Source organism: Balaenoptera ricei, chromosome 19 (genome assembly GCF_028023285.1).
Source record: "Balaenoptera ricei isolate mBalRic1 chromosome 19, mBalRic1.hap2, whole genome shotgun sequence".
In the NCBI taxonomy this organism is placed as follows: domain Eukaryota; kingdom Metazoa; phylum Chordata; class Mammalia; order Artiodactyla; family Balaenopteridae; genus Balaenoptera; species Balaenoptera ricei.
The window spans coordinates 670,933-815,111 of NC_082657.1; the positions used below are offsets into that span (position 1 = coordinate 670,933).

General features: G+C 43.1%; 5 protein-coding genes, 1 long non-coding RNA gene and 1 pseudogene across 9 annotated transcripts in view; 3 read left to right on the forward strand and 4 right to left on the reverse strand.

The window, feature by feature from the left end:
* The first annotated feature begins 1,624 nt into the window (after positions 1–1,624).
* LOC132353882 (U6 snRNA-associated Sm-like protein LSm3) lies at positions 1,625–2,094 on the forward strand (annotated as a pseudogene).
* LOC132352997 (zinc finger protein 256-like) lies at positions 2,037–37,847 on the reverse strand. Of its 2 annotated transcripts, none has more exons than XM_059903830.1 (3): positions 37,666–37,847; positions 10,821–10,947; positions 2,037–4,507 (listed from the first exon to the last, which is right to left on the reverse strand). In XM_059903830.1, exons 1-3 carry the CDS (start codon positions 37,762–37,764, stop codon positions 2,688–2,690), a joined length of 2,046 nt encoding a protein of 681 aa, XP_059759813.1. In that variant the 5' UTR covers positions 37,765–37,847; the 3' UTR covers positions 2,037–2,687. The 2 variants fall into 2 exon arrangements, with proteins under 2 accessions (XP_059759813.1, XP_059759814.1); XM_059903831.1 differs by lacking the exons at positions 2,037–4,507; positions 10,821–10,947 and adding exons at positions 18,398–18,627; positions 34,393–34,519.
* A 7,558-nt stretch (positions 37,848–45,405) lies between these two features.
* On the reverse strand, positions 45,406–65,797 carry LOC132353121 (zinc finger protein 585A-like). Of its 2 annotated transcripts, none has more exons than XM_059904056.1 (3): positions 65,729–65,797; positions 61,088–61,214; positions 45,406–49,771 (listed from the first exon to the last, which is right to left on the reverse strand). In XM_059904056.1, exons 2-3 carry the CDS (start codon positions 61,119–61,121, stop codon positions 46,410–46,412), a joined length of 3,396 nt encoding a protein of 1,131 aa, XP_059760039.1. In that variant the 5' UTR covers positions 61,122–61,214; positions 65,729–65,797; the 3' UTR covers positions 45,406–46,409. The 2 variants fall into 2 exon arrangements, with proteins under 2 accessions (XP_059760039.1, XP_059760038.1); XM_059904055.1 differs by lacking the exon at positions 65,729–65,797 and adding an exon at positions 63,276–63,604.
* Positions 65,798–74,034: 8,237 nt separating this feature from the next.
* Positions 74,035–84,401, reverse strand: ZNF671 (zinc finger protein 671). The gene is given in 6 exon segments (XM_059905170.1): positions 74,035–74,804; positions 74,807–75,961; positions 76,577–76,699; positions 77,376–77,502; positions 83,112–83,173; positions 84,092–84,401. Coding segments are annotated over 6 exon segments (1,581 nt in total). The 5' UTR covers positions 84,150–84,401; the 3' UTR covers positions 74,035–74,748.
* Positions 84,402–85,307: 906 nt separating this feature from the next.
* On the reverse strand, positions 85,308–90,835 carry LOC132353765 (uncharacterized). Its single transcript, XR_009499086.1, has 2 exons — positions 90,504–90,835; positions 85,308–85,603 (listed from the first exon to the last, which is right to left on the reverse strand). It is a non-coding gene; the product is annotated as an uncharacterized LOC132353765 (long non-coding RNA).
* An 11,424-nt stretch (positions 90,836–102,259) lies between these two features.
* LOC132353761 (zinc finger protein 256-like) lies at positions 102,260–121,080 on the forward strand. 2 transcript variants are annotated; one of them, XM_059905166.1, is made up of 3 exons: positions 102,260–102,538; positions 105,090–105,219; positions 117,049–121,080. In XM_059905166.1, exons 1-3 carry the CDS (start codon positions 102,500–102,502, stop codon positions 119,874–119,876), a joined length of 2,997 nt encoding a protein of 998 aa, XP_059761149.1. In that variant the 5' UTR covers positions 102,260–102,499; the 3' UTR covers positions 119,877–121,080. The 2 variants fall into 2 exon arrangements, with proteins under 2 accessions (XP_059761149.1, XP_059761150.1); XM_059905167.1 differs by having other exon boundaries at positions 105,093–105,219.
* Positions 121,081–140,092: 19,012 nt separating this feature from the next.
* Positions 140,093–144,179, forward strand: part of LOC132353883 (uncharacterized) — a 15,402-nt gene continuing 11,315 nt past the window's right edge. The window contains exons 1-2 of the mRNA XM_059905379.1: positions 140,093–140,410; positions 143,145–143,271. Of these exons, the coding sequence (XP_059761362.1) occupies positions 140,093–140,410; positions 143,145–143,271 (445 nt within the window). The remainder of the gene's footprint in view (positions 140,411–143,144; positions 143,272–144,179) is intronic.

Below are 144,179 nucleotides of genomic sequence, written 5' to 3' on the forward strand. Positions count from 1 at the left end.
TTTCAGAGGTTCATACCTATGTCAAAACTTATCAAACTGTACATTTTAAATATAAGCTGTTGAGTACATGTAAATTATATCTTTATAAAGCTTTAAAAATTAGCTCAAGATAAAAAAGAAGAAAAAAAACTATGTCCCACTCTTTATGGAAAATAGGTTGGGCAACCCTGTATTGACTCCAGCATCTCTCTCCTCATGCCCTCTGGAAGGTCAGTCTTGTCTCAGTAGCAGCAAATATAGGGAACAATGAACGTCACCACCCAAGTCAAGAGGAGTGCTGCATGGGTCAAGAGAGCCACATCCTCAGAATATGAATCCCCTTTTCTCTTTTTTCCTCCCTGCACAGTAAGGGCCTTGAGGCGCACATCACTGAGAGGCTACAGCAATCCACAAAACCTGATTAATTTCTCTGACAATGTCCTCAGCTACACAAGATAAGCATGCCTAGAGGTCCCGAGATTTGTGTACACACAGATCCTGCAGAGTCACAGAAACATTTCTGGCTACACTTTTAGAAGAGGAACATTTCATCTAGCTGGCTGCAGTCTCCTCCACTACCTACTAGAGTTTCCGTACCTATTACGGTTTCCCTTGGAACCAACAGTCTTATAACCAGTGAGACTAGCCCAGTGACTTGTGGCCATCAGGGAATGTGGATCTTTGTAGACCTGGGGAAAATATCCCCTCAACAGTGCTGGGATACCCTGTGATATCTACCTTAAGAGAAAAAAATCATGTGGTTCTCAGAAGCACTCTTAAGATTCTCACACGTCCCCCTCCTTAGAGTCATCCAAGACTCATAAAAATCATAGGATACAGGCCTCAAATGAGGAAGAGAAAGCCCTGCAGTCTTTCCTAGGAGGCTCTACGCAGCAATGCAAATTTGGTCAAAATTGTCAAGTTGTTTTCTGCCATCATGCTGTCCCTCCTCGGGCACAGCGTGTGAGACCGATAAAAACTTCTTCTCCCCTTCATGCCTGTAGAACACAAATTTGTACTAGTTTATAAACTACCCTACACAGGAATAGAACTCCCCAAATTAATGAGGACTTAAAAGGCCTTAGTTATTATTCAAGCCAAGGCAATGTGTGGCCGACAGTTCTAGAGTCCATGACGTTCAAGCTGGAAAGACACAAGTATCACGTGACACCAACGTCCCTGAAAAGTGTAGTCTTTGTTGGAACGCTGCCAGAAAACTCAAATGTTCTATGGAACAACATTGGGTCAGGTCCATGCCCAAGGTAATCAAAGAGGAGGGAAATAGCCCCTAGCGCTCAGGCGACTCCTAATTGGGCCAACACAGGGGGTGACAGAGTCAGCTTCCCTGAGCACACTGGGTTGGTGACTGATGCACACTGTGTGGGCCTGCCGGCTGGTGGCCTTCCCACATAACTGGGGATTCTCCCCACTGTGCATGCTCAGATGTATGACAGTCAATTCAGACAGATGGCTCCTCAGATAGTTTCCTCTAGTGCCCTTATACTGAACACCGAAACTGCACATTTCCTGCACATCTATGCCATTGTGTAGTGTGAACTCTCTGATGTTGAAAGAGGTTACATTTTCCTATACAGTAAGTCCCCTACATACAAACCTTCAAGTTGTGAGCTTTCAAAATGCGAACATGCGTTCGCATGTCCAATCACGAGTTAGTTCATGTGTCTGGCGTACATTTTAACATGTGTGTATCCTCTACAAGTGCTTGTGCTTTTGCATACTTACTGTACAGTACTGTATAGAGTAGTACAGTATCTTTATTTCAAGCCCAGGATGTCCAGAAACAAGCATAAAAGCAGAGGTGATGTGAAAGATTTTGGACGATGTGAACCAGCAACAAACTACGAACACTGTAGAAGAGTCCCTGGATCTCATCAGGCTCAGCCTGGATGAGTGAAAATGAGAAACAACACAGAGCTTCGAGGCAGGTTACATTTAAATATGATATTGGGAGATGTGGAAGAAACTGTGACAACTATAGAAATTGATGAAGAAACATAGGAAGAAATATATAAATCAACAAAATGGAATATTCCAATGCTCTTTTTCCGGGGAGATGGTGTTGTCCTAGTTGCCCCGCCATTGAGAGTTGGCTGAAACAAAGAATTTATCCTGTGTGGAAAAAGAGATTTTGTATGATTGCCTCTTTAAATGTAGACGATATTCAAAAGAGAAACTAGTGTACAATTTGATATTAAGAAACAACCAAGAATTCTTCCACTCCTGAAATAAGTTGATTTGCAGATAACTCACAAATTCTTAGGCTAAATGGCAGTTTAATTTTCTCCAACCCTTCCAATAAATGTGATCACCAAGATGCAGAACTTTTTCAGGAGTTCATTTGCCCCAATGTTTTTTCAGACAATTTCTGGGTTTCTTTCTTTAAATTGTTTCCTTTTTTGATTTAAAAAAAAAAAAAAAAGCAATGGTGATGTAGCTGGTACTATTGTACTTTTCAAGGTAAAGTGTGATTAAAAATGTTTTACTTTTTGTTTTTTATGTATTATTTGTGTGAAAAGTATTATAAACCTATTACAGTACAGTACTATATAGCCTATTGTGTTAGTTGGGTACCTAGGCTAACTCTGTTGGACTTAAGAACAAATTGGACTTACAAACTCACTCTCAGAATGGAACTTGTTAGTTTGTATAAGACTTACTGTAAAAGGTTTCCCACATTCACTGAACTCTTACGGCCTTTCTCCACTGTGACCTCTCTGATGACAACGCAGTTTGGACGTGGTAATAAAAGATTTCCCGCATGCACTGCACACATAAGGCCTTTCTCCAGTGTGAACCCTCTGATGATAATGGAGAGTGGAACTACAGGTAAAAGATTTACCACATTCACTGCACTCATAAGGCCTTTCTCCTGTGTGAATTCTCTGGTGTATTATGAGGTTATTTCTTTGGATAAAGGATTTCCCACATTCGCTACACTCATAAGGTCTTTCTCCAGAATGAACTCTCTGATGATAATGGAGGTCAGACCTAGAGATAAAAGATTTCCCACATTCACTGCACTCATAAGGTCTTTCTCCAGTGTGAGCTCTCTGATGGTAACGAAGGCTGGAGCTGAAGGTAAAAGATTTCCCACATTCATTGCACACATAAGGCCTTTCTCCTGTATGAATTCTCTGGTGTAAAATGAGGTTATTTCTCCGATTAAACGATTTCCCACATTCACTGCACTCGAAAGGCCTTTCTCCTGTGTGAACTCTCCAGTGTTGAATGAGTGTCCACCTATTGTTAAAAGATTTCCCACATTCAGTGCACTTAAAAGGCTTTTCACCAGTGTGAGCTTTCTGGTGTTGATTCAATTGGGATCCATATTTAAACAATTTCCCACACTCACTACATTCATAAGGCCTTTCTCCTGTGTGAACTCTCTGGTGTTGAATGAGAACCCACCTATTGTTAAAAGATTTCCCACATTCACTGCACTCATAAGGCCTTTCTCCAGTGTGAACTCTTTGATGATAATGGAGGTTAGAGCTAGTGGTAAAAGACTTCCCACATTCACTGCACTCATAAGGCCTTTCTCCTGTGTGAGATCTCTGATGGTATCTGAGAGCAGGCCTAGAGATAAAAGATTTCCCACAGTCACTACACTCATAAGGCCTTTCTCCTGTGTGAGATCTCTGATGATAAGTGAGGGCTGAGCTAGAGGTAAAAGATTTCGAACATTCACTGCACACGTAACTGTTTTCTCCATTGTGCCATGTGTGGGGAGAAATCAGGACAGATTTGTAGAGTAAGGATTTCCCACACTTGCTGCACTTGTACTGCCTTGCCCCAGTATGAATGCTTTGATGTTGACTGAGGGTTGAGCTTTGCCTAAAGGATTTTCCAGATTCACCACACACATGAAGCCTTTCTCCAGCATGGACTCTCTGGTGTACAACAAATGAGGATTTGTACCTGAATGTTTTCCCACAGTCACTGCACACAAAACAAGGTCTTCCAGTGTGGACCCCCTGGTCCTGAACAAGTGTGTGTTTGGGGCTGAGGGCTTTCTTGCATTCTCCCCAGGTGTGATGACTTCTCCTGCCTTGTGAAGTTGACCCGCACTGGGTGATTTTGTTTGGCTTCTCGACAGTACAAGTGGCCTGTTGCTGCAGATGTCCCACAATGGTCAGGAAGTCCTTTTCAAACTCCTTACAGGTAAATGGCTTCTGTGACACATGGAACCTGCAGCTCTTCACAAACAAGGCCTCATCCACACTGCTTCTGAGAGTTTTCTCTCCCATGTGCTGCTCCTGGTGCTGTTTAAAGTTTGCACTAAAATAAAATAGTTTCACGCATGCCCCACACCTCAACAGTTTCTGGCTGTGTTGTGTTTCCTGATCCTCAGCCAAGTGGAAAACATTTCTCAAGACTGGACCACACATCTCACAGGGGTGCGTCTTCTGGGAACACAAAGCTGCCTTGGGAGTCCTAGCCTGTGACACTCCTAGAGAAGCGATTTGTTCAAAAGGTGCCTCTGCATCCTCTGCTCCACAGCAGCAACCTGAACAGAAAGAAATGCTGGTCAAGTACATGTCGACTATAGAGAAGGGTCAAGCTCATCACAGATGTGCATCTGTCTCAACTACAAAACAGCCAGAAAACAATTAACAAGATGGCAACAGTAAGTCCTTACAAAATTCTACAATTCAAAAACAGCAACAAGGGGACTTCCCTGGTGGTGCAGTGGTTAAGAATCCGCCTGCCAATGCAGGGGACACGGGTTCAAGCCCTGGTCCAGGAAGATCGCACATGCAGGAGAGCAACTAAGCCCGTGTGCCACAACTACCGAGGCTGCGCTCTAGAGCCCGTGAGCCACAACCACTGAGCCCGTGTGCCACAACTACTGAGCCTGCATGCCACAACTACTGAGCCCACATGCCACAACTACTGAAGCCCGTGCACCTAGAGCCCATGCTCCGCAATGAGAAGCCACCGCAATGAGAAGCCCGTGCACCGCAACGAAGAGTAGCACCCGCTCGCCACAACTAGAGAAAGCCCATGCACAGCAACGAAGACCCAATGCAGCCATAAATAAATAAATAAATAAATAAATAAATAAATAAATTTAAAAATAAAAATAAAACAGCAGCAAGGACCTCCCTAGCGGTCCAGTGGTTAACACTCCACACTTCCACTGCAAGAGGCATGGGTTTGATCCCTGGTCGGGGAACTAAGATTCCACATGCCATGTGGTGTGGCCAAAAACAAAAAACAAAAAAACCCCAGCAGCCAAATCAATAAAAGAACAAGACCCAATCATACGTTGCCAAAAAGAGACTCACTTCAGCAATAAGGACACACATAGGCTGAAAGTGAAGGCAACATAAAGACATTTCATGCAAATGGAAAACCAAAAGCCAGCAGGAGTAGCTATACTTGTATCAGACAAAATGAACATTAAGTGAATATCTGCCACAACAGACAAAGAGGTTCATGATATAATGATAAAGGAGTTAATTCATCAAGAGACTATAACAATGGTAAGTGTATATGCATCTAACATTGGAGCACAAAAATATATGAATCAAATATTAACCAATCTGAAGGCAGAAATACACAGGAACACAATAATAAGGGACTTCAATATTCTCCTTTCAACAACAGGTAGATCATCCAGACAGAAATTCAACAAGAAAACTTTGGACTGGAACTATACTTTAGATGAAATGGACATATACAAAACATAGCATCCAAATGCAGCAAAATACACATTCTCCTCAAGTGCATACAGAACATTCCCTAAAAAATAAAAATGAAAAAAACCCAAACAAACAACAACAACAATGAAAGAACATTCCCTAGAGCAGATCATATGTTATAGGTTATAAAACCAGGTCTAACAAATTTAAGGAGATCAAAATAATACAAGGTATCTTTGCTGACCACAATGGTATGAAACAACAAATCAGTAACACAAGAAAAGTGGGGAAATTCACAAATATGTGTAAATTAAACAACACAATCATGAAAAAACAATGGGTCTCAGAAGAAACCAAAAAACACCTTAAGACAAATGAAAACAGAAACACAAAGTACCAAAACTTATGGGACACAGCAAAAGCAGTTCAAAGAGGGAAATTTAGATAAATAAATGCCTAATGTAGGCATTTATAGAAAAATAAAAATCGTGGCTTCACAGGTGACATCTACCAAACACTCAAAGAAGATTAAAATACCTATCCTTTTCAAACTCTTCCAAAATACTGAAGAAAAAGGAATGCTTCCTAACTCATTTTACTAGGCTAACATCACCCAATACCAAAAACAGATGAAGACAACACAAAAAAAGAAAATTATAGGACAACATCTCTGATGAACACAGATGCAAAAACACTGAACAAAGTATTAGCAAACTAAATACAACATTAAAAGGATCGTACACCATGATTATTCCAGGGATGCAAGGATGGTTCGACATCTACAAAATCTATCAATGTGATACATCACATTAACAAATGTGATACACCATATTAACAAAATGAAGGATTAAAACCATATGATCATCTCAATAGATACAGAGAATGTATCTGACAAGATTCATCACCCATTTATGATAAAAACTCTGAAAGAAGTGGGTAAGGAAGGAACATACCTCAACATAATAAAGGCCATATATGAAAAACCCCTCAGCTGACATCAAACTCAATGGTGAAAAGTCAAAAGCTATCCCTCTAAAATCAGGAACAAAAAAAGGATGTCAACTATCTCCACTCTTCTTCAACACAGTATTGGAAGTCCTAGCCAGAGCAGTAAGGCAAGAAAAACAAAAGGCATCTAAAGTAGAAAGGAAGATGTAAAATTTTCACTATTTGCAGATAACATGATTTTACACATAGAAAACTCTAAAGACTCCACCAAAAAACTATTAGAAATAATCAACAAATAAAGTTGCAGAGTACAAAATCAACATACAAAACTCAGTTGAATGTCTAAACTCGAGCAATGAGCTAGCAAAAAAAAGGAATTAAGAAAACAATCTCATTTAAATGGCAACAAAAAGAATAAAATATATAGGTATAAACTTAACTACGGATAAAGACCCATACAATGAAAACTATAAGACATTATTGAAAGACTGAAAAAGAAATCTTTTCAAACAAATGGAAAGATATTCCACACTCATTGATTGGATGAATTAACACTGTTAAAATGTGCATATTAGGGACCTCCCTGGGGGTCCAGTGGGTAAGACTCTGAGCTCCCAATGCAGGGGGCCTGGGTTCGATCCCTGGTCAGGGAACTAGATCCCACATGCATGCCTCAACTAAGAGTCCGTATGCCACAACTAAGACCTGGTGCAGCCTAAATAAATAAGTAAATAAATCTACTCTTTAAAAAAAAAAAAAAGTCCATATTGGGACTTCCCTGGTGGCGCAGTAGTTAAGACTCCGCCTGCCAATGCAGGGGACATGGGTTTGAGCCCTGGTCCGGGAAGATCCCACATGCCGTGGAGCAACTAAGCCAGTGTGTCAAAACTACTGAGCCTGTGCTCTAGAGCCTGCGAGCCACAACTACTGAGCCCACGCGCCACAACTACTGAAGCCCACACGCCTAGAGCCTGTGCTCCGCAACAAGAGAAGCCACCACAATAAGAAGCCCGTGCACCACAATGAAGAGTAGCCCCAATCGCCACAAGTAGAGAAAGTCTGCACGCAACAAGAAGACCCAACGCAGCCAAAAAAAATATAATAATAATAAATAAAAAATAAATTCATAAAAACTAAATAGGTGCTTCCCTGGTGGCGCAGTGGTTGAGAATCCGCCTGCCAGTGCAGGGAACACAGGTTCGATCTCTGGTCCAGGAAGATCCCACGTGCCGCAGAGCAACTAAGCCCGTGCGCCACAACTACTGAGCCTGTGCTCTAGAGCCTGTGAGCCACAACTACTGAGCCACATGCCGCAACTACTGAAGCCCACATGCCTAGAGCCCGTGCTCTGCATCAAGAGAAACCACTGCAATGAGAAGCCCGTGCACTGAAATGAAGAGTAGCCCCCGCTTGCCGCAACTAGAGAAAGCCCGCGTGCAACGAAGACCCAACACAGCTAAAATTAAAAAAAAAACAAAAAAACCACTAAATAAAATAAAATGTCCATATTACCTAAAGCAATTTACAGATTGAATGCAATCCCTATTGAAATCCCATAAAAAATAAATTTATAAAAATAAATAAAATGTCCATATTACCTAAAGAAATCTACAGATTGAATGCAATCCCTATTGAAATCCCAATGACATTTTCCACAGAAATAAAACAAAAAATTCTACTATTTATATAAAACCACAAAAGATCACAAATAGCCAAAGCAACCTGAGATTAAAAAAAAAAAAAACAAAGCTGGGGAATTCCCTGGCAATCCAGTGGTTAGGACTCAGCGCTTTCACTGCAGTGGCCCGGGTTCAATCCCTGGTCCAGGAACCAAGATCCAACAAGCCACACTACATGGCCCAAACAAAGAAATAAACAAACACCAAAAAACAAACAAAAAACCCCCAAACAACAACAAAAACAAAGCTATAGGTATCACACCCCCTGATTTCAAACTATATTACAAAGCCATAGTAATCAAAACAGCATGGTATTGGCAGAAAAACATATACATAGATCAAAAGAAACAGAATTGGGAACCCAAAAATAAACCCACACATATGTGGACAACTAAGATTGATAAAGGAGCAAAAACCATACAATGGAGAAAGGTCTTCAATAAATGGTGTTGGGAAAACTGGATAGTCACATGCAAAAAAATTAAACTAGACCTCTATCTCACATCATACACAAAAGTCAACTCAAAAAGAATTAAAGACTTGAATGTAATATCTGAAACCATAAAACTCCCAGAAGAAAACACAGGCAGCACACTCTTTGACATCAGTCTTACCAATCAATAACTTTCTAGATATGTCTCTTCAGTGAAGGGAAACAAAGGAAAAAAATAAACAAATGGGATTACATCAAACCAAAAAGCTTCTGCACGGCAAAGGAAACCATCAATAAAAAGACATCCTGAGACTTCCCTGGCGGTCCAGTGGTTAAGACTGCCTTTCCACTGCAAGGGGCATGGGTTCGATCCTTGTTTGGGGAACTAAGATCCTGCATGCCATGCAGCAGCAAACCACCCCCTCACCCCCCGCCCAAAAAAAAACACCCTATTGAATGGGAGAAGATATCTGCAAGTGGTATATCTAATAATGGGTTACTATCCAAAATATATAAAGAACTCACACAACTCAACAACAATAACAAAACCAAAACAACCCAATTAAAAAATGGGCAGAGGAGCTGAATAGACATCTTTCCAAAAGACATACAGATGGCCAACAGGAACAAAACCAGTATCTCCATGAAATACACGCACGTGCATATATATATATATATATATATAATAATGCAACATAATTCAGAAGAACCAAGATATGGAAACATTATAAGGTGTTCATCAGGAGACGAAATGATACAGAAAATATGATATACACATAGACACATGCACCAACTTTCCCATGCACATGTGTGCAGAAATACTCAGCCATGAAAAAGGAAAAACTGCCACTTGCAACAAGGATGAACCTAGAGGACATTATGCTAAGTGAAATAAGCCACAGAGAGAAAGACAAATACTGTATATTACTTATATAGAGAATCTTAAAAAAAGTAAAACTTAGAGAAACATAAAGCAGAATGCCAGATATTGAGGATTAAAGAAATGGGGAGATATTGGTCAAAAACACTTCCAGTTGATGAGTAAGTTCTAAGGATCGAATGTGTAGCATAGTGACTATAGTTATTTTAAATTTTTTTCTAAATTTATTTATTTATCTATTTATTTATTTTGGCTGCGTTGCGTCTTCTTGCTGCGCGTGGGATTTAGTTGCGGCGAGCAGGGGCTACTCTTCATCGCAGTGAGCGGGCTTCTCATTGCAGTGGCTTCTCTTGTTGCGAAGCACAGGCTACAGTAGTTGCAGCACGTGGACTCAGTAGTTGTGGCTTGCGGGCTCTAGAGCACAGGCTCAGTAGTTGTGGCACACAGGCTTAGTTCTCCACAGCATATGGGATCTTCCTGGACCAAGGCTCGAACCCAGGTCCCCTGCATTGTCAGGCGGATTCTTAACCACTGTGCCACCAGGGAAGTCCACTATGGTTATTTGTTAACACTGTATTGTACACTTGAAATTTGCTAAAAGAGTAGATCCTAGGTGTTCTCACACACACACACACATAGAAAAGTAATTATGTCAGGTGACAGGTATGTTAATTAACTTCACAATGGTAATTATTTCATAATATATATGTATATCAAATCATCACATTATATATATTAAATACAGAAATTTTGTCAATTATACCTCGATAAAGTTAGGGCAGGATGAAATGGATAGAAGAGGTCTAAATATCACAAAATGAACTATATAGGATAGAGTTCAATAGTAGTCCATGTACGTAGTCACCATGACAATGGCTGCAATTCCATAAACAGGTAGGCACAAGAAATTGTCAGATAAAGGAGTGGCCACAGAAACTGCATGGATCTGGACACACTGACCCATCCACGGAAAGGGCAAGCAAGCTGCATACATTAGCCTTACTGCAAGACTACTGACCTCAAATCCTTCCCTATGAGGGTTTGGTACAGCAGGTATTAGGGCTGTAGGGAAGAAAAGAGGGTAGTGCAAACACCCCAGCCCTAACTACCACAACTACCCAGAACACTGGGGAAGCAAGCAGTGCCTACACACATGCAGGACAGAGCACCTTCTGGGGGCGGTGAGGCAGAATACAGACCCTAGCCCAGGTCACTGGGGAGGGTGAGGGTCTTACCCAGTGAGGATATAAGTGTGTAGTTCTCCAGCATCACATCAAGGTACAGGCGTATCTGAGCCTCATCAAGGAGCCTCCATTCCTCCCAGGAGAAGTACACGGCAATGTCTTCAAAGGTCACACCAACCTGTCACAAAGGGGGCAGATGAAAGCTTGAACATTCTCTGAGAAATCACAACACATCTCTCCCCACACCTATGCCATTCCCATCCTCCACTGGAGCTCCCCACCTCAGAGGAGATACCAGGCCCTGGTGCCACTGATGCCTGCTCTCTCTTCATCATCCTGTTTTATCACTGTGCTCAGCCCTCAGCAGTAACTGGCGGGGCGGGGGGGTGGGGCGGGGGATGGTGCACCCAGATGCCATCTAAGCTCTGAGCTTGGCCGGTAATATCTCGTCCCTCCAGCCAAGCAATTCCCCTGGGGTCTCTCAAATTGTGGGAATCCAGGCACAGCCAAATGTAAGCTCATGCTTCACGTATAAATCCTCAACACCAGGGCCTGGGGGCCATCAGCTCCCACTTCCTCTCCATGTGCACATCATTCTGTAGATGACATTTCTCTCACAATTTCAGACCCTACAGTTGCGCTTCCACAGCACTGCCACATCCCTGCACCACACCATAGAATTCTCCCTGAACACACCCACACATTTGGCGCTTGGCATCCAGAGAGGGCTTAAGAAATTCAAACAAGATTCGGTACAACCCCAGTCCTCTGATGGATCCAACACCAGAGTAAGCCACAAATGCTGATTAGAAGATCTCCTCAACTGCCTCTAATCTTTGCTTCAGTATTAGCCACCCAGAACCACGTGTGAATTTCATATTCCCTCAACTCTCTTCAACTTTTTTACTGCCAGTTCTGCCCTTTCAGCAGCCACAACACTCCTCTCTCTCTCCACTCAACCTCTGTAAAAAACAAACAAACAAACAAACAAAAAAACCCAGTCCTAAAAACCTCCCTGCCAGGCATAGTGATCCACAAATGATGACATTTGCTGCGGACCATATCCACTAGCAAGCCTCAAAAGTCCCAGACCAAGTCAAAGCTCATCACAAAATTCTGGAGAAGCCACATAGTAGTAATACTAAATAAGCAACAGCCCCAGTCTCACTGCCTTCTTGTCTCAACTACTCCTAAGTCTCCTCAGCCGTCACTTGTCCACTCATCCCATGGAAGCCTCGGCCTCCCGCCAGATCAACCTCTCTCCCATACTGTTCCCACTGCCACTTCTCTACCTCACTTGGGTTTGCAATGCCCAGCAAACCAACCAGGCCCTGAGCCGGAGAACCACTCCTCAGCACACACCAATCTTTCTGACCTACTAATACCATGGTCCCTATAACCTGTACTCCCCTCCTAAATGTGATCCACAGCTCCACCCTGGTCCACACAATGGCCATCACTTTTGAAACTTTCCATTCCTGAACACCTTCTCCAGTTTTCCAGACCTGCCTGTCCAGCTGCCCACTTGTTGCCTACACTCACTCTTCTCTGAAACATCTCAGACTCTTAACAGAGCCAAAACAAACTTATAACATTCCCAAGAAAAATTAACCTGCTGCTAATGTCCCCATCCAGTTGATGGGCCTTCCATCCCTTCGTCTACTAGGACCAAAACCCCTAGGGTCATCCCTCACTACTTCCTTTCTCTTGGCACCAGCAACACCCACAATTTGGTTTCTCCCTTCTCAAAAAACTGATCCAGAATTCAACCACTTCTCGCATATCCAAGACAGTCACTCTGGTCCATCAACACTCACCTAGGCTATTGCTATTAATCCGTCTGTACTTCGTGTCTCCTCCCTTACCCCCCTAAATTGTTCTATTCTTTGCAGCCAGAGGAAGCCTATTTTAGTCTGGGTGAGATCACTTCCCACCTGAGAGTCAAACTTATATCACCTGTGTAATAAACGGCTTTTTTTTTTTTTTTTTGGCCACACCATGCGGCTTGTGGGATCTTAGTTCTCTGACCGGGGATTGAAACCCGCCCTTGGCAGTGAGAGCGCGGAGTCCTAACCACTGGAACGCCAGGAAAGTCCCATAAACGGCCAACTTTTCATGCAGCAACGCTGCAAGCTTAACTCTGGGCAGCAGCATCTTGTTCCTAGCAGAAACAATCGAGAATTGCCCCAGTCCCTGATCAGTCAGACCGCCAAACCTCTGCACGTGACGGTGCCGGTCCCTCCGCCTGTGACCCTCTGCCACGCGCCAGCACACTGTCAGAAGAAACAGGGCCCCACCCACGGCCGCCTCATCATCCTGGACACCGGGGCCAGGGCTGTGGGCACATGAGCAGGCGCCCCGCACTCGGGGCTTTAGTGTCTGGTGGGGTGAGGGCGGTGAGGGTGGTGAGGGCCCGGAGGACGAGCGTTTACCTGACGCGGGTCCCTCGGCGCTGCCGCCGCCATCGGACCCTGTGGGCGGAGCGGGGCCGGGAGCTGTGGGAGAGGAAACGAGACGCGGGCACGGCGGTCACTCTCCCGGGCCTGGTGCGGGGCCCCCGGGGCGTCGCCGAGCCTCAGACCCGCCTCTGTGCAGCGGGTACCTTCTCAGTATAGTCACCTCTTCCCAGCACCGGTAACCGAAGCTTTCGAATTGTGAAAACGCTCAAGCACAGTCAAAATGACGTCCACAACGAGGCAGCCGGAAGTCCCGCCCTGAGGCTATTGCGTCCCAGGAAAACCCGGCTTCTCTTGCCTTAATTGGCTGATCTTCGCAGCCACCCATCGCACGGCCGTCTGGGTAATGTATTTCCTACAGATCCACAAGCGTAGGTCCAGTATGTTACAACTCTGACATCTTGGAGAAAAGGCGAAGCTACACCGCGAGGACTTACCGCTAGGAAAACCAACCAAAGTCCAGAGACGGAGGACGGGCATTGCCTCTTCTTAAAGAGAGTGCACTCAGATGTTTGAGGAATACTATCTGTAGCTGATCACCCAAATGTTTGGAGACGTTATTTCAGGCTCTGTGAAGCTCAGCGTGTTCCCAGAGTCGAAGAGTATCTTTCGAGATGCTCTCAAATCCATTAATCCAAATGTACATACCATTGCAGAGTCATTTAGACAAATAATGGAGCCACTGGAAACTGAAGCTAATAAACAATAGTGTACTCTCCGTCTGTTTGGTAAAGACAAAATAAACACTTCAGAAAGTGTAGCGATAAGAAAGATAGAAGAAGGATGTTGCGCCACCTTGAGGAAGGAGTACAAAGATGGGTCTTTGACAGTGATTCCCACAGAGAACATGTCTCCTGCCTGTGTCCACTTCATTGAGCAACACTTTCATCTACTTAATATATCTTACTTCATATCCTCACATGTATTCAATTCCTTTCTGAATCTGACATCAGTCTCAAAAAGAGAAAAACAAAACAAATGCCATTTTGGCATGGGACAATGGCTGCAGTGTTTTGCCATATTCCATCGTTATTTATCATTTCATGGTTGGTCTTGTTTCATCTACCCCATGCACCTTAGTATATTATTTCACCTGTAATCCTAGACAGCTTATATTTTAATGTATAAACTCTACACAATGTGTTTTTAAAATGTAAGGGTTCTTTCATAAATCCAATAACTTTAGCACATAAAATCATAATATTTAAAATTATAGGGACTTCCCTGGTCGTCCAATGGTTAACTCCGCGCTCCCAATGCAGGGGGCCCCGGATTCATCCCTGGTCAGGGAACTAGATCCCACATGCATGCCGAAACTAAGTGTTCGCATGCCGCAACTAAGAGTCAGCACGACACAATAAAGATCCCGTGTGCAGCAACTAAGAACGAGCACAGCCAAATAAATAAATAAATATTTAAAAATAAATAAATAAAATTATAAATATGTTAGTGCTGAATTTTCTTGTTGTAGTATTCGTTATTTAGGGAGGATTTATTGCAATCTGGAAACAAAATATATATTTAGCCAATTATTGTGCCTTGTTAGTCTATTAACCTATATGTACCCACTCAGTGTGGGCACACTAGAGCCAAGTAGGTGGAAGGCACTGCAGCCTGTAGACTGTGATGGGCCCACTGCATCTACCAGTCAGTGGAAATTTGTTGTAACCTCCCTAGGGACCCAGGAGGATATGGAGCCCTGAGGCCTGTAGTCCATTTATCCTTCTGCCCCAACCCACTCTTTGCCACTACTGGGGAAGGAAAGGTTTGCATCAGGTAAGAGTCAGCTCTGCTTTCCAACTGCTGAAGCTTATCATATGGGTTTGTCCCCACCAGCTCTGGACCCTGGAAGAGTTGTATAATGTCTTTGTACCTCAAGATAAAAGTTAGCCTAAGTTCAATATAGCTGATTTCACAGATGTACAAAACTCATCTTGGCTTAGCACAGGATGAGTTTTTCTCATTTATAGATACGTTCCTATGTATAGGCAGTGAACTCAGCACCACACAGTGATTCAGGGACCAAGATGCCTTCTATTGTAAACATGTGGCTTTAAGGCTTTCCTGGCACCATCCAGCTGAACAAGAGGAAACAAGAGGAAAGGGAGAAGTCACACCCACTATCACATACCTGACTTCCAATCACATTCTGTTGACAAGAATTAGTCTTTTTGGCCACCCCTGTGTGCATGGGCAGGAAAATGAGGTTGAGCTGTGTGCCCAAGAGAAGACCAAATGAGTCTGGTGAACATATATGCAGTTGGCTGCACTCCGCATACTCTTGAAAAATGACAGCCGTGATAGATTCTATGCCGTGTAAGCAGATAACACAGGAAATGATCCACATAGGACCTTGGTCACAGTGTGTGGCTCAACAAAAGTTACTTATTAATATTAGTTATGTAACAATGATAGTCATAATGAATAATATTAATATCTCAAATTTATTTGCAGACTCACTTGAAGTCACACTTCCTAGTTAAATATACCCATAAGGGACTTCCCTGGTGCCAGTGGTTAAGACTCTGCACTCCCAATGCAGGGAGCCCAGATTCGATCCCTGGTCAGGGAACTAGATCCCATATGCCACAACTAAATATCCCGCATGCCTCAACTAAAGATCCCACGTGCCGCAACTAAGACCCGGAACAGCCAAAAATATATGTGTGTGTGTGTGTGTGTGTGTGTGTGTGTGTGTGTGTGTGTATACACCCATGAATACTCTTCATCGCGCACCTTATACCTTCACTATATATGTTGATCCTTCTGTTTATTAGTGAGACACTGAAAAAGTCTTTTCCCCCATGTCTTCCTGTTCTCACTGTCTTGTAAAACATCAAGAGGTAACTTGCTCTTCTTTCATATCTGGGCTGATGCAGGCAGCTGGAGCCATGAGGCATATTGATAGCTATCATGCAGAGTCATGGTCTCTTCCCTCCGGTAGCTTCTCCAGCTGGCCAGATTCTCCACTGTTCCTCAAAGGCTGTTCCCAATCTTCACCCCTCTACTCAGTACCATGTCTCCATTTTAATATGACAAGCTAACAGACTCTTTATTCCTAAAAAAGGCCCATAATCTTTCCCAGTCCTCCAAATTCCCCAATTTTAGTGGATGGCCCTGACTTCCAAGAGGTTAAGAAGGCTGGAAACAAACTCAGATCCTTCAGTCCCTCTTCTATGAAACCCAACATGCAGCCATAGCCATCCACATGTCTTGTCCATCTGACATTATTTTCATCCCCTGGATTCACCATGCCAACCAATTCAATGAGCTCCGACACTACTATCCTATTCCAAGGTATCGTATCTTGCCTGAGTGTGATTTCCCCACATTTGCGCTGTGCACTGTTCAGCTCGGACTCCTGCACCAGCTCCCAAATCCACACAGACCTTGCTCCAGACCGCCACCACCTCCCACACAGCTGCTCACTCCTCATATAGCCTACTTCATGTTCAAAATGAGGAGTGTGTACTTTTGTCTTTGCTCCTTAACCCTTACACACTCATGTAGAGCTATATCCTCCTTGCCTCTTCCTTTCTCACCTCTGCAGAAGTGGTCCTGACTCTGGCTGAAGCCATTATCTGCATCTGAACCTAAATGTCACCTTCATTTTTTCTCAGGGAACTCACTGCTTCACTTATTTCCTGCCTCTGGTAACTTCATTCTCTCTATGATCAACATTTTAAAATGCTCATGTTGTTGAGAATGGGAAAAATATAACAAACATAAAATATTCTCAAATATATAATGAATGGCCTCTAAATGGTGTTGACTGTATTTCAGCTGCCCAAACACACTTCCTGGAGAAGTTGTCTCATCCTAGGAATGGATCAGGATGGTCGAATATTTTCACACATTCATAAATCAATTTTAAAGAGAAGCTGCTTACAAACATACTGTATAAATAAACTCTTTCCCCAGTGGGGCTTTCTGCAAACGTGAGGGTCACTGGTCAGAAGTGTTCTACCTGTTTTCCATGCTGCCCATCCAACTGCACCAGATACTCACAGTCCTTGTCACACTTGGAGCATTTGAGATACTACTTTATGATTTTTATTCTGTTACTAAACTTCGGGATGAATTGTTTGGATAAATACCCTCCTGTGCTGATATTCATTGATTTTCCATCTTGAACTCCAACCTGAAATATATCAATAAAGCAAATCATTGCCCTTTCCCCTATATTTCTTGAAAATAAACGTCTATGCTGGAAGTTAGAGAATGGGACAAAAATAAAGCCCCCGTCCACTCAGATATTTCAATGATATCTAACATGACACACCAGATGATATCAATGATATCTATCTGACACACCAGAGAGAATAGAGTCCAAACACAGAGGCATAAACAGAGAGTGATAAGGGAATATGTTAAATGTGAAAAATGGTAGACTCAGAAAGAGAGAAAGGCATTCTAGATTCAGAGCCATCATTTTGAGCCTATATTCATGTGAAAAGGTCACACTTTGTCTAACTGCCTTGGTTCTCCAAACTACAACTACCATGAATTTACTGCCATTTTAATCAGCTTAAGATGGGCAATTTATAGTGCTGCATTAAGGAAAAACAATAGGAATGCCAACAAAATAATGTAAATGCCCCTAGGGCAAACAAAGATTTAGACATCGGCTTTTACGCAGGGTCTGTGAATACATTCAGTCATTTATGGGGCACTGGAAGTGCTGTCCCTGGAAACCACTGCGTGTGCTCTTCATTTCCTCTAACACAGATGGTCATATCTGGTCTCTGAAGCTCAGCTTTAGAGGAAAAGTGTTTTTCAACCTAATTGACAGCTTTTCTTAGCCAAAACACAGTAGTATATTTACCTTCAGTGAACTTAAGAAGAATAATTTGCCATTAAAAAAATAAAGTACCGGGCTTCCCTGCTGGTGCAGTGGTTGAGAGTCTGCCTGCCAATGCAGGGGACACGGGTTCGAGCCCTGGTCTGGGAAGATCCCACATGCCGCGGAGCAACTCGGCCCGTGAGCCACAACTACTGAGCCTGCACGTCTGGAGCCTGTGCTCCACAACAAGAGAGGCCGCGATAGTGAGAGGCCCGCGCACTGCGATGAAGAGTGGCCCCCACTTGCCGCAACTAGAGAAAGCCCTCGCACAGAAACGAAGACCCAATACAGCCAAAAAAAAAAAAAAAAAAAATCAATCAATCAATAAATAATTTAAAAGGGGTATATTTATTTAAAAAATACATAAATAAATAAAGTACCTATTTAAATTGTTATGACGGTAAACACCTCCACCTTAGAGAAGACGCCATTGTTCGGGAACCATTGACCGAAACTGCCCGCCTTGGCCAGGCATGATAGATAATAACCGCTTGCAGGAGTTGTCTCGCTTGCAGGAGTTGTCTCACGGCAGGAGGTCCTGATAAGGAACATGGTGCTGCTGCCAAAAATCAGGAGAGGTCAGAAGGAGGGAGGAGGGGACTTCCCTGGCGGTCCAGTGGTTGAGACTCTGCATTTCCAATGCAGGGGGTGCGGGTGGGGAAGTAAGATCCCATATGCCTCCGGGCATGACCAAAAAAAAAAAAAAAAAGAAAGAGGGAGAGAGAGGAGACGCCAGCCCAGAATATGTCTTGTAAAACTAACCAGAAAGTTCGGTGCTTTGACCACCTAGAGGGGTGGGATAGGGAGGGTGGGAGGGAGATGCAAGAGGGAAGAGATATGGGGATATACGTATACGTATAGCTGATTCACTTTGTTATACAGCAGAAACTAACACACCATTGTAAAGCAATTATACTCCAATAAAGATGTTAAAAAAAAAAACAAAACTAAACAGAAGAATTCAGAAGAGGCCTAAAGGAGGGAGGAGATGCCAGTCCATATGTCCTGCCAATTTCCCAGAAACCCTCATGCAGGAATCCATCTTGGCTGAGAGATGCACGTGCCACCAGGAAGGACCCTGAGCCAGACCAAATATGGGCACGAGCAAGATGAACGGCCAGAGAGAACCTGGAAAGCTAACCCCATCACCATAAAACCTGAGACTGGGAGCCACATGGCAGAGCAGTTCTCCTGGGATCCCTTTCCCTGCTGCTCTCCTCCCGGGCGCCCCTTCCCAATAAAGTCTTTTGCTTTGTCAGTACGTGTGTCTCCTCAGACAATTCATTTCTGGGTGTTAGACAAGACCCCACTCTCAGACCCTGAAAGGGGTCCCCCTTCCGGTAACACCATAACAGATATAGACAGATAATAAATGGAGATAGAGAAATGGTCCTTTTGGAGCCTATGCTGAAGATCCCTCAACTTCCTTTTCATCTGGGATCCTAGAATAGAGTATCCCTACAATATCCTAAAACGTCTTCACGCTTCCTACAAGGATCTTTTCTACAAAGACTTACTTGGGCTAATTCACCACAACTTACCCAGAAACATACCTTTTGACAGGTTTTTCTACCAGCAACTAAGCCTCTTTCCCTTCCTCCAGTAAGATGGTCACATCTGCCTTAGTGCTATGAAAAAGCTATAGTCCTCAGGGAGGAGAGGCCATCACAAGAAGGATTAGAGGGAAAATTGAAAGATATTGTTGAAATGGGAAGATAAGCTTCAGAAATAGCAAAGTGGAGCTGCCTGTTTCCTTGGGAACATGGACTAGAAATTCGGGCATTTACCTAAGAGGTTCCCTGGCAATTCAGAGTGGCAGAAAATTAGAAACAACAGGTTCTCATATTACTGCAAGTCACATCCATGTATAAATCTCTGTGAGCAGAATCTGGCCTTTGACATTCTTTATGAAAGAAGTCTATGACCACATCAGTCCAGAGACTGCAGCTCACTTCAGATGCCAATCTCAAGTAGTAGGTCCCCAAGTTGCCCACAACTTCTCTCCAACTTGGCTACAAATTGGAGGTTCCCCATGACCTCCTCCCCTTTGGATCAAATTATTTGCTACAGCGGCTCACAGAACACAGGGAAACATTACTTATGTTTACCACTTTACTGAAGGATAGGATAAAGGATACCAATGAACAGCCAAATGGAAGAAATGTATAGGGCAAGGTACTGAAACCAAGCAGGACCCTTTGTGTCCCCTGTTTCTTATTTGTAGGAGATAGGCTTCCTTCAGCCTCCTAGACATTCCCTGAGTTCCAAAGAACAGATTCAAACAATTGCTAATCAGGGAAGTGAGGGGATGCAGAAACAAAGGAAGAGCAGTCAAGAAACAAGAGTGCGGCAATGCAGCAAGATCCTGGTTCCTGCTCAAGGGATATACATAATCCTGCATAATGCTGCAGAACTCAGTATCTTTGAGTTCTTCTGCAGCAACTAAGGCCCTTACCCAGGTGGAAGATGGCAACTTCAGGTTGAGCACAGATTCCCACCCTGTTACCTCACTACCAACCAGTCAGAAGAAAGTCACACACCCTGCAGCTCTCACCCCAAATTTTGCCTATAAAAACTTCTCCCCTGAGAGTTTGGGATCAACATGTACACACTGCTATATTTAAAATGGATAACCAACAAGGACCTACTGTATAGCACAGGGAACTCTGCTCAATGTTATGTGGCAGGCTGCATGGGAGAGGAGTTTGGGGGAGAATGGATGCGTGTATATATATGGCTCAGTCCCTTTGCAGTGCACCTGAATTTATCACAACATTGTTAAATCTTGGCTTTCAGATTTTTTAATGTCTCCAAACTGGGGTAAATAGAGCAGACTTGTTTGGGGCCATTTAATGTTGAGTCTCAGCAGGGGGTCCATTTGGCCCACTCAATCTTTGGTAGTGCTGGATTAAAACTTTTGTTTCAACCCCATCAATATCTACTAGATTCAACCCATTTCTTTTTGGTCGCTTGGCTTGGCTTGTGGGATATCAGTTCCCTGACCAGGGTTTGAACCAGGGCCCTTGGCAGTGAGAGCACGGAGTCCTAACCAGTGGACCGCCAGGGAATTCCCTAGATTCATCCCATTTCTGAATAGCCATCTGAAGATTTCCCAACTGCTAGGACAAGTCATATTACTCGTTCCTTTATGTTTCCTCTTTGTTTCGGTCATATTAGTATTTCCTTTATTCACCTCATTTCTTAAAAACTTAAAAAAAATTTTCACCTTCTGGGGAAGAGTCCCTTGACGCTGATAAAAACATTGTTAATTAATAAGAGACTGGGAAGAGTCCTAGGGGAGAGTCAAGGGACTCTTCTCAATCTCTTATTAATATGTTTGTATCAGCATTTGTTTTTGTTTTTTTTAAAATATTAATGTATTTTATATCATTTAGGGTTTTATTGGAGAAGAAAAATCAGGTTGGGTGACATGGACTAAGAGGATTTTAAGGATTTTTTTTAAAAATAAATTTATTTATTTATTTTTGGCTGTGTTGGGTCTGCGTTTCTGTGCGAGGGCCTTCTCCAGTTGCGGCAAGTGGGGGCCACTCTTCATCGCGGTGCGCCGGCCTCTCACCGTCGCGGCCTCTCTTGCTGCGGAGCACAGGCTCCAGACGCGCAGGCTCAGTAGTTGTGGCTCACGGGCCCAGCTGCTCTGAGGCATGTGGGATCTTCCCAGACCAGGGCTCGAACCCGTGTCCCCTGCATTGGCAGGCAGACTCTCAACCACTGCGCCACCAGGGAAGCCCTGTATCAGCATTTGTAATACCCATGAAGGGAAACTGAGACAGCAAGCATTTCCATAAGGTTTCCCTGAACTGTTTTTGGTTTTTGCAACAAGGTCATATGGGGTGCCCATGTGAAAGGAGCTCCTTGAACTACGGCATTTACCATGACCTGGGTAATGAGCATATTCAGCTGGTGAGTATCCCTGTCATCATAAAGCCAGTCCCACACGGCTTGCATACAAAGCATAGCATCTGCTTCGCCTGGGATGCTCCACCTGGCATTCACTGGGGGAGATGGACCTTCTCCCTTCTCAGGCTAAACAGACTTTACAGTGGCTTTTATCCAGTCCACCAGGCTGGCTGTTCCCTCAGCAACAACCTCCTGTGTGTCTGGATCACATATAGACATCTGTGATTATTTCACAGTGACTGTGGGTCCTGCTGTAACCCAAACACGCTCTTCCATTCTGCAGCACTTGAAACCAAACACATAGCCCCCAAATTATTTACTCTCATAATCCATTTTAGCAAAGGTTCCTCAGGAAGCTGATGATGCTGATCCACAAAATGTAACAACTCCTTCACACTGTCAACTGGGGGAAAAAAAAAAAAGGATTTCATACAACTTTCTCCATCTAATAGATATTAATATGTTTTAATTATGATCTGTATGTTTTTACACTGGATTGAATCCTTCCCTTGCAGACAGGCTACTGCCTCTTCTGTGGCTAATGTCTTTTTGGAAAAGATTATCCCTACCTGGGGAACTCCTCTCGAACTTCATAATGATCGAGGAACAATTTTACTGGTCAGGTGCTTCAACATGTCTGTGCTGTTTGGTCAGTTTTACAATATTTTCACTGTGCTTACTGCTCTCAATCCTCTGATTTAGTCAAATGCACTAACAGCTTTATTAAAACTCAGTTGGCAAGATTTGTAGAGGCCCTGCAAACACCGTGGCCAAAAGCATTGCCATTGGTCCTTCTAAATCTCAGATCCCTCACTTTGGGACTCGTAAACTCTCACCCTCTGGGATAGTCACAGGATGCACAATTCACTTGGCTCCTGCTTCTTTTGACCCACAATTGATAAGAGATACTCCAATTTAGCAAAGGCCTGATTGCTTCTATTAAAAATAACCATGTTTTGGTAGAGCAATCTTTTCATAGTGTGCCCTCAGAAGACAAATATCTTAAGCATCACATTTTGCAACCTGGAAATTTCACCTATTGGAAAAGACACCTCCAGAAGAACGCTCTTCAACCTGGCTGGGAAGGCCCCTATTAAGTACTGCTACCCAGCCCTTGTGCCACGAAACTCCAAGGAACAGACTCTTGGATTCACATGACACCTAAAGAAAGTGCTGAATCCTGACTGGATCTGCACATCATTGGTGACCTGAGAGGAAAGATTTCCCTGAATTGAAGCAGAGGACATCTGATGAGACAGCTTTCCCAAGATATCTGGACCAGGCCTGTCAGAAGTTTGTCACCAACCATTTGGTGGTAGGATAATGCTTCATAAGATCTCCAATGTTTATGATCTTGATAACATGGACGTCAGATAAAAAGTGCCTAAGACTTGAATGTGACCTTAATAGGTTTCTAATCTGTGTACTTTTCCTCGGACCTGAGACACTGCACCCAGGAAATGTCTTTCCTGACATAGAGGAACAAAAAGTCACTGAATTTTGGGAATTTCCTGGCGGTCCAGTGGTTAGGACTCGGCGCTTTCACAGCCAAGGGCCCAGTTTGGTCTCTGGTCTGGGAACTAGGATCCCACAACCCTCCTGCCTCAGCAACGGGGGTGGGGAGGAAGGGAGGAGAATGTGAAAAATTAATAAACAGAATCTTTGGACTTCCCTGGTGGTGCAGTGGTTAAGAATCCGCCTGCCAATGCAGGGGACACGGGTTCGAGCCCTGGTCCGGGAAGATCCCACATGCCGCGGAGCAACTAAGCCCGTGCGCCGCAATTACTGAGCCTGTGCTCTAAAGCCCAAGAGCCACAACTACTGAGCCCACGTGCTGCAACTACTGAAGCCCTTGAGCCTAGAGCCTGTGCTCCGCAACAAGAGAAGCCACCGCAATGCGAAACCCGCGCACCGCAACGAAGAGTAGCCCTCGCTCGCCGCAACTAGAGAAAGCCTGCACACAGCAACGAAGACCCAATGCAGCCAAAACTTTTAAAAAATAAAATAAAAACAGAAACTTCAATTAAATAGAGTTGGGAGACCAGAAGGGGGAGCTCTCATGACCTGCACTGATAGCAGAACCCAAGAGGAAGAAGAAAGACTGCTCTTCTTTCCTGTCAAGGACTCAGCCAATGAAAAGCCTCAGACTCTGTTTACTACAGCCCTCCCAACTTCCTTTTCTTTCCTGTAAAAGCATTCTCTTTCCCTTGCTGGGTAGGGACTTGCAAGTGGCTCAACATGGTTGCAGATTCTCTGCAATTCTCAGCTGATCCCAAATAAACCCATCTTTGCTGGAGATATATCTGGCAGTCTATTCGTTTCAGGTCAACACTTCACCTGAATAATAAATGAAGTACAAACCTAACTTTAGCTCATCTTTTTACCAATGAACACATCATCCGATCAATTACTTCATCTATTTTTTTAAATAAATAAATAAATATAAAATAAATAAACATATTTGGCTGCGCCAGGTCTTACTTACGGCACGCGGGATCTTCGTTGCCGCATGCAGGATCTTTCTTTTCTTTTTTAATTGCAGCATGCGGGATCTAGTTCCCTGACCAGGGATCAAACCCATGCCTCCTGCATTGGGAGCGCAGAGTCTTAATCACTGGACCACCAGGGAAATCCCTCAATTACCTCATCTTCCTCTTTTTGCCATAAAAACCCCTCTCCTGTAATTGAGACAATAATTGGGTTTCTACCTAAACCTGTGTGCCCCAAACTGCAATTCTTTGATCTCAAATAAGCTCTTTGCCTCTTGAAGTGGACTCCTGTTTCCTAGGTTGGCGGAAGAAATAATTTAGGGTTTGGGGTTTTTTTTTTTGCGGGGGGTGGGGAGCTCAAAGCTATACAGAGGCTCCTAGTCGAAAACTAAGAAAACTTTTAAAATCTGTGATAGAAAGAGGAGCATTGAGAGAGAACAATACTTTTAAGTCTTTTAGTAGCCTCCACACTTTGCTATACTGAAAGGAATTGCAGATTCGGACCCTAAAGGAATGTAAGGTGGGAACTGTCACAAGCAAGGCAGACACTTGAATCTAGTAAGAAAGTGCTTCAGGAAGATTTGGAAAACACTAGCTCAACTGGGAGACAACTTGATAATTTCCAACAGCCAACACGGTCCTGTTTCCAGGCTCCTTCTTTGAGAAGGTCCATGTCCTGAAAAGGCAGATCTCTGGCATATAAAAGCAATAATGAGAAACCAGGATTCCCCTCCACCTGTGTGACAAACCAGAATGAAAAAGCATCCTGGGAATTGCTCTCTGGGGCTCTCATCTTTCCTAGACCTAACAAGGGCCTCCTGGGCACAAGTGAGCACTTCCCTGGTGCTCCCTGCATGAAAACCATCAATTCTATACAGAAGAGACAGACTCATAAGACACTAGTATTAAGCATGTTAAACATTAGCTCTTTCAATCTTCACCATTCTGCAGGGTAAGCATTCCTCTATTGTCAAATTCGTGTTTTTCTTTTTTAATGATGAGAAAACTGGAGGTCTGGGTTACTGAAGGCACTCATCCAAAGTTAATACCTTGTAAAGAGTCCGCGCCAAAACTGCCTACCAAAACCAACAGCAGATGCCATTCATGTGAGCACAAACTGGGTACAAAACATGTGATGCGCTCTGGCCCATTGCATGTCTTAACAGCTTCAGAGGATGAGCATTATCCTTGCTCCCCTTGTGTACAGCTAGAGACAAGGAGACACGGAAAAGTCAGGCCCTGCCTGATGTCATACCACCACCCCAGTGCACTTGACCGAGTCTAAAAGCTCTGGGAAAATCCTCTGAAGATATTTTTTTTTTATTCTTTAGTGACTTACTAACTGTAGAGCGTTGAGAAGCATATTCCAAAGACAGGGAAAAGTACATGTGAAGGACAAGTAGTGGGAAGGGGTGTGAGCATTCAGGAAACTGAGGTAGAGGGTGGAGAGAGAATGAAGGACACTTTGTGTCAAGATGCTGAACTGAGCAGATACAATTATTTGTGGAGACGTTAACTTAGCTGACCCATAAACCCAATGTAGTATATTTGTAAATTTCAAATCTTTAGAAATTAAATTTTAGTCTTCTATAAACTACAATACTGTGATAATTTTTTTCCATGGTAGTAGAAGATGTACTTTCTGTTTTAAAATTGAAATTATGAAATCACTGTTGTTTGTTCAAAAAGTCATCCTGGTAGGGATACTGTAGAAACTTTCAAAAATATAATTTATAAATATCTATATACATAAACCAAATGTTTAAAGACACTTGAAAGTATGCAAAAGCTCTGAGAGTTTCCTGTTTCTTCTTACCTGGTAACCTAGAAGTCAAGGCCATTATTAAAAATTATACTTTTTCAATTTTTCCTTGAGAAAACAGCTTTGAGCAAGATTGTGTTTAGCAATGTAAAGAGCTGACTACATCGAAACCATTAGAAGTCTAATATTTCTTTCCTTTACTAGGTTAGTATAATTTCTTACATTTTTCAGTGTCTTTTTCAAAAACTTTTTTTTTTTTTGGTTGTATTGTTTTTAACCCTTAAACTCTATAAAGTTTCATTAATCTTCAAATCCTTTTCAGGAAACATCTAAGAGATTTTTCAACCGATATTCCTGTTTTTCTCATCTCAGTCAGAAGTGACTGATCCCTGGACTGTGTGTGCACAGAAGAGATATGAATGTTCTAATAAACTTTCTTTTCGAACCTGGGATTTAGGAAGTCTTTGACAATGCCAGAGATTAGAACACAACCAAGTTGAATGTCCATGGAGGAGGGCTTCCTCCATGTGGAAATTGCAAATTCAAGGGACACTGAGCAGGAATTCCCTGGCAGTCCATTGGTTAGGACTCCGCACTTCCACTGCAGGGGGCTCGGGTTCGATCCCTGGTTAGGGAACTAAGATCCTGCACGCCGTGCTGCGTGGCCAAAAAAAAAAAAAGGACACTGAGCTACTTCAGCCAGCTTAGGAGAATACTGAAGAGGAAAAGAAAAGAAAGGAAAGGTGGTGGGATATAAGAAGAAAAGGGGCAAGGTTTAGGCAGATTCACCAGTGAGGAAGTTTTAACTTATTCGTAAATTATCTAAAGCAAGTCCCCCTAAGTGTTACTAGGAGGGGAGGGGAGGGGAGGGGAAGAGAGGGGAGGGGAGGGGAGGAAATTCTGATTAACCAATGGCCCACTTTCTATACACGGTGTAATGAGGCTTCCAAATGCAATTTAGAATAACAGTGCCTCCTTGAAAGATGTTAGTCAAGGGTATCTTCTTAAGTGGATCCATTAGTTGCTAAAATGTCAATAACCTAAAATAGAAAATGAAATACAACAAACTAAATGCTGTATGAAATAAAAACTTGTGTAATCACAGTCAAAAACTATTTCAAATCAATTTATAACACAGAATTTTGACTACACGTATTTTGTGGAATGTGTCCTAAGACCTGTGGAAATAAAGGCCAACCACATGAGAACACTCAAAGCCTATTTATTCAGAGCTACAAATCATGGCTTGACAGTGCTGAATATCTAGACCTGAGAAGTGATCAAGAATCTTAACGATTAAACTTTAAAAGTAGATGCTGTATCTGGCCACTACGTTGTGTACAGTACACAAAATATTTATGAAATACTCCCGTATTCAAAAACACTAATTTTGATAGCAAAGAAGTCACATTACTGAAGAATGAATAAAGTTCCAACATAAGTTTTTGTTGTTTCACTATCTTCTTAATTGCTAGAAAAAAAGAGAAACTGCTGGGACTTCCCTGGTGGCGCAGTAAATAAGACTACATGCTCGCAATGTGGGGAGCCCCGGTTCGATCCCTCATCAGCGAACTAGATCCCACATGCATGCTGCAACTAAGAGTTCACATGCCACAACTAAGGAGCCCACCTGCTGCAACTAAGGAGCCCACCTGCTGCAACTAAGACTGGGTGCAACCAAATAAAAATGAATAATAAGCCTGTCTCCTTAAAAAAGAGAAAGAGAGAGAGAGAGAGAGAGAGAGAGAGAGAGAGAGAGAGAAACTGCCAAAATTCTTTTTTTGTTTTTAATTCTTTTTATTTATATATTTATTTTTGGCTGCAGATTGCGGGATCTTAGTTCCCTGACCAGAGAACTAACCTGGGCCCTCAGCAGTGAAAGTGCAGAGTCTTAACCACTGGACCACCAGGAAATTCCCCAAAATTCATTTTAAAAAACAAGCAATAGATATGCACAGATATTTTACCAAAACCAACATACAACTGGCAAATACAGGCATACTTTGTTTTATTGCACTCCGCTTTACTGCACTTTGCAGATGTTTGTTTGTTTGTTTTTAATTGAAGGTTTCTGGCAACTCTATATTGAGCAAGTCTACTGGTGCCATATTTCCAACAGCATTTGCTTGCTTCACGTCTGTGTCACATCTTGGTAATTCTTGTAATACTGCAAACATTATCATCATTATTATATTTCTTATGGTGATCTGTGATCTCTGATGTTACTACTGCAAAAACCTTACAACTAGCTGAAGGCTCAGATGATAGTCAACATTTTAAGCAATAAAGTATTTTAAAATTAAGGTATGTATTTTTTTTAGACATAATGCTATTGCACACCTAACAGACTACAGTATATCGTAAACATTACTTTTACATGCGCTAGAAAACCAAAAACTTCATGTGACTTGCTTTATTGTGATACTGGCTTTATTGCAGTGGTCTAAAACCCAACTCATCATATTTCTGAGGTATGCCTGTAAACAAATGAAAAAATGCTCAACATCATGCAACATCAGGGAAAGGCAACTAAACCATAGTGGGATACAGTTACATACTTATTAAAAAGGTCAACATTTTAAAAGACTAACCATACCCACTACTGGCAAGGATATGGAAAAACTGTATGTCTCATACACTGCTGGCAGGAATACCAAAGATCACAACTTGCAATTTCTTAAAAAGTTATCTACCCACTTACCCTGTAACTCAGGCATTGCACCCGCCCCCACCCCCCACCCCACCCCACCAAATTAACACAAGATAAATGAAACATATGTATGCGAAGAACTAGATTCAAATATCTTAGCAGGTTTATTTGCAACAATCAGAAACTGGAAAGAACTCAAATATGCATAAAAAGACAAAAGAATAAACAAATAGTGGTGCACCCACAAACTGTCATACTTCTAAGCAATACAAAAAAAAAAAAAAAAACTACTCATTTAAGCACCATTGATGACTATCAAAATGAGTAAGCCACATGAGGCTACTCAAAGGAAAAAAAGTGTAAACACTTTATGAGTAGAATCATACAATTCTAAAATGGAAGCTAACCTATTATAATGGAAAGTAAACCAATGCTTGCCTGGAGAGCAGAGATAGTACAGAAAGAAACATTATTAAAGGGCATGAAGTAAACCAGAGGATGATGGAGAGGCTCATTATTATGATTGTGGTGGTGGTTTTATGGATTTACATGAATGTCAAAACTTGTCAAAACGTTAAGTTTAAATATAATCAGTTTGTTGTATGTCACTTATACCTTACTAAAGCTCTGAAAATATGATTCAAAACAGAAAGCTAGATTTCCTACAATTCTGGAAAATTAGTTTGGCAAACCTCTACTGACTCCACCAACTCTTTCCTCATGTCTGGGAGGGATACCTTGCCTTAGTGGTGGCAAATATCAGAAGCAAAAAGGCAATTTCCACCAAATTCAATGGGAATGCAGGCTGGGTTACAAAGGGCACAACTCGTCTTCACTATCCTCATTTTCCTACACAGCAAGAGATTTGAGGTGAACACGCACACATGCTACAGGAATCCACAGAACATTTATAATTTTTTCCTCTCACAACAGCCTCCCTACAAAAGATACACAGTTCTGGAGGCCATGAGAATTTCTGCACCTGCTCATCCTTCATAGCTATAGGGACTGGAACATTGTGGAGGTCCCTTCAAAACAGCCACATTCCAACAAGCTTGTGGCAGTCTCTTCCCCTCCCTACAATACCAGTGTTCCTGTAACAAATGATTCCCCTGCCCGTACAATCATATAACCTATGCTGCCACTATCTGGAATTCTGGACATGAGGGTACATGGCTCCAATGCAAGACCTGGGAAAGATTTCCCTTACCACCTGGACACAATGCAATACTCCCCGTGAACAAGACAATTTCTTCCTGCTTTAAGAAGCACCAAAGGTTATCACAACAGCCCCTCTACAGATTGACCTCTGAACCAACAAAATACCAACACATCCAGGTTACAAATAAGGATCACATCCCTGCAGTCTTTTCTTGGAGGCCTTGGGCAGCAATGCCAACTAGGACAAAACTAGAGAGAAGTATACTCTACATCATATTGTTCCCTCTGAGGTGCACAGAATTTGGGATCCCACAAGAAAGCTCTTTAGCCCTGTTGTCACAACTCAGTTGTTTTCAAATCACCACAGTGTACAGAATCCCAAGATTAAAGGAGCTTAAAGAGTAAGGCCTCCATTTTCACACAAACCAGTACAGTGGGAAGCAGGCTATTCCTGGGCTGGAGACATGAAGCACAGGAAAATCCCAACACAGCAGTCACGTGAGACCAACAACATCCCTGAAAAAAGTAGTCCCGGTTGTAAGTCACCAGCAGAGTCCTCTAGGCCAAAAATTGGTCAGATCAGTGATGTAACCCATCAAACGAATTAGAAAGGAATGAGTGCTCAGGATTATAAAGGCTCTCACAAACAGGACAACATCAAGGTCTCCTTCCCTGGACTCGCTGGGGTGGTTCAATGATGCACATCATGAACACCTGCCACATGGTAGTAGTGAAATAAATGGCTTTTGCTATGGAACTGGCAATGATGTAAATCTGGTAAGGGCCCTGGGCAGGTTAAGAAATGCACTGAAGCTCCCATAAACCTGGAATTTAAGTGGTTTATTGGGTGTATTGGCAGATAGCAGCCTCATAAGGGATCTCCCCAGTGTTATACTGAACAATCCATCCCTGGACAACTACTCTTTTTCTGAAGTGAACTTTGCGGTATCCAATGAAATAAGACTGAAGGCTGTGAACTCTCCAGTATGAAATGAGGCTACAGTTTTGGCTAAATGTTTCCCACACTTATCACATCCATAAGCCCATTAACCAATGTGAACATTATGGTGTTCTATGAGACTGGAGTTTTAGGTAAAGGATTTCCAACATTTCCTACAACATAAGGACTTTCTGCAGTGTGAACACTCCTGTGTTTAATGAACCTGGAGTTTTTAGCAAAGGATTTCCCACATTCACAGCACTCATATGGCTTTGATCTAGTGTGAGTTCTCTGATGTTGAAAAACAAAGCTTGGGCTAACCAACTTCCCAAATTTTCTTTACTTATAAGACTTTTCTCCAATGAACTCTCTGATGTCGAAGGACTGAAGAACTTTGGGCAAATGCTTTCCCACACTCACTGCACTCATAAGGCCTTTCTCCAGTGTGAATTCTCCTGTGTTTAATAAAGGTTGAATTATCAGCAAAGGATTTCCCACATTCAGTGCACTCATAAGGCCTTGAACCAGTGTGAAGTCTCTGATGTTGATGAAGAGCAGAGCTTTGATTAAAAGTTTTCCCACATTTGCTGCACTCATAAGGCCTTTCTCCAGTGTGAATTCTCTGATGTTGAAGGAGTGCAGAGTTTTGGCTAAATGATTTCCCGCATTCGTTGCATTTATATGGCCTTTCCCTGGTGTGAACTCTCTGATGTATAATGAGGTGGGATTTCTTGCTAAAGAATTTCCTACATTCCCCACACTCATATGGCCTTTCTCCAGTGTGAACTCTCTGGTGTTCAATGAGATGGGACTTGTTGCTAAGTAATTTCCCACATTTCCCACACTTATAAGGTCTTTCTCTAGTATGGACTCTCCAATGTTGAATAAGGTTGGGCTTCTGCCTAAATGATTTTCCACACTCCCCACACTCATAAGGCCTTTCTCCAGTGTGAACTCTCTGATGTTGGAGGAGTGAAGAGCTTTGGCAAAATGCTTTTCCACATTCACTGCATTTATAAGGCCTTTCTCCAGTATGAACTCTCCTATGTTTAATGAGTCTGGAGTTTACAGCAAAGGATTTTCCACATTCAGTGCACTCATAAGGCTTTGATCCACTGTGAAGTCTCTGATGCTGAAGGAGCAGAGAGTTTTGCGTAAAAGTTCTACCACATTCATTGCACTCATAAGGCCTTTCCCAAGTGTGAATTCTCCAATGTTGAAGGAGGGTAGAGCTTTGGCTAGACGATTTTGCATATTCATCACATTCATATGGCTTTTGTTTCATGTGAACTCTCTTGTGTGTAAAGAGGTTGGAGCACTGAGTAAATGATTTCCCACATTCTGTACATTCATAAGGCCTATCTCTAGTGTTACTTCTCTGGTGTTCAATGAGGTTGGACTTTCTGTTAAATAATATCCCTTGTTCCCCAGGTTCAAAAGTTCTTTCTCCATTGTAAACTTTCTGATGTTGACTGAGGTTACAGCTTCTCTCACACTGATTACACATAAAACATCTTTCTCTAGTGAGGAGTCTCTGGTGCCGAACAAGTGTGTGTTTGGGGCTGAAAGCTTTTGTGCATTCTTCCCAGTTATGATAAGTTTTTCCCCTCTGAAAGGCCACCCCACACTCGGTTCTGCTGTTTGACCTCTCCCAGGTGTGAGTGGCCCATTGCTGGAGAAATTGAGAACTGGCCAAGAAGTCCTTCCCAACCACCCTGAAGACTAATGGCTTCCCTGACACATGGCACTTGCAGTTCTTCACAAAGGAGGCTCTGTCCACATCTCTTCTGAAGGGTTTCTCCCTGATGCACTGCTTCTGATGCTGATGAAGGTTTGTGCTTACATACAATTGTTTCCCACATGTCCCACAACTATGTAATTTCTGCTTTGAATGTGTTCCTTGATATTCATCCAAGTACAAAAAGTCTCTCAATATCTGGACACATATTTCACAAGGGTGGGCCTTTTTGAAGGACGGATTTGCCTTGGGACTCCTGATCTGTGACACTCTTTGAACAGAAATACGCTGCTCAAAAGAAGCCTTCTCATTCTCCACTTCATGGCAACAACCTAACAGCAAGAAATGTTGGTGAAGTACATGTTGACTTCAGTGGGAGGGGGGAGCCCACACACCAGTGTGTGTCTGAGAAACTCATGAATGGGTTTGTGTGATTATTTACATGAACACGGAGTTGGGTTCAAGTTGATGACATGGTTGTTAGCAATACTGGGCTATAAAGGCCACAGGATGGGGGAAGACCACATGAGAGAAAAGACACAACCATGTGATGTGTCATAGGGAAGAGAGGCAGGATGAAAAATTAGTTAAAGTCGACTGTTAAAAAATTAGTTACAAAAAACTGTCAGCAGGACCTTGTCTGCTGCTAACACATGACTGCAATGTAGATGGGTATTTCCAGGCCCAAGAAAACAGGACTGCAACAGAACAGCTGTTGGTCAGGAACATTTTAAGAATGGGTACATGTTTGATTATAGAAAATATATGGGCCAACGTTAGAGAATGCACAGATAAAGCAGTGAGAAAAGTGGGTGATACAGGGGATTTAGAGATGTGAGGATTAGCCACAGGCTGGAATAAAAGTGGAAGAATCACAGTGCAGAATTGACAAGTCAGCACTGTTAAGAATGGGGCAGAAAAAGCAAAAATAAGGTGTGGCCACTGGAAGTAGCATCAAAACACTAGTCAAACAGAACAAATTTCTGGTATCACTTGAACACAGGACTATCGTACACTCCCATAGTGCTACTGTACAGCAGCCCTTTGAGCCCATTTGGCTGAGTCTGAATTCATATCCATCCTGTGGACAAACAAGGGCTCTCCACCCCACTTCCAAAATGAACAAGTGTATGGGACCTGGATGATGAAAATACCAGGGGAAAGACACCACCTATGAGCAGCTGACCCATACTCATCACATCATAGACCAGAGAAAAACATCTAAATACTATTAAGAGAACTTTGGAAAGGGGTCCTGCAAGAAGTCCATGGTCTACATCAGAGAATTAATTCCCAGCACAGGCAGTCATGAGGAAATGTCAGTGAAAAGAAGGAAGTAGAATCTGAGGCACAAAGATGACGTGCATCTGGACAACATCACCCAGAAGGAAGAGGACAAGTATGGTGGGATACATTAGGCTGAATGGAAGATTCCTGACCCTGGATCCTTCCAGGGGAGGCCGTAGAGAAGCAGATATGGGGCCTCTTCAGGGAGAACAGATGGCAGTGCAAACACCTCAGCCCAACCAACCACAGCAACAACTTAGGGAACTGGGGGAAAAAAGCAGTGACCATGGTCCTGACATGAAAAGGACAGACTTGTCTCTGGGGAAAAGGAAAGGGCAGAGACTAGTTCAGGGCATGGGGAAAGGTTTGAGGTTCTTACCCAGGGAGGTTATAAGTGCCAAGTTCTCCAGCATCACATCACAGTACAGGTATCTTTGAGCCTCATCAAGGAGACCCCATTCCTCCCAGGAAAAGGTCACAGCTACATCTTCAAAGTTCACACTGACCTGCCATGATGGTGACAGATAAAACCACAAACAGTCCACTTCTGAGAAGTCACAATCTATTTCCCCACACATCTACCCTATGACCATCCATCACCCAAGCTTCCCAACTCAGAGGATCAATCAGGCCCTGACACCATGGTGTGGCTGTCTCCCCACAGGCCCACTGATCACTAGCTACAACCACCAGGAACAAGAGGCAGGTGGATGAACATATATCTCAGCTATAGGCCTGGCATAAAGGGATCCACCCCCTCCTGACAAGCAATTCCCCTGGTGTGGCCATCTTCCTGAAATTATCAATGCAGTGTCCTGGAACCATCAGACATGTTGCCTCTTCAAGCACACATCACTTCTTAAACTGCACATCCCTCAGTCTCAGTATCCCACAGCCACACATGACCATGGCCACCAACACCTCACTCTCCCACACCACAGCCATCTCCCTCCCCTCCCCACATTACTTGTTATTTAAATCAGTTTCTCCTAACCACACCACAGGGCTATGATGGTGGCCTAACACATGACACCTGAGACTGGACCGATGAGACTGACAGCAGTTTCTTAATCACATAAATTCACACCTCTGAGAATAGGACACCACTCACCACAAAGGCGTACATGGGAAAAAACAACACACACAGGGGCTGTGGGATGGAACCTTAGTAGGATGAAGGGGTTGGGATGTTCCAAGGAGGATGTGATTGTCTTATCTGAATAATCTGAGGGCTGGTAGGGAACTGATACCTGCTACAAAAAAGCTCCTGGTTTGCTTTGTAAAAATCGTTGTTAGGCTAGGAGACGTTATCCAAAGGAACACTGTGGGGAGAGGAACTTGCACTCAGGCCATTTGAGGGCACCCAGGTTTCACCAAGCACGAAGGAAGCACATCATATTGGGTTTAGGCCTTACACCACAACTCGGCAGACAGCATCCACAGTACAACTGGTAAAGTCAAACAGGACCCAGTATGACCACAGACCTCCCACAATTCCCAATGGCAGCATCAGAAATCATCTATAAAGGCCTTACTGCATGATTCTGATCCTTGCCTCAAATTTAAGGAATAGAACCACGTGTGGATCGTAGATACCCATAGTCCCATGCTACTTCTGTGCTGCCCTTGTTGTCCCTCGGCAATGACAACCTTTCTCTGCTCCCTTACCTTCATTCAAACTCCAGCCCCATTACTCGCCCTCCCCAAGCCTAGTGATTCTCACAGATGACCTTATTTGCTCATGGCCATATACACCAGGTTGAATGAAACACCCCAGGTCCTACCAAAGTCCTCACAAATCTTGGTGAGCCTATATAGTGGTGAATAAGCACCAGCTCTGGCTTGAGTGTCATATGCATGAATTACCCCTTGCTTCTACATCCATCTCATGTCCACTCTTCTCTTGGAAGCCCTGGCCACCTGCCAGACTATCTTGTCTCATACACCAAACCTTCCTGGCCATTTACCTACATTTATGAAGGCTGACACCATCACCCAGGTACACAAGCAAGAGACCCAATCCTCTGCCCCCATCCTCCACACCTCTCCCCTTAAAAGCTTTGCCACTACAACCCGAAGCTTGCCTCTCCTAAATGTGAGCCACAGGTCATTCACCTTGGTCCACACTCTAGGTACATTTTGGATGTCTCTAACCTGAATCACTCCCAAGAATTCCAAACCTGTATGTTAGATGTTCATTTGATGCCTCTACTCAGTGGTGTCTGAAATATCTCAGACTCTTAACATGGTCAAAAAAAAGCTCCTGCTAAACCCAGTGAATATTACACCTACTACCAACTTGCTCATCTCAACTGTTGCAGCTTCCAACCCTACAGCTGCAAAGCCAGGGGTCATCACTGATCCCTGAGTTTCACTCCCTCACCACCCATGTTAGAAATCTAGCGGTCCCCTTTAAAAACATGCAGCCAGAATACAACCACATTTCCTAAGGCACACCCCTGCTCCATTAACCCTCACCTGGACTATGATAGTAGCCTCCACAATGATGGTCCTTCTTCCTCTCTCAAGCCCACAGTCTGTTTTCCAATCTAAACCCAAATGAAGCCTTTTAAGGCCTTGGTCACATCATCTCCCTACCGTGAGCCAAACCTCTAGAACACACACCTGACATCTCAGGCAGTTGTTCCCCTCCTGACTCCAAACCACCTACTATTTATTCCTACCTGAAAGAGAGGATACCTGTGGTTCCTGAATATTCCTGAGCTCAATTTTACCTCTAGGCATTTGCACATCCTGGTACCATGTCTTGGGTTAACCATACACACCTGTTTACAATGGTTGCCAGAAATGGGAACACCTCCATATAATTCTAGCATGGACTTAGGACACTGGGCTTGGAGTTTTTCTGCATCCCCAGACTCAAGGAGGGGGAAAAATGGCATCAAGCATCTCAGGACACCACAATTCCAGGAAACATAGGGGTGAGAGCAGGGCCGGTGAGGCAATGGGACACTCTCTACTTCCCTGTGCAGGTTCCATAGGCACTTCTCTAACCGTGAGAACCTGAGTGAAGAGGCAGGCCCTAAAGGAATGCGTCCATGGTGGGATTTGAGGGGCTCACTATATGTACTCCTGCCTGGCCTTGGAGCCAGGTGACCTCAGGCTGGCTGACTAACTTCTGGGCCTCAATGCTCAGTGTTTCCTCTTACCAGCTGTGGGACCCTGAACAAAGATTCAACCTCCTAGGACCTCAATGTCCTCATCAACCCTCTCCACCCTGTTCTTCCTTTAAATGGCTCTTGGGAATGCTCTAACCTCTGACGGAGATAATATCTTCCTTTATTCGAAACTCCCCATGGCCTTTAGAATCCTCGCAATAAAGTACAATCCTGAGTCGGTTACATCAGGCCTAATTCCGCTAACACTGTTCCCTATAAGCAAAAGGCTGACCCTAGGTTTCCCGAATCCTCCCGCCTCAGGCCAACTTCCGAGCCTTCGCATCTGCGGGTCCCTCCGCCTGTGACCTCTCCCACGCGCCATCACACTGTCATAAACAGGACCCCACCCACGACCGCTTCACTGTCCTGGGCACCGTGGCCTGGGCTGCGGGCACGTGAGCAGCCGCCCCGCACTCGGGGCTTTAGTGTCTGGTGGAGTGAGGTGGGTGAGGGCCCGGGGAACGAGCGTTTACCTGAGGCGGGTCCCTCAACGCCGCCCCCGCCGCCGCCGCCATCGGACTCTGGGCGGAGCGGGGCCGGGAGCGGCGGGAGAGTCTGGGGGACGCGGGCATGGCGGTCCGTCTCCCGGGCCTGGCGCCGGGCACCCCGGGCGCCGTCACCGAACTTCAGATCCACCTCTGTGCCTCGGGGACAGCGCCTCCTCCGGGACCTCCCGTTCCAGTCACTCCGGTCCTGACACAGCGATCCGGAGCTGAACAGAACCAGAGCAGTTAAAATGGCCCCGTTGGGGAGGAGGCCAGAAGTCCCGTCCCCTACGAGTTGTGCCCAAACGGAAATCCCTTTTTTCTGCGCCTTCATTGGCTCAGCGACGCAGCCTTCAACGCAGGGCACTCTGGATCCTGTAGTTCCCAGTTTCCAGGAAAAAAGGCCAGGGTCCACCTCAAAGGGTATGATTCTCATTTGTAGAACTGTAATTTATTTCTGGATACTAATCTTAAATATGGCAAACTTGAGGAAGTGTCGTAAATATGCCAGATATTCATGACGTTATTTTTTGAAATTCTTCTATGTAGATAATCGTACATTTTGATATAAATTAAAGGTCTGTAAATCGTTTTCCAGTTATTTTAATTCTTTATTGTCTGTGTCATAGCACCAGCTAGAATGTCCAGTATATTTAATATAAGCACTAATAATGAGAGCCTTGTTTGCTTGCTAATTTTAAACCTAAATTTCTGATTTTATTACTAAAATGCTGGTTTATTGTAGTGTTTTCTTCGATACATTTTGACTAATTAATGATATATATATTTTTCTGCATAGTTGTGGTGTTGTTTTCTAATGTGAATGGATCTATTTTTTTCTGCATTTATTAAGATAAACGTTTTATAATTCATTAGTATGTTGAATGCTATTAACGTATTTTCTAATACTAAACCATTCTTGAATTACTGAGATGCTTTTAACTTGTTCTACATTCTGGAAGGGCAGCTTTAATATTAATAAGTTTAATTTAATAAGTTTTATGAGAATGCTATTCTAGTACCATAAAATGAGTTGGGGAATACAAATCTCTGAAAGATTTGGAATAAGTTTGGATTCCTCATTTCAGTGAATAATTCATATAACTCCCTTTCTACAAATCAGGGTTTTCCTACAAATCTATCAGATAATTTAAAAGTAGGAAGTATCAAATAGATTTGATATTTGTTAGTTTGATCAGGAAAGACATGTCTGGGGACTTCCCTGGCAGTCTAGTGGTTAAGACTCCGCACTTCCAATGCAGGGGGTGCAGGTTCAATTCCTGGTCTGGCAACTGAGATCCTCCCACATGCTGCATGGCCAAAAGATTAAAAAGAAAGAAAAGAAAAGACATGTCTGGCGGGTTGACTTATTTATGATTTCATTTTGTTATTTTATTTTTTAATCAGATTTACTGAGTTATAATATAAAACTATAAGATACCAATGTGTACATCGTGCTGATTTGACATATGTATACATTGTGAAACCATTCCCCCCATCTATTTAATTAACACATCATCTCCTCATATATTCATCTTGTGTGTGTGTGAGAGAGAAAACATTTAAGTAATACTCTCTCAGCATATATCAATTATAAAATACAGTGTTATCCACTATACTCATCGTGTTTTACATTACATGCTCAGACGTTATTCATTTTATACCTGAAAGTTTGTTCCCTTTCACCAACCTCTCCCTATTTCTTCCACCGCCCCCCTTAACCCCAGTAATATTTATACTCCCTATTTCTATGAGTTTGACTTTTTAAGGTTCTGCATAAAAGTGATACTATACAGTATTTGTCTTTCTCTGTTTCACTTATTTCATGTAGCACAATGCATTAAAGGTCCATTGATGTTGTCACAAATGGCAAGAGTTCGTCCTTTCTCATGGCTAGGTAGTATTCATATATATGTATGGGCTCCCTATATATATCACATCTTCTTTATCCATTCGTCCACTGATGGACACTTAGGTTGTCTCCATATCTTGGGTATTGTGAAAAATGCTGTAATGAACATGGGAGAGCACATATCATTTCAATATCCTGTTTTCATTTCCTTTAGAATTATACCCATATGTGGAATTGCTGGATAGTAGGGTAGTTCTATTTTTAATTTTTTGAGGAAACTCTCTACTCTTTTCCACAGTAGTTGCACTAATTTACATTCCCAGAATCGGTGGATAAGGGTTCACATTTCTCAGCATCCTAACACTGTTATCCCTTGTTTTTTGATGACTGCCATTCTAACATGCGTGAGGTGATATCTCATTATGGCCTTGCTTTGCATATTTAGTAATTTTGAACACATTTCCATGTACTTGTTGCCCATTTTTATGTATTCTTTGGAAAATATGTCTATACAGTTCCATTGCTCATTTTTTAATTATTTACTTTGCTATTAAGTTGTATGAGTTCTTTATATATTTTAGATATTAACCCCTTATCAGATGTATGATTTGCAAATATTTCCTGCCATTCTGTATATTCCCATTTCATTTTGTTGATGGTTTCCTTTGCTATGCAGAAGCTTTTTCGATTGATGTAATCCCACTTGTTTATTTTTGCTTTTATTATCTTTGCTTTTGGTGTCAAACCCAAAAAAATCAATGCCAAGGCAAATGACAAGGAGCTTTCACCCTATGTTTTCTTCTAGAAGTTTTATAGTTCCAGATGATGTGTTCAAATCTTTCGACCATTTTGAGTTGATTTTTTGTATGATGTAAGATAGGGTTACAGTTTCGTTCTTTTGTGTCTCTCTCTGTTCCCCAACGCCATTTATTGAATAGACAATCCAGTCCTCATTGTGTATTCTTGACACCTTTGGTGTAAGCAAATTCACCATATGTGCACATGTTTATTTCTGGGCTCTATATTCTGTTCCTTTGATCTATAGCTGTGTCTATGCCAATGGTGGGATTTAAAAGCTTAATTCCAATCCCTCATACTATACTGGGAGTATGATTGCATATTTCTAAAATTAAATACACTCTGTAAATATTTATTGCGATTAAGTTCATGCAATAATCTGTAATGAGACTGTGTCCTTCCCATACCTCCATTCACAGAATCTTTACAATAGCGTCAAGGGTATGTTTCAGTAAATGACAGAGACTTGAATGATTTCCAGTTATCTAAGTAGCTCACCAACTAACTTTTGCTCCCAGTAGTCATAAGGTCATTTCTAACCCAGTCATAAATGGATAATTTTATGATGAAACGTTAATATGTCATTATTCTTTTGTCTGATGACAAATAGCTAATGGACACTGTTAAGCAATGAAGCCACAGTAAATAAAGCATTTTATTTACCACGCTGACATGACCCCACCATGTCACACAGTCAGAACCTTCAAAGTGAGCACTCTCTGACTTGGTTCACTAACTTTGACTTTCTCAATTACCTCATTTCTTTGCATTTCTGCCCCCTATTCATTTTCCTTTTTTTTTTTTTTGTTTTTTGGCCATGCCATGGGCTTGCGGATCTTAGTTCCCTGACCAGGAACTGAACCCAGGCCCCCAGCCGTGGAAGTGCAGAGTCCTAACCACTGGACCAGTCCTAACCCTGACCGGGAATTCCCCCTCTATTCATTTTCTATTGCCCCTGCAACAAATTATTACAAAATTAGAAGCTTAAGACAGTTTCTATATATATATATTTTAAACATCTTTATTGAAGTATAATTGCCTTACAATGGTGTTAGCTTCTGCTTTATAACAAAGTGAATCAGTTATACATATACAATATGTTCCCATTTCTCCTCCCTCTTGCATCTCCCTCCCTCCCACCCTCCCCATCCCACCCCTCTAGGTGGTCACAAAGCACCGAGCTGATCTCCCTGTGCTATGCGGCTGCTTCCCACTAGTTATCTGTTTTACATTTGGTAGTGTATATATGTCCATGACACTCTCTTACCCTGTCACATCTCACCCCACCCCCTCCCCATATCCTCAAGTCCATTCTCTAGTAGGTCTGTGTCTTTATTCCCGTCTTGCCACTAGGTTCTTCGTGGCCTTTTTTTTTTTTCCCCTTAGATTCCATATATATGTGTTAGCATACTGTATTTGTTTTTCTCTTTCTGACTTACTTCACTCTGTATGACAGACTCTAACTCCATCCACCTCATTACAAATACCTCCATTTCATTTCTTTTTATGGCTGAGTAATATTCCATTGTATATATGTGCCACATCTTCTTTATCCATTCATCTGTCGATGGACATTTAGGTTGCTGTAGGATCTTGGTTTTCTACCTACTCTGAAAATCTCTTGTAATTGGTCTTTTGCTGTTCAAAGTGATTACTGATAGAGTTGGATTAACATATACCACATCTGTTACTAATTTGTGTTTGTTGCCCTTGCTCTTTGTTTGAATTTTTGTCTCACACTCTTTACCTGCTTTATGTGGTTTTCACTGAGTGTTTTATGATTCTATTTTATCTTGTTAGCATATCAGTTATATTTTTAGCTGTTGCTAGAGTTTGTAGTAAACATCGACAACTAATCCAAGTCCACTTCCAAGTAACGCTTTTGCCACTTCACGTAGTGTACCTCATAATAATAAAATAATCCCAATTCTTCCCTCTAATCCCTTGTATTATTGATGTCATTCATTTCACTTATATAAAAGCATAAGCATACACACAGACACACACAAGACATGCATATAGATAAGCATACATAATAGAATATGTTGTTGGTATTACTACTTCAAACAAGTTGTTATCTGTTAGATCAATTAAGAACAAGAAAAATAATACTTTTTTAATTTTTCCTTCATTTATTCCTTCTTCAATGCTCTTCTTTACGTAGATTGGACTTTTTGACCTATATCATTTTTCTCATCTCTAAAGTTTTTTAAACATTTCTTGCAAGGCAGGTGCTATGGTCTGAATGTTTGTGTTGTCCCTCCAAAATCTGTGTTGAAAGAATAACCCCCAAAGATGCTAGTATTAGGAGGTGGGGACTTTGAGAGATGCTTCAGTCATAAGGTGATAGAGCCCTCATGAGTGGAATTAGTCCCTTTATAAAAGACGCTCCAGAGAGACCCCTAGCTCCTTCTATCACATGAGGACACAGCAAGAAAGCATCTGCTATGAACCAGGAAGAGGGTTCCCACCAGAGAACTCGACCATGCTGGAACCTTGATTTAGTACTGTACTACACAGCCACCAAACCTATGAGAAAAAAATGTTTATTTTTTTATAAACTAACAAGTCTGTGGTTTTTTGTTATAGTATCCCAAATGGACTAAGACAGTAGGTTTACTGGGAACAAATTCCCTCAGTTTTAGTCTTTGAAAGGCTTTGTTTTCCCTGCATTATTGAAGGATAATTTTGATGGTACAGAATTCAAGGTTGACTTATTTTTCATCTCAGCACTTTAAATATTTCACACCTCTCCTTGCTTGCATGGTTTCTGAGGAGATATTGGATATAATTCTTAACTTCATTCCTCAATGAGTATTTTCCCCCTCTGGCTTCTTTCAGGATTTTTAAAATATTTGATTTTCTGTAATTTCAAAGTGATGTCTACATGTAGTTTTTTGACATTTATCCTGCTTAGTACTAAGGTTCCTGGATCTGTGCTTCCTTGTCTGACATTAATTTCTCCCTTAACAAAGTACCTTGGACAACCTAATTGCTACTGAGATTGAGTCTCTACTTTGCTCCAAAGACTTAATCTCTGGGCTTCCCTGGTGGTGCAGTGGTTAAGAACCTGCCTGCCAACGCAGGGGATGGGTTCGAGCCCTTGTCTGGGAAGATCCCACATGCCGTGGAGCAACTAAGCCCCTGCTCCACAACTACTGACCCTGCACTCTAGAGCCCGCGTGTCACAACTACTGAAGCCTGCGCACCTAGAGCCCGTGCTCCACAAGAGAAGCCACCGCAATGAGAAGGCCGTGCACCGCAACCAAGAGTAGCCCCCACTCGCCGCAACTAGAGAAAGCCCGCACGCAGCAACGAAGACCCAATGCAGCCAAAAATAAATTAAGTAAATAAATTTATTTTTTAAAAGAAGACTTAATCTCTGATTCTTGCCTCAGAGGTTGAGCCTTGATTTTTCCACTTCATTGAGGAAATCCCTGGCCTTTACACCAGGCAGGTGGGGCAGAAGGTGGGGAGTTGCCAGCAGGTCAACAAGCCTGCATCCTGCCTGCACTGTCCTGCATTGCTCAGGGACCTCCAATGGCAAAAGAGATCCAGAACTCTGGGCAGGGCATCGTCTTAGGGATGAGCAATGGAAACTTTAGGGTCCTTCCTAAATCTCCCTGCCAGACGCCAACACCTTTAGGTGTCTCCTGGGTCCCCAGGCCACCACTGCCCTCCTGCCACCCCCACTCTGTGCCGTACTTGGCTCACCCCTTCCCCGCTGTCCTGAAATGCCACCTCAGATCAAACATGGCCAGTGGCATGGAGCATGTGGGCCTGAGGAAAAGACCTCACCAGGTTCCCTTGGGAACCTTCCCCCATGGTCACTGGGAGGACCTTCCACCTGGTGTTCCTGGGTACCAGTCCTTCTGAGAAGCCTCACCAGGGATGGAGAGACCCACAGTGACCCCACCAACCAATTGGGATGTCTGGAAAAGCAGCCCCAAGTGATGATGAACTCCATGGAGGGTAAATACCTATTGGAGACCATCAGTCAATAATTACAGAAAGGGAAAGATGAAAAGAACTTTGAAGAGAGTGTTCAGAGAGTGAAAACCCCTTATAATGAACCAGATGCTAAGTTTAGTTTTCCACCAAACACCCAGGGGACCCAAGTAGAATTTTTCAGCTCCTTCTCTGAGCACATCCCACTTTCATAGTGGGAGAATTTATACCTTGGAAATTGGCAAAAGCTACAAAGCAGGGCTAGATTTATTGTTTTACACAATGCCTGGACTTAAGTGATGGAAACGGATAATTCATATAAAAAAATTAGGCAAATGATATGATCAGGAATTGCACAAAAGAAGATATACAGGGACCCTCCTGGTGGCACAGTGGTTAAGAATCTGCCTGCCAATGCAAGGGACACCAGTTCGATCCCTGGTCTGGGAAGATCCCACATGCCATGGAGCAGCTAAGCCCGTGTGCCACAACTACTGAGCCTGTGCTCTAGAGCCTGTGAGCCACAACTACTGAAGCCCGCGTGCCTAGATCCTGAGCTCCGCAACGAGAAGCCACCTCAATGAGAAGCCCATGCACCACAACGAAGAGTAGCCCTTGCTTGCCACAACTAGAGAAAGCCTGCACGCAGCAACAAAGACCCACGCAGCCAAAAATAAATAAATAAATAAATAAGATATACAGCATTAAAAAATGCTCAAAATCACAAATCTCTAGGGAAATGCAATTAAAACCAATTAAAACCTCACTGAGATAGCACTACTCACTTATTAAAAGGGCTGACATTAACGATTGGCATGGATGTTGAGAAACTGGAACTCTCCTACAGTTTTGATGGGAATGAAAATGGGAAGTCATTTTAGACCAGTTTCTTAATTTCATCAGGAGTTACACGTTCATCTACCCAGTGATTCAGACACTGCACTCAGTTATCAATAAAAAAGAAACATAATCCACATAAAGAACTGATGCAAATGTTTGTAGCAGCTTTATTTTCAAGAGTGAAAACCTAGAAATAACCTAAATGCCCATAAAAAGATGAATGGGTAAACTAACAATGGTACATCCAGATAAGAATGCTACTCATCAAAAAATAAAGAGATGAGCTATTTGTTTATATCACTGATGAATCTCAAATAATTATGAAACAAAGGAATTCAGAAGAAAAACCCAGTAAACAGTTGATTCCAATCAGATAAATTCAAAAAAATGCAAAGGTATCTATTCTAAGGGAAAGTACATCAATGATTACCTGGAGAGGTGGGAAGGGCAAGGAGAGATAGTAATAGGACATGAGGCAAATATGGGCATTATCAGAACTCTGGTGATGGTTTCGAGGTTCATACCTAGGTGAAAACTTATTAACTTGTAATACTTCAAACATATGCAGTTTAGTACATGTGAATTATACTTTATTATAGCTTTAAAAATTGTCTCAAGATGAAAAAATCTGTATTTCTCACTCTTTTTGGAAAATAGGTTTGGCAACCGTATACTGAATCCACCAACTCTCTCCTTGTGCCCTCTGGGGATCAGTCTTCCCTCAGTGGTAGCAAATATGGAGAGCAATGAAGTCCATTTCTACCTGAGTCAACAGGCATGCTGCCTAGATCACAAGAGCCACATCCCCTTTTCTCTTTCTTTCCTGCCTCTGCAGTAAGGACCTTGAAGTAAAATTCACTGGAATCAGTGTATAAACTGATCCTGCACAGTCAATGTCACAGAATCTGGATACACTTTTAGAAGAGGCACATTCCATCCAGTTGGCTGCAATGTCCTCCTCTCCCTATTAAACCGGAGTTTCTGCACCAATTATGGTTTCCCCCAGACCCAATGGTCGGAAATATAGTTCTCTGTAGACTTGGGGAATACACGCCCTTCAACAGTGCCTCAATACCCTATAATCTCTAATTTGAATAAGGGAAAAAAATTCATGCCCTCAGAAGCACTTGAGGTGAGATTCAATTCAGACCAATGGCCCCTCAGTTTTCTCCACTGCCCCTATACTGAACAAGGAAATTGCACATTCCCTGTACTTCTATGCCTTTCTCTCATGTAAACTCTGCAATCATCAGAAGGATTTGCTCATAAAAGATTTCCCACATTTAGTGCACTCTTAAGGCCTTTCTCCAGTGTGACCTCTCTCATGACAATGCAGTTTGGAGGCGTTAATAAAAGATTTCCCACATTCACTGCACTTAAAAGGCCTTTCTCCACTGTGAACTCTCTGATGATAATAGAGGTTGGAGCTACGAGTAAAAGATTTACCACATTCAGTGCACTTATAAGGCCTTTCTCCAGTATGAGCTCTCTGGTGTATAATGAGGATATTTCTTTGGACAAATGATTTCCCACAATCACTGCACTCATAAGGCCTTTCTCCACTGTGAGCACTCTGATGATAACGAAGGCTAGAGTTGCTGGCAAAGGATTTCCAACATTCACTGCACTGATAAGGCTTCTCTCCAGTGTGACTTCTCAGATGTGCACGGAGGAGGTAATTAGTGGTATAAGATTTCCCACATTTGGTGCATTTGTAAGGCCTTTCTCCAGTATGAATTCTACGATGATAACGGAGGGTGGAGCTAGCGGTATAAGATTTCCCACATTCACTGCACTCATAAGGCTTCTCTCCAGTGTGACTTCTCTGATGAACACGGAAGAGGTAATTAGTAATAAAAGATTTCCCACATTTGGTGCATTTGTAAGGCCTTTCTCCAGTATGAATTCTACGATGATAACGAAAGCTAGAGTTGCTGGTAAAGGATTTCCAACATTCACTGCACTGATAAGGCTTCTCTCCAGTGTGACTTCTCAGATGTGCACGGAGGAGGTAATTAGTGGTATAAGATTTCCCACATTTGGTGCATTTGTAAGGCCTTTCTCCAGTATGATTTCTACGATGATAACGAAGGCTAGAGTTTCTGGTAAAGGATTTCCAACATTCACTGCACTGATAAGGCTTCTCTCCAGTGTGACTTCTCAGATGTGCACGGAGGAGGTAATTAGTGGTATAAGATTTCCCACATTTGGTGCATTTGTAAGGCCTTTCTCCAGTATGATTTCTACGATGATAATGAAGGCTAGAGTTTCTGGTAAAGGATTTCCAACATTCACTGCACTGATAAGGCTTCTCTCCAGTGTGACTTCTCAGATGTGCACGGAGGAGGTAATTAGTGGTATAAGATTTCCCACATTTGGTGCATTTGTAAGGCCTTTCTCCAGTATGAATTCTACGATGATAACGGAGGGTGGAGCTAGCGGTATAAGATTTCCCACATTCACTGCACTGATAAGGCTTCTCTCCAGTGTGACTTCTCAGATGTGCACGGAGGAGATAATTAGTGGTATAAGATTTCCCACATTTGGTGCATTTGTAAGGCCTTTCTCCTGTGTGAACACTCTGGTGTTCAATAAGCCTACACTTACTCTGAAAAGATTTCCCACACTCACTACATCCATAAAGACTTTCTCCTGTGTGAATTCTCTGGTGTTGAATGAAGCTATTCCTAAGGATAAAGGATTTCCCACATTTGCTACACTTATAAGGCTTTTCTCCAGAATGAAATCTATAATGATTACACAGATCATTGATAGAGGTAAAGGATTTCCCACATTCACTGCACTCATAAGGCCTTTCTCCTGTGTGAACTCTCTGATGATAATGGAGGTTGGAGCTAGTTTTAAAAGCCTTCCCACATTCACTGCACTTATAAGGCCTTTCTCCTGTGTGTGATCTCTGATGACATCTGAGGGCAGACCTAGACATAAAAGATTTCCCACAGTCACTGCACTCATGAGGCCTCTCTCCAGAATGAACTCTCTGATGATAACGGAGGGCACTGATACTGGTAAAGGATTTCACGCATTTGCTGCACCGCATATAAGGCCTTTTTCCAGAATGAACCCCCTGATGATAACAAAAGTTGGATTTAGAGGTAAAAGATTTCCCACATTCACTGCATGTATAAGGCCATTCACTAGAATGAATTCTCTGATGGTAACGAAGAATAGCAGGAGTAATAAAAGATTTCCCACATTCACTGCACTCATAAGGCCTTTCTCCAGTGTGAGTGCTTTGATGATAATGGAGGTTAGAGGTACTGGTAAAAGATTTCCCACATTCACTGCACTCATAAGGCCTTTCTCCAGTGTGAACTCTTTGATGATAATGGAAGTTAGAATTAGTGGTAAAAGATCTCCCACATTCGTTGCACTCATAAGGTCTTTCTCCTGTGTGAGATTTCTGATGATATCTGAGGGCAGGCCTAGAGAAAAAAGATTTCTCACATTCATTGCACTCATAAGGCCTTTCTCCTGTGTGATATCTATGATGAGAAATGAATGCAGACCTAGACATAAAAGATTTGCCACATTCACTGCACTCATAAGGCCTTTCTCCAGAATGAACTCTCTGATGATATCGGAAAGCACCGGTAGATGTAAAAGACTTCCCACATTCACTGCATTTATAAGGCCTTTCTCCTGTGTGAGATCTCTGATGAGAACGGAGGGTGCCATTAGTGGTAAAGGACTTCCCACATTCACTGCACTCATAAGGCCTTTCTCCTGTGTGAGATCTCTGATGATAAATGAGGGCAGACCTACAGGTAAAAGATTTCACACAGTCACTACACTTATAAAACCTTTCTCCAGAAAAAACTCTCTTATGTCGAATGAACACAGAGCTATGGGAAAAAGACTTTGCACAGTCACTGCACACAGAACTGTTTTCTCCACTGTGCAATCTCTGGGGATAAATGACGACACACTTGTGAGTTAAAGATTTCCCACATTTGCTGCACTTGTCCTGTCCTGAGCCAGTATAAATTTTTTGATGTTGACTGATGGTTGAGCTTTGTCTAAAGGATTTGTCACTTCTGCTAAACACATGAAGCCTTTCTCTAGTGTGGACTCTCAGGTGCATAACAAATGTGGATTTGTACCTGAATGTTTTCCCACATTCACTGCACACAAAACACTGTCTTTCAGTGTAGACACACCGGTCCTGAACAAGTGTGTGTTTGGGGCTGAGGGCTTTCTTGCATTCTCTCCAGGTGTGATGATTTTTCCTGCCTTGTGAAGTTGACCCACACTGGGTGATTTTGCTTGGCTTCTCCACAGTATGAGTGGCCTGTTGCTGCAGATGTCCCACGCTGGCCAGGATTCTCCTAGAAGTAAGAGGCTTCTGTGACACTTGGAATCTGTGGCTCCTGAAAAATGAAGCCCTGTGTACAATGTTATTCAAAGGCATATAAAATTTTGTTGCACATGCCCCACATCTCAACAGTTTATGGCTGTGTTGTGTTCCCTGATGCTCGGCCAACTGGAAAATATCTCTCAAGACTGGACCACACATCTCACAGGGGTGTGTCTTCTGGGAAAATGGAGCTGCCTTAGGAGACCCAGCCTGTGACACTGCTACAGGAACAGTTTCTTTACAGGGTGTCTCCTCACCTTCTGCTCCACAGCAGCAACCTGAATGCAAAGAAACACTTGTGAAGTACACATTGACTCCATAGAGAGGGGGTTAACTCACCACAAATGTGCAGCTGTCTCATCTAAGAATGAATCTTTTCAAGCAAATGGGATACTTTTCAAGACAGGGAGTTGGAAATCAGTTTAAGCAGCAGCTGCTGTGCATTCCTGGGTCCTTACAATATGAAAATGGTAGAGACCTCAACAGGGGAAGGATACAAAAATAGGGTGTGACGTAAGGAAGAGAAGCAGGGTCTAGTGCTTGTTTCTCTGACCACAGCTTCCTGCAGGACCTTTTCTACTGCTGATGTGAAGCACAGTAGAAGGGTGTGATCAAGGCCGTGAAACCACAATCACAAGAGATTATGTGCTTTTCGAGGTCAATTTAAGCATTTGTTCACACCTCATAGCAGAAGATATGAAAAGCAAGGTTACAGAGTAATAGAGAAAGGGTGGTGAGAGAAATGGGTGAGATGTGGAATCCAGAGAGGTAGAGATTATCACTGGGCTGGAAATCACAGTAGAAATGACAAAGTAGTTGAACTGACAGGTTGGCAAAAGGTCAAAAGTGGAGGAATAAAGGTAGAAATGTGGTGTGGCCACTGGCAATGGCACCAAAATTCTCATTGAACAAGGACAGGTTCCTGGTATAGTCTTTTTTTTTTTTAAAGAGTATATATATATATATATATATATATATATATATATATATATATTGATTGGCTGTGTTAGGTCTTCATTGCTGCACACAGGCTTTTTCTCTAGTTGCGGTGAGTGGAGGCTGCTCTTCGTTGCGGTGCGCAGGCTTCTCATTGTGGTGGCTTCTCTTGTTGCGGAGCACAGGCTCTAGGCACATGTGCTTCAGTAGTTGTGGCGCACAGGCTCAGTAATTGTGGCTCGTGGGCTCTAGACTGCAGACTCAGTAGTTGTGACGCACGGGCTTAGCTGCTCTGTGGCATGTGGGATCTTCCTGGACCAGGGCTGAAACCTGCGTCCCCTGCCTTGACAGGCGGATTTTTAACCACTGCACCACCAGGGAAGTCCCTAGGTTCCTGGTATATTCTTAACACGGCCCTTATGTCACACTCTCCCCAGCTGTAATTCACCAGAATCAGGCCCACTCTGAGCCCACCTTGCCATGGCTAGAGCCATGTCCATCCCATGATTCACAAAGGACGCTTCTAAGAGTCCTTTACCTTACTTTGCCCTAAGCCCTAACTGTGCAACTACCTGGGACCAAGCACTGAAGGAAAAAGGACAAGTGAATGGCCAGCACTGTCCCAGAGCAACTCAGCACACAGCAGACCCAAGAAAGAGTACAAGGTGAGTGACGTCAACAAAACAGTAGAATAGGAGACACCACCCTTCACCACCAATGAGAAATAACTAATCAGCTATCCATGAAGGAATTAATTAGCCCTGGAAGGCTCAAGAGTCCAATTAAGAACCCACTACAGCAGAGTGGAGCATAAAAAAAAGGAGTATGCACACAGAAAGGATCGCTGGAGAGACTGTCTTAGCAGAGACATCTGGAGATGACTAGGAAATGGAGGCCGGGCTATCACTGGACTACCTCTATCAGCCACAGGTTGGGTGCCACTGCAGTCCCAAGTGGCCTGCGCTGCAGAAGACCCCTGTTGCCTGCTCTACAGCGGACACTGGAGCTTTCACCACTGAGTTATCCAACAACCATGGCCATAGTGGATGCTCTGGTGAGTATGAAGCTACTGGGCCAGCCCTCACTTGGACCTGCTGTGCCGATCCAGGATCAGGGCTGCCACACCCTCCAACCCTGTACATGTCCTGGAACCAGAGGTGCTGTGCCTGCTGTGTGTGTCCACATTCCAGACCCTGACTCCAAAACTACACCATGTACTCTGGTGTCTCAGGCACTGGAGACAACTTCACTATAGAGAAGCCAGATCCACAGACCCACAGCCATTGTCTACATGTACAGCCAGACACAGACTCCATGGCTGCTCCCTGCATAGCCACACATCACAAACCAAAGCCAAGGGCTTCCCTGGTGGCACAGTGGTTAAGAATCTGCCTACCAATGCAGGAGACACGGGTTCAAGCCCTGATCCAGGAAGATCCCACATGCCATGGAGCAACTAAGCCCATGTGCCACAACTACTGAGCTTGCGCTCTAGAGCCCACAAGCCACAACTACGGAGCCCGTGTACCACAACTACTGAAGCCTGTGCGCCTAGAGCCCATGCTCCACAACAAGAGAAGCCACCACAATGAGAAGCCTGCTCACTGCAACGAAGAGTAGCCCCTGCTCACCGCAACTAGAGAAAGCCCGCCCACAGCAACGAAGACCCAAGGCAGCCAAAAATAATAAATAAAATAAAATAATAATAATTTAAAAAACCCAAAGCCAAGGCTGCTGAAGGCTATCCAATGACCCAGACCCCAGTACCACTGTCACTCCACAAGTGCCTGTACACAACACCCCGGTTCTGTGGATGCTCAACAGGTACCCACATATTAGACACCAGTGCCACTACAACCAATAGGGTTCCCAAGAACCGACTGGGCACCAAGAGGGATCCCCTTGCCCACAAAGTACTCCATAGGAGAAAAAGAGATCAGGAATTCCTCAGAATCCTTCTCCACCACTTTGGACACCCACAGCCTGGTTGATTGAGGACTCCTGATATCTTTGCTGACACTGACTTCAGGTGAAGAAGCTGCACAGAGACCAACACAGCTGGGCCTTCCCCAGAGTCTGAATGACCACAGCCCAACCTTGCACCCACCACCAGTGGAGGTCTTTCCCCACCAACACTGTAATGCAAAGGGAAAAAATTACTACACCATCAAATCAGCAGACATAAATGCAAGCCTACAGGAAACACAAAAAAATCAAGGCAACATGAAACCAATACCACAGAAATACCATAATTTATCAGAAACCACACCCAAGGAAATGGAGATCTACAAATGGTCAAAGAATTCAAAATTATTGTTTGAACAAAGTTCAGTGAAGCAACAACAAAACACAGATAGACAATTCGACAAAGTAAGGTAAACAATACACAAACAAAACAAGTTGCTCAACAAAGAGACAGAAATGAAAAAGAACAAAATTGGCTGGCCGAGAATGCACTGAGGGACAGTCCCTGGCTGCCAAACCTAAGAGCTGCAGGGGACAGGTGCACCTTCATCCAGTTGCCTATAGGTACCAGCACCCACTGGGCTCATGAATGTTGGCTGAGAGGAACAACAGGATGGAGAAATCACTCCACACTTTCAACCAATGATACTGGAGTTTCTAGCATGCCCACTCTCCGAAAAGGCACTCAGATGTGAAGAATCAATAGATGAATTGATAAATGAATATGTGGGAAATGCCTATCAAATCACTGATGGGATTTTTTTTTACTTTTTTTTATTGGAGTATAATTGCTTTACAATGTTGTATTAGTTTCTGCTGTACAATAAAGTGAATCAGCTATATGTATACCTATATACCATCCCTCTTGGACCTCCCTCCCACCCCCTCCATCCCACCCACCTAGGTCATCATAGAGCACTGAGCTGAGTTTCCTGTGTTTTATAGCATGTTCCCACTAGCTATCTATTTTATGCATGTATTCTATATATGTCAATCCTAATCTCCCAATTCGTCCCACCCTCCCCTTCCCCTCAGTGTCCACATGTCCATTCTCTACGTCTACCTCTCTATTCCTGCCCTGCAAATAGGTTCATCTGTACCCATTTATGGGATTCTTAATGTGATACGACAGGCAGCTAAGAAGACGCATCAAAATAAGAAGAAATGGAGCAATACCAGATCATTATATATGTGATCACATACATACATATACATACAGACACACAACAAATAAATCCTCTTAATACTAGTAGGGTGTCAACTAACATGTGGGAAAGAAGACTGTCTCTACACTGACTGTCCTTACTGCAGTGGTTTTTCAGCAGTCGGTCTCTGAAAGAAAACCTCCTACAGGAATGAAATAGCACAACCACCTTGTGCTTTAACAGTCTGCTCTTACCCATTACCAGAATAATTTATGTGTTCTTACACCTTTAGACTTGTATGGGTATTAAAATCTTCAAGAATAATGAAAGCAACCAGAACCAAAATGGTATATATATGAAGTATATGCCTTAGGCATCTATTTTTCGACTAGATGGAAACTAGATGGAAATACTGAAGACACTTTTTTAAAAAAATTTTTATACAGCAGGTTCTTATTAATCTATTTTATACATATTAGTGTATATATGTCAATCCCAATCTCCTAATTCATCCCACCACCACCCCCCCACTTTCCTCCCTTTGTGACCATACAAATATCATATATTAACTCATATATGTGGAATCTAGAAAAATGGTACAGATGAACAGGTCTGCAAGGCACAAATAGAGATACAGATGAAGAGAACAAAAGTATGAAGACCCATTTAAATTGCAGGAAAGATGCTTTGCTTCTGTCAAAGAATTATGACTATAGGCTTAAGCTGCAGAAGTTTCTTTTATTGTACTTTTGTTCTACCTTTGTGTTCTGAATGTTCAAACATAAAATTTTTGTATTAGAAGGGGCATTTCAACAAATACCTGTTGAAAAAGAGTAGTCCCAATAATCTGATGACTTTATTTCTTGTTTACCTAAAAGTTAGTCATTTGAAAGTTTGTTTACTTTCAAGATCCTTGGTACACTCACATGTTAGGACTGATGAAAATCATTCCAAAAGAGCTATACTGGAATACATGTAGGAAATGCTTTGACTAGTTTAATATAAAACCGTACAATAAAATGGAAATTTCATATACATGCAAAAATTCTGAGTTGGTAAAATAACTTTCATCTATTGGGCATGAAGCCTGTTGGTAAAATTACTTCATTTGTTGGGCATGAAGTGTAATAAAATGATGACACTCTCCCATTTAAAACAAACAAACAAACAAATGAGCCCACAGAAATTTTGGTGCTGAAAAATACAATGAAACAAACAACAAAGCACAATGGAGAGAGTATCAACAGCCAATTTTATCAAGCAAAAGTAAAAATCTAGGAACATGAAAACAGGTGTTTCAATTATCCAGTGAGGGGGAGAAAACAGAAAAAGAATGACGTAAAGAAAGCCTATGCGGATTATGAAATATAAAGCAAAACATTATTTGTATTTTCAGAGCCCTTGAAAGATAAGACAGAAAGTGGTAGTAAGCACATTTAAAGAACCAATGGTTGAAAACTTTCTAAATCCAGGGAGAAGAGTAGATGTCCTGATGCTCACAGGTTCGATCAAAGGGAACTTCACTGAAGCACATAAAAAAACTGTCAAGGGCTTCCCTGGTGGTGCAGTGGTTGAGAATCTGCCTGCTAATGCAGGGGACACGGGTTCGAGCCCTGGTCTGGGAAGATCCCACATGCCACAGAGCAACTAAGCCCATGCGCCGCAACTACTGAGCCTGCACGTCTGGAGCCTGTGCTCTGCAACAAGAGAGGCCGCGATAGTGAGAGGCCCGTGCACCGCGATGAAGAGTGGCCCCCACTCGCCACAACTAGAGAAAGCCCTCGCACAGAAACGAAGACCCAACATAGCCAAAAATAAATAAATCAATTTATATATATAAAAAAAAAAATGTCAAAAAGCAACTACAGGGACTTCTCTTGTGGCACAGTGGTTAACACTCCACGCTCCCAATGCAGGGGGCCCAGATTGAATTTCTGGTCAGGGAACTAGATCCCACATGCATGCTCCAACCAAGAGTTCACATGCCACAACTAAGGAGCCCACGTGCAGCAACTCAGAATGCAGTGAGCCACAACTAAGGAGCCCGCCTGCTGCAACTAAGACCCAGCACAACCAAATAAATAAATAAATGTTAAAAAAAAAAAAAAGCAATTACAGAGAATTCCCTGGTGGTCCAGTGGTTAGGACTCAGCACTTTCACTGCTTGGGCCTGGGTTCAATCCCTGGTCAGGGAACAAAGATCCCACAAGCCTTGCAGTGCAGGAAAGAAAAAAAAAAAGGCAATTACATATTATTCAGTCATTAAAATAGAAAGAAATAATGCCATTTGCAGCAACATGGATGAACCTAGAGATTATCATACTAAGTCAGGTAAATCAGAGAAAAAAACAAATATGTGATATCACTTACATGTGGAATCTAAAAAAATAGTACCAATGAACTTTACATACAAAACAGACATAGACTTACAGATAAAACTTATGGTTACCAAAGGGGGAAGTGGGGGAGGGATAAATCAGGAGTATGGGATTAACAGATGGACACTACCATATATAAAATAAACAACAAGGATTTACTGTATAGTACAGGGAACCATATTCAATACCTTGTAATCAACTATAATGGAAAAGAATCGAAAAAATATATATAGATATATACATATATATCTATAACCGAATCACTTTGCTATACACCTAAAAAAAAAGCAATCACAAATGGAAAATTTTGAAAGCAAGCCATGCGGCGCAGCCAAAAAAATAAATAAACCAATAAAATAGGTCTCAAGATATATATATTTTTTTAAAGTGAAAAATTTAGAGCAATAAATGCTCACATTTAGAAAAAGAAAGACCTCAAACAACTTTATGTCTCAAGGAACTAAAGAAAGAACAAATTACACCCAACATTACCTGAAGAAAGGAAATAAGAAATATCAGAGCAGCAATAAATGAAACCAGAAATTAGAAAAAAGAGAAGATAAAGAATACAAGGAGTTCATTTTTGAAAAGATAAATAATTGACAAGCCATTAGGTACACAAAGAAAAAAGAGAAAAGACTAAAAACTACCAACACCCATTTATGATAAAAACTCTCCAGAAAGTGGGCATAGAGGGAACCTACCTCAACATAATAAAGGTCATATACAACAAACCCATAGCAAACATCATTCTCAATGGTGAAAAACTGAAAGCATTTCTTCTAAGATCAGGAACAAGACAAGGATGTCCACTCTCGCCACTGTTATTCAACATAGTTTTGGAAGTCCTAGCCACAGCAGTCAGAGAAGAAAAAGAAATAAAAGGAATCTACATTGGAAAAGAAGAAGTAAAGCTGTCATTGTTTGCAGATGACATGATACTATACAAAGAGAATCCTAAAGAAGCTACCAGAAAACTACTAGAGCTAATCCATGAATTTGGTAGAGTAGCAGGATACGAAATTAATGCACAGAAATCTCTTGCATTCCTATACACTAATGATGAAAAATCTGAAAGAGAAATTAAGGAAACACTTCCAGTTACCACTGCAACAAAAAGAATAAAATACCTAGGAATAAACCTACCTAAGGAGACAAAAGACCTGTATGCAGAAAACTATAAGACACTGATGAAAGAAATTAAAGATGATACAAACAGATGGAGAGATATATCATGTTCTTGGATTGGAAGAATCAACATTGTGAAAATGACTATACTACCCAAAGCAATCTACAGATTCAATGCAATCCCTGTCAAACTACCAATGGCATTTCTCACAGAACTAGAACAAAAAATTTCACAATTTGTATGGAAACACAAAAGACCCCGAATAGCCAAAGCAATCTTGAGAAAGAAAAATGGAACCGGAGGAATCAGGCTCTGGGATTTCAGACTATAATACAAAGCTACAGTAATCAAGACAGCATGGTACTGGCACAAAAACAGAAATATAGATCAATGGAACAGGAAAGAAAGCCCAGAGATAAACGCACGCCCATATGGTCACCTTATTTTTGATAAAGGAGGCAAGAATATACAATGTAGAAAAGACAGCCTCTTCAATAAGTGGTGCTGGGAAAACAGGACAGCTACATGTAAAAGAATGAAATTAGAACACTCCCTAACACCATACACAAAAATAAACTCAAAATGGATTAAAGTCCTAAATGTAAGGCCAGATACAACTCTTAGAGGAAAACATAGGCAGAACACTCTATGACATAAATCATAGCAAGATCCTTTTTGACCCACCTCCTAGAGAAATGGAAATAAAAACAAAAATAAACAAATGGGACCTAATGAAACTTAAAAGCTTTTGAACAGCAAAGGAAAACATAAACAAGACAAAAAGACAACCCTCAGAATGGGAGAAAGTATTTGCAAATGAAGCAACTGACAAAGGATTAATCTCCAAAATTTACAAGCAGCTCATGCCGCTCAATATCAAAAAAACAAACAACCCAATCCAAAAGTGGGCAGAAGATCTAAACAGACATTTCTCCAAAGAAGATATACAGATTGCCAACAAACACAAGAAAGGATGTTCAACGTCACTAATCATTAGAGAAATGCAAATCAGAACTACAATGAGGGGACTTCCCTGGTGGTGCAGTGGTTAAGAATCTGCCTGCCAATGCAGGGGACACGGGTTCGAGCCCTGGTGTGGGAAGATCCCACATGTCGCTGAGCAACTAAGCCTGTGCGCCACAACTACTGAGCCTGCGCTCTAGAGCCCATGAGCCACAAATACTGAAGCCCGTGCACCTAGAGACTGTGCTCCACAACAAGAGAAACCACCGCAATGAGAAGCCCGCGCACCACAACGAAGAGTAGCCCCCACTCGCCGCAACTAGAGAAAGCCCACATGCAGCAACGAAGACCCAATGCAGTCATAAATAAATAAATAATTAATTAATAATTAAAAAAAAAAAACTACAGTGAGGTATCACCTCACACCAGTCAGAATGGCCATCATCAAAAAATCTACAAACAATAAATGCTGGAGAGGGTGTGGAGAAAAGGGAACCCTCTTGCACTGTTGGTGGGAATGTAAATTGATACAGCCATTATGGAGAACAGTATGGAGCCTCCTTAAAAAACTAAAAATAGAACTACCATACGAACCAGCAATCCCACTATTGGGCATATACCTTGAGAAAACCATAATTCAAAAAAAGTCATGTATCACAATATTCATTGCAGCTCTATTTACAATAGCCAGGACGTGGAAGCAACCTCAGTATCCATCGACAGATGAATAGATAAAGATGTGACACATATATACAATGGAATATTACTCAGCCATAAAAAGAAACGAAACTGAGTTATTTGTAGTGAGATGGATGGACCTAGAGTCTCTCATACAGAGTAAAGTAAGTCAGAAAGAGAAAAACAAATACTGTACGCTAACACATATATATGGAATCTAAAAAAAAAAAAAAAGATTCTGAAGAACCCAGGGGCAGGACAGGAAATAAAGACACAGATGTAGAGAATGGACTTAAGGACACGGGGAGTGGGAAGGGTAAGCTGGGATGAAGTGACAGAATGGCATGGACATATATACACTACCAAATGTAAAATAGATAGCTAGTGGGAAGCAGCCACATAGCACAGGGAGATCAGCTCAGTACTTTGTGACCAGCTAGAGGGATGGGATAGGGATGGTGGGAGGGAGATGCAAGAGGGAGGAGATATGGGGATATATGTATTTGTATAGCTGACTCACTTTGTTATAAAGCAGAAACTAACACACCATTGTAAAGCAATTATACTCCAATAAAGATGTAAAAAAATAATAAAATTAATTTTGCAAAAAAAATCAGAAATTAAAGACACATTACAACTGATAACACAGAAACGCAAACAATCATTAGAGACTACTATGATGAGTTAAATGCCAACAAACTGCATAACCTAGAAGAAATGAATACAGTCCTATGAACAAACAACCAAGACTGAATCATGAGGGAATTCCCTGTTGGTCCAGTGATGGCACGAAAAAAAAAAAAAAAAAGAAATGAATGGGATGAAAATCCCAGGACCAGATACATTCACTGGTGAATTCTAGAAAACATTTAAAAAGAATTAGCATCAATCCTCCACAAACTTCCAAAAATTGAATAGGATCAACAACCTCCGAACTCATTTTATGAGGCCAGCATTACCCTGCTACCCAAGGACACTACATGAAAAATGCAGACCATTCATGATGAACACATAAGCAGAAATCCTCAATAAAATACTACCAAACCAAATTCAACAGCACAAGAAAAAGATAATATACCCTGATTAAGTCTGACTTACCCTTGGGATGCAAGGATGCCTCAAGGTACACAAATCAACGTATGCAATACCCCACCACCCTAGCAAGTGGAGTATAAAAATCATATGATCTTTTCATGATATAAACTCTCAACAAATTCGGTACAGAAGGAACGGACTTCACCATGATACACTCCATATAATATGACAACTCACAGCCTACTTCATATTCATGGTAGAAGCTAAAAGCTTGTTCTCTGTAAATCAGGAACAAGACAAGGACGGTCACTTTCTCATCACTTTTATTCCACAGTGTACTAAAGTCTACACAGAACAATTAGGCAACAAAAAGAAATAACAGACATTTAAATCTGAAAAGAAGCAGCAAAGTCTTCTCTGCAGATGACATGACGTTATGTATAGAAGACCTTAAAGACTCTCCCACCAAACTGTTAGAATGAATAAGCAAAATCAGAAAGCTGCAGGATACAAAATCAACATACAAAAATCACTCGCATTTCAGCACAATAACAATGGACTATCTCGAAAGAAACGAAGAAAGCAATCACAGTAATAGCATCAAGACCAATAAATACTTAGGAAGAAAGTTAACCTAGGAGTAGAAAAATGTGTACAATGAAAATCATAAAACACTAATAAAGGAAATTAGAGATGGAAACAAATGAAAATACAACCCATATTCATGGATTGGAAGAATTAGTATTGTTAAAATGGCCATAAGGGAATTCCCTGGCAGTCCAGTGGTTAGGACTCCGTGCACTCACTCACTTCCGAGGGCCCAGGTTCAATCCCAGGTCGGGGAACTAAGATCCCAAAAGCCTGACTTTACTGGTGACGCAGTGGTTAAGAATCCACCTGCCAATGCAGGGGACACGAGTTCGAGCCCTGGTCCAGGAAGATCCCACATCCTGTGGAGCAACTAAGCCCGTGTGCCACAGCTACTGAAGCCCACGTGCCTAGAGCCCATGCTCCACCACAAGAGAAGTCACCGCAATGAGAAACCCGAGCACCACAACGAAGAGTAGCTCCCGCTCGCCGCAACTAGAGAAAGACCGCATGAAGCAACGAAGACCCAACGCAGCCAAAAATAAATAAATAAATCAATAAATTTACACAATAGCAAGGACTGGGGATGCAGGAGAGAAAAGATGACAGTGCAAATACCGCAGTCTTCTACCTACCACAACAACTACACAGAATACTGGGGAAGCAAGCTGTCCCTACACCACATGGGTGGACAGAACACGTCCTTCGGAAAGGGGGGTGAGGGTGAGGCAGGATACAGAGCCTAGCCCAGGTCACTGGGGAGGGTGAGGGTCTTACCCAGCGAGGATATAAGTTCGTAGCTCTCCAGCATCACACTGAGGTACAGGCGTCTCTGAGCCTCATCAAGAAGCCTCCACTCCCCCCAGGAGAAGCGCACAGCAACATCCGGAAAGGTCACACCACCCTGTCATGAAGGGGAGAGATGAAAGCTTGAACATTCTCCCTCTGAGAACCCACGATCCATCTCCTCATATATCTATTCCAGTCATCCTCCACCAGAGATCCCCACCTGAGAGAGGATGCCAGGCCCTGGTGCAAGTGATGCCCTCTGTCTCCTCACAGCCCATTAATCACTTTCTTCAGTCCTCAGCATAACAGGTAGGGGGGCACATAGATGCCATCTAAGCTCTGGGCTAGACCTGCAATGTCCCGTCCCTCCAGCCAAGCAATTTCCCTGGGGTCTCTCAAATTGTGGGAATCCAGGCACAGCCAAATGTAAGCTCATGCTTCACCGGTAAAGCCTCAACATCAGGGCTTGGGGACCATCAGCTCCCACTTCCTCTCCATGTGCACATCATTCTGTAGATGACATTTCTCTCACAATTTCAGACCCTACAGTTGCGCTTCCATAGCACTGCCACATCCCTGCACCACACCATAGAATTCTCCCTGAACATACCCACACATTTGGCGCTTGGCATCCAGAGAGGGCTTAAGAAATTCAAACAAGATTCGGTACAACCCCAGTCCTCTGATGGATCCAACACCAGAGTAAGCCACAAACGCTGCTTAGAAGATTTCCCCAACTGCCTCTAATCCTTGCTTCAGTATCAGCCACCCAGAACCACGTGTGAATTTCATATTCCCTCAACTCTCTTCAACTTTTTTACTGCCAGTTTTGCCCCTTCAGCAGCCACAACACTCCTCTTTGTCTCCACTCAACCTTTGTAAAAAAAAAAACAAAAACAAAAAAACCCCAGTCCTAAATATCTCCCTGCCAGGCACAGTGACCCACAAATGACGACATTTGCCACAGGCCGTATCCACTAGCAAGCCTCAAACGTCCCAGACCCCGTCAAAGCTCACCACAAAATTCTGGAGAAGCCACATAGTAGTAATACTAAATAAGCAACAGCCCCAGTCTCACTGCCTTCTTGTCTCAATTACTCCTAAGTCTCCTCAGCCGTCACTTGTCCACTCATCCCATGGAAACCTCGGCCTCCCACCAGATCAACCTCTCTCCCATACCGTTCCCACTGCCACTTCTCTACCTCACTTGGGTTTTCAATGCCCAGCAAACCCAACCAGGCCCTGAGCCAGAGAACCACTCCTTAGCACACAGCAGTCTTTCTGACCTACTAATACCGTGGCCACTATAACCTGCATCCCCCCTAAATGTGAGACAGCTCCACCCTGGTCCACACAGTAGACATCACTTTTGAAAGTTTCCATTCCTGAACGCCTTCCCCCGTTTTCCAGACCTGCCTGTCCAGCTGCCCACTTGTTGCCTACACTCACTCTTCTCTGAAACATCTCAGACTCTTTAACAGAGCCAAAACAATCTTGTGATATTTCCAAGGAAAACTAACCTGCTGCTAACGTCCCCATCCAGTTGATGAAGCTTTCATCCCTTCATCTAATAGGGCCAAAAACCGTCCGGTCATCCATCACTACTTCCTTTCTGTCATCAGCAACACCCACAATTTGGCTTGGCCCTTCTCCAAAATTGGATCCAGAACTTATCACACTCCAGGACAGTCACTCTGGTCCATCAACACTCACCTAGGCTATTGCAATTAATCTTCCCGTGTTTCCTGCCTACCCCCTTACTCTCATAGTCTTATCTCTTGTCTGCAACTAGTTGTAGCCTCTTTTGATCTGAGGAAGACCACCTCCCACCTGCGATTCAAACCTCATATTACTTGTATAACAGATGGCCAACTTCTCAAGCAGCAACACTGCAGGCTTGACTCTGGCCTCGCTGCATCTTGTTTCTAACAGAAAGGACAGAGTTGCTGTACCCCGGTCCCGACCTCCAACCTTTCCGTGTATCCTCCTCTCCGCCTGTAACCCTCTTCTACACGCGACCACACACTGTCTGTCGGAAACAGAACTCCACCCACGATCGCCTCACCGTCCTGGACACCGCGGCCGGGGCTAAGGGCAAGTGAGCAGGCGCCCCGCACTGGGGGCTTCAGTGTCTGGTGGGGTGAGGGCGGTGAGGACCCAGAGAACAAGCGTTTACCTGAGGCGGGTCCCTCAGCGCCGCCGCCATCGGATTCTGTGGTCTCAGAGGACCGGGAACGGCGGTCCTTATCACGGGTCTGGCGCGCGGCACCCCGGGCTGCATCGCCGAACCTGACACGCCTCTGTGCAGCGGGGACGCAGCCTCCTCTCGGACCTTCCCGTTCCCGACCAGCGAGCCAACGGGAGAGACGCCAAAATAAGCGCGACTTGGCTGGCTAGGCGGTGTCCCCTTCCTCCCTCACTACTCCGTGAGGACAACCACCCCCGACAGAGGACAACAGTATCCGAGCACAGTTCCCTGCTGCGCTGGACCCCCCACCAAGCAAAATGATCGCCAGGACAGGATGTCGGAAGTCCCGCCCGTGAGGCATGCTCACTCGGGGAAAGCCCTCATCCTGATCCCTCATTGGTTCATGCCTGGTGTCTCTGTGCCTAGGCTCTTCCGGGTAATATTGTTCTCAGAGCTCTGGAGACCTCAGGGAAGGGTGTTCTCCATCCTTACCGCCAGAACGTTGGCTGGGAGGTACCCCTAGGAATGCGGGAGAAATGATGCTCCTACCCAGAGGGAGGGGCTTTGCTCCTTGTGAAAGGCATGAAGAGACGTTGTTTTAGACTCCTTGAAGTTCAGCCTGCTCTCAGAGGACAAGTCTATTATTTTAGACGTTTCCAAATTCTACTACTGTGTGGGCAGAGAATGTTGCCCCCCCATTCCACTTATAAAAGGATCAAGCCAGCCCCCACTGCAGCCGTTCCCCAAAGGTGTGCCCTGAGGGGAAATCAGGATGGAGAAAGGCAGGAAGCATTCTGTGATTTGGACAATGACCCTTAATAGTTAAGATGCATATCTAAGGACCAATTTCAAGGAACCCAGATTCTTGCATCTTCTCATACACAGAAAAGCACTGAAATCATTAACTTGAGTTGTCTGTTCTTTGTGATTACCAGCAATCCCTTAATGTTCGACTACCTGTTTTTTCCAGAAAAAAAAAAAACAACAAAAAAAAACCTCCTCTATATCCTGGATTCTCCCTTATGGAGCAGTTCCTCAGAGCGATCTGAAAGGTTGTCTCCAGAGCTATAGTCCTGAGTAAGATCCCTGAATAAAACTAGAAACTTTTAGGTTGTGTGTTCCTCTTCAGTCCACAACTGAGGTAAGCGGCACATCATTCGACAGAGCCATTCAGACATAAATGAGTAAATACATAGCTGGAAAATTGATGTTACTGCTCTCAAATACTTGTAGCCTGAAGCATTAGAGTCACTTTTGTGAGTTTCAGTGTGATTGGTTAAGAACAATAGAAAAGATCCCATTCAGGTCCTGACTGGCAAGAAAGAAAAGGGACATGTTAAAAACAAAAAAAACTTCAATCCCGGGTTTCAGAACCAAAAAAAAAAAAAAAAAAAAAATCAACTGAGTAAATTTTTAAAATATAATTGGCTTTAGTGATTGGTTCAGGAATCAAGCGTCATCCCATCTAACGAGTAGAGGGGAGCTCCAAAGGGCTACAGAACGGGAAAGGTTTTTTTAAGGTACAACAAGGAAGTAATCAATAAAAAAGATGATTTCAGGCTTAGGTAACCTACCTATGGGGAATGGAAAGGGTCTATGTGCCAGATTACCTCATCTTCCCTTGGGGGGATGGAGATGGCCCCATGTGACAGATTACCTCATTGGTGCCAACCAGAAAATTCTTAACTGGTTAAGGCTACATTCCCAGGGAAAGTTGAAGCTTCAATTAGGTTAGGTATCAAGGCCCAGTTTTGTGTCATGGCCTATCATAAGTAATGATACCAGGTCTGCTTCTGGTTCCACACAAAACCTCTCTCTTGCCTGCATAGTTAGGGATTGTTTCACTCATTGAGGAACACTTTTATCCATGTAATACTTTTTATCCATATCCCCAGATACATGCAATTCCTCTTAGGAATCAAACAAAAAGCAACTTAATTGATGCTATTTTGGGTACCACACAGAAGCTGTGATTTTTCAGTTGGAGTACATATGCAAAAGGTAGCACCTGAACCCTGAAATAAAAGGGTATCCGAACCCCATGATCTCATCTTTCTGCTAGGAAGTGATGATTATTTTTGCAGGCCCTGGTATGACATTTTGTATGTGGAGTTGAGATTATCACAGAAAAACAATTGCAAAGTGTGCATTTCAGAAAGAAGTTAATAATGTTTATGTAGTTCTTTAAAGACAGTAGCAGAAATAGCTCTAAGGACACATCAGTAAAGGGTGAAAAAATTTGAAACATGTTTAGAAGAAAGCTCTGTGAAGTCAAAAATGATAGAATCAAGCTGAGCATGTGATTGTCCTAAACATTAATAATTGTGTGAATTTTGTCTCCAAAATGTGATTCTTTCATTCCTGAAAACATGGAGCAATACTACTTGGCAGTGATAGTTAAAGAGGAAAAAAAAAAAAAAAAAAGAGGACATTAAGAGTACCTGGAATAGGGACTTCCCTGGCAGTCCATGGGTTCAATCCCTGGTCAGGAAGGAACTCAGATCCTGCATGCTGCACGGTGCACGAAAAAAAAAAAAAAGTGCCTGGAATAGTAAAAATAAGAGAGAAATTGAGGTGTCATGTTTATTCACTGCTCTAACAAATGATCATTGGGCACACACTGGATTTTCAGGAACTTTTCCTAGGTGCATGGGAGAAATTCAGGCACAGGAGAAACAAAGATCCTGCCTTTGTGCAGCTTCTATTATGTTTAAGGAAAACACAAGAAACATGAAATAAGAAATACTAAATTATATAGCATGTTAGAATATGGCAGTTGCAATGGAAACAAGGAGAGAAGGCGATTTTGCTGAGCAGAGGGAATGGGATGTAATATTACACGGAGCAGTAAGGAAGGACTCCTTAATAAGAGCACCACTGAGCAAGGATGAGCCCTGTGAGGTTTTATGTTGCTGTTGTTCTATTAAAAGATAAGTGAGGTACATTAAAATTTTGAGTAGATCATTTGAGCAAACATCAGTTCAAACTGGACAGCCCCAAACCAAACTAGGGGAAAGACTTTTGCAGAGCAGGAAGGGAAACAAAGCAAGGAAATTATTTGATTGGCTCTCGCTTAAGGCATAGCCTTATTTGGGAAAGCCTAGTGGGCTGTTTGTAATCAGTTGTTCTTAAATTTCTATTTCTTCCCTTGGAGGCATTTACAAGAATTTACTCTGGTTCAGGTTTCCCTTTGCTTACAAGGCTGTTAAAACATTGGAGCCACCTCAGTCTAATGGCTTCCTTGTTTAATTACAGTTCCAAGCAAAAGAAGCAGGTGGCTACGTGGTTTCAGTGTGTGGGGCTCCCACAGGTGTCCTCAGGGGGTCCAGTGCTTTTAGCCATTAGCCTGCTTGGCTCACTGCAGAGACTCTCAGTGGGTGTCCATTAGAAAACTTAACTCTGCTTCTCTCTTAGAGTCTGCAGATCTACAGCCCCGCGGACTGGGGCTGAGAGGCAGGCAGCCTGGCCTTCCTGATACAACTTCTCAGTTTCATCTCTGCACTGACCCTATCCATCAGCATCACCTAGGGACCCATTAGAAATGCTAATTCTCAGTTCAGAACTCAGACCTATTGACAGACACCTTGGGAGAAAGGCCCAAGTACCAGTGTTTTAAGAAGCCTCCAGGGGCAACACACCATTGTAAAGCAATTATACTCGAATAAAGATGTTAAAAAAAAAAAAAAAAGACGAAGCCTCCAGGGGCTTCCCTGGTGGCACAGTGGTTAAGAATCCACCTGCCAATGCAGGGGACACGGGTTCAAGCCCTGGTCTGGGAAGATCCCACATGCCGCGTAGCAACTAAGCCCGTGCGCCATAACTACTGAGTCTGCACTCTAGAGCCTGGGAGCCACAACTACTGAGCCCACGTGCCATAACTACTGAAGCCTGTGCGCCTAGAGCCCGTGCTCCGTAACAAGAGAAGCTACCACAATGAGAAGCCCGTGCACCGCAACAAAGAGTAGGCCCGCTCGCCGCAACTAGAGAAAGCCTGCGTGCAGCAACAAAGACCCGATGCAGCCAAAAATAAATTAATTAATTTTTTAAAAACTTAAAAAAAAAAAGAAATCTGGACTTGGTTCATCATTGGTTCCTTCTGAGGCCTTTCTCCTTGGCTTGTAGATAGTGATCTTCCTTTCTTCACATGGTCTTAATTCTGTGCGCATCTGTATCCTCATCTCCTGTTTTTATAAGGGCACCAGTCATATTGCATAAGGGTCCACACTAATTACCTCATTTTAACTTAATTATCTCTTTTTAAATTTTATTTATTTGGCTGCGTTGGGTCTTCATTGCTGCGCGCACGGGCTCTCTCTAGTTGTGGTGAGTGGGGGCTACTTTTTGTTGCGGTGAGCGGACTTCTCAGGGCTTCTCACTGCGGTGGCTTCTCTTGTTGCGGAGCATGGGCTCTAGGCATGGGGGCTTCAGTAGTTGTGGCATGCAGGCTCAGTAGTTGTGGCGCACGGGCTTAGTTGCTCTGCGGCATGCGGTATCTTCCCGGACCAGGGCTCAAACCTGTGTCTCCTGCATTGGCAGGCGTATTCTTAACCACTGCGCCACCAGGGAAGCCCAACATATGATTTTTTTTTTTTTTGGCTGCACCGTGTTTTAGTTGCGGCACGTGGGATCTTCATTTCTGGTGCGGAATATTCGTTGCAGCATGCGGGATCTTTAGTTGTGGCATGCGGGATTTTTAGTTGTGGCATGCGAACTCTTAGTTGCATGTTAGTTGCGGCATGTGGGATCTAGTTCCCTGACCAGGGATCGAACCCGTGCCCCCTGCATTGGGAGCACAGAGTCTTAGCCACTGGACCAACAGGGAAGCCCCCAATATAAGTATCAATAAGTATCAATCTTTGTTGATACTTATTGAATTCTAGTGTTGTTTAACTGTCTGAGACTCACTTCCTGGATGGCTCCTCATTACTGTTACATTATTGTAAATTTTAACTGAATTATTAAAAGGATATTCTAAGTTTGTTTCTGAAGCTTATTACAGTCAAGCCATTCAAGATGGCTGCTCTCTTGTTCTCTGTACACCCCCTGATTGACCAGTCCCTGCTTCACTCACACGGTTATCCAATCCTCTTAATTATAGGACTTAATCAGTAACTGCTTATGTGCTTGCCCCCCGCCTCAGCTGCTGGTTTCCCTGGTAACTGTTGAGGCAGCCTGACGTCAATTCCTCCTATAAATGGTAGCCTCCTTCTCCCCCAAGTAGCGAAGTTTGCTGCCATGTCCTACCTGCTGTCACAGTGGGGTGTTGCTCCAGGACCTTTTGCTTCAGTCTTGTAAGATCCCCTATCCAATAAACCATTGATATCTCTGTCACTGACTCTGGGCTGTCTCTTCAGTCTTGAGGCTGGGAAAGTACAGAGCTTGCAGACCTGCGGGGTGCAGCCCAACACACAGTAATCTATCTTTGGATGAAGGTTGAATGCCCTATGTCCTGCAACCAGGAGATTATGCATATTGAAAAAGACATCAGATAAAGGACTCTTCACAGCCACGTTGAAAGGGGCCACATCAGGCCACCTCTCCTGAATGCAAGTCTTTGTTTCTAACACTTGGCTTCAACTAACTGAGACCAGCACTACCAGACCAGGATGAGAAGACTACATTGGAAGTAGACAGCTGACCCAAAATGCTAGACCAGGCCTGTACACTAATTACTTTGTTAATTGCTCAGACTTCTGCTTATGAACCAAACTTATTTTTCTTGGGCTCAATAATATGCAAGTTTCAAAAATTCAATTCAATTGCTGGGTTTGTAACCAATTACCTATGTCCAGCACTTCTGGACTACCCCAGTGGATTTCACCTCTCCAGGGTTCAGACTGGCTAGCCCTTACGGATTTATCTTAGAAGAAATTCTAGTGCTAGTGCTAGAATTCTAGTGCTGTGTAAGCCACTCCCAATATCACTAAGTGGGACCCTGTAACATGGCCTATTAACGATAGCTGTTCTGGGACTTCCCTGGTGGCACAGTGCTTAAGAATCCGCCTGCCAATGCAGGGGACACGGGTTCGAGTCCTGGTCCAGGAAGATCCCACATGTCACGGAGCAACTAAGCCCGTGCGCCACAACTACTGAAGCCCATGCGCCTAGAGCCTGTGCTCTGCAACTAAGAGAAGCCATTGCAATGAGAAGCCTGTGCACCACAAAGAAGAGTGGCCCCCGCTCGCCGCAACCTGAGAAGGCCCGCAAGCAGCAACAAAGACGCAATGCAGCCAAAAATAAATACATGAATTTATTTTTAAAAGGAGTATTATCTAATTTTTAAAAAATGATACTTATTCTGAACCTGGACCCTAAATATTCCTTTTTGCGGGATGTTAAATATATTGGGTCGTTCCTAATGGGATCCAGTGGATTTATGGAACAAGTTTATGGCCTTGGCTCCTCCCGAGTTGGTTAGAAAGATGCACATTTGGTTTCCCTTGGGCTTAAAGTCATCTATGGGTAGCCTCAGAAACAGCCCCTGCCAACTTGCCTTTAATGTGGGCTCACTGGGTTCTATCAGTTTTCCAACATTATGATTATTTGGCCACAGTATTTATTCCTTCACTTAGAGTAGAAGATTTCATTATTCACATAGAGGCGTTAACAAAATTCGCCCAGCAAGACTTAAACGATAGTAATCAAGCCATTAGCTTGCTCAATCAAGCCATTAGCTTGCTCCATGATAAAAGTGATCCTACAGAATCGCATGGCCCTCTATATATCAACTGCTTCCCAAGGGGGAACTTGTGCTATGATCCATGATGAATGTTGTGTTTTTATAAAGTCTGATGAGTCTTTTTTTTTTTTTTTTTTTTGATGTGGACCATTTTTTTAAAAGTCTTGATTGAATTTGTCACAATATTGCTTGTTTTATATTTTGGTTTTTTGGCTGCAAGGCATGTGGGATCTTAGCTTCCTGATGAGGGATCGAACCCACACCCCCTGCATTGGAAGGTGAAGTCTTAACCACTGGACCGCCAGGGAAGTCCCTGATGAGTCTTCTAAGATAACCCATCTTATAATATATGAAGAATCAAATTTCCACTCTGATTGATCCCAGTTTAGGGGAAATACTAGGAAAATGGTTTGGTTCAGGAGGATCTTGGCTTAAATCTTTACTAATGATATTATTACTCCTATTGGCAATTTTAATTCCAATAATGCATTACAGTCAGGGTGAGGCAACAACCATACATAATGTCTGCCCATAAATTCCTTCATAAACCATGCTTTCACCTGCAAGCCTTCTATAGTATTACCATATTTCTGTAATTATATTGCCCTCTAAGTTTTTTGTTAGCTATTTAAGTTATAACAATACACTGATCATCAGGGCCTAGCAAATGTAAATTTTTTACTGCCCTCAGGTCTTTGTATTACCAATATCAATAAAAGTGAACTTGGGGTCCCACCTGGAGTTCATGAGACCCTGGCCTGCCTATTGCTCAGTCATAATCCTCCACATTTCCCTGGCTGGTTATAATCAGAACAGGTTCTGAAAAGATTAGATTCCTCCTTTTTATAATCTTAATACTTAAAAAATTAGTTAAGACTAGGATGAATTGAATTTGTCCCAGTTATTTGAACAGATTACTTTTTTTAACAGTGATCCATCACAATTTTAGTAGCCACTCCATCTATCTTCTTGTTAATGTCACTTTTAACGAACCACCTGAACATTTTTTTCTGATTCAATTCTGAGGTTTCTTTCATCTTACTTATATTGTTACCTTTCTTCTGAATAATCCTTACCTTTCTCCCCAGCACTAAGCCCCACTCAACAGAGCTGAACAAGGAGATCCATAACATCATGCCTCACATCACACTGTCTCCCATTTTGTTTTTGTTTTTGGCCATGCCGCGCAGCTTGTAGGAATTGACCCCGAGTCATCGGCAGTGAAAGCGCAGAGTCTTAACCACTGGACCGCCAGGGAATTCCCTGGTCTCCGGTTTTATCGTGGCGTCAATCAGCAGCTGGCTCAGAGGGATGGAGATAAAAGGTACAGTATCATTCTGAGTCATGGGGTGCCATCTACAGCTCTAATAGCCTCTAGCTGCTTCCTTGATGGCTAAATTTTTGCTAGAATAGGGGGTGGGAAGCAGCCAAGGAACCATATTCTTGGCTGACATCCCCTCAGTGTATTTTTTTTTTTAATTTATTTATTTGGCTGTGCGGGGTCTTCGTTGCAGCCTGCAGGATCTTTTTGTTTTTGTTTTTAGCTGCAGCATGCATACAGGATCTAGTTCCCTGACCAGGGATTGAACCTGCGCCCCCTGCACTGGGAGCCTGGAGTCTTTAACCACAGGACCCCCAGGGAAGTCCCCTTCAGTGTATTTCATTTGCAATCCATTTAGCAGGACCTACAGACTCCACGTCTCACGTATGTTTTTCCTCCTAGTCTTGAGTGCAGCACTTGTGCAAACTCAACCCAGGGATGCCCTGGAAACCAGCCTGTTAACAAAAATCCTTCCTCACCACCTTCTGTCTTTCTTTCTGCACAATAACCCCTTAGTCATTATTTGAATTAAAATAAGGGGTCATATCAAATATTCTATTCTTATCACCAAGTGCAAACCTTTCACAAGTATTTTTAAAAATTAATTTATTAATTAATTTATTTTTGGCTGCGTTGGGTCTTCGTTGCTGCACACAGGCTTTCTCTACTTGCAGCGAGCGGGGGCTACTCTTTGTTGCAGTGCGCAGGCTTCTCATTGTGACTTCTGTTGCGGGGCAGGGGCTCAGGCGCATAGGCTTCAGTAGTTGTGGCTCCCAGGCTCTAGGGCGCAGACTCAGTAGTTGTGGCGCATGGGCTCAGTTGCTCCGCGACATGTGGGATCTTCCTGGACCAGGGATCGAACCTGTGTCCCCTGCATTGGCAGGCAGATTCTTGACCATTGCGCCACCAGGGAAGTCCCCACAAGTATTATAATTGAAGATATTTGCAAGACTCCACAGAGCGGACTCCTATGCAGTTTTCTTAAAAGCAAAGCATGGGAGGGACTTCCCTGGTGACCCCCCGCTTCCACTGCAGGGGGCGCAGGTTCAATCCCTGGTTCGGGAACTAACATCCCACGTGCCGCACAGCGCGGACAAAAAAAAAAAAAAAGCAAAGCATGTGACATAGAAAGACAAAGAAAATGCGAGACTATATTGGGGGTCAGAGACCTCCAGGGAGTTTCCCAGACTCTTATTCACACAGTGCTGTGATTCACTTCCAAGTTAAGCCACAGACATCTGAGTGGTGAACTGTGGCTTGAGGAGAGCTCAAGTCAGAAGATACCAGCAGGGATTTTTTTTTAAACTTATTTATTTATGGCTGTGTTGGGTCTTCATTTCTGTGCGAGGGCTTTCTCTAGTTGTGGCAAGTGGGGGCCACTCTTCATCGCGGTGCGCGAGCCTTTCACTGTCGTGGCCTCTCTTGTTGCGGAGCACAGGCTCCAGACGCGCAGGCTCAGTAGTTGTGGCTCACGGGCCTAGTTGCTCCGTGGCATGCAGGATCCTCCCAGACCAGGGCCCGAACCCGTGTCTCCTGCATTAGCAGGCAAATTCTCAACCACTGCGCCACCAGGGAAGCCCAGCAGGGATTTTTATGCCCTTCTGGGAACAGTTGAGCCAGACTGCATAAACATTACCATTAGCAATCAAAGTGACCCTAGTGTTGTCACAGGATTTTTGGATATTAAACAACACAAAATAAATCCTGCTGTCCTTATCTTAGCAAAGGGTCAAAGCCAGATATTCAGAAGTCCCTAGAGATAAAGCTAGAACTTTTCCAGTCCAGTTTTAAACAAATTCTACCTTACATGAAACAAATGGACAATATATCAAAATTTGTGGGATGCTGCTGATATAGTACTACTTACAGGGAAACTTACAGAATAAATGACTACATTAGAAGGGGGTTCTCAAATAAATGACACAGTCCACCTTAAGAAAATAGAAAGGACAAGCTAAATCCTACAGGTAGCCGTATAATAAAGCTCTTTCAACGAGAGTCACCAAGAACACTGGATAAGTCACAAAACCCACATCTCTGGAATCCTAGATCTCCATTCTCTCAACCATTTTCCTGCCTGCACAGCAATAGCCTTGACTTGATTCACTGAATCTAAGGGAATCCACAAAATGTTTATAGATTGTCCTGCAAGTGATCTTGACCAGAGGAGAGATAATAGCTCTGGAGGTCCTGACAATTTCTGTACCATCTCATCCTACACAGCCATAGCATAGGAATATCTTAGCAGGTACCTCTAGCAGGTACATCCCTCTAGGGTGTTGTAATCTCTCCAACTACTTATTATTCACACCCAATGTTTCTGAACCATATGGTTTCCACCTGGCTCCTGTAGGTCTTCCAGCCAGTGACAACTGTCTACCGAATTCTGAACTCAGTCTCCTTGGCAGGTACCAGAGGCCAGCTGCCTCTTAATAATGCTTGGGAATACAAAACATTCTGTAGGAACAAGGGACCAACTGCTCCTCTTCATACTTACTTATGGACCCACAAATAAAACTAGCCTCCAGGCCACATGGTATGTCTCACAGAGCCCTGAAATCATTCCTAGAAGGTCTTGGGTAGCAATGCAAATTGGGCCAAAAGTGGACAGCTATTCTTTGCCATCATGCTGTCCTCTCTGAAGCACAGAAAACCAAGGATTCCCACAAAATCTGTTTATCATTTCATGCTGGTAGAACACAGTTGTGTCCTCAACACACTCCACACAATGAACAGAACCCTCAAGATTAAAGGCAGCTCAGAGTAAGGACTTTATTATTGTACAAACACGAGCAAATGTGGGGCACAGAGTTCCAGGGCTGCAGGACTTGGAGACTGTATACATCCACAATGAGACAAAGAAATCCACGAAGGTAAATCTCTGCAAGCTCCCTGGAGAGCCCATCTTAGGAGCTGATTCTTTCCACACCTAAACCAGTCAAAGGGTGAAAATGAGGCCCCCTGTAGGCCACTGAGGCCAGTCATGACTCCTTCCAGGGACTGGGGAGACGGCAGAGGTCTGCCTAACTAAGCTTGTAACTGACACACCCTGTAGGACTTTGCCAGATGGGAACAGCAGGATGCCTTCTACCACCGGGAAAGGCACTAGACAGTTTAGAAATGTGCAGCTCCTGAAAGCACCTCACGTGCGCGGCACTCATCAGGAATCTTCCTGTTGTGGATGTTCATATGTATGAGGTTTCACTTCTGACTGACGGCTCTCTCACAAAACCCACGTTCAGGGCTTCACTCTGGGGATAGTTGTTAGGTTGAACAAGGAGACAGCACATTCCCTGTACTCTAAAGCCTTTGTCCAGCATGGATTTCCTGTGCCGAATAAGGTTTGGCCTTTGGGTGAAGGCTTTCCCATGTCTGCTGCACTCACAAGCACTGCTAGGTATTCTCAAGTGTACAGTAAGTCGGGAGCATTGGCTAAAAGGCTTCCCACACTCACTGTACTCTCATGGCCTTTCTCCAGCATGAGTCCTCTGGTGGAGAACAAGTGTGTGTCTGAGTTGAACTCCTTCCCACGCTCCCTGCACTCAGAAGGCCTTTCTCCAGTGTGAACCTTCCAGTGCCGAATAAGGTTTGGCCTTTGGATGAAGGCTTTCCCACATCTGCTGCACTCGTAAGGCTTTTCTCCAGAGTGAACTTTCTGGTGCTGAACCAGTTTGGAGATGCAACTAAAGGCTTTCCCACATCTGCTGCATTCGTAATCACTGCTATGAATTCGCCAGTGTACGTTAAGGTGGGAGCTTTGGCTGAAGGACTTCCCGCACTCCCTGCACTCATAAGGCCTTTCTCCAGTGTGAGTCCTCCGGTGCAGAACCAGTGTGTGCCTGCGGTTGAACTCTTTCCCACACTCGCTGCACACGTAAGGCTTTGCTCCTGTGTGAACCTCCTGGTGTCGAATGAGGTTAGACTTGCTGCTAAAGAATTTTCCACAGTTACTGCACTGATAGAGCCTTTCACCTGTGTGAACTCGCCTGTGTTCAACAAGGCCAGAGACTTGTCTAAAGAACTTCCCACACTCACTGCACTCATAAGGCCTTTCTCCAGTGTGTACTGTCTGATGTTTAAAAAGGTCACAGCTTTGGCTAAAGAATTTCCCACATTGGCTGCACTCATAAGGCCTTTCTCCAGTGTGGATTCTCTGGTGCCTTGCAAGTGTGTCTTTCCGAGTGAACACTTTCCCACATTCACTGCATTTATGAAGCTTCTGTCCAGTGCTAAGGGCTCCCACAAGCTCAGTGCTCTTATGGGGCTTCATTCTATCATGAGAAACCTGGTGCTGAAGGCTACAGGTGGCTGGCAAGTCCACTCTGCCCTCACCGTGTATGTAGGTCTTCTCTGGCACATAGATTCTGCAGCTTTTCACAGTGTCCCTGCCCTCATCCCTCCTGAAGAATTTCTCTCCACTGTGCTGCTTGTGGTGCTGATGAAGGTCTGTGCTGAAACAGAACTGCTTCCCATTTGCCTCACATGTGTGTGGTTCCTGCCTGGCTTTCCCCCGTGGGTATTCAGTCAGGTGTAGGAGGTCTTTCAATATTGGGCCAGACATGTCACATGGGTGTGTCTTCAGACCTGCCACAGGAGTCCTGAACTGTGACACTCCTTCTAAATAAACACTCTGCTCAGAGGAAACAGCCTCAGTCTCCACTCCACACCAACAACCTGAAAGCAGAGAAGTGCCCAATGAGATGTATGTTGACTTTGAAGGAGGGGACAACCCCATCATAAATGTGTCTGACACACCGAGGATAAGTCCATGGGACTGTTTACAGGACAGAGAGGCAGGGACAGGTTGAGGAAGGGATTGCTATGCAGTGCGGGGCCTCTGAAGGTCACAGAATGGGGGAGGCCTCCTGAAGGCAAAGACATGAGGACAGAATGAGGACAGAATACAGCAAACAGCTTCCAGTAGGACGTTGGCTGTTGAGACAGGCGAGTGCTAGGCAGAAGGGCATGTCCAGGCCCAGGAAACTCCAATCACAAGCGAGCAGCTGGTGTTCAAAGATTACTGAAGGATATGTGCACATCTCGTGACACATTAAGTGCAGGCCAATGTTGCAGACGAATACAGAGTGAGCAGTAAGGAGGAATGGGTGCAAGGTGGATGCCAGGGGCTAGAAGTCAGACTAGAAATAAGTCACAGTGTCCAGAATGGAGAAGGACAGGTAGAAACTCTGTGTGGCCACAGGCCTTGAAATCAAACACAGGTGGAAACAGTCGATATCTCTGGATTTGACCCCAACCTTGACATCATGCCCTTCCTTGGTGTCCACTCACCAGGTCCAGGTCCCTTCTGAGCCTCTTTCTCTGTGGCTGGAGTCATATCCACCTGGGCAGGCATCCAGGGCTCTTCCCCTTGCTCCAGCTGTGTGACTAAATGTGATCTGGAGGATGCAATTCCTAAGGGAAACCCAGCACTGGTGAGTACTGGCTCAGAGCAACCCACCCTATGACAGACCACAAGTTAAAAAAAAAAATAAAATAAATAAATAAATAAATAAATAAATAAAAATTAAAAAAAAAATAAAAAAAATAATAATAATTATTACTGGGACTTCCCTGGCGGTCCAGTGGTTAAGACTCTGTGCTTCCACTGCAGGGGGCGCGGGTTCAATCCCTGGTCGGGGAACTAAGATCCTACATGCCACACTGCTCAGCCAAAATAATAATAATTATTATTACAAAAAGAACCATGAAGGAAGCATCCAAGGGTCTCCATAAGTAGTGACTATGTGAGTGCCTGTAACTCCTGGTATAATGGAGCCCCAGACAATGTCACCTGGAGGAAGGGGGCAGAACCTTGGGCACGGAGGTGTCATAATTCTAGACAGATTCACCAGCCTAGAAAGTGACCAAGACTAATGGGTTCCATTGGGAAAACCATGTCTTGTGACCCCCAAACCTTTGGCTGCGTGGCTTCGGGGATGCTTAGTAAGAAGTGAGGACATGCCATAGAGCATAGCCCTGGCAGCCATGGCACCTACTCCAGGAAACATAGCAAGAAAGCAGTGTGGGAAGGACAAAGCGGTCCCTGCGGGAAAGGAGAAAGGAGATGGAGTTGGTGTGAGGGTCTTACCCAGGGAGGCTAAAAGTGCAAAGTTCTCCAGCATCACATCCCGGTACAGGAGTCTTTGATCCTCATCAAGTAGCACCCATTCTTCCCAGGAGAAGTACACAAACACGTCCTCAGAGATGGCACAGCCCTGCAAAGATGGGGACAGCAAGGTCCATGAAAAGTGTCTCAAGTGAGTATCCCCACTCTACCTACCCACAACAATGTCCTGCTCACCCATGTCCCGAGAACCCCAAGTCAAATGAAGTACCAGGCATTGATACCATCGGTCCTTGCTCTCTCCTGACTACTCCCAGTGATCACTGTGTCAGCCCACAGAAACAACAAGCAGGTTGGGAGATAGATGCCATTTAAGCTCTGAGCCTAGCCCAGTTCCCCTGGGGAACCCCATAGCATACTTCCTGGACATACTTCCTAAACCTGGGTTCACTCTTTTCACTTAAGCCCCCAACAACAGGGTCCTAGGACAATCAGTTTACACTCCCTCCTCTCCTGCACATCACTCTTTGGACCATGCCTCCCTCATATCTTCAGCTACCTACAACCAACTTTCTGGCCCACACCACAGACATCACCCTGGACTCCCCAGATGTCACTCTGCACACAGCATGGAGAGAACACTTGGCAATACAATCAGGATGCTATCTTGTTCCAAACCTCCAGTGGCCCCCACTGCCAAAGCCTCTATTCCTGCTTTAAAGCCCTCCCAATCTGGCCCTTTTCCTTTCTTCAAATCACAGGCACCCAGAACCACATGCACACCTCAGTTACTCTGAGCCCGCTTCCATTTCTCAGTTGTACACTGTATTAAGTTTCCTATTACTGCTGTAACAAATCACTAGTAGCTCGGTGGCTTAAATCAACTCAAATTTATCATCTTACATCTAGAGGTTGTAAGTCCAAAATGGGCTTCACTAGGCTGAAAATCAAATTGTCAGCAGGATTGGGACTTCCCTGGTGGCACAGTGGTTAAGAATCCACCTTCCAATGCAGGGGGCCTGGGTTCGATCCCTGGTCAGGGAACTAGATCCCACATGCATGCCACAACTAAGGAGCCAGCGAGCCACAACTAAGGAGCCCGCCTGCCGAAACTAAGACCAAAAAAAAAAAAAAAAAGATGTCAGCAGGATTATATTCCTTCTGGCAGGTCCACAGAAGAATCTGTTTCCTTAGCTTTTCTAGCTTCTTTTTTTTTTTTTTTTTTCTAGTTTCTTAAAAACCTCCTGCATCCTTGAGTCCTTGCCCCTTCCTCCATTTGCAAAGTCAGTAACTATCATTCTGACATCTATTTCATTCCTCAAATCTCCTTCTTTGACTCTGATCCTCCTGTGATTACACTGGGTCCACAGGATAACTCAGGATAAACTGTCCATCTCAAGATCATTAGCTTAATCACACATATAAAGTCCCTGTTGTGGGACTTCCCTGGTGGTGCAGTGGTTAAGACTTCACGCTCCCAATTCAGGGGGCCTGGGTTCGATCCCTGGTCAGGGAACTAGATCCCACATGCATTCCGCAACCAAGAGTTTGCATGCCACAACTAATGAGCCAGTGAGCTGCAACTAAGAAGCCAGTGAGCCTCAACTAAGGAGCCTGCCTGCTGCAACTAAGACCCAGCACAACCAAATAAATAAATAAACATATAAAAAAAAAAAAGTCCCTGTTGCCATGTGAGATAACATATCCAAAGCTTCCAGGGATTAGAAAATGGACATCTTTGGGAGGTCATTAAGCTGCTTATCACATACATGTTGTCCCCATACCAGTCACAACTTTCCTACACCTAATTATCTGAAAATTAACTTTACAACAGATTTCCCCATTTCAGTGGCTGGCATTTCCATCCTTCCAGCAGCTAAACCCAAAGCTTTGGGTCATCTCTCCCTTACTGCCTTCTCTCACAATCCACTTCAGAAAATAAAATCAGCTCTAGTAAAGTAACAGCATGAGAACACAACCTCTTGTGCCACCTTCACAGCAATCACTCTGGTACAGCCCATCAATGCTCATTTAGACTACTGCAGTAGTCTCCTCCCTGATTTCCCTGTGGTGTGACCATATATAAAAATAAAATTCTCACCTATAACCTCTGCAGCAACTGAACCAAAATGGTCAGAACTCTCATAAAAACTGCCTTCTTGGGACTTCCCTGGTGGCGCAGTGGTTAAGAATCCTCCTGCCAATGCAGGGGACACAGGTTCGAGCCCTGGTCCGGGAAGGTCCCACATGCCGCAGAGCAACTAAGCCTGTGCGCCACAACTACTGAGCCTGTGCTCTAGAGCCCGCATGCCACAACTACTGAAGCCCGTGCCCCTAGAGCCCATGCCCCGCAACAAGAGAAGCCACCGCCATGAGAAGCCCGCGCACCGCAACGAAGAGCGGCCCCCGCTCGCCGCAACTAGAGAAAGCCCATGCACAGCAACAAAGACCCAACGGAGCCAAAAAATAAATAAGTATATAAATTTATTTTTAAAAAAAAACAAAAAACTGCCCTCTTCCCTTTTACACCCACTCCCAACTTAGGAGCCAATCAGCTTTCCCCCTCCCCTGCCCTCGAGCCTCAGCTAAAGGCAAGTGATGGTGCCCAACTCCCTTGCTATTAGCAAGCTCTGAATAAATGTGAATAATTTCCACACCTACCATCACTCCGTCTCCACCATCACTCTAGCCCTTCACTGTCTGTTCTCTCTGCTGCCAGAGGAAGCCTGCTGAGACTCTGCTCCACATTCCCCATGGCTCCCATCACCCTCAGAATAGAGGCCAAGACCCTCAGCTGGCCATTTCAGGCCTGAAACCTGTCCCCATGTTGTCTCCCCCAGAAAGGAAAGAGACTAATGGTTTGTTGGACACTCACAGCTCAGCTTCAACTCCAAGCATCTGAACATGCCTGGGATGCCTTTCATCCCTCATCTCTCTGGGTTCTACAGGAACCTCTCCATGTAACGATGGCTTAGACTGAGCCTGCCTCCTCAGAGCCTGCAGACACAATTGCTGGGACAGGGGAAAGCAAAGACACATAATCCCACATATTGGGAAGGTGAGGGCTCAGCTATCAGCTTGGCCACTGTCACTGGAGCCTGTGGGCAAAAGGGGTGGGAACAGCCCATATCACACCAGTGGATGGAGGTGCTATTCCCGTCTCCAGGATTCTACACTCCCAGAAACGAGATGGGGCGCCGGAAGCTCTGCCCCAAAGTGAAGTGCTCACAGAAAAAGGCCCCTCTCTTGGGACATGATTGGCAAAGAGCTGACACCTTGTGGCACTGAGAATTCTGGGTACTGCAGTCCCCACCTCGACACCAGGTGCTGAGGGGAAGCCCGTGGTCAGAAGGTGGAAGGCAAAGGAATCATTTATTGAGCGCCTACTGTCTTAGCTTGCCAGTTGCTCCCAAGCCTCAGGCTGCATCTCACACCTCAGAGTCTCTGTAACTGGATGAGGTTGGTACCAAACCCGAGTTCGGCTGCTCGCCACTCGAAAAGCCAATACTCGACAAACAAGTGTTTGTGGAAAAGGAAAATTGCTTTATTCAGGAGGCCAGCAATCTGGGAAGCTGGTGGACTAATGTCCTAAGACCATCTCCAAGTTGCTGGTTAGGAGACAAAGGTTTTAAAGGCCATGTGAGGGAGGGGCTGCAGGGTGCATGATCCGCTTGTGCTCAATTCTCAGATTGGTTGGCATCAAGGTGAAGTTTCGAGCATCATCAATCTTCTGGTTTCAACCGGTCTGGGGTCTACGTGCTTGCGGTCAGCAGTTTTCCTCCGGTGGGGGTCGGCTTCGTATAAAATCTCCAGTGGGCGCTTCATATCCTAAGCGTGATACAACGCTGGCTGTTTTGGAGGTTCACAGCCTGCAAATCCCAGCCTCATCCCTCCGAATTTGGGACCCAAGGCCAGCAGTTTCACCTCCATGTTGTGAAATGTAAAATGAAGATAAAACCTCCTTTGCAGACCTCTGTGAAATTGTTTAAATATTCCTCAAACATAAACGTCCATTCACCAAAACAGCAGAAAAAAATAGTGCCCATACCTTGGTGAGGTTAAGTATCAAGTGCTTAAACCAGTGCAAGGTGCACGATTAATGCTGAATACATGGTCCTCATCATCACAAACCTGGGCTCTCAGGTACCCATGTGGTAGGAGGTGAGTCAAGGCTGCCTACTTGCAGAGTTATGGGCAGCGTCTGTCAAAATTCACATACACATACCCTGAACCTACGAGTAGCCTTAACAGGAATGATTTAAAATTTTACAGGATGGCAGTGTACAATCTGTGCCATTTAAAATTATTTCAAGAAAAAAATAATCACACATACAGAGTGACGTTATCAATTTCAGGTAGCCAGTTGCACTAGGGATATGTTCTAGACAAGATGATTCAAGATTTACAGTTTAAGGGGCTTCCCTGGTGGCGCAGTAGTTAAGAATCCACCTGCCAATGCAGGGGGCACAGGTTCGAGCCCTGGTCCGGGAAGATCCCACATGCTGTGGAGCAACTAAGCCCGTGCGCCACAACTACTGAGCCTGCACTCTAGAGCCCGCGAGCCACAACTACTGAGCCCACAAGCCACAACTACTGAGCCCACAAGCCACAGCTACTGAGCCCACAAGCCACAACTACTGAAGCCAGTGCGCCTAGAGCCCATGCTCCACAACAAGAGAAGCCACCGCAATGAGAAGCCCACGCACCGCAACGAAGAGTAGCCCCCGCTCGCCGCAACTAGAGAAAGCCCGTGCACAGCAATGAAGACCCAACGCAGCCAAAAATAAAATAAATAAATTAAAAAAAAAAAAAAAAAAAAAGATTTACAGTTTAAGAAATATTTTCCCGGGACTTCCCTGGTGGTCCAGTGGTAAAGAATCCGCCTTACAATGCAGGGGATGAGGCTTCGATCCCTGGTCAGGGAACTAAGATCCCACATGCTGCAGGGCAACTAAGCCCATGCGCCACAACTACTGAGCTCGTGTACCTCAACTAGAGAGCCTGCATGCCACAAACTACAGAGCCCACACGCTCTGTAACCCGCGTGCCACAACTACAGAGCCTGCGCACCACAATTAGAGAGAAGCCCGCGTGCCGCAATGAAAGATCCCATATACCACAACTAAGACCCGACGTAGCCAAAAATAAATAAATAAATAATCTGAAAAAAAAAACAAATTTTTCCCTCAGGAGTAAGTACAGCCTAGGGTTGTAGCATAATTCTTCTATATCTTACTTTCAAATTCAAAATCTTTGAACTTGCATTAGAACCAATCATGTCGTGTTTGGCTTCAAATTCAATGCAATCTAGCACATGGTGTCCAGTGTCTGACTTCATGGGCTGAGCTCTAGGGGGAGGCTTACCTGGGTTTGCAGCTGGTAACCCCATTACTGATTATAGTACCTTAGGCAGAAAGCCTCACTTCTCCAAGCTTCAGTCCCCTCATTTCTGAAATGGGGAAATAACACTATTCACAGCACATGGTTTTGGGGATTATTACCTGGGAAATTACATGACATCTTCTGGTCATTCTTCCAACAGTGCTGCAAACCCTTCACAATGGAGGACAGAAAATGACTCCTGACCATCCACATTCTCTTGACTTGATTCAGAGGATTTCAGGTGCTCAATTCCTCCAGGAACCAGAACCTCACCCCCACCAGACCCTCCCTCCCCCAACTATCCTCAGGTAAACTGGCTCCAGGTGCATCTGTGTAGTAAGTGGAAGCTCAGCCTGAATTCCCATGACTCAAGCTTACCAGATTCAGTCTCCAACAGGATTCCACCACTTGATACTGGGGTCCAAAGTGAGCACTAAACCCTGGGAAGAGGGAAAAAGTGCAGTCACTGAATTCTATGGAAAAGATTGCTCCATTTGTTTAGGTCATCTTTAATTTCCCTCAGCAGAAGTGTTTTTGTAGATTTCAACTAAACTTTGAAGTTTTCAGTAATACTGAAAAAATAACTTTGTAGTTTTCAATAAAATACTTAGGAATGAATATAATGAAAGAACATGTACATGTTTCATTATATTCATTCCTAAGTATTTTTTTAATGCTATAGGTTTGTAAATTTTGATCAATTTTTGCTTTCTGTGTATTGTCAACATATAGAAGACAGTTCATTTACATCTATATCCCTACCACACACATGTGTATTTATACATAAAGAGAAAGAGAACTGTACACAGCACTTTGCTACATTCAGTTATGCTAGTGAGTCTTCTGCATCAATTGATATGATGTGATTTTTCTGCTTTTTTTTTTCTTTAGCCTGTTAATATGTTGGATAACATTCTTTGCTCTTCTAATATTAAACAAACCTGGCACCACTGAAAGAAATCTCTCTTGGTCATGGTATATAATTCTTTTTACACACTGCTGAATTTTATTTGCTAATACTATCTTAATGATATTTATGTCTATTTTCATGAGGATAGTTCTAAAATTTTCAGATGTCTTACAATTTTCTTTACATTCTATTTTTTTTAATTAATTGATTTTATTTATTTATTTTTGGCTGTGTTGGGTCTTCGTTGCCATGCGCAGGTTTTCTCTAGTTGTGGCGAGAGGGGGCTACTCTTCGTTGTGATGCGCAGGCGTCTCACTGCAGTGGCTTCGCTTGTTGTGGAGCACGGGCTCTAGGTGCGTGGGCTTCAGCAGTTGCAGTACACGGGCACAGTAATTGTGGCTCACGCGCTCTAGAGCACAGGATCAGTAGTTGTGGCGCACAGACTTACCTGCTCTGCGGCATGTGGCAGGCGGATTCTTAACCACTGCAGCAGCAGGGAAGCCCATCTTTACATTCTATTATGTGTTCTGTAAAGACAGTTGTATTTGGTATGCAGTTCTAAGATATCAGTGTGTTTGTATATCTTGTCATATGCCTGATAATCACCTTGATTCCTTCTTCCATTGATTGCTCCTATTTTGGTCATTTAGGTTGGAGTTGTATTTGTTGTTCTAACTAATGCGATTTCCTTCTATGCCCTGTGTGTTCATCCCTTGGCAGTTTTAGACATTGGAGATATAGTCTTTCACTCTTTAAATTTTGGCTGTCATGGGCTTTACAGAATAGAAGCCTGAAATTCTAAAAGAAATATATTCATTAATTTTCGACACAATATATTTTGCTTGTTACTGATACATTTAAATTGTTCTTGTGACTTCCTTGGCAGTCCAGTGGTTAAGACTCCATGCTTCCAACACAGGGTACACAGGTTCAATCCCACATGCTGCATGGCGTGGCCAAAAAAAAGTTTAAAAAAATTATTCTTGCCTGTTTCACTAAAATATGCTCCTAATTTATCTTCTATTGGTTTCCTTATTTCTTTTACTCTTTGATACTTAACAGTTCTTTAAAATTTAAATGTCTGTGGATTTTCTAGGATATTTTAAAATTTCTAATTTAGTTTTGCTTTATTTAGAGAATATATTCTACACTGCTTCAATTTTAAAGCTTACTGAAAATTATTTTATGTCCCTAGCATTTGGTTTATCTTGGAGGAATGTACCATGCGTACCTGAAAAGAATGTGTATTCTGCTATAGACTGGAGTAATGTTTTATACATATCTACTGAATCAAGTTAGCTGATGATGTTGGTCATGTCTTGTATATCCTTACGGTTTTCCTGCCTATTCTATTAATTATTGAAAGAATTTTGAAAGCCTATTCTCAGGCACAAATACATTTAGCATATTCATTCATTCATTCATTTATGGCAACACCACGCGGCTTGTGGGATCTTTGTTCCCTGACCAGGGATACAACCTGTGCCGCCTGCAGTAGAAGCACAGAGTCCTAACCATTGGACCGCCAGGTAATCCCCCATTTATCATTTTAAAATCTTCTTGATTTAAATTACTTGTTTAATAAGATGTCCCTATGTTATCTTTGGTAATATTATTTTTCCTGAAGTTGATTTCTTCTTATATTAATATAACCTCTCCAACCCTCTTTTTAAAATTTATTTATTTATTTATTTATTTATTTATTTATGGCTGCATTGGGTCTTCGTTGCTGCATGCGGGCTTTCTCTAGTTGTGGTGAGCAGGGGCTACTCTTCATTGTGGTGTGCAGGCTTCCCATTGCGGTGGCCTCTCTTGTTGCGGAGCACAGGCTGTAGGTGCATGGGCTTCAGTAGTTGTGGCTCACAGGCTCTAGAGCTCAGGCTCAGTAGTTGTGGCGCATGGTCATAGCTGCTCCGTGGCATATGGGAACTTCCCGCACCAAGGTTCGAACCCGTGTCCCCTGCATTGACAGGCAGATTCTTAACCACTGTGCCACCAGGGAAGTCCACCTCTCCAACCCTCTTATGGTTAATATTCATGTCTTATTTCATTCCATTCCTTTTAGCATATACTTATGTTTGTAATTAAGGATCATTTACTATAGGTTGCATGGAGTTTGCCCATGCATTTAATACAGTCTGACAATCACTCCCTATAATTTAAATATATGAGATAGTTAAAGCAAAAAAACTGAAAAAAAAATTGTGGGTACAAATGTATAACTTACTCGCTCTTATCTATCTTCTTAGAAAGGGATAAATCAGACAAAGAATAAGCATATAAATGATATTAATAATAAAACATTCAGAAGATACACATTCATCTTGATTTTACACTGTTGAACATTTGAAAAATTACATTCACTAAGGGAAAAATGAAGCCACAACACAGATCACAAGTTTTATGAATTCTCTATGAATATATGTATATTTGTTTACTAGAGCAGTGTAATAATATGACTTATATCAAGAAATACGTATTTGGTCTTTTAATTTTTAATTTTTAAAATAAATGTATTTATTTATTTTTGGCTACGTTGGGACTTTGTTGCTGTGCGCGGGCTTTCTCTAGTTGCGGCAAGTGGGGGCTACTCTTTGTTGTGGTGCACGGACTTCTCATTGCAGTGGCTTCTCTTGTTGTGGAGCACGGGCTTCAGCAGTTGTGGCTCACGGGCTCTAGAGAGCAGGCTCAGTAGTTGTGGCGCACGGGCTTTGTTGCTCCGCGGCATGTGGGATCTTCCCGGACCAGGGCTCGAACCCGTGTCCCCTGCACTGGCAGGCGGATTCTTAACCACTGTGCCACTAGGGAAGTCCCTGCATTTGGTCTTTGTCCAGGTTTTGGGCACAGAACTCCTAAAACCTTAGGTATTTCCTAAGTGAGACGAGCAATAAAAATGCCCTTATGAGGTTACTTTGGGAAAGCACAAAAGGATGGCGGGGCTGGTTTCCAGCAGAACCAACCACATGATTAGAGGGTTGGAACTTTCAGTCGTACCCCCTGACCTCTGAGGGGGTAGAGCGGTTGGAGCCTGAGTTCAATCGCCAATGGTCAAGGATGTAATCAATCATGCCTATGAAATGAAGCCTCCATAAAAACCCAAAAGAATAGGGTTCAGAGAGCTTCCAAGTTGACGAACATATGGAGATGCAGGAAGAGCAATGTGCATGGGAACTCTGCACCTTTTCCCCATACCTTTCCCTGTATGCATCTCTTCCATGTGGCTGTTCCTGGGTTATATCTTTTTATAATAAACTGGTAATCTAGTTAGTAAAATGTTTCTCTGAGTTCTCTGAGCCACTCTAAGAAAACTGATTGAACCCAAAAGGGAGGCTGTTGGAACCTCCAATCAGTTCAGAAGCCCAGGTGAAAACATGGACTTAACGACTGGTGTCTGAAAGGGTGTGTGTGGGGTGGGGGGAGTCTTATGGGACTGAGACCTTAACCTGTGGGATCTGATGCTACCTCTGGGTAAACAGTGTCAGAATTGACTTGAATTATAGGACACTCAGCTGGCGTGAGAGAATTGCTTATTGGTGTAAGAAAACTCACCCATACACAATGGAATTGGTGAGACCATAATCTTTAGCAGCCTTTCTCAAATGGGGTTCCATGAGAGAATCTGTTCCCACAGAAAATGATTTCAGTGGATACTGTCTTAAATACCCCAAGGAAAGTACATGCCTAAGACCAGTCTAAATGCATAGAAGAATAATCAGTTCACTACCTACAATGAATTCCTTGGGAAAGTAATGCTTAATTCTCTCATAAAATCTCTCTCATAAATTCTCTCATAAAATTGGATAGAGTATACAAAGGGAGAATAATATAGGAATTTCAATAACACAAACTGTTTTTCCTGGCTGTTTTGTAGCTCATAAAGAAAATCAGAATAATATCACCCCAAAATATGCCTCTTTGACATAAAAATTATTTTGAGCTGAAGGCAGTGAGAAACAGCAAACACAGAAAAAGCTCCCCTTTTTCTACCTAAAGGCAAGATATAAATTCTCCTTTTATTGGAGACAGATTTTCAGCCCAGAGACTGGCACCAAAGGAATCTGCAATCAAATCACACAATATTAGGTTCCTCTCCCGTATTTACCTTCTCAGTTTGCTGCCCTTGGAAGCCTAAAACTGCTTTTCTTCGTTCTGTCATTTCTCTACAAATTTACTCTTCTTTTTCGAAGATACTAATATAAACTAGAATTCTAAACCACCAATTCCAGTTACTTTTGGTTTAGGTTTCTCCCATGTGTTGTGTGCTGCACATATTAATATACTGTTTTTCTCATTAGTCTGTTTTTTTCTTAAAGAGACCCATCTGAAAACCTAAGATTGGCAGAGATAGAGTTTTGCCTCTCCTACGCTCATTAAAATTACAAATAGTATACAGAAGTGTGGGCAGAAACATTTCCTGTGTTGGGACAATTTATGTTAGAGGAATTCTTTGGTAGGAACTTCCTGTGAGGCAAGAAGCCTGTCCTCCTTGGAACATTTAGTCAAAAACAAGGAGAGGGACTTCCAGTGGCTACGACTGCGCTCCCAGTGCAAGGGGCCTGGGTTCGAACCCTGGTCAGGGAACTATATCCCACAAGCCGCAACGAAGATTGAAGATCCCGCCGCAACTAAGACCCAGCACAGCCAAATAAATAAATAAATAAATAACAAAGAAAAAACACAAGGAGGCACCCCAATGTTCACTGCAGCACTATTCACAATAGCCAGGACATGGAAGCAACCTAAATGTTCATCAACAGAGGAATGCATAAAGCTGTGGTACATATATACAATGCATTACTCAGCCATAAAAAGGAACGAAATTGGGCTATTTGTAGAGACGTGGATGGACCTAGAGACTGTCATACAGAGTGAAGTAAGTCAGAAAGAGAAAAACAAATATTGTATATTAACATATATATGTGGAATCTAGAAAAATAGTATAGATGATCTTATTTGCAAGGCAGAAATAGAGACACAGACTTAGAGAACAAACGTATGGACACCAAGGGGGGAAAGGGGTGGTGGTGGGATGAATTGGGAGATTGGGATTGACATATATACACTATCGATACTATGTATAAAATAGATAACTAATGAGAACCTGCTGTATAGCTCAGGGAACTCTACTCAGTGCTCTGCAGTGACCTAAATGGGAAGGAAATCCAAAAAAGGGGGGACATATGTCTACATATAGCTGATTCACTTTGTTGTACAGTAGAAACTAACACAACACTGTAAAGCAACTACACTCCAATAAAAATTAATTAAACACACACACACACACACACACACACACACACACACACACACACAGGCTGGGACAATCTATCATATGGCATTTGAGGGATTTTGTGGCTTTGGCAAGACTGAGTAAAGTGGAATCACTCCTGGCACTGGAGGAGCTTTTCAGTGTGTGTTTCTCTTAGAACAGGTTGTTCAAAAGCAAGGGTAACTGTCATCAGACAGTAATTTTACGACACCCCATCTTCTGCTGCCAGACCAGGTTCCTTGTGCCCTACAAAGCATTCTCCTCATGCAGACACTGGACAAACAGAATGCCCCTCCTTTGTGGAGGGAAGTCTCAGAAATGCCCACCCTTTCCGCCCCCCCCCCGCCTCCATCCACAGCCCTCCTCTCTCACCCCAAAGACCATTTGAAATAACATACTTAAGATTGCTACCCATGGGACCTCCCTGGTGGCGCAGTGGTTAAGAATCAGCCTGCCAATGCAGGGGACACATGTTCAATCCCTGGTCTGGGAAGAGCCCACATGCTGCAGAGCAACTAAGCCCGTGTGCCACAACTACTGAGCCTGCACGCTAGAGCCCACGAGCCACAACTACTGAAGCCCGTGCGCCTAAAGCCTGTGCTGCGCAACAAGAGAAGCCACCACAGTGAGAAGCCCGCGCACCGCGACAAAGAGTAGTCCCCACTCGCCACAACCAGAGAAAGCCCATGCGCAGCAACGAAGACCCAACGCAGGCAAAAATTTTAAAAATAAATAAATTTATATAAAAAAAAGACTGCTACCCCTAAATCTGATCTCCAGGCCTTGACCTAGTCCAGACCATTCTCTACACCCTGTGGACATCTCCAACCCAGCCCCTTCTCCAGAACGCCAGACCTTCCAGTCCAGCTGCTCATGTGACACCTCCACTCTGGACATCTCAGAATCAACCATGTCCACTCTGAAACCTGCTCCCTAGTTTGACTTCCTGATTTCCATTTTCAAAATGTCCATGAAAACAAAAAAACAAAAAAATTTAAAACTTGGTTTTTTACTTACTATCAATCACAGCCTCATCTGATGCAGGAGGAAATGTTGGCGGTGGTATCTTTAAAATATATCCAGAACCTGATCACTTCTTCCCCCTCTCCTGGCACTCAAGTCCATCCACCGTCAAAACATTCCTTGAAGCCGCTGCAGTAGCCTCTTTACCAATCTCCACGCATCCATCCTCACATTCCCTGCCCCAACCTAATCTATTTCGCCCAGCGCAAAATGTGGGATACTTTTAAAATCTCCACTCAGATCAAGTACTCCTTCTATTCGAAACTCTTATGGCTCCCAGAACCCTCAGAATGAAAGTACAACTCCTCAACCCAGGTGTGACTCCTCACATCCTGCTCAGTGCTGACACGACCCGGATCCCCGATCTCCCCAATGCCTCTGGCTCAGTCCGACCTCCAAGCCTTTGCACCTGTCGGTCCCTCTGCCTGTCCCCCTCTCACACGCGCCACCGCACTGTCAGAAACAGGGACCCCACAATCCCGGACACCGGGCCTGGGCTGCAGGCACAGGAGCAGGCGCCCCGCACTCGTCGCTTTAGTGTCTGGTGGGGTGGAGGAGGAGCGTGTACCTGAGGGGGGTCCCTCAGCGCGGCCGCCGCCATCGGAGTCTGTGGGCGGAGTGCGCCGGGAGAGGCAGGCATCCGGGTTGAGGACGTGGATACCGCGGTCCCAAGCCCCGCCCCGGCGGCGGGGTCACCGCAGGCGTCGCCACCGCCGAACCTCGTCTCGCCTCCGAGCGGCGGGGACAACGCCTCCTCACGCGTCTTCCCAATTCCTCCACCCTCGGTCCAGACCAAGCATTCAAGAGCCCCGTAGCGCGTAGATCCTCACAACAACCGACAAAATGTCTGGTTGCGCCTAAGATGCCGGAAGTCCCGCTCCGATGTCTTCCGCACGCACGGAAACGCCCCTCTCCCGGGCCTTCATTGGACGTGTGGCGCAGAGCCTTCTGGGTAATATAGTTCTTGGTGAGCCATCGGCCTAGGGACAGGTTCAGGGCCTGGGCCTGGGCTCCTGGGGAAAGGCAGGGTACCACAAGAAGGGGTTTGTAAGTGGCACCCCTAATTCCCGAGGATGGGGCGGGGCTTAGCTCCTCTTCAAGGGCCCGCACGCAGATTCCGTGGATTGCTGTCTGCACTAATTAAAGAAATGTTTGGAGTCATATTATTTCAGATAATCCGGAAAGCTGCAAAACCAAAAGGACACACCACACCAAGTTTCTCTCGTCCATTCATACCTGAGAGCTAGTAACCATTACCTTGTTGCCTTTTAAATACATTCTAGGGACTTCCCTGGTGGTCCAGTGGGTAAGACTCCACGCTCCCAATGCAGGGGCCCTGTGTTCCATCCCTGGTCGGGGAACTAGATCCCACATGCACGCCACAACTAAAGAGCCCGCATGCTGCAACTAAGACCCGGCGCAGCCAAAATAAATAAATAAATAAAATTTTAATGTTAAAAAAAAATACATTTGGACTGAAGCTTTAGGTTCAGTGTTGTTACTTTCAGTTCTGGTTAGGGACAAGAGAGGAAATATTCCAGACAGGGCCATGGAGTGGAAGAAGAGAGAGGGATGTTGAGATACTCTGGAGCCAGTAGATAGATTTCCTCAGAAAACTTTTCTCCTACCTGTATAATCAGTGATTGTATTCATCCCAGGAAGCAGCACTTTTTTCCAAGTAATATTTCTTACTTGGTATACTGAGACGGGCTGGGACCTGGGACCCTTTGCTGGGACCTGGGACCCTCTGCTGCAGTGCTGCAGTGCTTGCACCTGGACACACCTCTCCTCAAGCAACAAAATACGACGAAACTGTATGGGACTGAAAATAACTGCATGCACGCGCGGTTGGGGCAAATTCTGGAACCAAAAGATACAAAAAGACCAAAAAAACCCAACTGCCACTTTTGAAGGGCCTGGAGCAAAAACAGGGTGTTGGGAGCAAAAGCAGGGTACTGTGCAAGCCCCCCTGCACACAGCACCACCTAAGGGGTGGGCAAAACACCTAAGCCACCCCTCCAGCCAGACCACTGGACAGACCCCTTCCCTCACCCCATATAAGGAACAAGCTTGCTCCCCCTTGAGGAGCCGGCAAGCAAGGGAACTTGTTTGTTCTCGCTGCCCCCTGCTGCAGCAGGGGCCCCAATAAAGCCTTGCCTGAATTTCTTGTCTGGCCTCTAGTCAATTTCTATTTATTGGGGAAGGCCAAGAACCCTGGTCTGTAACAATACCACCATATATAGAATTGCTTTTAACATCTGAGACCTCTTAGAAAAGAAGTGCTACCATTTGAATGTTATTTCCTGCCTGAACAGTGACCATCATTGTCACATTGGGAGCATGAGCCCAAAATGGGTCATATGAACCCTGAGATAAATGTTTGGGACACCATGAGGTCGTCTCCTTGCTGTGAAGTGATCACCAGGGGTGTGCACCAGGGATCTGCACAGGGAGTTGAGATTATCAGTGAAAAAATTCCCGAGAGTTATTGATAATGATTCTGCAGCTATTTGAAGAGAGTGGAGAAAATAGCTCTGAGGAAATATTTACAACAGCTGTAAAAAGGTAATTTTGAGCCTGAGTACTGAAGTATGAGAACTGAGAGAATGAAGCTGAACAGATAAAGGGTTTATTCATGAGGCAGCCGAACAAGGAGACAGAACAAATCGCAAATCCATCTCCCTGAAGGTGAGAGGCTCTAGATACTTATGGGATAAACCTGAGGTGTGGGGAGCATGGGGGAAGGTGATTAGAGATAAGAAAAATGTGAAGTAATCATGGTTTTGCACAACAAAGCTACATGCTTCTCCATGGGACTCATGTTCAGAAAATGGCGACGTTAGCATGTTCTAAGGGTGGAGTCTTTGGCCCTCTGATGTCAAATCGTAACTGATTGGATAAATCGTGCGTGCCCAATTGAAGAGTTTGTTGTCCCAATCAGTCTTGATTGGCTCAAGCTTGAACTGGACCCAGCTGACTCCAAGTTCGTGAAAAAAAATCCGGCAAACATCTTAATTGTTTAGGCCGTGTGATGCTTGGATGACATTCAAGTTTTTATAGAATCAACTGAAGCAAATTTAATCAGTGAAGGCATTTTACAGTTAGTATTTATTAACCAAATTATAGTTTAATGGATCTAACTGACGACTCCTCTCAGTTTTGATAGTAGCTATGTGTTTTGTGCAGGTTTCAGCCTATTGATAACCAATGTCTCCCTTGCCTGTATTGACAGTAACTGTGTCCTACTCAACAAGGAACACTGTTTAATCCATATTATATGTCTTACTCCACAATATTCCTCTGCCCTAATCATCCCAGGGCCAGGCTCCAGGCAACTAAAGATCACCCCTGTGCCCCAAGTCTCACCTGAGTTATTCAAATACCCAATCTTAAACTGTTTACTCTGCCCTTGCCTTCCTTTGCCTTGAAACCCCACAACGACATTACTGTACCATATCCAGCATTTCTATTTTTAGAACAAGTGTCCTCATGAAGAGAATGGTTTAGTTTGGGACAGGAGGAGACCCCCATGATGGTCAGGGATTACTAGCAACACCATCTGAGGTCAAAAGTTCATGAATAACAGGAATAAAACCAATGAATCACCAAAGCAGTAATTTGTGAAAGTTTATTGTACACACACCAAAAAGACAGCATGCAAACGAGGAACACTCATACCAAAATGTAGTATGCGACGCAGGGGTATATTGTTACAAAGCAACTTAGATAATGAGAAAGCAGGGACTGTTTATTCGTCTTAGTGACTGCTTATGGTATTAGAATTTTCTTAAATGATAGGAAATTGGTCAGTGGTTACCTCATACCAACCTTGAGAAACAGTTCAAGTTTTGCTTATAATTTCTGAAGGCATAAGCAAGAAATGACCCAGGACAAATTAGTCTTGCAAAATAAACTAAATTAAGCTTTGTTTTGTAAGATTAAACTGGTTTTGTCTGCTTGGGGAATTTTCAAGGCTCGTCTCTGTTTTTTATTTTAACACTGGGAAAGCTCTACCTCTTACTGGCAATCGTGGGCACTACTTTGGGTTTTTTTGTTTTGGTTTTGTTTTTGTTTTTTTAAATTTTATTTATTTATTTATTTATTTATTTATTTATTTATTTATGGCTGTGTTGGGTCTTCGTTTCTGTGCAAGGGCTTTCTCTAGTTGCGGCAAGCGGGGGCCACTCTTCATCACGGTGCGCGGGTCTCTCACTATCGCACAGGCTCCAGACGCTCAGGCTCAGTAGTTGTGGCTCACGGGCCTAGCCGCTCTGCGGCATGTGGGATCTTCCCAGACCAGGGCTTGAACCCGTGTCCCCTGCATTGGCAGGCAGATTCTCAACCACTGCGCCACCAGGGAAGCACTGTTTTGGTTTTTGGTTTAATATTTATTTATTTAGTATTTATTTTTGGCTGCGCCGGGTCTTAGTTGTGGCTTGCAGGCTTCTTAGTTGCGGCATGATGCAGGATCTAGTTCCTTGACCAGGGATCGAACCTGGGCCTCCTGCATTGGGAGCTTGGAGTCTTACCACTGGACCACCAGGGAAGTCCCGTGGGCAATACTTTGTGAGGCTCTGCATTGTCTGTTCCAAGTGTGACTTTATCTTCCTACCCTAAATTGCTGGTCCTGTAACAACTCTGCAGGACTTGGCCCCTGTCAAAGCTTGGCAGGGGTAAGGGGACGAATAGTCAGTGCTATCTCTCCCCATCATGCAAGTCTGCCTGGACAAACTGACTAATTATTTATAAAGGCTCCCTAGAGTAGCAGAAGCTGACACCTCTGCACCTAAACCAGGCTCACTAGTTGTCAGGCTTGAGCTGAAAACCTGGTGTAGGGGGTGTGGTAACTGGGAGACCTCCCTTGAGATCAACAGCCTCTCAGCTGTAGTTTGCCTTCACCTCCAAAGTGACACAATACATCCTTTCCAGGATGCCCATCGGGTACATCAACGGCATTGCCATCACACACAATCCTTGCAGATAGGATCATTATTGCACTCACGTTTCTCCAGGAGCACAGGTATGACCTTACATTGAGGACATCTACCTCCAAGAAGACTTATTTGACACACTCATCATGGACATACAAGTCCAACATCTTTCAGTACTTTTTTTTTTCTTTTAGTACTTTTGATGGCAACGTATTCTTATTTACAAATTTTACTTCCAAACTGAAATCAACAGCCACTCCCATTTGTGCCCTCAGAGATTCCTGCACTAAAGAAACTTCAGTAACCCCATCTCATGCCTCGTCGAGTCTCTGGACAACTTATGATAGTCATTAGTTGCCCCTGAGCTTCTGATGAAAAAAATCTAGCCCTCCTCAACTCTATAAATCATTAAAACAATAAAACAACAAATGACTAGTTACCCATTGGGCTCTCCCAGAAACAGAAGCTCTCTAGACCCTAAGCACGTGACTCTCCATACCAGCGGTTCATTATATTTTGGGTCATGGAAACAGCACAACACACTTGCACAGCTACCAAGGCCTCCTCAAGGTAGGATGTTTATTGCAGGGCCCAGCAGTAAGGCCAGGTAAGAATCACGGAATTGGAAATATACCAAAAGTAACCAATACTCAATTCGAGAATCATTCGGGTTTATTGCACAAAATTAGCACAAAGTAGGGAAAATAGGAAAAGGATTAACATCCACTACAAGACCTCTGTGAAGGAGGTATCTCAGCACCAGCAGCTGTCTCCAGTTCTGCAACTGGTCTCGTGACAAGAGTGAGTGGAAGGTCACCTTCTGCTCCAACAGGGTTCTGGCAGTGTCCGTCTGGAACAGTTCTCAGCAGTGTGGAGTGGGGTCCTCCAGCGAAGAGGCTTCAAGTCGTTCAGTTCAGTGGTTTCTTTTCTTTCTTTTTCTTTCTTTCTTTCTTTCTTAATTTCTTTCTTCCTTCCTTTCTTTCTTTCTTTCTTTCTTTCTCCTTTCTTTCTTTCCTTCTTTCTTTCTTTCCTTCTCCCTTTTTCTTTCTTTTTATTTTTAAATTTTTCAGCTGCACCGTGAGGCATGTGGAACTTTAGTTCCCCGACCAGGGATTGAACCTTCATACCCTGCATTGGAAGCACGGAGTCTTAACCGCTGGACCGCCAGGGAAGTCCAGTGGTTTCTTTTTAAGGAGTCTGTCAGCGTGCCGCAGACCGGCTGCAGAAAGCTAGAAGTTCCTGGTGGTGAGGGGTAAGGAACTGAAAAGCACCAGTATGGGGTCAGAAGGGCCAAGACAACTGATGGTTGCAAGGCAAGTTTATTCAAAGAGCATGAATGTATATATAGGTTTAGTACGGAACGAATATTAGGCAATAAATCAGTAAACCTTGTATTTCCACATAATTCTGTCGCCACTATCTATGCGCCACTATCTATGCGCCACTATCTATGCGTCAGCATGCCTTATGGGCCGTTCTTTGGAGATACAGACTTCCCCCTCAGGGCAGCACGTCCTTCTTCTGGGGAACAACCAGGGGCTCTTAGATCCAGAGCAGGCACCCGGAACGAAACTGGCCGCAAGCCATTTTCCTTTTTTACGCTCAATACCGCAACGTCAGGAGTGCATACCAAGAAAGAGACAAGCAGTTCTCCGGAAAGCAGAAAGCTGAATAAGCTTACAGCTTGGGGGCCACCACATCAGCGGGTGTAACGGTTATGCCCCAAGAGGTCTCATCGTTATCATTTGCTTTTTCTGTTTCAATGAGGTACATTGTCAATCAAATTTTTTATCTGAAGTAACACTAGCAGTCCCACAGCAGATGTTTCAAAACAACTAACATGGAAGTTCACATTGGCCATTGTGAATTCTTTTTCAACTACTTAACATACAATATAATAGCTTATATCCTATAAGTTTCACCCAAGTTGAGTAGGAATCGTATTCTCAACCCCAGCCAGAGAATCACAATGCAGCCTCCTGGGGCTCTGGAGGAAGTCCATACCATCTGCAGGACAGATTTATACATCATTTTGAAACAGCTCCTGATGGGTCACTGTGCTAGAATAAGAACAGAACACTTGAGTATGGGGCATCAGATATCCATGCATCCAGAACGACCCACTATGAGGGTCGTTGGTCTATTGGACCAACCAAGTCATGAAGTCTAAGGACCCTGATTGGACCAACCAAGTCATGAAGTCTATGGACACTGCTGTATTCCATTATAAGGTAGAAATGTACAGCCAGGATTGAGCCAGATCAGTTCTAGAGAACACAACTAGGCTGCATGAATAGGTAGTTGAGACCCCACCAACATGGTAACAACTCACTTCAGTGGCTGTCTGGGCGCCCTGCACAGCCAGAGGGAAGAGGAGAAAGCTTGAGCTGGGGTTCTGCTTGGCTCATTTTGCTTTATGGGTGCACGTAAAATCGACAGTGGCCGCATCACAGCCACATTCAGGGTGTCCCTGAAAGATAATGGAGTAGAAACGTTTTTCCAATGGGTTATGCTATGATTTGGCCATCCATTTTGTGTGGAAGAATCGTTATTCAAAGGTGACCATATATATAGATTCCAGGATAGCAGCCAATGATCTGCCCTGGTAAGGAAGGAAAAGTTGAGAAGATTGTTGAAAGGAGGTCTGCAGTAGAGACATATGGATGTATTTATGGAACTGTGCACACAGTAGGCAAATTTCGTATGAATTATTAAAATTCACCAAAGTATATCACTAACAATGTCAAACAGGGACTTCCCTGGCGGTCCAATGGTTGAGACTTCGCCTTCCAATGCAGGGGGTGCGGGTTCGATCCCTGGTTGGGGAACTAAAATCCCACATGCCTCGTGGCCAAAAACCCAAAAACATAAAACAGAAGCAATATTGTAACAAATTCAATAAGGACTTTAAAAAAATGATCCACATCAAAAAAAAATTTAAAAAAAAACTAATGTCAGACAACAATCACATCCAATTTCTGGACCTTGGGACTAGGACATTGTACTGACTGTTTCTTCTCCGTGGATCCTTATTTATTTATTTATTTATTTGGCTGAGCTGCATGGCTTGTGGGATCTTAGTTCCCCAACCAAGGATTATTGAACCCGCGCTCTCGGCAGTGAGAGTGCAGAGTCCTAACCACTGGACCGCCAGGGAATTCCCTTCCTCCCCTCCTTTAATTGTGTGCTCAAATATCATCTCCTTATGAGAACAACCCTCTGTTTCCTACTGAAATCCTCCTGACTCCACATTCTTGTTATTCCTTGGTGCTGCTCTTTTTTTTTTTTTTTTCATTTCTACCTGTCACCTTATAATTTACTATAATATGTAGCATTTTCTTTGTGACTTATTGGTTACGCTCCTCAATAAAGGCTTTTGAAGGACACTACATGAGGACACATTTCTTTCTTCACTGATATATAACACACATCTAGACCTGTCTCTGAAGCTGGTGAGATGTTTAGTACATGTTTTTGAAATAATGAAACAGCACAAGGTGGTAGCTTCCCTCCACACTTTCACCTCTTTCTACTTTCATTTGATTATTTCTTTCCCTCCAAGTTTAATTCTCCTTAAGCTTCTCATGAGTGAAAAAAAAAATACACTTTGTAAAAACAAGAACTTCTCAGTAGCCAAATTTCCAGCACAGTCATGGGCTCAACTTCATTCTTTTACAATTTAGAACTCAAGGTTCTCTGCTTACCACCTGAAGGTTCTGCCCCAATTTCCAATGTGTATGGGGGAGGGGTGGATTTGCACACAATAGCAACCAATTCTCCGACACTAGCTGGGTGTCCTGCAATTTAACTTAATTCTGATGCTGTCTACCCTGAGATAGCATCAGATTCCAAGGTTAAGGGCTCAGTCCTACAAGACTGACCCTCGTAGGAACCCCCCCCCCCGCAACCCGACTTCAGACACCAATTGAAAGTCCAGGTTGTGACCGTGGTGCTCCAAAGACAATGGTCAAGGACAAAGGACAACCCTACCTGAAAAAGTTTCAGCGTCACATACCCTACCTGGCTCTTGTCACTCTCCCCGCCATGTTGCGAGGGTTACGAAATTCCTGAGCCCACCTGGGCGACGGGACCTGTTCCTCTCTCGTTCCAAATAAGGAAAGGCATCTGCCCTGTCCCACTCCCACCCTACAGAAGGAAGGTATATGTGCCTCGACCAATCAGAAAATGAAATTTTCACCTTGGACCATTCCTTTTTTCTCTGGCTATAAAAACTGACTAATAGCACGTGTTTGGGGTCGGCTCTCCCAGACTACTCTGAAGTCGGCCCACTGTTCTGGCAGCAACCATTCCCTCTAATAAATTCTATCCTTTTTACATTCTGCCTTGTGTCTGGAAATTCTTTTCCAACCTGCATTCGGACCACGACAGTAACCTGTGCTTCTCATGATCTGTACTTCTTCTCTTCTGTGAGCCTCTTTCAAGGTGTTAATGTAATCTTGAATTACCCACATTACATAACTCATTTATTCATCCCTTTTAAAATTGCATACGTGCAGGACCTCCCTGGTGGCACAGTGGTTAAGAATCCACCTGCCAATGCAGGGGGCACGGGTTCAAGCCCTGGTCGGGGAAGATCCCACATGTTGCAGAGCAACTAAGCCTGTGCACCACAACTACTGAGCCGGCGCTCTAGAGCCCACGAGCCACAACTACTGAGCCCGTATGCCACAACTGCTGAAGACCGCACGCCTTCAGCCCATGCTCCACAACAAGAGAAGCCACTGCAAATGAGAAGCCCATGCACTGCAGCGACACTTGCTGCAACTAGAGAAAAGCCCGCGCACAGCAACGAAGACCCAATGCAGCCAAATAAATAAATAAATTTATAAAAAAAAAATCCCGACTTCCTTGGTAGCGCAGTGGTTAAGAATCCACCTGCCAATGCAGGGGACACGGGTTCGAGCCCTGGTCCGGGAAGATCCCACATGCCGTGGAGCAACTAAGCTGGTGCGCCACAACTACTGAGCCTGCGCTCTAGAGCCCACGAGCCACAACTACTGAGGCTGTGTGTCACAACTACTGAAGCCCGTGCACCTAGAGCCCATGCTCCGCAACAAGAGAAGCCACCACAAGGAGAAGCCCGCGCACCACAATGAAGAGTAGCCCCACCCACTCATCACAACTGGAGAAAGCCCACGCACAGCAACGAAGACCCAACACAGCCAAAAATAAATAAATAAATAAATAAATAAATTTATTTAAAAAAAAAAATCCCCTGAGGGCTTCCCTGGTGGCGCAGTGGTTGAGAATCTGCCTGCTAATGCAGGTGACACTGGTTCGAGCCCTGGTCTGGGAAGATCCCACATGCCGCGGAGCAACGAATCCCGTGCGCCACAACTACTGAGCCTGCGCGTCTGGAGCCTGTGCTCCGCAACAAGAAAGGCCGCGATGATGAGAGGCCCGCGCACCGCGATGAAGAGTGGCCCCCGCTTGCTGCAACTAGAAAAAGCCCTCGCACAGAAACGAAGACCCAACACAGCCAAAAATAAATAAATAAATAATTAATTAAAAAAAAAATCCCATGATATTTACCCAGAGCTATTTCTTTCATTATCTTTGAACAAATGCCCCAATACTATTTCTAATTTCCTGATATTTGCATTTCAAACTGTTTTCTGAGATAATCTCAATTCCCCTTGCAGAGCTGTACCTGCAATCACTGGAGAATGATAATCACTTACCAGCAACAACATGAGATCATGGGGTTCAGATGTTCCCTTAGCAGATGAAACCAAGGGCAGTTATCAATTAGTTCCCTGAAACTCTAACTGGCTTTATAAATAATATCCTGTAACCTGCCTTCACTGAGTAAACTTGCTTTAATTGTTTTTGCAAATTACATACCCTCCAAGCTTCACCTAGCTTAGACAATATATCACAAAACCTTATAGATAACATCTCTGAGGTATGGGTCGCTATGGTAACAGTTCCTTAAATTGTTGTTCAGGAACATGCAGTTAGTCTTGTCCAGTTCAAACTGGTCAAGACCACCAACCATTCAACTGGGCCTGTGTGAGTGTCCACCCTTAGATCATGCTAATGCCACCATTTTCTGAATATGCTTCCCATGAAGAAGAATATAGCTCAGATATGCCTGTGCAGAACACAGATTTCTTCACTTTTTTCTTGCCTACGTTCCCTAGGCCTGAGACCACCCTCCTCCTCTAGGCCATAAATATCCCAACACCCTCCTGTTAGGGAGGTGGATCTAAGACTAGTTGTCCTGACTCCTCCCTTTGATGCCACACGAATAAACCCTTTTTCTGCTGCAAACCTCAGCGTCTCAGCCTTTTACTTTCTGAATGTGGGGCAAACGAACCTGGTTCGGTAACAGAGACATGCTGTGACTCTGAAAGTTGCAGTCACTGACCTCAGCCAAAACAGCATTAGTTACGTTGGTCTCCATCTGAGATAGATGTCAGTTTACTAAATGGAGTTGAGTATATCTCAGGATATACAGTAAGAAATATTATATGGATAAAAGTGTTCCTCAATGGGACTTCCCTGGTGGCGCAGTGGTTAAGACTCCATGCTCCCAATGCAGGGGACCTGGGTTCAATCCCTGGTCAGGGAACTAGATCCCACATGCATGCTGCAACTAAGAGTTCTCATGTCACAACTAAGGAGCCCACATGCTGAAACTAAAGAGCCGGTGAGCCACAACTAAGAAGACTGCTTGCTGCAACTAAGACCCAGTGCAACCAAATAAATAAATAAATAAATAAATAAGTGTTCCTCAATGGGTAGGACATAATTGCTAACTATAAAGGCAAGGCAGAGTTTTCTGTGGGAACCAGAGGCAGAGATCCTGTTTGTTTCAGGGTGGCCAAACACCCATCTTCTTTCTTCTCAGTCATGTCCCTGTACAGTCTTTTCCTTTGTTCCCAGCCAATCATAATAGAATTTACAAAACTTACTAATGCCTCGGGCTACACGTATTTCAAGAAGAATAGCACAATGTCTCCAACTATGGGTGGATTATTTTATGTCTGAATTACTCTGTGGAATTATATAGCCATTTAGATAAGTAGATTTGGGAGCATCTCAATTTTATTCCCTGGTAGCAGGCTGACCTTCACGGAGTATGAAACTACGTCTTTCTCCTGCAGTTCACAGCGAGTAAAGCCCCTCCCTCCGTCTAGGTAGGATGACCACTCTCAAGTACTCCCCAGAGTACCGCTTGGACCACTGTCTGGTGGTCAAGATGCAGAACACCTTTCGGGGGTGGGGTGGGGTGGGGGGGGAAGGAGCTCTAGAACGCTAGGAACTACATTACCCGGAAGGTAGTGCGCCGAGTTGAGCCAATGAAAGGTCAGAATAAAGGCATTTCCGTGCGTGCGCATCTCATCGGGGCAGGACTTCCGGCGTCCTCCTCGTGGTGGCCATTTTTACTGCTTTCGTATCTGTTGTCGCTCCGGAGCGGTGGGCCGGGACTTAGGTGACAGGGTTGAGAAGGTCCAAGAGGAGTCGCTGTCCCCGCTGCATAGAGGCCGGTCTGAAGTTCGGCGACGCCGCCGGGGGTGCCCCGCGCCAGGCCCGGGAGAGGGACGGCCGTGCCCGCGTCCACCCGCCTCTCCCGCCGCTACCGGCCCCGCTCTGCCCCCAGACTCTGATGGCGGCGGCGGCGGCGGCGCTGAGGACCCCGCCTCAGGTAAACGCTCATCCTCCGGGCCCTCACCGTCCTCACCCCACCAGACACTAAAGCCCCGAGTGCGGGGCGCCTGCTCACGTGCCCGTAGCCCAGGCCGCGGTGTCCGGGATGGTGGGGCGTTCGTGGGTGGGTCTGTTTTTGACAGACAGTGTGATGGCCGCGTGAGAGAGGGTGACAGGCGGAGGGACCGGCAGGTGCAAAGGCTTGGAGGTCGGATTGAGCCGGGAATATTGGGAAACCTGGGGTCCGTCTGATGTCTGCAGGGAAGTGTGTGGTAGCGTGACCCCTGGACTGGCTGGCAGAGAGGTTGTTCATTCTGAGGGACCTGGATGCCATGGAGGGTAGTGTACAGAAGAGGAATACAGTCTGTATTAGGGTTTCAAAAGTTTTCCAAAAACTGATTAAAGAGAGAACAAACTAGAATGGGGGTAAAAAGACAGTGAGGCACAAGGCGCTAGTAAGAAGCAGCATTGAAGACTGAGGCGCAGAAGCTAGTCACTTAGCTGGAGGTCACCGGGATCCAGGGCTGGACGGGGATACAGGGGAGGCCTGACCTCATCTGGAGCCCAGCCCTGGTTGCCTACCCCTCTCCGCAGGTTCTGAAGGATGAAAAGCACCTAGGAAACCTATACATGGAAGGAGAGGATGGATGTCCCAATCACTCACTGGCCCTGACACCACCCAAATGGTGTCTGGGATTGTGGTGTCTTTAACATCTTCCTTGCTTTTTTCCCAGCTCGTGGGGACCCTGGGGATACCTCAAGCCCAGTCTTGAGTGCAGGCCAAGGGTTACACGGAGGTATTGCTATTGCTATCAGCCAATATAAACACGTGTGAAAGGTTGTGACAGGACCAGATACTGACGTGTGCAAATGTTTGGAGGTATGACTATGCTGGAGACAGGGTACAGTCAGTTTCCATTTTATTAGGAACAAAGAGCTGAGTGTCAAGAATCAGGTCTGTAATGTGGCTGTCAAGAATTTGGACATCTGTTATGGAGATAATGAGAGGTTTGGATAAGAGGAAGGGGTTGGTTCTTATCCAGGTCTTAGTGGGTTCCATTGGCTGCAAAGAAGAGAGCAGACTGTATGAGTAATATAAAAGGCAGGGAGCCGCCAAGGAGGCATTTACTATAATCCAGATGAGTGTTGGACCAGGGTGGTGGCCACAGAGGTGGGAAAGAAGTTGGACTTTCCATCCATGTTTTAAGAAGAGTCAAGTAGATTTTTGGATGTTGAAGGTGAGGGAGAGAAAGGGAAGAGTCAGGGATGACCCCAGTGTTTCCGGTTTTAGGAGCTAATGGGATGAAAGCTCCATCAACTGGGATGGGGAAGTTATGGTAGGTTAATTTTACTTGGGAATATCAGATGTTTTGTTTTGGCCCTGTCAAGAGTCTGAGATGTTTCAGAGAAAGCAGTAGAGGCAGCAGTTGGGTGTCTGGAAATCTGGGGAGGAAAGTGGCTGTTGTGTGGAGCAGGGAGGAGCTGTGGATCCCATTTAGGTGGGGGAATGCAGGTCATCCTGGCAATGCTGTTCGCTGGTCTGAAAGAGGAGGGTGCATGATGAGTGGTTTCCCTGCTCCACACCTGATCAGGGTTGCTGAGCACACAAATGCAGGTGAAGGATAGAAGTGAACATGGTAACCATATGGAAGAGAATGGGTAACTGAATTGAAGAGAATGGTTTGACAGGCGACTAAAGCTTTTGTGAGATGAGTGGACATGAGATGGCTGTGGAGGCATTGGAGTAATTGAAACAAGATGATGAGGCTAGGGCTCCTGCGAATTCACTAATGTATAGGTTCACCAGAATTTTGTGGTGAGGTTTGGTGGGGTGTGGTGTGTTTGATCTTGATGGTGGGTAGGTCTGGGGCAAATATGGTCATTTGTGAGAATCACTGTGCCTGGAACGGACACCATCAGGGCCAGGATTCCAAGGAAGGTTGAGGGAGAGAGGACAGTTGTGGCCGCTGAGAGGACAGGGAGTGCAGCACAAAAGTGGAAGTGGGTCATGGGCATCTGTAATCACATGTGCTTCTGGGTGATTAAAATTGAAGCAAGGATCAATAAAGGTATGAAGGAGGCCTTCAAAGCAGTTTTCCCCACGTGCATAGTTGTGGGAGTGCAACTGTGGGGACTGAAGATGTGAGAGAGGTACAGTCTACAGAATGATGGGCTGACTAAGAGGAAGTGCTAGCTCATGTCACCACGGCCCTGTTATTGGGGACTGAAGGTTGAAGCTTGAACCCAAGTTTGGTTGTGTCTGTGAGTCACAACCTAGAGACCCCAGAGGAATTGACAGGATGGATGGGACCCTACAGGCCAGGACCAGAGCTTGGATGACATCTCTGTGCTGTCCTGTCCAGTGTTGTTGAGGGCTGAACACAGTGAATAAAGAGACCCTGAGGGATAGGTGGGCATCAGTGGCACTTAGGGCTGAAATTCCTGTTCGGTGGAGAGCTCTGGAAGAGGATGAGGGTGGGATAGATGTGTGATGAGATGGATTGTGGGATCTTAGAGAATGTTCATAGCTCATTCTGTCTTTCTCATAGAAGTGCAGTGTGACCTTTGAGGACATTGCTGTGTACTTCTCCTGGGAGGAATGGAGACTCCTTAATGAGACTCAGAGACGCCTGTACCTCGATGTGATGCTGGAGAACTTTGCACTTATATCCTCACTGGGTAAGACTCACAGCCTTCCCAGTGTCCTGGACTAGGCTCTATCCCACCTCACCCCCCCCTTTGCCCAGGGGGTGCTCTGTTCTTCTACATGTGAACTGTGGGCACTACTTGCTTCCCAAGCTTTCTGTGTAGTTGCTGTGGTAGCTAGGACTGGGTTGTTTGCACTGCCCTCTTCTTTCTCCTGCAATATCAACCCCGATACCTGCTGTACTGAACGCTGTTAGGAAAAGGATTCCAAGCCAGTAGTATTGCAGTGAGCTTAATGGAGTCTACCTTACTTCCTTCTCTCTGTCTGGGTCAGTGTGTCTAGATCCTTTTCACCTCTGTGTCCGAGATTTGATCCCTTCTTTTATTTATTTATTTTAATTTTAATTTAATTTAATTTTATATATATATTTTTTCTCTTGGCTGAGCTGCATGGCTTGAGGGATCTTAGTTCACTGACCAGAGATTGAACCAGGGCCACGGCAGTGAAAGCACCAAGTCCTGACCACTGGACCGCCAGGGAACTCCCTTGATCCCTTCATTTACCTAACATTTCTTTGTGCCTGCCTGTGCCAAGCATGCAGGCATTGTCATGGTCATTACTTACCTGAACCATGAGCTACTTTTCAGTGTCCTACTGCAAGGTTTGTAGTGTTTATTTATTTATTTTTAAAATATATGTTTATCCAAAGTTTTTTTTAAAAAATTATTTATTTTATTTATTTATTTTGGCTGCACTGGGTCTTCAATGTGGCATGCAGGATCTTTAGTTGCAGCATGAGGACTCTTAGTTGTGGCATGCAGACTTCTTAGTTGCAGCATGAGTACTCTTAGTTGTCGCCTGCATGGGGAATCTAGTTCCCCGAGGGATTGAACCTGGGCCCCTTGCATTGGGAGCGTGGAGTCTTACCCACTGGACCACCAGGGAAGTCTCTGTAGTGTTGTTTTTTTGTTTTGTTTTGTTTAATAAATTTATTTATTTATTAATTTATTTTTAGTTGCATTGGGTCGTTGTTGCTCTGCGCGTTCTTTCTTTAGTTGCGGCAAGTGGGGGCTACTCTTTGTTGTGGTGTGCGGACTTCTCATTGAGGTGGCTTCTCTTGTTGTGGAGCACAGGCTCTAGGCATGCGGGCTTCAGTAGTTGTGGCACGCAGGCTCAGTAGTTGTGGCTCGTGGGCTCTAGAGCGCAGGCTCAGTAGTTGTGGCTCGCGGGCTTAGTTGCTCCGCGGCATGTGGGCTCTTCCTGGACCAGGGCTCGAACCTGTGTCCCCTGCATTGGCAGGTGGATTCTTAACCACTGTGCCACCAGGGAAGCTCGAAAATTGTATATATTGATGTGTACAAGTGATGACTTGGTATATCTATACATTGTGAAATAATTGCCACGTTGAAGTTAATTAAACATCTATCACCTCATAAAGTTACATTGTTGTTGTTATTATTGTTGTTAGTGTTTTGGTAAGAATGCTTAAGATCTACTTTAAGTTCAAGTATACAACATGATTGTTAACTATAGTCACCATGCCATACATTACATCTGCAGAACTTATTAATCTTAACTGAACATTTGTACCTTTTGACTAACATCTCCCCGTTTCCCATATTCCCCAGTTTCTGGTATTTTACTCTGTTTCTATGATTTTGCCCTTATTTATTTTTTAAAAATTCCAACCACAGTGGACAAAGAAGGGTTCCCTTATATCTATGCCCTCACCAATATTTGTTATCTCTGCTTTTTCTTTTTCCTCTGCTCTTTTTGATAGTAACTGACTTATCAGATGTGAGGTGTTACCTCATTGTGGTTTTGATTTGCATTTTCCTGATGATTAGTGAGATGATTAGTGAAGAGGAACATTTTTTCATATACCTGTTAGCCATTTGTAGATCTTTGATAAAATGTCTATTCAGCCATTTTATCTTTGATAAAATGTTCACTTTTTTTTTTTTAAACATCTTTATTGGAGTATAATTGCTTTACAATGGTGTGTTAGTTTCTGCTTTATAACAAAGTGAATCAGTTATACATATACATATGTTCCCATATCTCTTCCCTCTTGCATCTCCCTCCCTCCCACTCTCCCTATCCCACCCCTCTACGTGGTCACAAAGCACCGAGCTGATCTCCCTGTGCTATGCGGCTGCTTCCCACTAGCTGTCTATTTTACATTTGGTAGTGTATATATGTCTATGCCACTCTCTCACCCTGTCACATCTTACCCCTCCCCCTCCCCCATCCTCAAGTCCATTCTCTAGTAGGTCTGTGTCTTTATTCCCGTCTTGCCACTAGGTTCTTCATGACCTTTATTTTCCCTTAGATTCCATATATATGTGTTAGCATACTGTATTTGTTTTTCTCTTTGTGACTTACTTCACTCTGTATGACAGACTCTAACTCCATCCACCTCACTAAAATGTTCACTTTTTAATCAGATTGTTCTTTTCCTGTTGAGTTGTAGAGTACTTTATATATCAATGTTTTACATATTAAAATATAAATTTCACCAATGAAATCTATCTGGTCATGGCCTATTTTTGTTGGAAGATTTTTGCTTACTGTTCAATTTCCTTACTTGTTATTGGTCTATTCAAATTTTCTATTTCTTTATGATTCAGGTTTGGTAGGTTGTATGTTTCTAGAAATATATCTGTTTCTTTTAGGTTATCTAATTTGTTGGTGTATAACAGTTCATAGTAGTCTTTTATGATCCTTTGTTTCTCTTTTATTTCTCTGTTAATTTATTTGAGTCTTCCCTCTCAGAAGTCTAGAGAAAGGTTTGTCAGTTATATTTATCTTTAAACAAAACCAGGTCTTAGTATTGTTAATCTTTTTTATTGTTTTTATAGTTTCTATTTCATTTATTTCTGCTCTGATCTTTCTTTTTTCTTTTTTTTCTTTTTCTTTTTTGGCTGTGCCATGTGGCATGCAGGGATGTTAGTTCCCCAACTAGTGAACGAACCTGCGCCCCCTGCAGTGGAAGCACGGAATCCTAACCACTGGACTGCCAGGGAATTCCCCTCTGCTCTGATCTTTATTTTTTCCTTTGTTCTGCTAACTTTGGCCTTAATTTGTTCTTTTTCTAGTTCCTGGAGATGTAAAGTTTGGTTGTTTATTTAATGCTGACATTTTTTGCTCTTAATGCTGGCATTTATTGCTCTAAACTTGATTTTTTTCTTAATGCTGGCATTTATTGCTCTAAACTTTTCTCTTAAAACTGCTTTTGCACATTCCATATGTTTTGTTTCTATTTTTGTTTTTCTCAAGGTACGTTTGATTTTCCTGTTGAGTTTTTCCTTTGACAGATTGATTGGCCAAGAGCATATTGTTTAATGTTCACATATCTGACTGTTGCTGGTTTCTAGTGTTATCCATTGTGTTAGGAAAAGTTGCTTGATACGGTTTGAGTCTTCTGAAGTTTGTTAAGACTTGTTTGACATAGAGCATATAATCTATCCTAGAGAATATTCTATATGCGCTTGAGAAGAGTGTGTATTCTGCTATAATAGGATGGAATGTTCTGTATACATTCGTTACATTCATTTGGACTAAAGTGTTGTCCAATTCAAAGATACCCTTACTTTCTATCTGGATATCCACCTGTGTTGAAAGGGGGATATTTAAGTTCCCTATTAGCACATTACTGACCAGGGGATTTTTTCAGAAACTAATGCCTGTGGCCAGCAATTTGTTGGTTTGAGTAAATATCAACAACTTTTTTTGCACTTAATGTATTTATTTGAAACTTTGTACATGTCTTACTAAAGCATTCTAATACTTTGTTAGAGTGTGATAGACAGTATAGCAGGAACCTCTGTGCAGGGGAACAGAACATCTATTACAAATACACTGTGTTTCACTGTGCTTTCCCCTGAAAGAGCAGACTCTATACTTTCTGGAGGCTTTTTTTTTTTTTTTTTTAGCCCTGTGGGTATTATTTCCTCTAGAATATGTTCTTTTATTTTACCTGGTAGTCAACAAGGTGGATCTTTGCGAGGAGGCTCTTTTATTTTTTTATTTGTTTATTTTTAAAATATTTATTTATTATTTTATTTATTTTGTCTGTGCTGGGTCTTAGTTGCTGCATGCGGGATCTTTTAGTTGTGGCACACGGGCTTCTTATTGCAGTACGGTGGACTTCTTAGTTGTGACATGCAGACTCGTAGTTGAGGCATGAATGTGGGATCTAGTTCCCCAACCAGGGATCGAACCCGGGCCCCCTGCATTGGGAGTGTGGAGTCTAACCCACTGGACCACCAGGGAAGTCTCTTGGGGGCCTCTTTTAGAAATGCCACGAGAAGAATCAGATGTGGGACTACCACTGCATTCACCGGAATGGTCAGTTACCCATTCTCTAGCTACTGCTGACAAAAATTGCTTATGGGACTTCCCTGGTGGTGCAGTGGTTAAGAATCTACCTGCAAATGCAGGGGACATGGGTTCACTCCCTGGTCCAGGAAGATCCCACATGCAGTGGAGCAACTAAGCCCGTGAGCCACAACTACTGAGCCAGCGTGCCACAACTACTGAAGCCCTCGTGCCTAGAGCCCGTGCTCCACAACAAGAGAAGCCACCTCAGTGAGAAGGCCGCGCACCACAACAAAGAGTAGCTCCTGCTTGCCACTAGAGAAAGCCTGCACGTAGCAACAAAGACCCAATGCAGCCAAAAATAAATAAATAGATGAATAAATTTATTTAAAAAATTGCTTGTAAGTCATTTTATTCTGTGCATTAAGGCTGAAATAAATTTTAAATACATTGAATAAACCGCAGTTACTCAACTAGAAACCCACTTTCTTATACCATTTTCGAGTTTTCCAGAGGATATTGAAGTTTGCCAGATATTGATCGGATCGATCGACTCCTTTCATATATTTATTATACTATAACATACTAGTGGGCTTAGCTATCTGATGGCCAGTCTTTCTGTCTTCCTTTCCTGTAGATGCTATGGAGGTGTCATGAATAGTTGTCACCATGCAGACTAGCCTCTTGTCTTTCCATATAAGAAGAATCACTTCTCTCTTCTGTAAGAATGTCGTTTCTACCCTCTGTAGATTTTTAGATTTCTCCTTTAATTGGTTTGGTAGACCATGATTCTCTCTTATAGTCCTACAAACTCTGGTTTTATTTTTCAACAACATTACAGATGTGGACAGGCTGTTGTAATAATTGTCTTGGTAAATATGGTGCCATGAACCAAGGTTGTAGGACCAACAATATTGTTTCTTGCAGTTTCTTTCCTTCACCCATGTAAATCTCACGGTTGCATATATATCCAGTTTCACTTCCATTAAGCATCCTGACCAAAATTCCATATTTTGTAAATTTTCCAGGATTATAGGTTTTGAATCTGAGTCGTCCTCTCCACTTTATCATTGCCTCATCAAGTGATAGCTCTTGTTTGGGTGTATAGGTCGATTGAGATTTTGGTAGAAAATAAGCCAAAAGAGGTTTAATTTTTGAAATTCTGTCTGCAGGGAGTGGAGTTTCCGAGTTATCGTTAAAGTGAAGAAATGCCATTATTTGTTTGAATCTTCTCGTCCTAATCTTTGGAAAGATAGGTGTTTCAAGTAAGGGATCAGTTGACCAATATTCTTTCCACTGTGACTTTCTTATTTGTCTCATCAAAATTATTAATCCAAGAGGCTTCTTCATGTCACTGTTGGTTACCTTAGTCCATTTTAAAGCCTTATCATACTTTTTATATGATTTTTCATTCTGTTGGTGACATAAGTTTGAGAAGTGACCAACTCGAAAAAATCGTTACCAAAAATTAATTCTGTTATTTCACTAACACTTTGCGGGTTATTACATTCAGTAGTTACACTTGACACACCTGTAAAGTCTTCTAATTTTTGTGAAATGTTGTCTTCAATCCACTCTTACGTAGAAGCAAAGGAGCATTCTTGAGTTTCATTTTCACTTTCCACAGCAGAGTCAATCACTAAGGTTTTTTGTCTTTTTGTTGGTCTAATATTCACATTGTCTGAATCAGAACTATATTCTGAAGAACTGTCATCTTCTGAGACACTAGTATATATGTCGCTCAGACAGTCAGAGAAAGCATCTGCATAAAATTCTTCTTCACTCAATTTTGCGATGCATCATTTTTGAAAATTTTATGGTAATAAACTTGCATTTATAATGTACACAAGGTTGGAACAAAAACCTAATGGAGCAAAATGTGAAAGATAATGATAATCATAGGTTGTATAATGAACCCTTGATCAATTTTAAGGTCTAACAACTTTGCACGGTGATGTTAATTGTGTCACTCTCTAAAAACGTATTGATACGTCTCCAGTCAATAACGTTTGAGTAACAAAAGATGTATTAATGCATCTCTAGTCAAAAATGTGTTAATATTCTTTTGCTGGGACTTCCCTGGCAGTCCAGTGGTTAAGACTCTGTGCTTCTACTGCAGGGGGCACAGGTTTGATCCCTGGTTGGGGAACTAGGATCCTGCATGCCGTGCAGCGCGGCCAAAAAAAAAAAAATTTCTGCCTTCAGATCTGGTCATATTTGCTTAATTTTTAATGTATGGTACGTATATATATAGTTATAATTGTTACATCCTCCTGGTAAATCAACTTCTTTATCATTACGTAATGAACTTTGTCTCTTGTGATAGTTTTTTTTTTTTAAGAGTGGTCTTTTTTTCTTTTTTAAAAATTAATTTATTTTTGGCTGCATTGGGTCTTTGTTGCTGTGCGTGGGCTTTCTCTAGTAGCGGTGAGCAGGGTCTACTCTTCATTGCGTTGTGCGAGCTTCTCATTGCAGTGGCTTCTCTTGTTGCAGAGCACGGGCTCTAGGCATGTGGGCTTCAGTAATTGTGGCACGCGGGCTCAGTAGTTGTGGCTCACCGTCAAGTGCAGGCTCAGTAGTTGTAGTGCCCAGGCTTAGTTGCTCCACGGCATGTGGGATTTTCCCAGACCAGGGCTTGAACCCATGTCCCCTGCATTGGCAGGCAGATTCTTAACCACTGCACCACCAGGGAAGTCCCTCTTGTGATAGTTTTTGATTTAAAGGCTATTTGTCTCACTTAAGTATAGCTTACTCTGTTCTCTTTTGATTTCCATTTGCATGGAATATCTCTTTCAATTCCTTCACCTTCAGCCTGTGTGTGTCCTTAAGGCTGAAGTTACTCTATTGTAGGCAGCATATAGTTGAGGTTTTGCTTGTTTGTTTTTTTCCTGTTCAGTCACTGTATGTCATTTGATTGGAGAATATTTTTAGGACCTACTGTTGCCATCTTATTATTGTATGGCTGTTTTGTAGTTTCTTTTTTCTTCTCTTGCTGTCTTCCTTTGTGACTTGATGATTTTCTGTGGTAATATACTTTTTTTTTTTTTAAGTACCAACTCCTTTTTTTAAAAATTTATTTATTTTTGGCTGCATTGGGTCTTTGTTGCTGGGCATGGGCTTTTCACTAGTTGTGGTGAACAGGGGCTACTCTTCGTTTGTGGTGTGCAGGCTTCTCACTGCGATGGCTTCTTTTGTTGCGGAGCTCAGGCTCTAGGCGCGTGGGCTTCAGTAGTTGTGGCACGTGGGCTCAGTAGTTGTGGATCATGGGCTCTAGAGTGCAGGGTCAGCAGTTGTGGCACACGGGCTTAGTTGCTCTGTGGCATGTGGGATCTTCCCAGACCAGGGCTCAAACCCATGTTCCCTGCATTGGCAGGTGGGTTCTTAACCACTGCACCACCAGGGAAGTCCCTGTGGTAATATACTTTTATTCCTTTCTCCTTGTCTTTTGTGTCTACTATAGGTTTTTGCTTTGTGGTTACCATAAGGCTTATATAAAACAGCTTATAGCATTCTATTTTATGCTGATAACAATGTAACTTCAATCTCATACAAAAAATCTACTGTTATACTTCCCCCACACATGCATTTTATGTTTTTGATGTCACAGTTTACATGTTTTTATACTGTGTATTGGGTAAGCAACAAGTTATTGTGGGTATAGTTGTTTTTAATACTCTTGTTTTTTATTCTTTGTAGTTGAGTTGAGTGATTAACACAGTTTTACAGTATTAGAGTATTCTGAATTTGACTATATACTTTTCTTTACCCGTGTGTTTTATATTTTCATATGATTTCATGTTAGTAGTTAGCATACTTTTTTTTTTTTTGGCTGTGCTGGGTCTTAGTTGCAACATGCTGGATCTTCTATCTTTGTTGCACTATGCGGGATCTAGTTTCCTGCCCAGGGATTGAGCCTGGGCCCCCTGCATTGGGAGCACAGAGTCTTAGCCACTGGACCACCAGGGAAGTCCCTAGTTAGCATACTTTTATTTCACCTGGAAGAATTCTATAGTCTTTCGCATTTCTGGTCAGGTACATCAAGTGGTGATGAACTTCCTCAGTTTCTGTTTGTCTGAGAAAGTCTTTCTTCCTTATTACTGAAGAATAGTATTGCTGGTTAAGTATTCTTGGTTTGTAATTTTTTCCCCCCACCCCAGCATTTAGAACATATCATCTCACTCTCATGGTATGCAATGTTTCAGCTAAGAAAACCACTTTATGGGGGTTCCCTTGTAGGAGGGTTTTCCATTTTCTTGCAGCTTTTAAAATTCTCTTTATCATTACTTTTTGAGTTTTATATTAATGTGTCTTGGTGAAGTCCTCTGTGGATTGAATCTGTTTGGGGACTTCTGAGCATCATGTACCTGAATGTCCACTTTTCCCAGATTTGGAAAGTTTTCATCCATTATTTCTTTAAATAAATTTTCTGCCCCTTCCTCTCTCTACTCCTTCTAGGGCTCACATTATGCAAATATTGTTTTGTTTCACAATGTCCCATAATTCATGTAGACTTTTTTTTTTTTTTTTTTTACTCTTTTTAGTTGTTTTGTCTTTTTTCTCCTTTGGATAATTTCAAAGACTTACCTTCAGTTTCATATTCATTGTTTTGATTGATCAAGTTAGCTATTGATGCTCTACTGTGTTTTTCGTTTTGTTCATCATACTCTTCACCATAATTTCTGTTTGGTTCTTTTTCATATTTTCTGTCTCTCTGTTTGAAACCTTATTTTGTTTGCATATTGTTTTCCTTATTTTGTTGGATTGTCTGTCTGTGTTTTCTAGTAGCTCACTGAGCTTCATTAAAACAATTATTGTGAGGGACTTCCCTGGTGGTCCAGTGGTTAAGATTCTGTGCTTCCACTGCTGGGGGCATGGGTTCGATCCCTGGTCAGGGAACTAAGATCCCGCATGTTTCATGACGTGGCCAAAAAAAAAAAAACAAAAAAAAAAAACAATTATTGTGTATTTCTTGTCTGACAGCTTATAGATCTTCCTTTCTTTGGGGCAACTGATAACTTATTATGTTCCTTTGGGGTGTGTCCTGTTTCCTTGATTATTTTGTGTGTGTTTCATGTAGCCTTGCTTTGATGTTAATACATTTCATGAAGCAGTCATTTCTTTCAGACTTTACGTAAGGTTTTGGTGGGGAAGATCTTCACCTTTTTGTGGGTATTAGTATGCCAGCTTGATGGGTAGTTGCTGTTCTGACTACAGCAAGGCCCAGGGGCTTAGAGTCTATCCAGCTCTGTCAACTGAGATCAGTGTCAGCAAAGACTGCAGGGGTCCTCAATAGCTAAAGTTGTGGGTATCCACAGTAGTAGAGAAGACTGCTGGGGATCACCTGATCTCTTTCTCCCAAGGGAAATGTTTTGACTGAGGGGTTCCCTCTTGATGGTAAGTCCGGCTCTTGGTGGGGGGTGGTGCTTCATGGTGGTGATGGCATTGGTGTCTGATGTGTGGGCACTGTGGAGCAGATATAGATCTGGATTCTAGGGTGTGAATAAATGCAGAGCAGTAGCAGTTCTAGGGTCCCAGACACTGAACAGCCTGCAGCAGTGTTGGCTTTGCTTTGTGAGATGCAGTCACACACTGAGCAGTGATGGAGCCTTGACTGGAGTATGGGTGCACACAGAAGTGTCTGGGGTCTGAGGAACTAGCTCACCCATAGTGGCCATGAATCTGGTGCCTGAGACGGGCATTCAGGTGACAGCTGTGGAGTCAGGTTATGGAATATGGGTATCCATGGCACAGTTGGGGCTCTGGGGTTTAGGGTGCATGCAGGATTTATGGGGGTGGCAGCCATGGTTTTGAAATAGAGCAGTAGCTACTTTTGGGGGAACAGGGGTGATTCGGCATATTATTCTCTTGCAGGTCCCCCGAGCTGCCAGTACCCTCTGCAGAGCAGGCAGCTGGTGTCCACACCTATAAACACTTGCCCTTCTCTGCCGTGCAGATGGTGGGATCTGCAGCTATATCGGGGCCTGGTGAGGTTCTCTGAAGCAAAGGCTACTGGGGTCCTTTGCAGAGCAGGGCATTGGGGAATGTGATGGCAGCCACCATTTGGCTGATACACATAGTTCCCACCATTCATCTTATTTCCTATCCATCTCCATGTTTCTGTTAAGCTGATGTCCCCAGCGATCCTTTTTTTTTTTATTAAATTTATTTATTTATTTATTTTTGGCTGCATTGGGTCTTTGTTGCTGCATGTGGGCTTTCTTTAGTTGTGTCGAGCAGCGCTACTCTTCGTTGCAGTGTGTGGGCTTCTCATTGCGGTGGCTTCTCTTGTGGAGCATCAGCTCTAGGTGCGTGGGCTTCAGTAGTTGTGGCACTTGGGCTCAGTAGTTGTGGCTCACAGGCTCTAGAGCTCAGGCTTAGTAGTTATGGCGCACAGGCTTAGTTGCTCCACGGCATGTGGGATCTTCCTGGACCAGGGCTTGAACCCAGGTCCCCTGCATTGGCAAGCGGATTCTTAACCACTGCGCCACCAGGGAAGCCCCCCACAGTGATCTTTTTTGTGTGGTTATTCTACTTTTCAATTTCCATTGTGTTGCTGCAGTGTCTTAATTGGATTTCTGAGTCCTCCAAGGGCCAATTTCGTTTGCAGTTAGCTGTCTGTTTTTTGTTGGTGGTGAAAGCTGGTGTCCTCTGCTGTTATGCTGACATCACTTCTAGATCGGTTTTCTGGGTCTGTTATGAGCTGAGTTGCTCTGTAACAGTAGAAGTCATTCATCTGTCCTGTTTTTACCTTAGGATTTGTATCTTGCATGTACCATGTAGTTGCTTAACTAGGGCTTACAGATGTGCCAGGATGGATATGACTCCAGTCATGGCATGGTAGTCTCAGAGGGGGCCTGGTCCTGGTGAATGGCAGCTAAGGAGAGTATGACATCAGGCTGTGTTCAGATCATACCAGGAATCTGTCTTTGTTAAACCAGGGTTTAGGTGCCATTTCCAGTGGTCATACCTTACTTCTATCTTTCCTTTTCCACTGTTAACACTTGGCTGACTTGTCAGTTGTACTACTTGTGATTCCTACTGTGACTTCCAGCCCAGGGATAATTTCCACCTCTCTGGACTCCACACCTCTCCCATTTCTCTCACCACTGTTTCTGTAGTACTCACCAACATTGGTTGTGCTGTGATATGTTCACATTTCCCTAAATTGATTTTGAATAGCAGCTAATACGTTGCTGTGGGATTTTAATGGGCTTAGATGCACGTTTCTACCCAGTCTCACATCAGCAGCAGAAAAATCCTGTAAGAAGCCGTTGGGAGAGAAATGAGTTGTAGACCCTGCCTCTCTTCCTTGTGTCACGCCCTGTCTTTTGTTTCCTTCCCCTGGTGAGGTCTCCACTATTCTGTGATCTTGAGGCTCAGTAATGCAAAACAGTCGGCTGTTCTTTCAACTGAATTCCAACTTCTGTGTCTTGAAAAGCATCTCATAGACTAATACCTAGATGAGACAGATGCACATCTGTGATGAACTTGACCCTTCCCTTTAGTCGACGTGTACTTGACCAGCATTTCTTTCTGTTCAGGTTGCTGCTGTGGAGCAGAGGATACAGAGGCACCTTTTGAACAGATCGCTTCTCTAGGAGTGTCACAGGCTAGGACTCCCAAGGCAGCTTTGTCTTCCCAGAAGACACACCCCTGTGAGATGTGTGGTCCAGTCTTGAGAAACGTTTTCCACTTGGCTGAATGCCAGGAAACACAACACAGGCAGAAACTTTTGAGGTGTGGAGCATGTGCAAAACGATTTTATTTTAGTGCAAACTTTCAGCAGCACCAGGAGCAGCACATGGAAAAGAAAACCCTCAGAAGCAGTGTGGATGAGGCCTCGTTTGTGAAGAGCTGCAGATTCCATGTGTCACAGAAGCCATTGTGCTGTGGGGAGTTTGAAAAGGACTTCCCAACCATCGTGGGACATCTACAGCAACAGGCCACTCATACTGTGGAGAAGCCAAACACAATCACCCAGTGCGGGTCAACTTCACAAGGCAGGAAAAGCCGTCACACCTGGGGAGAATGCAAGAAAACCCTCAGCCCCAAACACACACTTGTTCAGGACCATGGTGTCCACAGTGGAAGACAGTGTTTTGTGTGCAGTGAATGTGGGAAAGCATTCAAGTACAAATCCTCATTTGTTCTGCACCAGAGAATCCACATTGGAAAAAAGCTTCATGTATGTGCTGAATGTGGAAAATCTTTTAGGCAAAGCTCAACCCTCTATCAACATCGAAGAATTCATACTGGGGCAAGGCAGTACAAGTGCAGCAAATGTGGGAAATCCTTAAGCCACAAAGCTGTCCTCATTTATCCCCATCCATGGCGCAGTGGGGAAAACAGTTATGTGTGCAGTGAATGTTCGAAATCTTTTAGCCATAGCTCAGTGTTCATTCCACATAGGAGATTTCAAACTGGAGAAAGGCCTTATAAGTGTAGTGACTGTGTGAAATCTTTTACTTCTATGTCTGCACTCAGTTATCATCAGAGATCTCACACAGGAGAACGACCTTATGTGTGCAGTGATTGTGGGAAATCTTTTATCTCTAGTTCTGACCTCCGTTACCATCAGAGAGTTCATTCTGGAGAAAGGCCTCATGAGTGTAGTGAATGTGGGAAATCTTTTATCACTCGTACTGCTCTCCGTTATCATCACAGAGTTCACACTGGAGAAAGACCTTATGAGTGTAGTGAATGTGGGAAGTCGTTTACCCGAAAAAATAACCTAATTATACACCTAAGAGTGCACTCAGGAGAAAGGCCTTATGAGTGTAGTGAATGTGGGAAATCTTTTACCTTTAGCTCCAGCCTTCGTTATCATCACAGAGTACACACTGGAGAAAGACCCTATGAGTGCAGTGAATGTGGGAAATCTTTTAACAATAGGTGGACACTCATTCGACACCGGAGAATTCACACAGGAGAAAAGCCGTATGTGTGCAATAAATGTGGGAAATCTTTTTCTTGTAGCTCCACCCTCCAGTATCATGAACGAGGTCACCTTGGGGAAAGGCCTTATGGGTGTGATGAATGTGGGAAGTCTTTTACCACTAGCTCTGCCCTCCGTTATCATCAGAGAATTCACACAGGAGAAAGGCCTTATGAGTGCAGTGAATGTGGGAAATCTTTTATCTCTAGGTCTGACCTCCAATATCATCAGAGAGTTCATTCTGGAGAAAGGCCTTATGAGTGTAGTGAATGTGGGAAATCCTTTATCCGAAGGAATAACCTCCTTTTACACCAGAGAGTTCACACAGGAGAAAGGCCTTACAACTGTAGTGAATGTGGGAAATCTTTTAACAATAGATGGACACTCATTCAACACCAGAGAGTTCACACGGGAGAAAAGCCTTACGTGTGCAGTGAATGTGGGAAATCCTTTACCTCCAGCTCCACCCTTTGTTACCATCAGAGAGTTCATGCAGGAAAGAGGCCTTATGAATGCAGTGAATGTGGAAAATCTTTTACCTCTAGTTCTACCCTCCGTTATCATCAGAGAGTTCATACAGGAGAAAGGCCTTATGAATGCAGTGAATGTGGGAAATCTTTTACTTTTAGTGCCAGCCTCCGTTATCATCACAGAGTGCACACTGGAGAAAGGCCTTATGAGTGCAGTGAATGTGGGAAATCCTTTAAGGATAGATCACAATTCAATAAACACCGGAGAGCTCACACTGGAGAAAGACCTTATGAGTGTGGTGAATGTGGGAAATCTTTTAGCCAAAAATCTTCCCTCTCAACACACCAGAAAATTCATAATAGAGAACGGTCTTATGAGTGTAGTGCATGTGGGAAGTCTTTTACCTCTATCTCTGGCCTTGGTTATCATCAAAGAGTTCACAGGGGAGAAAAGCCTTATCAGTGCAATGAGTGTGGGAAATCTTTTACCAATAGCTCCATACTGATTCGACACCAGAGAGTTCACACAGGAGAAAGACCTTATGTGTGCAGTGAGTGTGGGAAATCTTTTACTAGTAGTGCCACCCTCTCTTATCATCAGAGAGTTCATGCAGGCAAAAGGCCTTATGAGTGCAGCAAATGTGGGAAATCTTTTACCTCCAGTTCCACCCTTCGTTATCATCAGAGAGTTCACACAGGAGATAGGCCTTATGAGTGCAGTGAGTGTGGGAAATCCTTTATCTCTAGCTCTAAACTCCGTTACCACCAGAGAGTTCACACGGGAGAAAGGCCTTATGTGTGCAGTGAGTGTGGGAAATCCTTTAGGGATAGTTCCCAATTTAGTCAACACCGGAGAGGTCACACTGGAGAAAGGCCTTATGAGTGTAGAGAATGTGGGAAATTTTTTATGCGAAAATCTACCCTTTCTCAACATCAGAGAGTTCACACTAGAGAAAGGCCTTAGTTGTACTGGGGATGTGCAGTTTTCTTGTTTAGTGTAAGGGTACCAGAGGAAACTGAGGAGCCATATGTCTGAGTTAACTCTCAGACATTTGAGCATGCACAGTGGGGAGATTTCCCCATAAGTTTCAGTTATGTGGGAAGTGTGTGACTATGTTGCACTCTCTAACCTGTCCAGGGCTCTTCCCAGATTTATGTCACTTCCATCTCTGGGGTCAAGGCCATTTCACCTCCACCACCTGGCAGGTTCACAGTGTGCATCAGTCACCAACCCAGTGTGCTCAGGGAAGCTGACCTCTGTCTTCCCATGTATTGGCCAAGTTAGGAGTCACCTGAACCTTTATGGCTTCAGCTTTCACTCCTCCCTGACTTATCTTGAACATGGACCTGGTCAGTGTTGGCCCAGAAGATACCAAAAGTTTAGCTGGCAGCTTGCAGAGAATGACAACACAGGGATGTGTTGGTCTCACGTGACAGTAGTAAGTTTTTCCAGCTCCCAAATCATGAACTGGGTAAGTGCCTGCTGCAGATTGCTTTGGCTTGTAAAATAATCAAGGCCTTACAAGCTCCTTACGTCCTCTTTAATCTTGGAAGTTCTGTTTACTGTGCAGGTAGTTTATACACAGGTTTGTACTCTGTAAGCATAAAGGGGAGAACAATTTTTAAGGGTCTCAAAATTTCTGTGTCTGAGGAGGGACGGTTTGATGGCAGACAGTAGCTTGCCAGTTTTGACCAAATTTGCATTGCTGCCCACTGCCTCCTAGGAAAGACTGCAGGGATTTCTGGTTTTCATTTGAAGCCTGGAGGCTTTGTGTTTTAGGAGTCTCTGAGATGTCCCTGAGAAGCGGCAGCTGTGAGAATCTCAAGAGCTTTGAAAGCAGAATGAATTTTTTCCCTTCCTCAAAGGAGAGGTCACAGCATTTCAGCACTGTTGAGGGATTATCTTCCCCAGGTCTACAGAGAGCCATATTCCCTGATGGCCACAATTTATTGGCCTAGTGTCACTGGTTCTAAGACCATTGGGTCCAGGGGAAACCATAATTGGTACAGAAACTGGTTTACTAGGGAGAGGAGAAGGCTGCAACCTACTAGTGTGTCAATGTAAAAATGACTGTGGAGAATCAGTTTGTACACAAATCTCAGAACCTCCAGGCATGTTTATCTTGTATAGCTGAAGTCATCAGAGAAAATAAAAATAATTGAAAGGTTTTGTGGATTCCTTTAGCCTCTGTAATATTCACCTCAAGGCCATTACTGCACGGGCAGGAAGAAAGAGAAAAAAGGGGATCTAGTCCACAGATGTGGGTCTTGTGACCCAGACAGCATTCCTGTTTGACTTCAGGTGGAAATGTTCTTTATTGCTCACCATATTTGCTGCCACTGAGGCAAGACTGACTGCCGCCCCAACCCCCCAGGGCATAAGGAGAGAAATGGTGGAGTCAGTGTAAGGTTGCCAAACCTATTTTCTGAAAGGACTGGGACATAGAAATCTTTAAATCTTGAGCTATTTTTTAAAACTTTACTAAGGTATAATTTACATGTGCTAATACGAATATATTTAAAGTGTACAATTTGATAAGTTTTGACATAGGTGTGAACCTCTGAGACCATCATCATAGTCCTAATATTGACCATATCTGTCATGGTATATTTACCTCATTCCTATTATAATCTCCTTGCCTTTCTCACCTCTCCAAGTAACCATTGATTTACTTTCCTTACAGTAGATACCTTGCATTTTCTTGAATTTATATTATTGGAATCATATGTTGTTTACCATATTTTTTTTGTTTTCCTTTATGTATCATAATTACTTTGAGATTCATCAGTGGTATATAGTGCTTTTGGTTTTTGTTTTGTTTTTGACTGAATAATATTTTTCGATATGCGACGGTTAGTTTATCCATTCTCTTTATGGGCATTTGGCTTGTTTCTAGATTTTGACTTCTGAAAATAAGGCTGGTATAAAAATTGTGTTCTTTATATGAATATATGAAGAATATGTATGTTTCTTTTATCTTTTGTCAGTAACTTAGAATGTAATGCATGAGTCACAACTGTTTTACTTCTGTTTTTTTTTTTTTTTTGGCTGCGTTGGGTTTTTGTTGTGGCAAGTGGGCTCTTCGTTGCTGCCTGTGGGGTTAGTAGCCCTGCAGCATGTGGGATGTTAGTTCCCCGACCAGGGATCAATCCCCTGTCCCCTACATTGGAAGGCAGTTTCTTAACCACTGGACCACCAGGGAAGTCCCACAACTGTTTTACTTTTGAAGAAACTAACATATTGTGATCTAAAATGATTGGACCTTTTGCATCTTACCAGCAATGTATGAGAATTCCATTTCTTCCATATTCTACTAAATACTTGGTTTATCAGTCGTGTTAATTTTAGCCTTTTAACTGAGTTTTTAGAGTTACATCACTTTTTGTTTTGAGTTTCTGTAAGGATTCATGATGAGCGTTTTTTCAGATGTTCATTTGCTATCTGTGTATCTTTGTTAAAATATTTGCTCAAATCTTTTTCTTTATTGACCTTTGGCTATTTTCCTTTAACAAATAGGACAGTGAAACAATAAAGATGTATGTTGGAATTTCACTCATTTTTTAATATTTTTAATATTATTATTTTTTTTTTTTGATTTTTAGAAATTTCATGTAATGTCTGAAACATTTATATTAACATATTTCCATACATATTTCCATACAAATACAAATATAAGATTTTTAGAAATTTCATGTAATGTCTGAAACATTTATATTAACATGTTTCCATACAAATAACCCAATGAAAGTTTAGTATTAGTTGTTTTGTTTGTTTTTTTATACTGCAGGTTCTTATTAGGCATCAGTTTTATACACATCAGTGTATACATGTCAATCCCAATCGCCCAATTCAGCACACCACCATCCCCACCCCACCGCAGTTTTCACCCCTTGGTGTCCATATGTCCATTCTCTACATCTGTGTCTCAACTTCTGCCCTGCAAACTGGCTCATCTGTACCATTTTTCTAGGTTCCGCATACATGCATTAATATACGATATTTGTTTTTCTCTTTCTGACTTACTTCACTCTGTATGACAGTCTCTAGATCCATCCACGTCTCAACAAATGACTCAATTTCGTTCCTTTTTATGGCTGAGTAATATTCCATTGTATATATGTACCACATCTTCTTTATCCATTCGTCTGTTGATGGGCATTTAGGTTGCTTCCATGACCTGGCTATTGTAAATAGTGCTGCAATGAACATTCGGGTGCATGTGTCTTTTTGAATTACGGTTTTCTCTGGGTATATGCCCAGTAGTGGGATTGCTGGGTCATATGGTAATTCTATTTTTAGTTTTTTAAGGAACCTCCATATTGTTCTCCATAGTGGCTGTATCAATTTACATTCCCACCAACAGTGCAAGAGGGTTCCCTTTTCACCACACCCTCTCCAGCATTTGTTGTTTGTAGATTTTCTGATGATGCCCATTCTAACAGGAGTGAGGTGATACCTCATTGTAGTTTTGATTTGCATTTCTCTAATAATTAGTGATGTTGAGCATCTTTTCATGTGCTTCGTGGCCATCTGTATGTCTTCTTTGGAGAAATGTCTATTTAGGTCTTCTGCCCATTTTTGGATTGGGGTGTTTGTTTCTTTGATATTGAGCTGAATGAGCTGTTTATATATTTTGGAGATTAATCCTTTGTCCGTTGATTCATTTGCAAATATTTTCTCCCATTCTGAGGGTTGTCTTTTCGTCTTGTTTATGGTTTCCTTTGCTGTGCAAAAGCTTTGAAGTTTCATTAGGTCCCACTTGTTTATTTTTGTTTTTATTTCCATTACTCTAGGAGGTGGATCAAAAAAGATCTTGCTGTGATTTATGTCAAAGAGTGTTCTTCCTATGTTTTCCTCTAAGAGTTTTATAGTGTCCGGTCTTATATTTAGGTCTCTAATCCATTTTGAGTTTATTTTTGTGTATGGTGTTAGGGAGTATTCTAATTTCATTCTTTTACATGTAGCTGTCCAGTTTTCCCAGCACCACTTATTGAAGAGACTGTCTTTTCTCCATTGTATATCTTTGCCTCCTTTGTCATAGATTAGTTGACCATAGGTGCGTGGGTTAATGTCTGGGCTTTCTATCTTGTTCCATTGATCTATGTTTCTGTTTTTGTGCCAGTACCATATTGTCTTAATTACTGTAGCTTTGTAGTATAGTCTGAAGTCAGGGAGTCTGATTCCTCCAGCTCCATTTTTTTGCCTCAAGACTGCTTTGCCTATTCGGGGTCTTTTGTGTCTCCATACAAATTTTAAGATGATTTGTTCTAGCTCCGTAAAAAATGCCATTGGTAATTTGATAGGGATTGCATTGAATCTGTAGATTGCTTTGGGTAGTATACTCATTTTCACAATGTTGATTCTTCCAATCCAAGAACATGGTATATCTCTCCATCTGTTGGTATCATCTTTAATTTCTTTCATCAGTGTCTTATAGTTTTCTGCATACAGGTCTTTTGTCTCCCTAGGTAGGTTTATTCCTAGGTATTTTATTCTTTTTGTTGCAATGGTAAATGGGAGTGTTTCCATAATTTCTCTTTCAGATTTTTCATCATTAGTGTATAGGAATGCAAGAGATTTCTGTGCATTAATTTTGTATCCTGCAACTTTACCATATTCATTAATTAGCTCTAGCAGTTTTCTGGTGGCAGTTTTAGGATTCTCTATGTATAGTATCATGTCATCCGCAAACAGTGACAGTTTTACTTCTTCTTTTCCAATTTGTATTCCTTTTATTTCTTTTTCTTCTCTGATTGCCGTGGCTAGGACTTCCAAAACTATGTTGAATAATAGTGGTGAGAGTGGACATCCTTGTCTCGTTCCTGATCTTAGAGGAAATGCTTTCAGTTTTTCACCATTGAGAATGATGTTTGCTGTGGGTTTGTCATATATGGCCTTTATTATGTTGAGGTAGGTTCCCTCTATGCCCACTTTCTGGAGAGTTTTTATCAGAAATGGGTGTTGAATTTTGTCAAAAGCTTTTTCTGCATCTATTGAGATGATCATATGGTTTTTATTCTTCAATTTGTTAATATGGTGTATCACATTGATTGATTTGCGAATATTGAAGAATCCTTGCATCCCTGGGATAAATCCCACTTGATCGTGGTGTATGATCCTTTTAATGTGTTGTTGGATTCTGTTTGCTAGTATTTTGTTGAGGATTTTTGCATCTATATTCATCAGTGATATTGGTCTGTAATTTTCTTTTTTTGTAGTGTCTTTGTCTGGTTTTGGTATCAGGGTGATGGTGGCCTCATAGAATGAGTTTGGGAGTGTTCCTTCCTCTGCAATTTTTTGGAAGAGTTTGAGAAGGATGGGTGTTAGCTCTTCTCTAAATGTTTGATAGAATTCACCTGTGAAGCCATCTGGTCCTGGACTTTTGTTTGTTGGAAGATTTTTAATCACAGTTTCAATTTCATTACTTGTGATTGGTCTGTTCATATTTTCTATTTCTTCCTGGTTCAGTCTTGGAAGGTTATACCTTTCTAAGAATTTGTCCATTTCTTCCAGGTTGTCCATTTTATTGGCATAAAGTTGCTTGTAGTAGTCTCTTAGGATGCTTTGTATTTCTGCGGTGTCTGTTGTAACTTCTCCTTTTTCATTTCTGATTTTATTGATTTGAGTCCTCTCCCTCTTTTTCTTGATGAGTCTGGCTAATGGCTTATCAATTTTGTTTATCTTCTCAAAGAACCAACTTTTAGTTTTATTGATCTTTGCTATTGTTTTCTTTGTTTCTATTTCATTTATTTCTGCTCTGATCTTTATGATTTCTTTCCTTCTGCTAACTTTGGGTTTTGTTTGTTCTTCTTTCTCTAGTTTCTTTAAGTGTAAGGTTAGATTGTTTACTTGAGCTTTTTCTTGTTTCTTTAGGTAGGCTTGTATAGCTATAAACTTCCCTCTTAGAACTGCTTTTGCTGCATCCCATAGGTTTTGGGTCGTCGTGTTTTCATTGTCATTTGTCTCTAGGTATTTTTTTATTTCCTCTTTGATTTCTTCAGTGATCTCTTGGTTATTTAGTAACGTATTGTTTAGCCTCCATGTGTTTGTCCTTTTTACGTTTTTTTCCCTGTAATTCATTTCTAATCTCATAGCGTTGTGGTCAGAAAAGATGCTTGATATGATTTCAATTTTCTTAAATTTACTGAGGCTTGATTTGTGACCCAAGATGTGATCTATCTTGGAGAATGTTCCGTGCGCACTTGAGAAGAACGTGTAATCTGCTGTTTTTGGATGGAATGTCCGATATATATCAATTAAATCTATCTGGTCTATTGTGTCATTTAAAGCTTCTGTTTCCTTATTTATTTTCATTTTGGATGATCTGTCCATTGGTGTAAGTGAGGTGTTAAAGTCCCCCACTATGATTGTGTTACTGTCGATTTCCTCTTTTATAGCTGTTAGCAGTTGCCTTATGTATTGAGGTGCTCCTATGTTGGGTGCATATATATTTATAATTGTTATATCTTCTTCTTGGATTGATCCCTGGATCATTATGTAGTGTCCTTCCTTGTCTCTTGTAACATTCTTTATTTTAAAGTCTATTTTATCTGATATGAGTATAGCTACTCCAGCTTTCTTTTGATTTCCATTTGCATGGAATATCTTTTTCCATCCCCTCACTTTCAGTCTGTATGTGTCCCTAGGTCTAAAGTGGGTCTCTTGTAGACAGCATATATATGGGTCCTGTTTTTGTATCCATTCAGCCAGTCTATGTCTTTTGGTTGGGGCATTTAATCCATTCACGTTTAAGGTAATTATCGATATGTATGTCCCTATGACCATTTTCTTAATTGGTTTGGGTTTGTTTTTGTAGGTCCTTTTCTTCTCTTGTGTTTCCCACTTAGAGAAGTTCCTTTAGCATTTGTTGTAGAGCTGGTTTGGTGGTGCTGAATTCTCTTAGCTTTTGCTTGTCTGTAAAGCTTTTGATTTCTCCATCAAATCTAAATGAGATCCTTGCCGGGTAGAGTAATCTTGGTTGTAGGTTCTTCCCTTTCATCACTTTAAGTATATCATGCCACTCCCTTTTGGCTTGCAGAGTTTCTGCTGAGAAATCAGCTGTTAACCTTATGGGAGTTCCCTTGTATGTTATTTGTTGTTTTTCCCTTGCTGCTTTCAATAATTTTTCTTTGTCTTTAATTTTTGCCACTTTGATTACTATGTGTCTCGGCGTGTTTCTCCTTGGGTTTATCCTGTATGGGACTCTCTGCGCTTCCTGGACTTGGGTGGCTATTTCCTTTCCCATGTTAGGGAAGTTTTCGACTATAATCTCTTCAAATATTTTCTCTGGTCCTTTCTCTCTCTCTTCTCCTTCTGGGACCCCTATAATGCGAATGTTGTTGCGTTTAATGTTGTCCCAGAGGTCTCTTAGGCTGTCTTCATTTCTTTTCATTCTTTTTTCTTTAGTCTGTTCCGCAGCAGTGAATTCCATCATTCTGTCTTCCAGGTCACTTATCCGTTCTTCTGCCTCAGTTATTCTGCTATTGATTCCTTCTAGTGTAGTTTTCATTTCAGTTATTGTATTGGTCATCTCTGTTTGTTTGTTCTTTAATTCTTCTAGGTCTTTGTTAATCATTTCTTGCATCTTCTCAATCTTTGCCTCGATTCTTATTCCAAGGTCCTGGATCATCTTCACTATCATTATTCTGAATTCTTTTTCTGGAAGGTTGCCTATCTCCACTTCATTTAGTTGTTTTTCTGGGGTTTTTTCTTGTTCCTTCATCTGGTACATAGCCCTCTGCCTTTTCATCTTCTCTATCTTTCTGTAACTGTGGTTTTTGGTCCACAGGCTGCAGGATTATAGTTTTTCTTGCTTCTGTTGTCTGCCCTCTGGTGGTTGAGGCTATCTAAGAGGCTTGATGGGAGGCTCTGGTGGTGGGTAGAGAGTTCTGAAGGCTGGGAAGTCCAAGATCAAGATGCCGGCTGATTGGTCTCTAGGGAGAGCACCCTTCCTAGTTTGCAGACAGCTGCCTCCTTGCTGTGTTCTTCAATATTATTTTTAAAAAGTGATTTTGCTTTATGGAGTAACTTTACTGGCAGAATTTTCTCACTTGAAAAACATCTGCAGTATTCACAATGCAATGGATACTTAGACGTACCATTTTAAATTTAATATACATTTTAAACATATTCTCTATATTCTTAAGTTCAGTCACTGAAGAATACAATAAAGCCTTGCTTTATAGTGCTTACACATTTTTCTGGTTTGTATCACCGTGGAAGTTGGGTTGGAGCAGATGGGGACAAGATTTATTTTTCTCTGTCTATCTATCTATCTTCCTATCTATCTATCTATCTATCTATCTATCTATCTATCTATATATCTATCTATTGTTGCGTTGGGTCTTTGTTGCTGCTCACGGGCTTTCTCTAGTTACAAGAGTGGGGACTACTCTTCATTGTGGTGCGCGGGCTTCTCATTGTGGTGGTTTCTTTTTGTTGTGGAGCACAGGCTCTAGGCTCATGGGCTTCAGTAGTTGTGGCTCGCGGGCTCTAGAGCGCAGGCTCAGTGGTTGTGGTGCACGGGCTTTGTTGCTCTGTGGCATGTGGGATCTTCCCAGACCAGGGCTTGAACCTGTGTCCCCTGCATTGGCAGGTGGATTCTTAATCACTGTGCCACCAGGGAAGTCCCAGGGACAAGATTTCATCAGGATGGACTGGTCTTTCCTTTGAGTCCCAAAGCCTGGCTGGGGTGGGGGGGGTGATGAAGAGATCAGTGGTCAGACTCCACAAGTCCTCATCCAGGCTTCTGGGTTTAAATTCTGTATCCCTGACCAGTGCAAGGACCCACAGGCAAACACTCCTCCCGAGGCCTGTTTCCTCCTATGTAAGGTGGGGATTAGGAGCTGACCTGCCTCTGGTCCACTGAAAGATGTGAAGAGGGGAGCTGTCCATTCCTATGCAGCTCCCTTTGTGGGTGACATTCTGGTGCCAGCCACCTTTAGCTCCCCCTGATGTCCTCAGATCCCTCTAGCTCCAGACCCCTCTATCCCCAGGGGCATGTCAGAAATAAATGGGGCGTCTCACAACCCACGATCTGGATCAGCCCCCATGGACTTACATGCATCGAGGAGGGGGCTGCTGGGTACTGAGGTCTCCGTGTGGATTCCCCAGTGGGAAATAATCTGGACAACTTGCTAAAGCTCCTTGAGCCTCAGTTTGCTGACTTGGAGATAGAGGTGTTAACTTTGGCCCCTGGGAGGATCAATGAAAGTAACAAAACACTGAGCACTTAACACCTGAATTCCAGGGTTTGTATTTTGAGCTTTTATGTGACGTGTTTATTTAAAATTTTAATAGAAAATATTTTCATAAGTTTCCTTTTCACAATTCTCTTATTGTACTTAGCTCTAACTTATTGGTATTTTTATTGTATTAGTAACATTCTCATTTTGTTCCATTTTATAGAGTGCCGTGTAAGTTAATATAAATGCCATGAAAATATACTGTGAAATTTTACTCAATCCATATGTGTATCATTGTTATAGCATATTTCTCCTGAATCCATTTACTCTGTGAGATTGAGAACACACTCATCAATTGATGGATTATCACAGAAATAGTTTGATTCTTTTTCAAGTGTACGGAGAGATCTCTTACTTCTGTTTGCCCTAACTGATAAATTAATTCTCTTCAGATCCTCTTTAAACATATTTCATTTATTATGCTGAAATGCAAAATGACCAATTCTATTAGAGTATGTTATTTCACTTTTTAAAAAAATTAATTTATTTATTTGGTTGCCTTGGGACTTTGTTGCTGCGCGTGGGCTTTTCTCTAGTTGTGGCGATCAGGGGCTACTCTTCGTCACAGTGCGCGCGGGTTTCTCATTGCAGTGGCCTCTCCTGTTGCAGAGCACAGGCTGTAGGCGCGCAGGCTTCAGTAGTTGTGGTGCACGGGCTTAGTTGCTCCGCGGCACGTGGGATCTTCCCGGACCAGGGCTCGAACCCGTATCCCCTCCATTGGCAGGGGGATTCTTAACCCCTGCGCCACCAGGGAAGTCCCCCAGAAAGTCTTTTCACGTAAGTTTTTTTGTTCATTAGTCTTTTTTCCTTCCCCTGAAACTCAATGCAAGTTTTGTTTATTTAAAAATAGTTTATTTAACATGATGTAAACAACAGATAACTACTTAGAAAATATTCTTATTTCAATGAATATTCATTTGAATGTACTGGAAAGGTTGCAAGTAAGTTTTGTTTTGTTTTGTTTTTTTCTTCCCTATTAAAAAGTGGGGCAGGGATTTACATTGTTACTTTTGTAATGTGGTCCCTGTCTCCATGTTAATGATGTTATAAGGAGAACATCACATACAAATGAAGTAAACAGTAAATTAGTTTTTGGGTTTTTTTAAATCAGTCATCAATTTTATACACATCAGTGTATACATGTCAATCCCAATCGCCCAATTCAGCACACCACCATCCCCACCCCACCGCGGTTTTCCCCCCTTGGTGTCCATACGTTTGTTCTCTACATCTGTGTCTAAACTTCTGCCCTGCAAACCGGTTCATCTGTAGCATTTTTCTAGGTTCCACATACATGCATTAATATACGATATTTGTTTTTCTCTTTCTGACTTACTTTACTCTGTATGACAGTCTCTAGATCCATCCATGTCTCAACAAATAACTCAATTTCATTCCTTTTTATGTCTGAGTAATATTCCATTGTACATATGTACCACATCTTCTTTATCCATTCGTCTGTCGATGGGCATTTAGGTTGCTTCCATGACTTGGCTATTGTAAATAGTGCTGCAATGAACATTGGGGTGCATGGGTCTTTTTGAATTATGGTTTTCTCTGGGTATATGCCCAGTAGTGGGATTGCTGGATCATATGGTAATTCTATTTTTAGTTTTTTAAGGAACCTCCATATTGTTCTCCATAGTGGCTGTATCAATTTACATTCCCACCAACAGTGCAAGAGGGTTCCCTTTTCTCCACACCCTCTCCAGCATTTATCGTTTGTAGATTTTCTGATGATGCCCATTCTAACTGGTGTGAGGTGATACCTCATTGTAGTTTTGATTTGCATTTGTCTAATAATTAGTGATGTTGAGCAGCTTTTCATGTGCTTCTTGGCCATCTGTATGTCTTCTTTGGAGAAATGTCTATTTAGGTCTTCTGCCCATTTTTGGATTGGGTTGTTTGTTTCTTTAATATTGAACTGAATGAGCTGTTTATATATTTTGGAGATTAATCCTTTGTCCGTTGATTCGTTTGCAAGTATTTTCTCCCATTCTGAGGGTTGTCTTTTCGTCTTGTTTATGGTTTCCTTTGCTGTGCAAAAGCTTTGAAGTTTCATTAGGTCCCATTTGTTTATTTTTGTTTTTATTTCCATTACTCTAGGAGGTGGATCAAAAAAGATCTTGCTGTGATTTATGTCAAAGAATGTTCTTCCTGTGTTTTCCTCTAAGAATTTTATACTGTCCGGTCTTACATTTAGGTCTTGAATCCATTTTGAGTTTATTTTTCTGTATGGTGTTAGGGAGTATTCTAATTTCATTCTTCTACCTGTAGCTGTCCAGTTTTCCCAGCACCACCTATTCAAGAGAGTGTCTTTTCTCCATTGTATATCTTTGCCTCCTTTGTCATAGATTAGTTGACCATAGGTGTGTGGGTTTATCTCTGGGCTTTCTATCTTGTTCCATTGATCTATGTTTCTGTTTTTGTGCCAATACCATATTGTCTTGATTACTGTAGCTTTGTAGTATAGTCTGAAGTTAGGGAGTCTGATTCCTCCAGCTCCATTTTTTTTCCCTCAAGACTGCTTTGGCTATTCGGGGTCTTTTGTGTCTCCATACAAATTTTAAGATGATTTGTTCTAGTTCTGTAAAAAATGCCATTGGTAATTTGATAGGGATTGCATTGAATCTGTAGATTGCTTTGGGTAGTATAGTCATTTTCATAATATTGATTCTTCCAATCCAAGAACATGGTATATCTCTCCATCTGTTGGTATCATCTTTAACTTCTTTCATCAGTGTCTTATAGTTTTCTGCATACAGGTCTTTTGTCTCCCTAGGTAGGTTTATTCCTAGGTATTTTATTCTTTTTGTTGCAGTGGTAAATGGGAGTGTTTCCATAATTTCTCTTTCAGATTTTTCATCATTAGTGTATAGGAATGCAAGAGATTTCTGTGCATTAATTTTGTATCCTGCAACTTTACCAAATTCATTGATTAGCTCTAGTAGTTTTCTGGTGGCATTTTTAGGATTCTCTATGTATAGTATCATGTCATCTGCAAACAGTGACAGTTTTACTTTTTCTTTTCCAATTTGTATTCCTTTTATTTCTTTTTCTTCTCTGATTGCTGTGGCTAGGACTTCCAAAACTATGTTGAATAATAGTGGTGAGAGTGGACATCCTTGTCTCGTTCCTGATCTTAGAGGAAATGCTTTCAGATTTTCACCATTGAGAATGATGTTTGCTGTGGGTTTGTTGTATATGGCCTTTATTATGTTGAGGTAGGTTCCCTCTATGCCCACTTTCTGGAGAGCTTTTTTTTTTTTATCATAAATGGGTGTTGAATTTTGTCAAAAGCTTTTTTTGCATCTATTGAGATGATCATATGGTTTTTATTCTTTAATTTGTTAATATGGTGTATCACATTGATTGATTTGAGTATATTGAAGAATCCTTGCATCCCTGGGATAAATCCCACTTGATTGTGGTGTATGATCCTTTAATGTGTTGGTGGATTCTGTTTGCTAGTATTTTGTTGAGGATTTTTGCATCTATATTCATCAGTGATATTGGTCTGCAGTTGTTTTTTTTTTTTGTAGTATCTTTGTCTGGTTTTGGTATCAGGGTGATGGTGGCCTCATAGAATGAGTTTGGGAGTGTTTCTTCCTCTGCAATTTTTTGGAAGAGTTTGAGAAGGATGGGTGTTAGCTCTTCTCTAAATGTTTGAGAGAATTCACCTGTGAAGCCATCTGGTCCTGGACTTTTGTTTGTTGGAAGATTTTTAATCACAGTTTCAATTTCATTACTTGTGATTGGTCTGTTCATATTTTCTGTTTCTTCATGGTTCAGTCTTGGAAGATTATACCTTTCTAAGAATTTGTCCATTTCTTCCAGGTTGTCCATTTTATTGGCATAAAGTTGCTTGTAGTAGTCTCTTAGGATCCTTTGTATTTCTGTGGTGTCTGTTGTAACTTCTCCTTTTTCATTTCTGATTTTATTGATTTGAGTCCTCTCCCTCTTTTTCTTGATGAGTCTGGCTAATGGCTTATCAATTTTGTTTATCTTCTCTAAGAACCAGCTTTTAGTTTTATTGATCTTTGCTATTGTTTTCTTTGTTTCTATTTCATTTATTTCCGCTCTGATCTTTATGATTTCTTTCCTTCTGCTAACTTTGGGTTTTGTTTGTTCTTCTTTCTCTACTTCCTTTAGGTGTAAGGTTAGATTGTTTACTTGAGATTCTTCTTGTTTCTTGAGGTAGGATTGTATTGCTATAAACTTCCCTCTTAGAACTGCTTTTGCTGCATCCCATAGGTTTTGGATCGTCGTGTTTTTGTTTTAATTTGTCTCTAGGTAGTTTTTGATTTCCTCTTTGATTTCTTCAGTGATCTCTTGGTTATTTAGTAACGTATTGTTCAGCCTCCATGTGTTTGTGCTTTTCACGTTTTTTTCCCTGTAATTCATTTCTAATCTCAGAGCGTTGTGGTCAGAAAAGATGCTTGATATGATTTCAATTTTCTTAAATTTACTGAGGCTTGATTTGTGACCCAAGATGTGATCTATCCTGGAGAATGTTCCGTGCGCACTTGAGAAGAACGTGTAATCTGCTGTTTTTGGATGGAATGTCCTATAAATATCAATTAAATCTATCTGGTCTATTGTGTCATTTAAAGCTTCTGTTTCCTTATTTATTTTCATTTTGGATGATCTGTCCATTGGTGTAAGTGAGGTGTTAAAGTCCCCCATTATTATTGTGTTACTGTCAATTTCCTCTTTTATAGCTGTTAGCAGTTGCCTTATGTATTGAGGTGCTCCTATGTTGGGTGCATATATATTTATAATTGTTATGTCTTCTTCTTGGATTGATCCCTGGATCATTATGTAGTGTCCTTCCTTGTCTCTTGTAACATTCTTTATTTTAAAGTCTATTTTATCTGATATGGGTATAGCTACTCCAGCTTTCTTTTGATTTCCATTTGCATGGAATATCGTTTTCCATCCCTTCACTTTCAGTCTGTATGTGTCCCTAGGTCTGAAGTGGGTCTCTTGTAGACAGCATATATATGGGTCTTGTTTTTGTATCCATTCAGCAAGCCTGTGTCTTTTGGCCGGAACATTTAATCCATTCACGTTTAAGGTAATTATCAATATGTATGTTCCTATGACCATTTTCTTAATTATTTTGTGTTTGTTTTTGTAGGTCCTTTTCTTCTCTTGTGTTTCCCACTTGGAGAAGTTCCTTTAGCATTTGTTGTAGAGCTGGTTTGGTGGTGCTGAATTCTCTTAGCTTTTGCTTGTCTGTAAAGCTTTTGATTTCTCCATCAAATCTAAATGAGATCCTTGCCAGGTAGAGTAATCTTGGTTGTAGGTTCTTCCCTTTCATCACTTTAAGTATATCATGCCACTCCCTTCTGTCTTGTAGAGTTTCTGCTTAGAAATCAGTTGTTAACCTTATGGGAGTTCCCTTGTATGTTATTTGTCATTTTTCCCTTGCTGCTTGCAATAATTTTTCTTTGTCTTTAATTTTTGCCAATTTGATTACTATGTGTCTCGGTGTGTTTCTCCTTGGGTTTATCCTGTATGGGACTCTCTGCGCTTCCTGGACTTGGGTTTGTATTTCCTTTCCCATGTTAGGGAAGTTTTTGACTATAGCCTCTTCAAATATTTTCTCTAGTCCTTTCTATCTCTCTTCTCCTTCTGGGACCCCTATAATGCGAATGTTGTTGTGTTTAATGTTGTCCCAGAGGTCTCTTAGGCTGTCTTCATTTCTTTTCATTCTTTTTTCTTCAGTCTGTTCCACAGCAGTGAATTCCACCATTGTGTCTTCCAGGTCACTTATCCGTTCTTCTGCCTCAGTTATTCTGCTATTGATTCCTTCTAGTGTATTTTTCATTTCAGTTATTGTATTGTTCATCTCTGTTTGTTTGTTCTTTAATTCTTCTAGGTCTTTGTTAAACATTTCTTGCATCTTCTCGATCTTTGCCTCCATTCTTATTCTGAGGTCCTGGATCATCTTCACTATCATTATTCTGAATTCTTTTTCTGGAAGGTTGCCTATCTCCACTTCATTTAGTTGTTTTTCTGGGGTTTTATGTTGTTCCTTCATCTGGTATATAGCCCTCTGCCTTTTCATCTTGTCTATCTTTCTGTGAATGTGGTTTTTGTTCCACAGGCTGCAGGATTGTAGTTTTTCTTGCTTCTGCTGTCTGCCCTCTGGTGGTTGAGGCTATCTAAGAGGGCTTGATGGGAGGCTCTGGTGGTGGGTAGAGCTGACTGTTGCTGTGGTGGTGAGAGCTCAGTCGCAAGTAAGTTTTTAAGAAATCCTGTTCAGTGAAATGTGGCTGATAAAAGTATGTGATAAAGTAATAAATATATAATTCTCTAAGTATTCTATAGTCAGAATGTTTTGGAAATATTTAAAATTATCAGTCCACTTTAATTCTGGCTGGTTATAGGTAGATTTTGAAATCAAAATGAAATTTTCACAAATTAGATTATTGTATAGTAATTGGATAGTTTTCACAAAAATTGCCTGTTGCAAAATGTTGCCCAATGTTTTTATGGTTTTATGGATACTGAAAATATAGACAATTTTTTCACATTATACATGTTATTTTTGTCATTTAAATTTTTAGTTGTTACTGTATTTTGCCGCAGCAGTGAAATCCCAGAATCCTAACCACTAGGCCACCAGAGAACTCCCCACTTGAATTTTTATTTACAAAAATCTAAAGTATATTTTGTGCCCTTAAATAGGGGCTTAGCTTGTAATGACTTGCACACTTCAGTTTATTAAAAAAGAAAAATCTTTGTTTTACATTTTTTAATTTTAATTTTTTAATTGAAGTATAGTTGCTGTACAGTATTATATAAGTTACAGGTGTACAATATAGCGATTCATAAGTTTTAAAGGTTATACTCCATTTATAGTTATAAAATATTGGCTATATTCCCCGTGTTGTTCAATATATCCTCGTAGTTTATTTTATACCTAATAGTTTGTACCTCTTACTCCTCTACCCCTCTATTGCCCCTTCCCCCTTCTGTCTCCCTTCTGGTAACCATTAGTTCTCTATATTTATGAGCCTGTTTCTTTTTTGTTATATTCACTAGTTTGTTGTATTTTTTATATATTCCACATATAAGTGATATCATACAGTATTTGCCTTTCTGTGTCTGACTTACTTCACTTTGTATGATAATCTCTAGGTCCATCCATGTTGCTGCAAATGTCAAATTTCCTTCTTTATGGCTAAGTAGTATCCCATCATACATTGCATTGGCCAAAAAGTTCGTTCGGGTTTTTCTGTACGATGCTATGGAAAAACCCAAATGAACTTTTTGGCCAACACAATATATACCACATCTTTTAAAACCATTCATCTATTGATGGGCATTTAGGTTGCCTCCATATCTTGGCCATTGTAAATTATGCTGCTGTGAACATTGGGATGCATGTATCTTTTTGAATTAGTGTTTTTGGTATTTTTGGATATATACCCTGGAGTGCAATTGCTGGGTCATGTGGTAATTCTGTTTTTAGTTTTTTAAACCTCCATACTGTTTTCCACAATGGCTGCACAGATTTACATTGCCACCAACAGTGTATGAGGGTTCCCCTTTTTCCACACCCTCTCCAGCATTTATTATTTTAAGACTTTTTGTGTTTTTCTTTTGCCGTGCTGTGCGGCTTGTGGGGTCTCAGTTTCCCGACGACGGATTGAACCCGGGCCATGGCAGTGAAGCCCAGAATCCTAACCACTAGACCACCAGGGAACTCCCTATTTGTAGACTTTTTGATGATAGCCATTCTGACTTGTCAGCCTTTCTCTGTACACTTAACCCTCATTTGAAGCGCAGCCCCAGTGTCCCTTCACTTCAGGTCAAGTTGCTCTATCAGAGAGCCGCTGTGCCCATGAACTAATCTGCCAGCCTAGCTGAAACACCCCAGGCACCACCAAGGCTCACAACAAAATCCTAGTGATTCTGTAGAGCAGTGAATAAACAGTAGGCTTCAATGTCATCTTGCCTCAGTTACAACTGTCTCCACACCCATCTCATGTGCACACATTCCTCAGCATCCTTGGCCACCTGACAAATTATCCTCTCTCCCACACCAGTGCTTATGATGCCCCCCACCTTCACTCAGGTACCCAAGCTCTCTATGCACTTGTGGCACCCACCCTCCTCTTTCTGATTTGCTATTGGCATTACCATCATATTCAGGATTCCTCCTACTAATATCAACAAAAGGTCCCCCTGGTCCACAAACCGTCCACCATATTTTGTACATGTGTCCATCTGGAAGCCCTTCCCTTAGTTCCAGACCTGTGTGTCCAGCTGCCTGCTAAATAACTCCACTCTTTTTTTTTTTTAATTAATTAATTTATTTTTGGCTGTGTGTTGGGTCTTTGCTTCTGTGCGAGGGCCCTCTCCAGTTGCGGCAAGCGGGGGCCACTCCTCATCGCGGTGCGCGGGCCTCTCACTATCGCGGCCCCTCCCGTTGCGGAGCACAGGCTCCAGACGCGCAGGCTCAGTAGCCGTGGCTCACGGGCCCAGCCGCTCCGCGGCATGTAGGACCCTCCCAGACCAGGGCTCGAACCTGTGCCCCCCGCACTGGCAGGCAGACTCTCAACCACCGCACCACCAGGGAAGCCCTTCCACTCTTTTGTTCTATGAAATATCTCATACCCTCAACTTGGCCAAAAAGGAAACTGCTGATATCCCCAACGAGAATTATTTCCACTATAGAACACCCAACACAGCTGATGGAGCTTCCATCCTTCCACCTCCCAACACGAAAAATCTTGGTGTCATACCTGACTCCTACCTTACTTTCTCTCAACATCACAATCCGAAAAACCAGGCTGTCCCGTTTTAGAAATTTATTTATTTATTTTTGGCTGCGTTGGATCCTTGTTGCTCCACGTGGGCTTTCTCTAGTTGCGGTGGGCAGGGGCTACTCTTTGTTTTGGTGCTCAGGCTTCTCATTGCGGTGGCTTCTCTTGTTGTGGAGCACAGGCTCTAGGTGCGTGGGCTTCAGTAGTTGTGGCACTTGGGCTCAGTAGTTGTAGCTCGCGGGCTCTAGATCACAGGCTTAGTAGTTGTGGTGCATGGGCTTAGTTGCTCCATGGCATGTTGGATCTTCCCAGACCAGGGCTCGAACCCGTGTCCCCTGCATTGGCAGGTGGATTCTTAACCACCCCGCCACCAGGGAAGTCTGGCTGTCCTGTTTTAAAAAACTGATTCAAAAATTCATTAACTTCTCCCACCTCCACAACCACGACAATGGCCCACACCGACAGCACTCACCCCAATGTCTTGGAGGTGAAACCAACTGGAACCCTGGATGTGGGATTTCCACCAGGCAGATTCCTGGGGGCAGTACCCATCCAGCACAGTTGCAGGGATAGGACCACTACTCCAGTGGGTCTGGAAGGCAGAGCATTGAGCCAAAAAGGATTATTTATGAGCCATAAGATCTCATGATGTTTGCCTTGCTAGGTTTTGGACTTTTTTAGGACCCCTCACTCCTTTATTTCCCATTTCCCCCATTTGTAATGGAAATGTCTATCCTATGCCTGTCCCACTATTACATTTTGGAAGCATGGAGCTTTTGGTTTCACAGCTGGAGAGCAGTTTTGCCTCAGGATTGATTGTACTTTGAGTCTCATTCATATCTGACTTAGATGATATGTAGATGAGTCTTTGAACTTTCTAATATCACACTAAAACTTACTATAAAGTTACACACTTTTTCTTTCATATTTCCTTTCTGTGTTCATTGAAGAGTGTAAGCTGCATGAAAACAGAGGTTTTTGTCTGTCATGGTTCTCATGCACCTGAAACAGTGCCTGACACTGAGTATTTTGTTCAATGAAAATTTATTAGAACCGTGAATAAACATGGCACCCGAAATTCTTGTTCACTTTTACTGGTCTGACTACTCTTAACGTCCACTCCAATTCTTTCTCCAAGCCGGTATTAATGTTTTCAAGAATAAAAGCCCTACCAAAAGTTCTCTGAAGTATTAACTGTCTTCAACATCATCTACTATTTCCCCAGAGCGATATCTGCCCCTGTCTTTGAATAACTACATAAATATTAATAACTTTCCAACACCTGCATTTCAAAACTCTTTTTCTGATATTATCTCATTTCCCCATGAAGAACTCTACCTGCAATCACTGTAAAATGATAATCACTTACCAGCAAGGACACGAGATCATAAGCTTAAGACACCCTCCTTTATATGAGTGTTCAGATACTCCCTTCCACACGTGCTGTGACTTTGAAAGTTGCAGCTATTGGCCCATACTACAATGACATTAGTTAAGTTGCTCTCCGTTTGAGATAGATGTCTGTACACTAAAAGGAATTGAGTTTATGTTAGGAAATGGAATAAGATATTATATGGATGAAAGTGTTTCTTAATGGGTAGGACACAATCACCGACTCTATAGGCAAGAGAGAAGCTTTGTGTGGAACCGGAGGTAAAACTCCTGCTTGTCCACCTAATTTAGAATATCCATCTTCTTTCTTCACAGTCATGGCACTGTACGGACTGATTTCTCTTGCTCATAGCCTATCATAATACAACTCAGAAAACTGACTATGGCTTCAGATACATGCATTTGAAGAACAGTTATATAATGTGTCCAGCTACGCGCTGAGTCATGTCTGAACGACTCTATAATAATATGGCCATTTAGATCTGTACATTTGAGAGCATCTCAAATAATATTTTTACTTTCTGGGAGCTGACTGAGCATCACGAAGTCTGACATTTTGTCACTTTGCTGCACTTAACAATGAACAGAGCCCCTCCCTTCCTTGAGGTAGGATGATTGTTTTCCAGCATCCCTCCCGGTGCCGCGTGGCAAAAGTTCTGGTCGGTCAGAAAGGAGAACCCCCTTTGCGGCGGCTTCTAAAGCCCTGCGAACTACATTACCCGGAAGATCCTGCACCGAGGTGAGCCAAGGCACACCAGGATAAATGCATTTCCGGGAGAATTCTTCACGTCGGGGCAGGACTTCCGGCCTCCTCCTCGTGGCGGCCATTTTAACTGCCCTGGGTCTGTTCTCGCTACGGGGCAACGGGGTGACGGGACTGAAAAAATGCGAGAGGAGGCGCTGTCCGCGCGCCACAGAGGCGGATCTGAGTTTCGGCGACACCGCCCGGAGTGCCCCGCGTCAGGCCCGGGAGACGGACCGCCGTGTCTGCGTCCCACCTCCTCTCTCGATGCTCACGGCCCCGTTCCGCCCACGGACTGCTATGGCGTCTGCGGCGGCGGCGCTGAGGGACCCACCTCAGGTAGACGCTCGGCCTCCGGGCCCTCACCGCCCTCACCCCACCGGACACTAAAGCCCCGAGTGCGGGGCGCCTGCTCATGTGCCCGCGGCCCAGGCTGTGTCCAGGACTGTGAGGCGGTCCTGGGTGGGGCCCTGTTTCTGACAGTGTGATGGCGCGTGGGAGAGGGTGGCATGCGGAGGGACCGGCAGGTGCAAAATCTTGGAGGTCGGGCTGAGGCGGGAGGATTCGGGAAACCTGGGGTCCATCTGATGTCTGCAGGAAACAGAGTGAGCCGGAGTGGCACCTGGACCGGCAGAGAGGTTGTTCCCTTTTCTGAGGGACCTGGAGGCCGTGGAGGTTAGTGGACAGAAGAGGGACACATTATGTGTTAGGGTTTTAAAAGTTATCAAAATGCTGCTCAGAGAGGGAACAGACTGGAATGTGGGTAACGAAGACATTGAGACAGAGAGAAGTAGAGCCTTTGTCCAAGGTCAGAGATCTGGTAAGAGGCAGCTCTAAGATTGAAACCCAGACGTTAGTAAGTTACCCGAGGTCCAGGTTCCAGGGTTGGGTGGGAATACAGGGGAGTCCTGCGCACATGGAGCCCAGCCATGGTTGCCTTCCACTTCCCACGTGTTCTGAACGTTGCAAAAGCACTTAGGGATCCTACACAAGGCAGGAGAGGGTGTCCCAGTCCCTCACTGGTAGTGACACCACCCATAGAGTGGCTGGGTATTGTGTCTTGAGAGTCTTCCCTTGATATAGTCTCAGCTCTTAGCTCTGCGGGCCCTGAGGATGTTCTCAAGCTGTGGGTCCTGTGTGCAGGACAAGGGTAACATACAGGTGTTCACTTTCCTGACAACCTGTGTAAACTGTTGGAACCTGTACGGAAGGTTATCCCAGGAGCAGATACTAGCATGTGCAAATGCTTGGAGGTGTGACTGAGTTGGGAACAGGGTACAGCAGGTCTTCATTCTTTCGGTTAGGAACAAAGAGCAGGGGACCTGGTAATTAGGCCTATGATGTGGCTGTCTGAGAAGTTGGGCATCATTTATGGAAGTAATGAGAGGTTTGAATAAGAGGAAGTGTTGGTACTAACCAGGGTTCAGTAGGCTCCATTTGGCTGGAGAGAAGAGAAAAGACTATGGAGTTAAGGAAGGAGGCAGTGAGCCCAGGATGAGGTTACTGTTGTAATCCAGGTGAGTGTTGAAGGAACAGAACTGTGGCCATGAAGGTAGGAGACAAGTTTGGATTCTAAGTACATTTTTTAAAAAGAGCCAAGTAGATTTTTGGATGTTGTAGGTAAGGGAGAGGTTAGGGATGACTCCAGGGTTTTTGGCCCTAGGAGCTGAAGGAACGGATCCTTCATCAACTTGGATGTGACAGATGCAATATGTTTATTTCCTTGTGCATATCAGAAATTTTGTTTTGGTCTTTTTATGGGTCTGGGGTGTTTCAGAGTACAGTGAGTGGAGCCATCAAATGGGCAGCTGGACATATATGTCTGAAATTTAGGGAAGGGCTCCGGATGGAGACTTTCAAGAGTGGTGGCTATTATAAGGACCAGAGCAGAGATGTGGATGACATTTCAAAAGTAGAATGCAGGTTAGAGTCGTAATGCTATTAGCGCATCAGAAAGACTAGGGTGCATGCCGAGGAGTGGTTCTCTTGCTTAGCACCTGGTTGAGGTTCCTGACTATAACAAACACAGGTGAGAGAGAGAATGGCTCTGGATTGTCTGGGAGAGAAGATGATCTGGCAGGTGACCAAGGCTACCATGGGATGAATGGGTGCAAAATACGTGGTTTGGGAGGCAGAGAAATAATTGAGACAATTTGACACTGAGGCCAGGGCTCCTGCTAATTCACTACTGTCCAGATTCTCCAGAATTGTGTAGTGAGCCTTGTTGGGGTCTAGAGTGTTTTAGTCTTGCTGGTGGATAAGATCCAGGGTAAATGGAGTCATTTGTGAAAGTCGTTATGCCTGGCAGGGAGATTGTAAGGGCTGGGGTTGTGAGGAAGTTTGAGTAGAGAGAGGAGGGTTGTGACTGTTGAGGGGACAGGCAATCAGACAGTGCATCACAGAAGTAGAAGAATGTCATGGGTGTCTGTAATTCACATGTGGTTCTGAGTGGCTAATATTGAAGCAAGGATCAGAAGCAGGTGGAGAGGCCTGCTAAGCTGCATGTGGGACTTTCCCTGGTATTGGGATTCATCAGAGGTCTCGGATGGTACTGAGTCGTGTTTGAGTGTCAAGGACTCTCTGGAAGCTATGGGCCACGTTTATGAGTCAGTAGAGGGAAATGCCTGTGTTGTAGAACAGGGAGGTGGCAAAACTGGGAGTGTAGCCCTGGGGAGTGATGATGTTAGAGAGTGAGAGTCTACAGAATGATGTGTTGATAGCCCCATGGCCCTGGTATTGGGGACTTAATGGTGAAGCATGAGCCCAGGTTTGACTGTGTCTTGTATGTACAGTCTGGGAGACTCCAGGGGAATTGCTTGGCAGGAGGGATGGGGCTCTGCTAGCCAGGCCCAGAGCTTACATGGCATCTATATGTCTCCCTGACTGTTATTGCTGAGGGCTGAACACAGTGGTTCATGGCACCTGAGGAGAGAGTGAGCATCAGTAGCACCAGGTCCTGGTATCTCCTTTGAGGTGGGAAGCTTGGGAGGAGGATGATAGTGGGGTAGATTGTGTGGTGATGGACTGTGGGTTCTCAGAGTGTTCATTGTTTCATCTGTCCCCATGTTGACAGGATAGTATGACCTTTGAAGACATTGCCGTGTACTTCTCGTGGGAGGAATGGAGGCTCCTTGATGAGGTTCAGAGGCACTTGTACCACGATGTGATGCTGGAAAACTTTACACTCATATCCTCACTGGGTAAGACTCTCACAGCCTTCCCAGTGACCTGGAGTGAGCTCTGTATTCTGGCTCACCCCCCTTTTCTGTGGGGGTGCTCTGTCCTTGTGACATGTGGACCTCAGGCACTGCTTGTTTCCCCAGCTTTCTGGATAGTTGCTGTGGTAGGTATGCCTGGGTTGTTCGCACTCCATTCTTCTCTCCCCTGCAACCCCAATATTTGCTGTACCGGATCCTCACTGGGAAGAATTTGAGGTCTGTAGTCCTGCAGTGCGTTTAATGATCTGTACCATCTTGTAACTGAAGGTTTGTGCTTTTCGAGCAACAACTTCCCATTTCTCCTATCCCACAGCCCCTGGCCTTCTACTCTCTGTTTCTGTGAGTTCAACAATTTTGTTTGTTTTAAATTCTACATGTAAGTGATATCATACATTATTTGGAATAATGTCCGTCTGGTTCGTCCATGTTGTCCCATATGGCAGGACTTCCTTTGTTTTTAAGGCTAAATAATATTCAAGGCATGCATGTGTATGTGTGAGTATATCACACCTTGTTTATCCATCCCTACGTGGGTGGACACTCAGGTTGTTTCCATATCTTGTGTATTATCCATAATGCTGCTGTGAACGTGACAGTGCAGGTTATCTTTTCCCCTTTGGATTTCATTTCTTTTGGCTATATTCCAAGCAGTGGGACTGCTGGATTGTATGATAGTTCTGTTTTGAATTTTTGAGGAACTTCCATACTGTTTATTCATAATGCCTGTACCAGTTTATCTTGCTACCAAGTGTACAAGGGTTCCCTTATCTGTATATCTTTGCCAACCCTTACCTCTTTCTTTCTTCCTCCCTCCCTCCCTCCTTCCCTCCTTCCCTCCCTCCCTTCCCTTTTCTTTCTTCTTTCCTTCCTTCCTTCCTTCCTTCCTTCCT

Excerpts from the sequence above, each read along its gene's own strand:
- LOC132352997 (XM_059903830.1), bottom strand. The coding sequence starts at position 37,764 with ATGCCCGCGTCCCCCAGACTCTCCCGCCGCTCCCGGCCCCGCTCCGCC. Across the intron at positions 10,948-37,665 it reads CGTTGAGGGACCCGCCTCAG|GTTGGTGTGACCTTTGAAGA; the intron begins GTAAACGCTCGT and ends CCTTTGTGACAG. Across the intron at positions 4,508-10,820 it reads CACACTTATATCCTCACTGG|GTTGCTGCTGTGGAGCAGAG; the intron begins GTAAGACCCTCA and ends CTTTCTGTTCAG.
- LOC132353121 (XM_059904055.1), bottom strand. The coding sequence starts at position 63,380 with ATGCAGCCCGGGGTGCCGCGCGCCAGACCCGTGATAAGGACCGCCGTT. Across the intron at positions 61,215-63,275 it reads CGCTGAGGGACCCGCCTCAG|GGTGGTGTGACCTTTCCGGA; the intron begins GTAAACGCTTGT and ends CCTTCATGACAG. Across the intron at positions 49,772-61,087 it reads CGAACTTATATCCTCGCTGG|GTTGCTGCTGTGGAGCAGAA; the intron begins GTAAGACCCTCA and ends CTTTGCATTCAG.
- LOC132353761 (XM_059905166.1), top strand. The coding sequence starts at position 102,500 with ATGGCGGCGGCGGCGGCGGCGCTGAGGACCCCGCCTCAG. Across the intron at positions 102,539-105,089 it reads CGCTGAGGACCCCGCCTCAG|AAGTGCAGTGTGACCTTTGA; the intron begins GTAAACGCTCAT and ends TCTTTCTCATAG. Across the intron at positions 105,220-117,048 it reads TGCACTTATATCCTCACTGG|GTTGCTGCTGTGGAGCAGAG; the intron begins GTAAGACTCACA and ends CTTTCTGTTCAG.